This window comes from Lontra canadensis, unplaced genomic scaffold, assembly GCF_010015895.1.
Source record: "Lontra canadensis isolate GAN:19392208 unplaced genomic scaffold, GSC_riverotter_1.0 scaffold112, whole genome shotgun sequence".
Taxonomy (NCBI): domain Eukaryota; kingdom Metazoa; phylum Chordata; class Mammalia; order Carnivora; family Mustelidae; genus Lontra; species Lontra canadensis.
The window spans coordinates 556,824-700,621 of record NW_022631106.1 but is presented as its reverse complement, the minus strand read 5'-3'; the positions used below and the strand labels follow the sequence as shown (position 1 = coordinate 700,621).

Below are 143,798 nucleotides of genomic sequence, written 5' to 3'. Positions count from 1 at the left end.
AGAGGCTGGGTGGGGCAGGGCCCGCTGCCTTGCTCACAGTGGGTGCCAGCAAGGGGCAGGCAGCGGCTCCCTTCTGGCTAGTGTCACATAGATGGGCAGGCCAGAGGGCCGAGGAGCTATGCCTTCTCCTGTTTGTCTTTACACACCCAGCAGAACCAGAGGCCTCACTTCCTACCCACTTTCCTTGTTTGATCCCTCTACTTTGATGTGGGTGAATTAGCAGCCGATGAATTTCCATACAGCTGCGTTCACACATATAAACTCTTATATGTGTGACTCTATTTTAAATGCTTGGGAAGTAGGGTGATGGGTGTGGGAACTCTGCCATTTAAAGGAATTTTGTGCATAATTTCACAAAGCTGCTTTCCCCCCATCTATTAGGAATACACATCCAGTGGCGGTTCACACCCGGGGTTTGTTCAAGCAGGGCCCACCTGTGGCAACCTCAGAGAAGCCAGAATATAGGCGCGCCTCCGCCCTCACCAGGCTGGAGCTGCCAATGGGAGGAAGATTCCCATGAAGAGCATCCTGAAGGCCGGGATTCTGGATTTCCATCATTCAGAGCAGGAAGAGGCTGTGGAGACTCCAGCCTGGGCCACGAGGCTCTCAGTAACCCCTTCTGATTCATTCATTTGCGGTCAGCGAAGGGGACAAGTGGAGTGCGGCGGAGAATGTTCTGCTCTGGTAATGGAGGTCCTGGGGTTTGGGCTCAAATGGTGCTGCTAGCTAAGCCAAGACCTTGGCAAGTGATCGAAACCCCCTCCAAGGTGCAGCTTCTGTGTGTAAAGCCGGGGCAGTTAAGCCTGCCCTGCATCGCACACGCCTGCCACGGTTGTTTCCTTCTACAGGCAGAGGGGTACCCGTTCTTCAAGCTGCCGGCAGCTGGCTTTCCTGACTGTGCAGGGGGAGGTGATGGAAGGTCTCCCCGGACATCGTTGATGTTGCTCTCAAAAAAAGCCTCCTTGAATGTTTCATCTGACCCTCTTCTTTCATTTCATGGGAGTTACCATCAAATAAATGTATTCCAGGAAGGAGCTTCCCTGTCTTCACCTTAGTGCAGGGCACCCTCCACCGCCTCCCCTGCAACCCTAGGAGGGGAGCCAACTCTGTGAAGCAGCTGTTGGCCAATACTGCCCCCTGGTGGCCGAGTGGGGCCTCCCCGGGAGGCTTTCGGTCTGGAGTTTTTCAGATTCCTAATTCTGACCATTTGCAGAATTCTCAGAAGGGCACCCAGAAGAGCGGGCCCACAAGACCCTTGGAAGGGGTTCCACATCTGGAGCGTGCCCGGTGTTAACCCACATCGGATAGCACTGGCTGTATGGAAGTCTGTGTTCCAGAGAGGAGATTAAGGATGGGGGGCTGGGGGGGGGGAAGAAAACCTCATAAACAAAGACCCGGGAGGTGTTTGGGGGAGCCTCTGGGAACGCGTGAGCGCAGAGCTGTACAGGTCCTTGGCACCAGGCGCTGACATGGGCTTGGCCAGCCATTTACGAAGGCCTGCGTTTCATTTCCTCCGGAGGGATGCCCATCACCCCGAGGTGCACGGCAAGAAAGGGTGGCTCGCAGAAGTTAAGTGATTTGCCCACGTCACAGCTGTGAAGAGTCAAATTGAGATCCAAAAGCAGTCTGGCATTTTCCTCGCTCTTGGTCACAGCACTCATTGTCGTCCCACACCTGCCGACTGAGAGCCAGGGGCCCTGCAGCCCCCGCAAGTCGTCTTCAACCAGATCCCACGACCCTGCTTCTCTCCCCAGCTCTAGACACCCGGCCAGGCTCCCCGTTAGGTGTTGCTGAACCACGATGGGGAACAAGGGCAGTGGTGGGACTCAGCGAGACTTTCTTGAGCCTTCTAGGCCCTCCCTTTTTGCTGCTAGCCCCCAAATGTAACTTTCTCAGTTCCCCAGGGAGACCATTTCCTCTCTCTGTCCCTAGCAGATTTTCCTTTTGGGGGTCTTGTGGCATGTGGTACATCTCCCTCATGACACTAATCACCTTGAAATGTTACTAATGGCTCTCGGGTGTTTCTGGGCTGTTTTTTTTTTTTTTTTTTTTTTTTTGCGACATTTTAGGTTCATAGAAAAGATTTTTTTCTTTCTCTTCCTTCCTTCCTTCCTTCCTTCCTTTCTCTCTTTTTTTCTTTTCTTTTCTTTCTTTCTTTCTTTTTTTTTTTTTGACAAAGACTGACTTGTCTCTCCCCCAGCCCCTAGCTGTGCATCTGACACACAGTTTCTGCTCAACCCCCTGTTTATTGAGTGATGAGGAAGGCAAGACACATTGGAGAGGGTTAAAACACAACAACAACATCGTATATCGTTCAGTGCGGTTTTGCTGTAGCATGTGAAATCAATTAGTGCGTTCTCCGCCCTTAAAGGTGGGTTTTTTTTCATGGCTCTCCGCTGGCGGATTTTCAAGTTCGCTCCAGAAACCTCTGCCCAGGGAAGAGGCGTCTTCCTGGAGGCAGTACCACTTTTTTCCAGAAGATGGCGGCCGAGGCCAGCAGAAAAGCCTTGCGGCCCTCAGAGCCAGGCCCGCGTAGTTGACCCCTTTTTGTAAAAGACGCTAGAACCTGAAACCTATTTGCTGACCCTATAAATGCGCATGGCTGATAAGAACTGGCTTTTGGCCCATCCCTGTGAAGAGGAGCTTTTAGGAAAATGTCTTTGAAGGGAAAATATGACAGCGGGTCGTCAGGGGGTTGCTCCTCATAAACCCTGTTGGAGTAGTTTCTCGAACGCCGCGGAAAACGAACTTAATATAAAGCAGACACAGTCCTCAAACTCTGAAGGACTCAAGACAACATTTGTTTTTGCCTCGTGAAGCTCGTTTCTTTGGAAATCCTTCCCAGTCCTGTGGCCGCCTCTCTGGTTGACTGGAAGCTTCTCTTTGGTCACACCTCTGCACCTCCGCACGGGTCTGTCTGCACACTCCAAAGAGGTAAGTGACAGTTTCTGACTTGAGCTGACTGGAAGAGGAGACAGTCCCACAAAATAGTCTGGGGACTTGCTAGCACGGTAGGCATTTGCCAAACAGCTTTTTTTTTTTTTTCCCCCTTCCCAGCATTAATCAGGCCTACCAATATTTTCTCCCCAGAGTCCGTCGTATTACTAAGTTAAGGCCAGATCTCCCCAGCTCCCTGCTTCAGGGGACGTGGGTGCGACCGTGGGAAGAGGAAAACAGCTCCCTAATCTTGGGCTAAACCAGATTTTAAGGCTGCAACCATCCCCACCCCCATTTTCCTTCTGACCTAAATCCTCCCCTGAAGCTGAGCTGGGCTCTGGGCCAGGGTGTCCGCTGTGGACAAAGGCGCCCTGTTCTGTAGGCCTGGCTACTGTTTTCCTACACGGTCTGACAAACGGTGCGGAACTCCCCCAAGTCAACGTGATAACCCAGAAATCGGCAAAGATGGCCTTTGCCTGAGTCCGAGCTACCTCCCAGGAAACCAGAAACATTGCCCCCTCGTGTTTCTCTCACAGGGCACTGAGGCCGTTTACATGGAGTCACCTCTGGCCTAGGTGTGGCTGCTTCCACAGAGGGCGCTGGGCAGGAGGCCTCCTCCCGTGCCCTATTTTTTCTGGCTGACTGGGGAGCCAACCATTACTCACTGCATCTCCTCAGGGTCTTTGGAGCATGAGTGCCACCTCCCCCCTTCTTTCTGCTCCTCTGCCTCTGGCATTGTAGGGGTAGCTGGGGAGAGCTGGGCTGGAGACCAGGACTAGTTCTGCTGAAATGACCCATTGCTATGCAGACCTGAGGGGACAGATCTCTTACCTCTTGAGGCACAGGTTCCACTCTGCAAAATAGGCATAACAACACTTGTCCTAAATTGCCGGTTGGCGGGAGGCCACATTCCGACAGGTGGTGCCAATGACAAATGGGGTATGCATTCAGGACAGACAGGGCTCTCCACAGGCCTGAAAGAGGGACCAAGGTGGAAGGAGGAGGGAGGGGCAGAAGGGTGACAGGGATGTAGGTCATGCACATTATGGGGGAGGGTATGACACGTGGGGAAATGGTGAGAACAATGGCACAGTGGCAAGAAACCATGGGACATTTCTTGGGAACAGTCCTAGGAAATACATCATTCTGGCTTAATCAGAAGTATGTGTGTGTACATTCATGCAATATGCCTATAATGGGGAGGCAGTCTGGAAGCTTGGTATAAGATCTAATTATGGAAGGCCTTGACGTCCTGGCTCATTACTTTGGAGGAATATTACAAGTTTATGAGCAAGGATCCCATGCCAAGTCGTGTGAGGAAGATTGATGTGGCCATTTGTGTGTAAGAGAGGGTTGGAGAAACCAAGGGTAGCCATTTAGGAGGCTGTTGTAAGTTCTGGGACAGAGAGGAGGATGTGTGAGGGTAAGATGGCGCCCAAGGGACTGCCAGAAAAGCCATTATGCATGGAGGTCAATGGCACTTGGCTGAATTCAGGCTTGAGACAAGGGGATGGTGGTACCATGGCAGAAACTGGCCCTGGGAGAAAGCCTGGTGTGGGGAGAAAATCAGCCTTAAGGTCTTCCACCTGGGGTGACTGGGTTCATTTGGCCAGATACAAGCCGTAACTGGTGAGAAGGAGCCAAAGCTCCTGATCGACGGGTCTCCTCCAGCAGGCTCTCTCCACCGCTTTGGGCTCCTTGTCCTTTCAGAAGATGCTCTCCACCCTGACCCTGCATCAGGACTCGGCCTCTAGCTACCAAACAGTTTGAGAAACTGGGCCAACTGGACTGGCTTTCTGCTGAGATCTGACCTTGGCCTAGGTGGAAAGATCCTAGCAATGGCTGGGCTTAGCGTCACTAGGAGCCGGTGTTCCTCTCCCTGAAAAAGCCAAGCCTCCGTGGTTTTTGCTGGGTTGGTAGAAAGTCTAGCCACATTTGGCAGGCCTCTGTGGGAAGCAGGGGCCAGGAGTTCTGCTGAAGAAGGAGGAGAGAGACAGCAAGAATGATAGATCATTTTGTTGGGGAAAAAAAAAAAAAGCAAAAAGCAGCAGGGGCATTTTGTGTCTGTGGTTCAGGCCCTTTCAGACAGCGGCTCATATGATGGATGGAGACATTTATTTGCGGCAGTTTTCTTGGAATCCCTAATCTTTCGTCAATGCTCAGCAGCCTGCAGGAGAACACTGCTAGCATTGTGAGGTGTGCATTTCGATTCTAAGAGAGTCCCAGATGCAGGCAGGACGCTGATGAAATGAAGAGGTGGCCAGAGGTGTGAGCACCCACAAGGAGGAGTCTGGCGGGGGAGGGAGGGCCCAGTTCTGCGGCTGACCAGTGCCTCCCTCCCGCCAGACGTCAGTCTTCTTATCTGTCAGGTGACGTAGAGGGCTGGAGGATCTCCAAGCCCCTTTCATATCCTGACATTTTTGTCACATTTTGTGTCACGGTCCCAGCCTGGGCTCTGGGGGTGGTGTTGGAGAAAAACACATTGACTTTGCTGTCTGGAAAGACCACATCAACATTGGCCCTCTCCTGCCCCTCGGAAGCTTTTTTTTTTTTTTTTTTTTTGGGTCAGAGAGAGTGCTCACAGGCAGAGGCAGAGGGAGAAGCAGGCTTCCTGCCGAGCAAGGAGCCTGATGTGGGACTCAGTCCCAGGATGCTGGGATCATGACCTGAGCCGAAGGCAGCGGCTTAACCAACTGAGCCACCCAGGTGTCCTGCCTCGAAAACTTTTCAATCAGCCTTGATCAGCTGAACAGAGCTCCGGTCTTGTGAGCCACTATCAACTCTCACGTTGCCCATTGTTTGGCTCCTACTGCGAGCTGGTTGTAAGAAATAATTTTGATGAGACATGGTCAAAGACTCATTTTCAAACATTTAACAAAGCAAATCAATGCTTTTTTTTCCCCCCAAAGGGAATTTTATGTGGACTTAGGATAAAAACGGACTGTTGTGGTAGAAGGGGCTTACGAGTGCCCAGGCTCCTCTGTAAATCCATGGGCCGATCTAAGGGCTGGACCATCTAATGACAGATACAGGGACCGGGGAGGTCCTAATTCATGTCCTTTAAAAGCTAGCCATGAATGCTCCCCCTATCTGCTCTCAAGCTTCCACTGAGGACACAGCCCGTAATATCCCAACATCCGCTGGGGAATGCCTCCACCGGAGAAAGGCCTGTCAGCAGTTCTTAGTAGGAAAACCTTTATCTTTTCCTCAGGAACTAAAATGTCCTTTAGTTCTTTGCCCTAAAACAACCAACCAACAAGCAAACAATCACGCTGTCTCTCCTGAGAGGAACTTTGTGGTAGTAAGATGTGTATCATTTCATGCATTTCCCTCTCTGTGCTGTATGGTGGATTGGCACTTGGCATCCATTTCAGACCCCTTCTGTGCACCTTCCCGTACCTGAGAGGCTGGAAAAGCTAAAAATGGCATTTCCCAGATTCCCCTGCTCCTAGGATTCTGGATTGAAAGTAGTTTCTGTCATGAGATGGACCCATGAGATGTGTGGGGGTGGAGTGGAAGGGGAGGAAGTCTTCATGCTGTGCCGGTTCTTGCTGGTGGCCAGCATGCTTTGGGGGTGTGGATGTTTTCGTGGTTGTGACCTGATGTCCAGCCATGAGCCCCACGGGTGTCTTAGCACATTGGTGGGTGGCGGGGTCTCCCCCATCCTGGGATTGGGCGTTTGGTGGGGTGTTCTTGACTTCAAGGATTCTGTGTGATGGGCTTCGATTCTCTGTCATCCTGCCCACAGTAGAGGTGGCAGCTCCCTTGGTGGGTAAGTTACGTGGCAGGCTTCTGCTCATCCTTCCCTTCTGCTCATCCATCCCCCCACACAGCGTAGCACCCTTTCCTCCCACTCTTTACACATAAGCACAGATTCCTTATGTTACACTGCTTTTGTTTAACCAACGCACAAGACGGGATTGTTTCCCATTCTTGATCTCTGACAGAAACTCCTCAGTCACCAGGATATGCTGGGATTCAAGTCATCTTGCTCCTTGCTCCTCAGTGGAGCTCCAAGGGTCTCTGAGCCTCAGTTTCCACATCTACAGCTCTGTGATAGCACTAATCTCACTGTATGGTAATCAGATCACTGCATCCCTCCCTCCTGGCCTCCTGTCTCCTTCCATGACCAACATCCATCTGAGGTGTTATAGCTTATCAGACCTTTCCCCTGTTATCACTAGATGCTCACAACCACCATGGGAGGTTGGTAGGGAATTTTGTTAGGATTACAAAACTGCAAGGTAATTGCCTCCGCAGAGGCATGGACAGAATGTGGCTGGAGAATGGGTGGAATGCTTCAGGTTCCTTGGGGCAAGGCTTGAGGAGGATGTGGTGCCAGAGCGAACAGTGAAGAATGAGATGTCACTGGATCAGATAGGCAGGGGTAGGACTACCAGCAGAGCAAAGAGCATGTGCAAAGGCTGGGGGGCACATTCAGGGGAGCCAGTGAATGTGCGTTCAGGACTGCTGGAGTGGAGAATGGGAGGGACAGGAGGTGAGGTAGGTGTGGACGGCCTGTGCGAACGGCCTGGCATTCTTGTCTGAAAAGGGTTTTACCTGTAGATGGCCGAGAAGCAGGGGAACCATCTCACAGAGTGACCATGCTGGCATGACATGGAGGATGGGCTGGAGGGGCAAGACTAGTGGGGGTGGAATCAAAGGGACGGAGCGATCTGATGTGGGCGTGAGAGAGGGAGAGAGTGATGTGCATTCATCTCACTTTCTGTCTTGGGCAGACAGTGCTCATGGAGAAAGGGAACTCTGAAAGAGCAGCAGATTTGGACTTGTCAAATTTGAGATTATCCGGGAACCACCTAGTTACTTAGGTCTGAAACTTGGGGGAGAGAGGTCTTTCTGAAGGTACAAATTTTCAGCGTACAAATAAGTCAGCGTTTAGGTGGTGGTTAAAACTTTGAGTGGATGATCTTGTTTAAGAACAATGAGAGGACTAAGGAGGAGGGAAGATTGAAGATAGAGCTGGGAGGACCACTGATACTTCATGGAGAAATGAAGGAATGGTTCCAGGAAGATGCAGTGGTTAACAGGGTCACAACTGAAGAGAGATCCAAAAATGTGAGGACTGGAAAGTTCTCTTTGGGTCTGGTAGAAGTTCATTGGTGACCTTGGTAATTCTATTCATTTTTAACCAATACTTACTGAATGCTTACAAGATGGAAGGTGTTGTTCTTAGATATTGAGGTGTATCAGTGAATAATCTCATTCCAGTGAGGGGAGACACGACATAACAATGAAATATTTTTATAGCGTGCTAGAAAGTGGCAACTGCTATAAAGGGAAAAAGTTGGACATATACAGGGCAAATCAAGAATGCCGGACAGAGGTTGAAATTTTAAATATGGTGGTCAGAAAGTTACATGTGAGCAAAGGTTTGAAAGTGGTGAGAAGTTGACCATGTGACTCGCTGGGGCAAAAGTATTTCAGATAAAAGGCCTAGCCTTGGGGCGCCTGGGTGGCTCAGTGGGTTGAAGCCTCTGCCTTCGGCTCAGGTCATGATCCCAGGGTCCTGAGATCGAGTCCCGCATCGGGCTCTCTGCTCAGCAGGGAGCCTGCTTCTTCCTCTTTGCCTTCCTCTCTGCCTACTTCTGATCTGTCTCTGTCAAAGAAATAAATAAAATCTTCAAAAAAAATCTTCTTTAAAAAAGGCCTAGCCAGTGAACAGGGCTTAAGGTGGATGTGCCTGGCATGTTCCAGGAATAGCAGGGAAGCCAGTGTGGCTGGAGGGGAGTGAGTGAGGGGAAGATAGTAGGAGATCCCATCAAGGAGGTAAGGTAGAGAGTGGGGGCTTGGTAGATAATGGGAAGGACTTTGACTCTGGGGAGCCACTGGAGACTTTTGAGCCAAGGAATGGCATGGTCTAACTTATGCTTTTAAAAAAGATTATTCTGGCTACTGCATTGATAATAGACTGTAGGGAGGGGAGGGGAGCAAGAGGGAGACCTGTTGCAATGATCCAGGCAAGAGATGATGGTGTCTTGAGTCAGGATGGTGACACAGGCAATGGTCAGAAGGGTCAAATTCTGGATATATTTTGAAGGTAGAGCTACTGGTATTCCAGATGGGTTGGGCTATGGGGTATGAGACGAAGAAAAAGACCACTTTAAATTTCTTATCATCTTTCCAGTTGCTCATGCCGTTTCCCTCAACTGAGATGGTGAGGATTGTGGGTGAAGAAGGTTTGGGTTCAAAGATTAGAAGTTTAGTTTGGGGCACATTGAGTTTGTACTGCCCATTAGACATCCAAATATCAATGTTGAGTGGGAAATTTCAGTGGTGTGGGAGAGGGGAAAGCCAGAGTGTCCCCCCTGGGGAGTGGATTGGAGGTGAGAAAATGGAGGTTGAAATGTAGACCACATGTCCTAGAAGTCCAGCTGAGGGATAGGAGGGTACTGTATGTGAAAGTGAAGGGAGGGTTGAGTTGAAGAATCTTTTGAAAGAAGACCTGTAAATATGTCTGTAGAAGAGAAGAATCCAGTGAGAATCCCTAGGTTGACAATTCTAGAAGGGAAATTGTTCCTGATGGCACCAAGTCCTTAAATAAGTCAGTGATAACAGACACATCTGAACATCCAGAATTCCTTTTCTCCTGAGGAGGAGTAATGTGGAGCAGAGATGTAGATAGGTTTCTAAGGAGTGGCAATGGAGGGGCAGGAAGTTGAGAGGCTTTAATTTATGTTTCTGCAAAAGAGGAATTAGGCTCAACCAAGAGAGAAGAGAATTGAGCTGGGAACTTGGGGAAAAACATGAAAGTCAGAAAGGACCCTGAGGGGAATGGGAGAAGTTGTGGAGGGATTGCTGAGAACCATGGAGGTATAGCTGATGCTGTACATTGATGGGGTGCCATTCTTCCTTGTGGTGAGATTTTCTCCAGAAGTCCTAAAGGTAACCTAGGTATAGAAGGTGGATAATCTTGGTTTAGGATTTTATGGAGTACCAGCGCTAGAAGGATAAGCAGATGATTGAGTTGAGGTGGCTGTCAAGTTAACAACTGAAGTCAAACCCTGTAGGATCTTGGGTAGATGGGGAAGGAAGTGAAGTCAAGAGATACTGATAGATATGGAGAGAAGCAGGTAGAGTCAGGAGTTCAGAGGTCAAGGTGAGGTCATAGAGTAGGTGTGGTGGGAGGACCTGAGTGAGAGCTAGAAGAATCAGATTGCCACCTGGGAGTGAATGTTGAGGTTAGGACTTCAAAGATGAAGTGGTTCTCAGTGGTTGTAATCTAGAAGGTGGACCCTCCAGGGGGATGGGCAGCCCAACAGAGACAGGAGGTGAAGGTCAGTGGAGCTGAGAATGTTAAGGACCTGGAGATGGGGATGTTAGATGTCACTCACACAGATTCAAAATTTTCCTGAGATGATGTTGGGAATTGGAGTGAAAAGGAAATCAGTGGGTCCAGATGATAAACTTCTCACTAAACTGGGGAGAGTTCAGGTGTTCCCTAAAGAATCATGATAATGGGGAGTTGGGGTCAGTACAATGCTTGGCTTAGTGCCAAGGGAGGGGGATGTCCAAAAGCTGAAGAAGAATGGCCTGGTGAGTTTGTTCCTCTTTTTGAAGTTCCTCTGCACATTTTTTGCCCTTCTGTTCTAGGCTATGTTTCATGTAGCCTCCTGATATTGGTGACTTCTCTCAGTGTCTTTGTTTCACAGTATCGTTAGGTCTGTGGGAATAGGTATAAGGTACTCTCGCAATAAATGTTGGTTTAAACATGGAGAGTTGGCCAGAAGGGGACTTGGGCTGGGTACATTACTGGAACAAACTGGTGAGAGCTATACTTTTTCTCCCACAATTTGTGTTTTCTTTTTTCTTCTTTAAGATTTATTTACTTATTGGATTTTTTAAAAGAAGATTTATTTATTAGAGAGTGAATGCAAGGGTGGGGTGGTGTCAGGGGGAGAGTAGCAGAGGGTGAGAATCTCAGGGAGACTCTGCCGAGCAGAGTCCCACACAGGCTGAACATGGGGCTTGATCTCAGGACCCTGAGGTCATGACCTGAGCCAAAACCAAGACTCGGACACCCAACTGACTGAGCCACCCAGGTGCCCCCAATTTATGTTTTCAGCGAGAATACCCTATCCCCTAAATTCAAGGTCTAAGGATGACTGGCCTTGCCTGGAAAATACCAGAAATGTTCCATTCCCAATGTGTGTCACCTTCTGGGACCTTGGGGTCTGGAAGAGTCCCTGAAACCTGAGTGTGCTCGGGCTCTGATGACCTGACACCTGCTGGGAAACACGAGGAAGTGGAAAAGAAGCCAAATGGAGAAGTGGCTACTGGAAACCAGAAACTCCAGCAGAAGGGGAGCTGTACAATGAACAGCAAACTCTACACAAAAGCAAATATTTAATTTGAGGTGGCGCTTTATTTTCTTTATATCAGAATAATGCAGACCTTGGATCAAAGCCTCTGGGGCTAATGACAAAAAAATTAAATTAAGTGTAATTATACGCCACTCAAAGACTCCTGGGAAGCCATTCAAATATGCAAGAGTCCTTTGTGCAAGGTGGTGTTAGTTCTTCCTGACTGAGAAGCACACACTGAAGAAGAGGTTGGTTGAGTAGAGGTAATTACGTTTGGTAAACTCAATTATCACTTCTCAGCAGCTGTAATGGGTTCTGCTCAAACAATGGAAAAATGATTATGTATCCTAGCCCTTTGATGATCCAAGTGAATAAAAGAAGACATAACAGAGTTTCTAGAATCTGGCAGCTTCAAGACAAGACCAGATTCTGTGTTGTGAAAGATACTTCAGGACTCATTAGGACAAATCGGACTGACCCATTTAGCCCACGGGTCCGTAGCAAGTTTTTGATGCCAGGGATGGAGGGGTGTTAGTGGCACCTGAAGGCAGGTACTGCGTAGAGCACTCTGGTGTTCTCCTGCGCGTGCCACAGGCATTGGCTGTAGCTGGTTTGGGAATGCTCTGTTTGCCTCCCCTGAGTGAAGAGGACTTGCTCTTTGGTGTTTTGATACAACTGGCTACATAGGTTTCCCTTTGGTGGTCCTTGTAAAAGGCAGGGTTAGCTCTCCCCTTGATTCTACCTTAGCCCTTAGAGATTTAGATCTGTTAAAATCAACAAAACAGAAGCTATCTTTAGCCATAAACCAGTTAGGAGTTGAACTGGGTTAACGGTATTCTTTTCCTCTCACTGGGAGTGCGCCCAAATGGGCCTTCCCAATTTTTTCACCCCATCTTTGCTTTACCCTTCTGACCCACATGTCTGGTGGTTTAGGGATAGGTTCAAAAGGTACTTCATAGTCCGTCCTTCCCTCCTTCTCCACCTTCCCCTTCTCCACCCTTCCGAGCTGTCCTCCCCTGGTCCCTACCCGCTGAAGTCCTTACCTAGACCTAGTGTCCCCTTTCTCTCTCAGCCTCTCCAATGGTGACTTTCCAAGTTGTCCCCTGCCAACTTCCTCTAACGTCTATCCTCTTTTCTTCAACTCCCTTGACCTAGTCCTACCTGCTGCCCTCAGTACCTGTCACATCGGTGGGGGCAGCATTTCCCAGGGGCCTCCAGACTGTCTTCCTGCAAACCCGACCTCCATGATGTTGCTGGAGTACTCTTTGGAAACCGAGGCAAAGAAAACACAGAGGGAGCACTCTGCCCAGTGCCTACCAGTGGGGAGGACGGAGACTCTGGATTGAGAGGCCCAGCTCTACCGTGTCCTAGCTGTGAAACTAAGTCTCAAAACCGGGACTAAAGCGATCCCTGTTTCAGAGGGCAGTTGTGGCCATTCTATGAGCAAACCTTTCCTAGCTAAGAAGATGAAGCTGGAGGCTTGCTGCCATTTTACGAAGCTTCTTAACCGCGTGTCCCCCTCAGAGTGAACAGGCTGTGACAACTTCACATAAGAATCAGATTAAGTAGATCAGTCCCACTTTATACATGATTTAAAATACAGGCCGAAGACGGGAGAGGGTAAAAGGAGAACCTGCCCTTCAAAGAAGGCTCGGCTGACATCATTTCAACTATTCGTCCTAAATCGCTTTTGCATCATTGCGCCCGCACATTCCTCTTTGCTAGGCTGGAAGCCGACAAAATGTGTTGTGTTTCCCACCTTGCTGTAGCATCTTTACGTGCCACTTCGTGGATTTTAAATGATTCTTGTCGGGGGCAAGAATGCTGTCATGCGTGGGCAGTTCATAGTTGAACAGAATTGCCCCCTCTCTCTCAATGTGACATGGCGACACTGGATAACGATTTCTTGAAGAGGAATGTCTTGGGTGCAAACTAGGGGACAGGTTATGGAAGGAGGGCTACTCTAAGAACCCCAGAGGGGGGTAGGGAAACTTCAAACCGGCCCAGGAGTGCGCTCTGGCCGGTCTGCCTCCCCATGGTGCTTGAGGTTTTCTGTTCTCCTGGATGTGGTGGAGTTAGAGCAGCCTACTGGCCCCTGCCTGGTGTGAGGGCCTCTGAGCTGCTGTGTAAGAGGGACTGTGTTTTATTCCTCTCTGTACAGCAGGGAAAGGGTGGGTCTCTAACAGTCTGATCTGAAAAACCCAAACTTACCATTTTTCACTTTGTACAGGGGTGATTGATGTTACAAAACCTAACCAATGATCCCTACTGCATCTAAAATGTTTTATTCCTGATCACGTTGGTGGGATTTCCGATTGGTGAAAGGAAACGGAAATTAGGGGGGGCTTTAAACCAAAACCTTCTTCCCTTAAAGACTGATGGAAAAGTAGTAAGTACAACCCTATTGCACAGAATTCTGTGTGGAAGAATTTGGACATGTTAAAAAAAGGTGGGGGCAGCTAGAAAGTAAGGTGAACATCATTTGCTAAACTTCAGAGTCTACTCTGGTAGAATCCTAGGATCTCAGGCTTGGAAAGGACACTTGACCCCTTGCCCTACTGAATGTATGCTCTCCAAGGTCTCTCTCTCTCTTTTAAAGATTTTATTTGTCAGAGGGAACACAAGCGGTGGGGGAGCGGCATGCAGAGGGAGAAGCAGGCTCTCCAATAAGCAGGGAGCCTAGTGTGGGGCTCAATCCTAGGACCCTGGGATCATGACTCGAGCCAAAGGCAGGTGCTCAACCGACTGAACCCCCCAGGAGTCCCTTTCTGAGGTCTCTTGACAGATGGGCATGGAGACTTCAGGGCTAGAACATCTGCTGGGGCAGGGAGGTCCCCACCCCTATAAGCCAGTCTTGGATGCTCTGATTGTAGGCGAGCTCTTCCTCCTGTGGCGAAGTTTCCTACCTTCCCTGGAGCTTGCTTTGGTGGCCCTTGGATTCCGCACTGTGGAGAAACACCAAACAACCTATCCTCCCTGTCCACCTTCCAGCTGTTCCTCTGGAGTGTGCTCCTGTCCAGTGTAAGTGCCCTGGATCCTACGTGCTCCAGCAGACAAGGTCCTAGACCCTCGCCCTTCTGACCTATCTTTCGGGCAAAGGCCAGCTTCTCAATATCTAGCAAAGGTGTGGTACCCATATGAGGTTTCTGGGCTTTGGACTTGAGTAACCTCACTTCAGGCTTCAATGGGTAGAGGAGACCATCCTGCGGTGATTCTCTTCTTCTTCTTTGTGGGACATTGAAAGTAACAAATGGGAAAAACCATATATCAAGATGCCATATAACAAGATGCCAGAGAGGTTAAGTGAACTGTCCAAGGCCACAGAGAGATTTAATGACAGGCCCCAGACTCGAGCCTGGATCTCTAGGGTCCTTTCCGTCAATTTCGGCTGCTTCTAAGACTCTCCTCTACCTGCTTTCCCACTCTACTTTTGTGGGCAGTTCCCCCAGCCCCAAAACCTCTTTGTCCCTCTGACCAGTATTCTTATCTGAAAAGTTCATTTTGAAAACACAAGCACCAAAGTCAGAAGATGCCTTGGCACCTTTTTTTTTTTTTTCCCATGAGAATCTTTTGCACTGTGGTTTGTGGAGGAAGCTGACTTTAGCAATCTAGGTGACGTGGTGGTTATCAAGAGAGAACAGTGGCCGTTGAGATAATGTATGTGCCTAAATATGTCAGCAGGTGCAAAAGCTGTCTTGTCCCACTGGGGCTACAGGAAATGTATACACCCAAATATTCAGGTCACAGATAGGTCAGAGAGATAGCATCGTACCAGGGGGTCAGACCAGCCACAGTGTGGTTTCTATAGACGCATGGCTTCCCTACGGCTGGGGGAACAGAAATGCCCATCTCTAGAAAATGCCTGAATGTTTGGATGGGCACCCATAGCGAGAAAACTCATTTAAACAAAATTTCTGCAGAGTCTGGGGCCATCGTTAGTATTAATCTCCCGTCTACACACTGCCTCTGGAAGATAACTTGCACCTTCCGATTTCTTGTTTCTCCATGCTTTTCATTCATTCTCTCAGCCAGTAGTTATTTCAAACAAATCCTTTAAGATTCACGTGGAATCCCATGCCCTTGGGGATGTCTCTGTTGTCTACTCCAGCCCTTGGGACTCTATCTCTGCCTTGGCTCTGGCTGGTCTCTAGCATGAACTTGAGAAATGAGTTCTATGTTCTTAATTCAAAATTATGTTATCAATTCAGTAAGAACCCTTCCTATGCCAGGTGCCAGAGTGATCTGTTTATATAGGCAGTCTTGTGAACTGTGAAGATTGTTTTTTCCCCCCCCAATCTGTATATTTTTATTTCCTTTTCTTGTCTTACTGCAGTAGCTAGGACTTCCAATGTGATTGTGAAGGGGAATGATGAGCATGAACACCTCTGCCTTGTTCCTGAACTTAGGGGAAAGTAACCCATTTTTCACCATTAAATGGGATGTTAGCTGCAGCTTTTTGCAGATGTTCTGTATCACACTGATGAAGGTCCCCCTCTGTTCCTAGTTTGCTGAGGGTTTTGTTGTTGTTTCCTTTTTCTTTTTGTTTTCCCCCACAGACGGGTGTTGAATTCTGTTAAATATCTTTTCTGAATCAATTAATATGATTATATGATTTTTCTTCTTTAGCCTGGTGACTTTTTTTTTAAGTTTTTTTTTTTTTTTTTTATTTGACAGAGATCACAAGTAGGTAGAGAGGCAGGCAGAGAGAGAGGGGGAAGCAGGCTCCCTGCTGAGCAGAGAGCCCGATGAGGGGCTCAATCCCAGGACCCCGAGATCACAACCCGAGCCAAAGGCAGAGGCTTAACCGACTGAGCCACCCAGGTGCCCCTACATCAATTTTTGAATGTTGAACCAGCCTTGCATACCTGGGATAAATTCTGCTGGGTCATGGTGTATAGTTCTTGTTATATGTTATATGTTAATATTTGATTGAGAGTTCAGCTTGATCTACCTAAGCCCCAGCTATGAATAAATCATTCCCTTGTTCAGAAACCTCAATGGCCCTCAGGGTCAATCAACTAAAATCCAGATTCCTTACTCCTTCAAAGCCCTATAGAATTTGGCTTCAGATTACCCGTCTGTGCTTCTTCTCCCACTACTTTCTGTGATATACCCTTTATTTCCCCTGAACATTTTCTATGCTTTCTAACTGTCCTGTGTTGAATATCCCATTCCCTGCCTTTGGGACCAGGCATAACATTCAACTCTTTTCCACTCCCATTTCCTGGATCCCTATTTTTCTTCAATACCCTGCTCAAATTACATTGGGAATTAATGTCTGTATCGCCTGAAAAACAGCGTCTCCTACCTAAGATGCTTAGAAAAGGATCCTGGAACTCCACTCTGGCTTCATTTCTCAGAATCTGACTTTCAGTCTTTGTTTTTATTTGATTTCTGATATTGAGATCATCTAGGTCAGCATTTTAAGCAAAGCAGTGATCCCCATCTGTATGAACTCAGAAAAGTCACTTCTGTGGTGAAGCATTCGCTACCTCACGGTCGGTTCTGTCACTGGACTTTGTAACTGTTAGAAAGTTCACATGATGTTGAGCCAAGTTTTTGCCACCTGTGATTTCTGTCATCAATTCAGCAGTCACTGGAGGAGTTTGTAGCTTTCATGAAGTGTTTTTCAGAAGACAGCTTTGGGGAGTGCAGAGATCTTAGGCTTTACTGTTGGGTAGTCTTGGGATCCCAGCCCACTGTGCTGCTTACTAACTGTATTGTCTTGGATGAGTCAGTGGACTTGCCAGAGCCTCTGTTTCCCCATCTTTAAAATGGGGATAGTATGTTTTAGAATGAACGACAGAATGTCTGTGTGAAATAGATTATTATTACCAAGGACAGCACCCAGAATAAAGTATTCACCAGTTCAGCAATTATTGAGCTCCTACAGAATACAAAGCATGAGGTGTCATGGAGAATCAAACATGTTTAAACTAATTCTCCCCAATTAAGGCTAATTTGAATTACATTAAAACCTGTCTCAAATATGTCACTTCAGATGAATAACAGGAGGACCTTAGTCCTTCACTTGCCTGTGGGATGAGGCCAGCTTGGTAGATGAGGGTTGTGATTTCTGATGGGGACAATGCCATCCTTTCTTGGTATCGGGACTTGCCTCTTAGAATTAATTGATAATGTGATCAGTTTAGTTGAAGTTGCCAGTGGCGGTTTGGAAAGGCCAGACTGTGGTGTGATGCTTGTGTGGGAAGGAAAAAGTGAAATAGACCCTCAGTGTTTTGGTGAGTTAAGCGAGCTGTGGACAGTTGGGTAAGGGAGTGGGGAGGGACAAATGAGAATTCCTTAGAACTCTCTTTTCACATCACCAGAAGACTTTGTGGTGACAAGTATCTATTTTCATAGACCATAATTCATAGTGATGTCCAAGCCTTTTTTTCTTTTTAGCCTTGGTATACTCTTACCTAACCTTCTTTATCATGCTAGCTTGCTCATTTTTTTTTTTTTTACAACTTGTAAAGATAACTCTGTGTGTAATTCATTTTGGTTAGATTCTGCAGTGTTTCTTTTTAATCTATGAACTGATACTAAGTGTCCTGGGCACTTTTTAAATGTTTTGTGGTCTTAATGGGCAATTGGTAATGGCTGCTTGGAACATTTCCTATGCTAACGTGCTAGTGGCTGATCTCTATGACCTACAGGTTTTGGGGCCTTGCCCCACATTGGAGTAGATGCAGAACTAATTCCTGTGGGAAACTTTGCTGCTCATCTTGGCCCTGTTCTGGGTGGAGATTCAGTGAATTTTCATGCTGGCTCCTATCCTGATTAGGCTCCTTAACTTGGCCAAAGAGGACATTGGCTCCACCCTCCATTGGGCTGATGGCCAGTGTATGTCCAGGCTGCCTTAAATAGGAAAAAGAAAGCTTTTCCTGATCGTATAACTTCAAACTCTGAAGCTCTATTCTTATCAGAAGCTCACTTTTAAGAAACAATGTTTAGGGAGGATTGCTTGAAGGATAAGCCATTCATCTGTTTCTCCATATTCTTAAATATTATCTTTGGGGTCAAAGGTTATCATCAGGTGGCTGCAGACTCTGACTGTATTGTCTTGGTCTTTCAAATAATTCATGTTGATGGGTTGAACTTTGACCTGTGCCACTAGTCTGTACTTAAGTGTGTGCCATTTGTCTGTACTGACCCTTGAATCCTGCTCTTGTTTTTACTGGTCCTTACTGAAGGTGGAAATCATTCCAGCCAACTCCCTTGGGGCAGGGAGAAGAATCCTTGCTGGTTTCAGGACTAGTATAAGCTGTGTGTCTTCCAAGCACCTATTTTTTTTTTTTTTTCCCTGTTAGAAACCAGGAAACTGGAGGGGCACCTGAGTATCTCAGTTGTTAAATATCTGCCTTCAGTTCAGGTCATGATCTCAGAGTCCCGGGATGAAGCCCCATTTTGGGCTCCCTGCTCAGTGGGAGTCTGCCTTTGCCTCTGCCTCTCCCTTCCTACTCACGATCTCTCTCTCTCTCAAGTAAGTAAATAAAACCTTCAGAAAAAAAAAAAAATCAGGAAACTTGCAACTTACGTTATTCTCTGTGTATTTGCTCTGGGGAGTTAACTGCCAACTTTGTGGTTCTCTCTACCTAGTGTTGTGTCTTACTCCTTTGCTTTATCTCTTTGGCCAACTCTTACTTTTCCTTCGGGCTAATTTTCTCACTGAAACAAAACTCTAATTGTGCTGTATGGAGATCTGTAACTGGCACAGGGCTGTCTATGAGCAGGTCAGGGCAGATCGCAAATCTATGAAAGGCTACTGTCCTTTGATGAAGGACAGCACAGTGTATGGGAAATTCCAGAGGCAAGAGCAAAGGGTGTTGTTCTCCATGGAGAACGGAGGTGATCGTCTGTCTGACCGTCCTCTCTCCTCCCCCTTGTCGCCAGCCATACACTCAGGCTGCAAGGTTCAGCTTTCTCAGGAAATCCTGGAGATGAGGCAGAAATGAAAGTCTGGGCCCCCTGACCAGAAATGCAGTCATCCTGGGTGGCTGATTGGGGTCACAACCAAAACCAAGCACACCCTTTGTCAGGACCCCACAGCCGCAGTCGGCCTCTCCTCCGGGGTGACGAGCAGCTGCTGGGAACAGCCACCGGCCACCTACCCGCTGCGGGGCAGAGCCTCCAGAGCTCCCGGTGTCTGTGTGACTCCTTGCACCAGCAGGCCTCAGATTAGTCACCTTTCCTCTACCCACCGAGGAGTCAGACGGGCCAGTGAGCTCTGTACAATCCCAGCTAAGAGGTAGAGGGACTTGGGATGACTCCCAGGGACTCCTCATGGCTGAGGAAGACATTCTCAGCTTAGCCTCTTCCTGTGAGATGCCCTCACGGCTGTGCTCTGTGCCCTGCGCTCAGGCTACTCTAGGCCCTGCTCTGCACACACGTGCTATGGCCTCCTTCAGGCCCACTCAAGTCCCTCATGTTCTCTCCACACCTGGGATGACTCTAGCCTCAGGTCAGGAGCCTGCTGGGCCCTTACATTCTGCTGTCCCTGTGGCTAGGCTGTTGCATTTGTCCATGGCTCCACTCCAACTCGATCTTAAACTTCTGGAGGGCAGCATACATATCTTTACCTGAGTCTTCTGTTTCTCACAGACCTTAACACGTTCTGAGGCAACAATAGGTACTCAAAAATGTTTCCTCCTTTCCTGCTGCTGTTCTGCCCTGTCCTCTTCCTGTGTGCCTCCTGCTTCTCCTCCTGTTTGTGGGACTCTGGAGGAACGGTTCTGCTGTGGTAACAAGTAATGCCCGAACCTCAGTGGGACATAGGTTTGTTTCGGTGTCATGAAAGCCACTTGGGGTCAGCTGGGGCTCTGTTCCATGTGTCTTCTCTTCTGGGATGCCTGCTGAGGGGAAGTCCTCATTTGAGACAAGCCGTGGCTGAAGGAAAGAGCAACAGAACAGAAGCCTTATCCTTAAGGCTTTTTTGGTCCTTCCTATTCACATTCCATTGGCTGAAGTCAAGTTATATGGCCAAACCTGATGTTGGTGGGGATTGGGAACTCCACCTACGGGAAGGCAGTGGTGGGATATGTGACCATCTTTCAAGCAAGAGAGCCAAGAGTTGGGAACAATGAAGCCTGTTACTGTAGAGTCCTTGTAGGTGCCTGGCTTTGCTGGGGGCAGCACATAAATCATGTATAATTCTCTCCAGGTAGAGTAGTTTTAGGGCGTGTGACAATTTTAGCCCTGTTTTATGACAATGAAACAGAGGCTCAGGTAATTTATTTAAGCAGCTTTTGGATGAATGAGTGAATGAGTGAGTGATTATCTGCATTTCTTTCAGCTTTTCTGGCCAGCCCCTTATGGTTGGGCCCCATCAGCACTTTCCTTCTCTAGATAAGGCTGCCAGTATCGCTCTAAGAGCTTTCTGTGTGATCCTATGGAAGAGCATCCAGTAGGCCTTAAGGTCTTTGTTAATGCTCCAGATTAAGATATTTATATTTTATTTTATTTATTTTTAAAAAATTTTAATTCATTTAATTTATTTTAAAGATTTTATTTATTTATTTGCCAGAGAGAGAGATAGTGGGAGCACAAGTAGGGGGAGCAGCAGGGAGAGGGAGAAGCAGACTCCCTGCTGAGCAGGGAGCCCAATTCGGGACTCGATCCCAGGACCCTGGAATCATGACCTGAGCCAAAGGCAGATGCTTAATGACTGAGCCACCCAGGGTGTCCCGAGATACATTTTAGTGGAGACTTCTGAAGACGCCTCAGTCCCCAGTGGTGAGGCTAATGGTGCAAACTTCAAGCCACAGCCACATGTGGGACTAAGGGAACCTTGTTGACAATACGTTTTAAACCTCTCTCTCTCATTTTTAAAGTTCTCATTTAAATTCCAGTTAGTTAACATACAGTGTAATATTAGTTTCAGGTGTACAGTGTAATAATTCAACACTTCCATACATCACCCTGTGCTCATCACAAGTGCCCTCCTTCATCCCATCACCTATTTTCCCCATCCCCCCACCCACCTCCACTCTGATAACCATCAGTTTGTTCTCTAAAGTTCTAAAGTCAGTTTCTTAGTTTGCCTGTTTTCCCCCTTTGCTCATTTGTTTCTTAAATACCACGTATAAGTGAAATCATATGGTATTTGTCTTTCTTTGACTGACTTAATTCACTTAGCATAATACTGTCCAGATCCATTCATGTTGTTGCAAATGGCAAGATTCCATTCTTTTTGATGGCTGAATAATACTCCATTGTATATATATACCACCTCTTCTTTATCACTCATCAGCTGATGGGCCCTTGGGCTATTTCCATACTTTGGCTGTTGTAGATAATGCTGTTGTAAACATCAGGGTGCATGTATCCCTTTGAATTAGCGTGTTTTTGTGTTCTTTGGGTAAGTTCCTAGTAGTGCAATTGCTGGATTGTGGAGTAGTTCTATTTTTGACTTTTTGAGGAATCCCCATACTGTTTTCCACAGTGGCTGCACCAGTTTGCCTTCCCACCAATAGTGCAAGAATGTCCCCCTTTCTCCACATCCTCACCAACACCTGCTGTTTCTTGTGTTGTTGATTTTAACCATTCTGACAGGCATGAGGTGATGTCTTACTGTGGTTTTGATTTGCATTTCCCTGATGTTGAGCGATGTTGACCAGCTTTTCATGTGTCTATTGGCCGTCTGGATGTCTTCCTTGGAAAAATGTCTATTCCTGTCTTTTGCCCATTTTCTTCTCTCTCTCTCTCTCTCTCTCTCTTTTTTTAAGATTTTATTTATTTATTTGACAGAGATCACAAGTAGGCAGAGAGGCAGGCAGAGTGGGGGGGGGGGACGCAGGCTCCCTGCTGAGCAGAGAGCCCGATGCAGGGCTCGATCCTAGGACCCTGAGATCATGACCTGAGCTGAAGGCAGAGGCTTTAACCCACTGAGCCACCCAGGCGCCCCCACTTTTCTTCTCTTAATAAATGTTCCAAATTGCTGGTCTCAAAGCATTAGTGGGTCTTGACTTGAAATCAGTTTCATGGGTCATCAAAGATGTATTTTAAAAAATGAAATACCGTGTCTAGGTGGTTCAGTCCATTAAACGTCTGCCTTCAGCTCAGGTCATTATCTCAGGGTCCTGGGATTGAGCACTGCCTCTGGGCTCCTGGCTTAGCAGGGAGTCTGCCTCTCCCTCTGCCCCTCCCCCCACTCATGCATGTGTGTGCACACACACTCTCTCTGTCAAATAAATATGAAATATTTATTTGAAAATGAAATAAAATAGAATGGGGTAAAGAGTATTAGACTGCATCACACTCCTGTCAGTTACGTGTGTATGTGTCGCATATATACAGAATTGCAATGTAAACTGTGGGGTTTTTTTTGTTCTTTTTGTGAAGTTTTATCAAAAAAGCTTTGAAAGCCATCGCTCTCCACAATATCTTTTTTTTTTTTAAAGATTTTATTTATTTATTTGACAGACAAGAGATCACAAGTAGGCAGAGCAGCAGGCAGAGAGAAAGGAGGAAGCAGGCTCCCTGCTGAGCAGAGAGCCCGATGCGGGGCTCGATCCCAGGACCCTGAGATCATGACCTGAGCCGAAGGCAGAGGCTTTAACCCACTGAGCCACCCAGGTGCCCCCACAATATCTTTTTCAGTTAATCCACTGGGTCTATCCTTTCTGAGATCCAGTTCAATAAATACCTTCAAGGCCGAAGTCTGCCTTCACTGTTCCATCTCACCGTGGAGGGCCGGTCTGGCTGACAAGCATGTCTTCTCCCTTTCTCCAAGGTACCCAGAACCTAATGTAGGACTAGGATGCTGGAGGCTTCCCAAAAAAGGTGTGTTTGTTATGTTATCTTATGTCTGCAAGAACAAAGTGGTTGATAGAGACACTCTTTTCAGCTTTATGATGCCACGATCTTACCTTTTTTGTTGCAGAAAAAAGCAAGTCACCAAAATATTTCATCATGCTTTGAAAATGTGACACCCAAAACATTTTCTATCTTGTGGACTCTGTCCTCCTGCCTCAATTCTATGCCTGTGTTACCAGATGTTTTCAAGTACCCGAATGTTCTCCAGTTCATGTGGATGGTGGACATTTGTTGTTTTTGTCTAACTCCCACCCCCTCCCCCACTTTCCTGCCAGTTCTGCTCCTGTGTTCTATTTTTAGTATTCAGCCATAGCAGTTAGACCAATGGATAAGTGTGTGACCCAAACAAAGCCAGCCAGAAACCTTTCTTGGGTTTTTCGGTGATGAAGTGGAGATAGTTTTCTCTTTTCCTGGACCCGTAGATGGGTACTCAGAGTGCTGTTAAGCCCACAGCCTTTTGTGCCCCTTCCGTCCCCCGTTGGCACAAGGAGGTTGCACACAGTAGGGGACGAGGGCCACATTCAGAGATTGGGTATATGGTGCTAGCTTGAGAATGAAAGACCAAGGAATCACAGGGCATGACGAGAACACGGTTTGAGCTCTTGGATCCATCTGACCTCATGCCAGATGTCTGCATTTTTTTCTGGGTCCCGTGTACCAATATGTCTGTGTGTATAAACTCGTTTTGGTTTCGTTCTGTCCCTTGCATCAGACGGAGTCTGGATCAACATGGTCGATTATGATATCTGGATGATTTTCTAAAAATACCACTTTGGATCCAATCTGTTCACATAGCTTTTGTTAAAAATCCTTCTTTCCAAAAGTATTTAAGCATAAAAAATGTGCTGGGCACAATGTGAACTCTAGATGGTAACAATTCTGTAGCAAGTTGCACTTCAATGTTTTTTCCAGTTTTTGCTTAGTGCAATAAGTAACATGACATGAGGCTCCTGGGTGGCTCAGTCAGTGAAGTGTCTCTCAGTTTAAGTCTTGATCTCAGGGTCATGAGATTGAGCCCCATGTCCGGTGCCGCAGAGCCTGCTTAAGATTCTCCCACTTCCTTATCACTTACATATTAAAAACAATATTACTACTTGGAAAAAAAAAAAAAGATTCTCCCACTCCCTATCCCCCCTCCCCTCTCTAAAAAAAATAAATAACTAACATGACCTGGTTCAAGAGAACCTTTCAGAGAGTCAGATTGATCGCTCTTTCCACTAAAGTATTTTTTTCTGTTTTCCATCTTTTCATGTAGTGTTCCCTCCTATGCAAGATAGTTTTCCATGCTGAAAATTATAGTGTAACCCAAATTTAGATTTCTATTTTTTCTCTTAACATAACCTTCATATTAATAATTTCTATAAAACAGAGTTTCCCACCCTCTTCATCACTGACTTTTGGGGGCCTGTCCTATGCACTAGAGTATGTGGAGCCCTCTGGCCTTTCTTGCTTAGATACCCATAGAAGTCCTCCTCCCTCTCTCCCATTGGGACAACCAAAAATGTCTTCAGACACTGCCAAATGTCTCTTGGCAGGGAAAAATTGTTTCTACTTGAGAACCACTACTGTACAATATTCCTTTGACTCAATACCATAATCTTCTTAACTAGTGTCCTATATTTGGACATTGAGATGACTCCCTATTACTACTATAAATAATGCAAAAATGTATCCCCTGGACATGTACCTTTTTCTATAATAAAATTGATTTCCTGAAAATAAATTCATCAGGTTCAAGTGGTAAGAACACTTTTAGGGGCTTGACATTTGTTGCCAAGTTGCTTTTCAAAATACTTCCGCGGGTATGTACCTTCTGGCCATCTTGCCAGTGTGTAGTCTAATATGTGGCAATTTCAGCATCATGTGTTACAAGGAATCTAGAAGTTGGAGTCGGACTGGTCTGGACTTGAACCCAGCATTAGCCCTCTTAGCAAGCTGACCTCAGGTAGTTTCTTAATCTTTCGGCCTCAATGTCTTCATTCATAAAATAAGCATATGGGTATGTGCCTTGCAGGGTCGTGCTCAAAAACAACTATTAACTGTCCTTGTCCTTCATCCCCATGGATGCTCAAAATACCTCTGGCTAGAAGTAGGCACTGAAAAATATCACTTCTGTTTTGTAAAGGCTGTAGCGGGGGCTTCATGATCAAAAAGGAGATCTGTGCTCCCCTGGGAGGTAAGGTTTTATTGCATCCGTTTGCAGTTTGTGTCAGCCATCCGAATGGGCTGCACCAGGGTCTGCCCTGTGGGGGCCAGCAGAGAAAAAGTTGATAGGCATTCCTGTCTGATGCCTGAAATTAGAAGAGCCATAGGCAGAAACAGCAGACCTGAGGGTTGAATGGGGCAGAAGCCTGTGGTGAGGGCTATGGTTGTACCCAGGAGGATGGCAGTACCAGGAGCTGTGGGGCAGAGGTAGAAAGCTTTATGGGGACCTGAGATGGGCAGCAGGTAAGCCATATGCTATGGAGGAAGAGGAGAACACATGGAAGGTGGTGATGGTTGCATCAGCGGGGAAAGGTAGAAGCCCAGAAGTGTGGGGAGCCCCAGCCAGCACAGCAGGGGGAGCCTGCAGGAGGGGGCAGTAAAGGAAGGCCTGTAGGGAGGGGGAGCTCAGGGAGAGTCAGGACAAGGTCACACTGCTGGCTGGGCCCCCAGTCCTGCTGCTGCTGTTTGGGTGTGGTGGACCAGGTATTTTCAAAGGAATTGCTGAATGGACCAGAAAGCTTGTTTGAGCTGGTAACAGCAGGACTCTTGTTGATGAAACTAACAGAAATACAGTGCATACAACTTTAAGCAGAAAGAAAATACTATTGGTGGTTCCTTGAAAAGTTGAAAACAATTACTATATGAGGGGCATCTTGGTGGCTCAGTCAGTTAAGCATCTGCCTTCAGCTCAGGCTCAAGTTGTGATCCTGGGGTCCCAGGATTAGCCCTGAGCATCACTGAGCTCCCTGCTCTCCAGGGAGCCTGCTTCTCCCTCTTCCTCTGCTGCTCCCCCTGCTGTGCCCCCTCTCTCTCAAATAAATAAAATCTAAAAAAAAAAAAAAAAAAAAAAATCACTCTATGACCCAGCCATTCTACTCCTAAGTACATACCCTCCAAAATGAAAATAGAGACCAAAAACTTGTACATGCATGCTCCTAGCGGCACTATTCACGTAGCCAAAAGTTGGAAGCAACTCATGTCCATCAGTGGGTGAGTAGATACACAAATTATTGTGTGTGCATATAACGGAATGTGATCCAGTCACAAAAAAAAACTGATACATGCTACAACACGGATGAAACTTGAAGACCTCCAAGTCTCCAAACTGAAGAAGCCAGAGACAAAGTTCAGGTGGTAGGTCTGTTTATAGGAAATGTCCAGAATAGGTCCACCCTAGAGACAAATTGGTTACTAGGGCTGCTAGGAGTGGCAGGAAGGATGGGGAGCAACTGCTTAATCATATGGGGTTTTCTGTTGGGATGATGAAGGGTTTGTGGAATTAGCAGTATGCTTGCCCAACTTGGTGAATGTGCTCAATGCCATGAAATTGCACTTTAAAGTGGTTACTTTCATGCCGTGTGAGTTTCCCCTCATTAAGAATCAACTCTCACAGCCTTAGGAAGGGCAGGCAGATGGCTGGTCCTCAGGAACAGCCAGAAGCAGGGGTTTCCAAGCCCCTGGGAGGCTTCCCTCTGGCTTTTGGTGAGTCTGGGTTGTGCTCACTTATCACAGAAGGGACATGGTAGCGGATAATTCCAAGGTACATGCGGCCTCCCAGATTCTCAGTCTTTATGACAGTGTTCCTTTATTGGCCCAGCGCTGATCAACTGCCCATACCTGGGTCATTCAAATGCAGCAGGGATAGGGTAAAAAAAGCCTTCAGGGAATGGGGGAACAGATGAAGCCGGCATTCTCACACAAGGTCAATTCTGGGGCCTGTGCACAGATTTCCAAGGGAGAATAAAAAAGATCTCACCAAACTAAGTCCACCTTGCAAATTTGATATATAAAAGGTCAAAGTAAATGCCACCTTTCTGAGGAGCACCCCCTTCTCCCTAAACCCTATGTCCAATATACATGCTGATACCCTGTGCGTGCTCTCCCCTAGGTCCTAACTAGTGCCCTTGCTTCTGCCGTCGCCTCTCTGCAGTCTCTTCTCTACAGATCATCAGCCAATCAGATCATGTCCCACCTTTCCCTAAACCAGTCTGTGCCTTCCCACTGCATTTTAAAGCATTTATTTTAAAGTAAATGCAAACTCTCGGGGTATGCAGCTCCTTACTTAGGTGGCTCTTAACCCCGCCTGCACTTTTGAATCACCTGGAATGGTTTCTAAAAATACTGATGCTTGGCTTTCCACAGAGCAGTTGAATCTGAACCTCAGAGTGAGGAGACGGGGGGCTGGGCATGAGTATTTTCTTTCCTTCTCTCCATCTTCTTTCCTTCTTTCCTCCCTCCCTTCTCTCTCTCTCTCTCTCTCTGTTTTTAAAGATTTCTTTATTTTAGAGGTGCTGGCATGCATGCACAGGGTCGAGGATGGGGGGAAGGCAGAGGGAGAGAATATTCGAGCAGACTTCCGCTGAGCGCAGAACAGACAACAAGGTTCTATCCGGCTTCTGCAACCCATTGAGCTCACGACCTGAGCCCAAACCAAGAGATGGACGCTCAACTGACTGAGCCATCCAGGCGTCCCATGGGCATGGATATTTTCTAGAAGCGGTAGAACTGGTTTTCTATTGCAGCCAGAATTGAGAGTTACTGCCCTACATGGTCTGGTAGCTAGCTGCCGGCCTCTCTGACTTCTCTCTTATCACTCTCTCCCCCTCATTCCCACACTCTTACCACATTGGCCTTCTTTCGGCTGTGTAAGTCCAGATAAGCTTATCCTGACCCCAGGGCATTTGCACTGACTCTTTGGCTTGGAATGTCTTACCCTCAGGTCTTCTTTGCTCTACTGGCTGCTTCTTGCTTCACAGATCTGGGCCCAAATTTCACCTTCTGACACTTGGCCCGTTTTTTTATCTGCAGTTGTTTCTACCTTTTCCTCTTCAATTGCTTTTTATCAAGTTGCTCTTTTTCCTGTTTTTCACAGTACCTGTCATCATCTGAAGTAAAGTTAAAAGGAAATCTGTTCGTGTCCTATGTCTTATGCAGGAATGTCAATTTTGTGCGAAAGGGATAAACTTAGTTTATAACTGTACTTGGCATTTAATATATGACCGAACTCTTGCATCTTGAATTCCACGTCATGTAGACATGGATTATCCACAAGGCTATTGAGCACTTGGTATGTGGCTTGTAGAAGAGAGTAAATGTAAAATACACACTAATGTTAAAGACTTAGTATAAAAAATGTAAAGTACCTTGATAATAGTGTATCATTTCAACGTGTAACAACTCTTTAATATTTTTGATAAATTGAGTTAACTAAATAATGAAAATTAATCTTTCCTGTTTCCTTTTCCTTTTTGTAAGGTGCTTATTAGCAAATTTTAAATTACATGTGGGTCAGATTAAATTTCTGTTGGCTTGCTAAGGAATTGAAAGGGCAGGTCACTCTGCCAGGGTTCATTCCTACCCGCCCCATAATTCACAGCTCTATACTTGGAGTTCCAATTCCAGGAAGGTTTGGTGACCCTCACAGGTTTCTGGTTTCTGCAGACAATGTCCATGGAGTTGCCAGGCTAAGGACTTTTATTACCTTGGTTTGACCCCCTCTGACCCCCTCCACCTCTGGTACTTCTTCCCTTGCTCACCATCGGTCCCTCATTGGATTCTTCTTGAGTTTTTCCTATAATCTTTTCCATCAACAATGGCTATTATGCTGCTTGGCAATCCTGCTTTCTGTTTTTCATTATATCTTGGAAAGGGCCACAAAAACCTGTTGAAAAGAACCAGAGAGTTGTGAACTGGATGGGACCACAGGGAACATTTTCTAAATTATGAGATTCGACCTATGCTTACAGTCACCCTGGTGGTAATCATGGAGTCCAAACTCAAGTGCAGAGGTTAATAAGGTGTGTAATAGGAGGTGATGTACAAGCTGCAGCCTCTGGGCTCTAGAGACCTTTGGTCCCGGTGGGCAGACAGGTGTGAGCAGATGATGACATACATAATACGTCTATTTCAGGACATGAGAGGAGGGGGTCAAGGGCTGCGGCTGGTGCACAAGGGGCACTCATAACAGGAAGGAGCTCAAGGGGTGGAGGACATCTACTTGGCTCTTTCTGAAGCCCCACTGTGGCCCTGGCCACAGGACCGTGGTTTGCCTGGATATAGACAGCTCTCTAAGGAAGTCCATCATCTTGATGTCCAGGGATTTCTGAGGATATGAACCAAGTCTGGTATTAAAATCCTTACTTTGTAAGGCTGATTGGACTTCTAAGTCTATGAAAAACCATGAAATGAACCCATTTATTCATTCCACAAGAACATTTGGAGAACCTGCCATGTATTAGGCACTGCGAATACAGAGTTTACCAAGACGTGGTCTTTTGGAACCACAAGGGAGGTCATCTGAGAACAAGGTAGTGGAGAGATGGAGAGAACCTGGGTCCTCAGTGGTCCTCTGGCTTATTCTGAATAAGCCAGTGCTGCAATTTGCACCGTGTCTGGATCTCCTTATTTAAAGTCATGGTTAGTCAAGCTTTCTTACTGCTTGTAGGTGAAGGTGTCCTATCTGATCGGACTAGTGTTCCTGAGGTGACCTTTCTACCCCTGGCTGTGTCCCTGGGAGGTTTCATCGCCTCTCCTCTAGTGCTCATCACCTCTGAGGAAGATAGTGATGAGAGGGTACAGAATTAGATGATTTTCCATGGGACATCCACTTTCCACTGATCCCTTTCCTATATCCCGGCTCACCAGCACCCCCATCCCTCATGTCCTGGTTATCCAGCTTAGACACTGCCACCTGTTGCTTGGGGACCACTCCGGCCAGGATCCTAAAACCCCACCTGTGTGTTTCTGGCCCACTTTCACACTTTCCAGTCTCAAATAAACTCTTGGGACTGCTCAGCAATTGTACTCTGCTTCTCTTGTTCGCTCATTTTCTCACACTCAACAAGGACTACTTTAAAACCCTTTATTTTTGCCAAATTCCATTTCACTCTTCAGTATCTCCTATATTGCTAAGAAAATTGGAGTTATCAGTTGGGAACTTGCTTCCACTCCCACACCAAACCTATAAACCAAGCTGTATTTTACACCTACCTGTTCTTCTTGTCTTTCTGTTCTTACAAATTCCCTTTTCTTTCTAAAGTCACCATTGCACTTTGTTTGGATCTCACCCCTTGTATAAATTGTCAATCATGTCTCACTTTTGTAAGCATTTAAAATTTTCTCCTATCTTAAAGAAAAATTCTTCCTTGGTCCCCTGACCTATTCTATGCCCCTCCCCTCATACAACCAAACTCCTAGAAATCATTGTCTGTACTTGCTGCTGGACCGTGGGGGTTTTGACTGGGATTGCATTGAATCTGTAGATCAACATGGGGAGAAATCATATCTCGGAAATACTGTCTTCAAATCCACAAACGTGGTAAAACCTTTTATTTGTCTTCATCTTTAATTTTTCTCACTATTTTATACTTTGTGGGGTTCTTACAGAACCTTAGTTAAGTCCTAGATTTTTCATGTTTTTTTCTTGCTACTATAAATGGTACTCTAAAAAATTTTTTTTTTTGTTTTTTTTTGCTTCTGTATAGAAATAGAGCTGAAACTCGTTTGTTGACCCTGGGGCAGCAATCTCACCCAATTTACTTATTACCTGTGATAATATACCTGTATATAACTTTGGGTTTTTGCATGTAAACTGTTCTATCACCTGCAAATAATACTGGTTTCTTGCTTTCTGGTCCTTGCTGACTTAGTACTTGTTCAGTACCTCCAGCACAATGAAGAGAAATAGTGATAGTGTGAAAACTTGTCTCATGTTTTACTTTTCCAAAATTAAATATAATTGACATACAATATTATGTTAGTTTCAGGTATATAACCTATTGATTCAACATTTATATATGTTATGAAATAATATCTAGCTACCATCTGCCACCATACATAGTTATTACGGTATTGTTGACTATCTCCCATATTGTACTTTACATCTCCATGACTCATTTATTTTATAACCTGATATTTGTATCTCTTAATCCCTTTCACCTCTTTTGCCAATATCTCTCCCACCCTCCCCTCAGGCAACCACTATTGTGTTATCTCAGTCTGTTTCTGTTTTGCTCATTTTTTTTTTTAAGATCCCCCATTTAAGTGAAATCACATGGCATCTTTCTCTGACTTATTTCACTTAGCATAATACCCTTGATGTCCATCCATGTTTTTGCAGACGGCAAGATTTTTTTTTTTTTGATGGCTGAGTAATATTTGCTTGTGTATATCTATATAGCAAATCTTTCTCCATTCATCTGGTGAGGGACCACTTAAGTTACTTTCATATCTCGGCTACTGTAAATAAAGCTGCAGTGAACATAGGCATGACTGTATCTTTTCAAATTGGTGTTTTCACTTTGGATGAATACCCAGAAGTGAAATTACTGGATCATATGGTGGTTCTCTTTTTAATTTTTTGAGGAAGAGCCCTACTGCTTCCCATAGTGGCTGCATCAGTTTACATTCCCACCAACAGTGCACAAAGGTTCCCTTTACTCGTCATCCTCACCAACCCCTGCTATTTCTTGTCTTTTTGATAATAACCATACTGACAGTGCACGATGATATCTCCTTGTGGGTTTGATTTGCATTTCCCTGATGATTAGCCATGTTGAACATCTTCTCATGTCTGTTCATCATCTGTATGTCTTCTTTGGAATAATGTCTCTTCAGGTTCCCTGGCCATTTAAAAAATTTGTGGTTTTTTGGTGTTGAATTGTATGAGTTCTTTATATATTTTGTATATTAACTTCTTATTGGAAGTATCAGTTGCAAATATCTTCTTCCATTCAGTAGGTTGGCTTTTCACTTTGTTGATGGTTTCCTTCATTGTACAAGAAGCTTTTTGACTCAATATAGTTCCATTTGTTTTTTTGCTTTTGCCTTTGCCTAAGGAGATAGATACAAAAAGTTAATTGCTGAGATCGACACCCAAGAGTTTACTGCCTGTTTTCTTTGAGGAGTTTTACAGTTTCAGATCTTACATTTAGGTCTTTAGTCCATTTTGAGTTTATATTCATATATGTAAGTTTGAGTTACATTCATATATATGAGTTTATATTCATATATGTATGAGAAAGTTGTTCTCATCCATTCTTTTGCATGTATCTGCCCAGTGTTTCCAACACCATTTATTGAAGAGATGGTCTTTTCCCCCATAGTATACTCTTGTCTCCTTTGTTGTAGAGTAATTGACCATGTGTGCTTTATTTCTGGGCTTTCTATTCTGTTCATTGATCTACATATCTGGGTTTTTTTTTTTTGGTCAGCATCATACCATTTGGATTACTGTAGTTTTGAGTATAGTTTAAAATCAGGGTCCATGATACCTGCAGCTGTGTTCTTCTTTCTTAAGATTAGTTTGGGGCTATTTGGGGCTTTTGTGTTTCCAGAAAAATTTTAGGATTATTTGTTATGTGGGAAGTGCTATTGATATTTTGGTAGGGATTGCATGAAATCTGTAGATTGCTTTGGGTAGATGGACATTTTAGCAATGTTCTTCCAATCCATGACCATGGAATACCTTTCCACTTATTTATATCCTCTTCAATTTCTTTCATCACTGTCTTATAGTTTTCAGAGTACTGCTGTTTAACCTCCCGGCTTCCTTAAATTTATTCCTAGGCATTGTATTTTTCTCAATGCAATTGTAAACAGTATTATTTTCTTAAATTCGCTTTCTGCTGGTTTGCTATTGGTATATGGAAACACAACAGACCTCTTTTATGAAGTATAATTGGCATACAAGATTACATTGGTTTCACGTGTATGACATAGTGATTTGACAAGTCTCTACATGGTGCTATGCTCACCACAAATGTTCACTACCATCTCTCACCATTAACACTATTATAATACCATTAATGTATTATAATACATTATCATACTGTACCTTTCATCTCTGTGGCCTAATCATTCCGTAACTAGAAGTCTGTATCTCCCACACCTATTTACTCATTTTACCTGTACCCATTCCCACCTCTTTGGCAACTATCAGTTTGTTCTCTGTATTATGGGTCTCTTTCTGCTTTTGTTTGTTTCATCTTTTAGATTCCACATAAAAGTGAAATCATATGGTATCTGTCTGGCTCTGACTTAACTTCACTTAGTGTAATACCCTTGATGTCTACCATGTTGTTGCAAAGGCAAGATATCCTCCTTTTTTATGGTTGGGTAATATTCCATTACATGTATCTGTACACACACACACACACACACACACACACCCCAAATCCTCATTCATTCATATACTGATGGACATTCGAATTGCTTTCATATCTTGACTACAGTAAATAATGCTTCAATAAACATAGTGGTCCATAAATCTTTCCAGATTAGTGTTGTTTTCTTTGGGCAAATACTTAGTAGTGTAATTACTGGATCATATGCTATTTCTGTTTTATTTAAGGAAACTCCATAGTGTTTTCTACAGTGGCAACACCAGTTGACATTCCCATCAACAGTTCATGAGAGTTCCTTTTCCTCTACCTCCCCATCATTACTTCTTCTTTCTTGTCTTTTTGAATCTAGCCATCCTGATAGGTGTAAAGTGATATCTCATTTGGTTTTGATTTGCATTTCCCTGATGATTAGTGATAGTAAGCATATCTTCATGGGTCTGTTGGCCACTGCGTGTCTTCTTTGAAAAAATGTCTATTAAGTTCATCTGTCCATTTTTTAGTTGGGTGATGATGATTATTATTATTTTTGGTGTTGAGTTGCATAAGTTCTTTATGCTATTTGGATATCAACCCCTTATTGGATATATCATTTGTAATATCTTCTCCCATTCAGTAGGTTGCCTTTTCATTTTTTTGATGGACTCCTTTATTGTGTGAAGGCTTTTTATTTTGGTGTAAACTCAGTATTTATTTTTGGTTTGGTTTCCCTTGCTTGAGAAGATGTAGCTATAAATATATTGGTAAGGCTGATGTTAAAGATATTACTGCCTATCTTTCTTCTAGGAGTTTTATGATTTCAGATCTTACATTTAGGTCTTTTATCCATTTTAAGTTATTTTTGTGTATGGTATAAGGAAGTAGTAGAGTTTCCTTCTTTCACATGTAGCTATCCGATTTTTCCAACACCATTTGTTGGAGACCTGTCTTTCCCCATTGTATATTCCTGCCTCCTTTGTCATAGATTAATTGACCATGTAAGCTTGGGTTTGTTTCTGCACTTTCTATTCTGTACCATTGATTATGTGTCTATTTTTGTGTCAATAACATACTGTCTTGATATTATAGCTTCGTAGTAGTCTATCTTGAACTTTGGAATGGTGATACCTTGAGTTTTGTTCCTTCTCAAGATTGCTTTGGTTCCTTACGGTCTTTGGTATTCCATACAGATTTTGATATTCTATTCTGTGAAAAATCCTATTGGCATTTTGATAGGGATCACATTGCTTTGGGTAGTAGGGACATTTTAGCAACATTAATTTTTCCAGTCCATGAGCATGGAATATTTTTCCATCTGTTTGCATGGTCTTCAGTTTCTTTCATCAGTTTTTTAAAAATATGTTAATTAATTTATTTATTTGATAGAGATCACAAGTTGGCAGAGAGGCAGGCAGAGAGAGAGGAAGGGAAGCAGGCTCCCCGCTGAGCAGAGAGCCCGACACAGGGCTCTATCCCAAGACCCTGAGATCATGACCTGAGCCGAAGGCAGAGGTTTTAACCCACTGAGCCACCCAGGCGCCCCTCATCAGTGTTTTATAGTCTTCAGAGAATAGGTCTCTCACCTCTTTGGTTTTTATTCCTATGTATTTTATTCTTTTTGGCTCAACTGTAAATGGAATTGATTTCTTATTTTTTCTCTTCCTGATAATTTGTTGTTAGCAAAGAGAAACACAACAGATTTCTGGGTATTAACTGTGTATTCTGCAACTTGACTGAATTCATTTATTACTACTAATCATTTTTTTCATGACGGTCTTTAGGGTTTTCTGTGTATGGTAGTATGTCATCTCTAAGTAGTGACAGTCTAACTTCTTCCTTACCGAGTTGAATGTCTTTTATTTCTTTTTCTTCTCTGATTACTGTGGCTAGGACTGCCACTACTGTGAATAAAAGTGGCGAGAGTAGACATTCTTGCTTCGATCCTGATCTTCGAGAAGAAACTCTCTGTTTTTGAGTCTGGTGTGAGCTATGGGTTTGTCATTTTATATGACATTGAGCATTTATTTCATCCCCTCTATAACCATTTTGTTGAGAGTTTTTATAGTGAGTGGATGTTGAATTTCGTCAAGTGCTCTTTCTGCATCTATTGGGATGATATGATTTTTATCCTTCATCTTTAATGTGATGTATCATGTTTGATTTGTGGATATTGAAACATCCTTGTATCCCTGGAATAAATCCTACTTGATCATGATGAATGATTCCTTTAATGTATTGTTGAATTTATTTTTAATTTAAAGATTTTTATTTATTTATTTGACAGAGAGAGACAGCAAGAGAGGCAACACAAGCAGGGGGAGTGATAGAGGGAGAAGCAGGCTTCCTGCTGAGCAGGGAGCCCGATGCAGGGCTCAATCCCAGGACTCTGGGATCATGACCTGAGCTGAAGGCAGACACTTAACAACTGAGCCATCCAGACGCCCCATGTACTGTTGAATTTGGGTTGCTAATGTTTGGTTGAGGATTTTTACATCTATGTTTATCAGGAATATTGACCTACAGTTTTCTTTTTCTCGTAGTGTCTTTGTCTGGTTTTGGTATCAGGACAATGTTGGCCTCATAAAATGACCTTGTAGGCATTCCTTCCTTTTCAGTGTTTTGGAATTGTTTGAGAAGGAGAGATGTTAACTGTTTTTTAAATCTTTGATGGAATTCACCTGCAAAGACTTCTGGTCTTAGACTTCTGTTTGTTGGGAGTTTGATTACTGATTCAATTGTGTTACTAGTAACTAGTCTGTTGAGATTTTCTATTTCTTCTTGCTTCAGTTTTGAAAGATCATATGTTTCTAGAAATATATCCATTTCTTCTTTTAGGTTGTCCAATTTGTTGGCATATGGTATTCATAGTAGTCCCTTATAATCTGTTGTATTTCTGTGGTGGTGGTTGCTACTTCACCTCTTTCATTTCTGATTTTATTTATTTGGGTCCTCTTTTTTCCTTGACAAGTCTGGATGTAGGTCTATCAATTTTGTTTATCTTTCCAAAGAACTGGCTTTTGGTTTTATTGATGTCTTTTTTTTTTAGTCTCTGTGTCATTTACTTCTGCTCTGATCTTTATTATTTCCTTCCTTCTACTAATTTTGGACTTTATTCTTTTTCTAGTTCCTTTATGTGTAAGGTTAGATTGTTTATTTGAACTTTTTCTTGTTTCTTGAGGTAGATCTGTATTGGTATAAATTTTCCTTTTAGAATTGCTTCTGCTCTTTTCCGAAGATTTTGGACTGTTGTGCGGTACTGTTTTTTTTTTAAGATATTATTTATTTGACACAGAAAGTGATCACAAGTAGGCAGAGAGGCAGAGAGGGGGAAGCAGGCTCCCTGCCGAGCAGAGAGCCGGATGTGGGCCTCGATTCCAGGACCCTGAGATCATGACCTGAACTGAAGGCAGAGGCTTAACCCACTGAGCCACCCAGCCGCCCTAGATGTTGTGTTTTCATTTTCATTTGGCTCAAGGTATTTTTTTTTAATTTCTCTTTGATTTCTTTATTGACCCATTGGTTGTTTAGTAGCATGCTGTGTAGCATACCTGTGCTTCCAGTTTTTTCTTGTGATTTTTATTTTCATACCATTGTGGCTGGAAAAGATACATGACATGATTTTAATCTTATTAAGTTTATTGAGACCTGTTTTGTAGCCTAACACGTGATCTGTCCTAGAAAATGTTCTATGTGCATTTGGAAAGACTGTGCATTGTTTGTGCTTGGAATATTCTATATTTACCTATTAAGTCCATTTTGTTTAATGTGTCCTTTAAAAACAGTCTCCTTATTGAATTTCTGTCTGGATGATCTATCTGTTGTTGTAAGGGAAGTGGTGAAGTCTCATTATTGTACTACTGTCAGCTTCTTTGCATCTCAATATTTGTGTGTGTATTTAGGTGCCCCAGTGTCAGGTGTTTAGATATTTACAGTTACTAAATTCTCTTATTGGATTGGTCCCTTTATCATAGTGTGATGGCATTCTTTGCCTCTTATTTCAAGGTTTGGTTTAAAGTCTGTTTTGTCTGATAGAAGGATTGCTAACTTTTTTTTTTTTTACTTCCATTTGCATGGGATATAATTCTCCAGCTTTCATTTTTACTCTGTCTTTAAATCTGAGGTGAATCTCTTGTAGGCAACATATAGATGGGTCTTGTTTGTTTGTTTGTTTTTTTTTAATCCATTCTGCTATCCTTTGTCTTATGATTGGAGCATTCAGACCATTTACACTGAACGTAATTATAAATAGGTATGTACTTATTGCCATTTTGTTACTTGTTTTCTGATTGTTTTGTAGTTTTGTTTCTTTCTTCTCTTGCTCTTTTTCTTTGTGATTGGTATGCTTGGCTTTCCTTTTCTTTTTTGGGGGGGTGTATCTATCACAGGTTTTGTATTAATGGTTACCATGAAGTTCATATATAACATCCTATATATAAGTCTATATTAAGTTGATGATCACTTAAGTTCAGACACATTCTAAGAGAACCTTTCTGTTCTCTGCCTCCACATTTTAGGTATATGACATCATATGGTACATATTTTTATTCATATTTTTCCTACTTAGGGCCTTTTCTTTTCCACTTAAAGAAGTCCCTTTAACATTTCTTGCAAGGCCAATTTAGTGGTGATGAACTCCTTTAACTCTTATTTGTCTTGAAAACTCTTTATCTCTCCTTTATTCTGAATGATAATTTTGCTGGATAGAATATTCTTGGTTGTAGAATTTTCTCCTTTCTGCACTTTGAATATATCATGCCACTCTCTTCTGGCCTGCAAAGTTTCTGCTGAAAAATTAATTGAGAGCCTTATGGGGTTTCCTTTATACCTAACTATTTGCTTCTCTCTTGCTGCATTTAAAATTTTCTCTTTAACTTTTGACATTTTAATTATCATTGTTGTGGTGTGGACTTCTTTGGGTTCATCTTGTTTGGAACTTTCTGTTTCCTGAACATGGATGTCTGTTTCCTTTCCCAGGGTGGGGACATTTTCAGCTCTTTCTTTAAATATGATTTCTGTTCCCTTTTCTCCTCTCTTTCTGGGAACCCTATAATGTGAAAGTTTTTCACTTAATGTTTTCCAAGAGGTCCCTTAACTTATCCCCAGTTTTTAAAAACTCTTTGTTTACAAGATTTTATTTATTCATTTGACAGATGGAGATCACAAGTAGGCAGAGAAGCAGGCAGAGAGAGAGGAGGAAGCAGGCTCCCTGCTGTGCAGAGAGCTCGAGGCAGGGCTCGATCCCAGAACCCTGGGATCATGACCTGAGCCAAAGGCAGAGGCTTTAACCCACTGAGCCACCCAGGCACCCCTCTTTTTTCTTTTTGGTGTTTAGTTTGGGTGCTTTCTGTTACCCTATGTTCCATGTCACTGCCTTCCTCTGCATCTGCTAATCTACTGTCGATTCCTTCCAGTATATTTTCATTTCATTAATTGTATCTTCAACTCTGGTAGGGTTTTCTTATATTTTCTCTTTGTTAAAATTCCCCCTGGGGAGTGGCTGCCTTCGTGGCTCAATCAGTTAGGCATCTGCCTTCGGCTCAGTTCATGATCCCATGGTCCTTGGATTGAGCCCCACATTGGGCTCTCTGCTCAGCGGAGAGCCTGCTTATCCCTCTCCCTATGCCTGCTGCTCTGCCTACTTGTGCTTTCTCTCTGTATGTCTGTCAAATTATAAAAGCCTTTAAATTTTTTTAAAAAATTAAATTCCCACTGAGTTCTTCCACTCTTCTGTTCAGTACAGTGAGCATCTTTATGGTCATTATTTCAAACTCTTTATCAGGTACATTGTGTATCTCCATTTCATGCAGTTCTTTTTTGGAGTTTTTTGTCTTGTTCTTTCATTTGAAGCATATTCCCCTGTCTCCTCATTTTGCTTGATTTTCTGTATTTTTTCTATGACTCAGGCAGTATTACTACTTCTCCTAAACTTGAAAGAATAATGTTATGTATGGTTGTCCCCTTTGTAGCCTGTGTGTGTGTCTGATGACCTTGACTGGCTGCCTGGAGCTGTGGCTGGTGTAGGCTGGGGGTCCTGGCCACTTTGCACCTGGGCTACCCTGGTGGGATGGTCAGAGCTGAAATGGGCATAAGGCAGGGTGGTCCTGGGGCTTTCCATTCAGAGTGCTCTGGCAGGACAGCTGAACTTGAAGTGGGTAAAAGCCAGGATATCCTGAGGCTCTCTGCATAGGGGACACTGTAGTGGGGCAGCTGGAGCTGACTGAAACATAAGAAAGGGAGAGGGAATCTGTGTAGGGGGTATCCTGTTTGGCAGCTGGGGCTGAGGTGGGGTGGATCTTTGGATCTTCTCCTCTCCCATCCCCTGTGCAGCTCTCTGCCTTCTGCTACCCTGCCATGTAAACTAGCTCCCAGGGGCTCCCTAGACTTTCGGACTCTGCCAGGCTCTGCCTGGTCCCCCAACCTGCTCTGTGCCCTAAAAAAGCTTGGGCAATAATAGGGCTCACCTTGTTTGTTTCCCATCTCTCAGGGATCTCTGTTATGGATTGCTTGATAGCTGAAAACTATAGTTTCCTTTCTTCCTGCCAGTTTTTTTTTTTTTTTTTAATTGTTGAAGTTGGGAGGATAAACCTAGTGTGTATCACTCTATCTGGGCCAGAACCACAAGCTCAACTAGATTTTAAGGCCTCAAAATACTAACCACTCTCCTTTGAACTCAATGGATATTGCCATTCTACTTCCTTTAGTGAATTGTCCCAAACTTAGCCCAATACTCTAAACTACATACAGTAATTTTAGCTAAAGTCTATTTTAAAATTCTCATTGTTTTTTAAAGCTGTGGGTACAATAGATCCTACTGGATTTCCTAAATATGCTATTAGATTAATTCAGTGTTGATTGCTTGACTGCTGTATGACAGGCCTATTCTCAGTACTGGGAATACAGCAGTGAATAAGTCATACAGGAATTCTTGCCCTTCTGGAACTTACATTCCAATGACACATGGATAAAGTTGACCATGTAATAGCTAACATTTATTGAGTGATTGCTATGTGCCAGGAACTATCTAGATTCTCTGTACATATAAATTCATTCTGCCCTTTAAACAACCCTTTGTGGGGGCTCCTGGGTGGCTCAGTCATTGTCTGCCTTCGACTCAGGTCACAATCCCAGAGTCTGGGTTCGAGCCCTGCATTGGGCTCCCTGCTCAGTGGGAAGCCTGCTTCTCCCTCTCCCACTCCCCATTTGTGTTCCCTCTCTTGCTGTGTCTCTCGCTGTCAAATAAATAAATAAAATATTTTAACAAACCCTAACCCTTTGTGGTAGGTATTATTATGCTCACTTTATAGAGCAAAAGAGAGGTCAATTATGTGCCCAGAGTGGCAAAGTCAGTAGGAGGTAGAGCTGGGAGCAAATTTTTGCTGTCTGTTTCAGAGACCAGCTAAACACCTGCTGTATCAGCTCTCTGTGTATGGTAACTCCCCCGAGAAACTATACTGGGGTCAACTCATCTCAGTTATGATTTTTGAGCTCAGGCCTCCATTAACCTACAACTTTACCAAATCAAGGTCCATTGCTCCAAATTCTGCAGAACTCAGGCCTAACTCTAATTGTTCTCTCTTTTCTTGTTAGTAAATACAATGTCACCTTGAGAAGATGCTTTGTCCCAAAGCCATTTAAGAGCTGCTCAGAATGTTAGGGATCTAATCTCTCCTTGCCTTTATCATCTCTGTGGGGAGTCCTAGCTGGTGCCATCTTGTCCCTTTTTGGAAAGGCAACTCTCCACCCCCTTAAAATATTAAGTGGGCTGAGTGAGCATTCCTTCTAAAATGCCAGTTTTTGTGCAAAGGATTATAAGCTGGGGCTTCTTGGTCCAGTGCTTTACAAGAGGTGCAGGAAGGCTCCATGCACAGCCCTCCCATGTGAGACAGCCATGGTCATGCCTTGGGATGAGTCAGGTCAAGAATATTAAAAATGGTGTATGTGGCATTTGATTCTGAACAGGAATCAGTTATGTTAGACTGAGCTGCTGACCATGATTAAAGAAAGATGCCACTTGAATTATTCATCTGACAACTTTAAAGCTATGGGTCCTGTGCTGTATTTTATTTTGCTTGGTCTACCTGATTTAGACCACAAGCTTCTTGGGTGACAAATCTAGTCAGAATTCAGTTAAGGAGAATTCCAGGAAAGGGCATCTTCCATATTGTCTGCCATGTACATTACTATAAATGGTCCGTTCTTGTTGGTTTATATTGGCTGTTTAAAAACCCTAAATCTAAAAACATAAATAAATAGTATTTGATTATAAGTTATATATAAATCACATGGTTATAACTCAATTAAAATAAGAAATACTAAAGATAGTAAACCTATTTTGGGCACTGTTGTCAACATAATGGGATGTGTTGGTCTGATGATTTATTTTATGAAAGGTCAAAATAACTTTTGGGCTCAGAAAGTCACTCTAAATCTGTAACTTTTGTTTGAGAATTAGAATTTTAATGCCTGTATATGACTTAGCACAGCCTTTGGCCAATAACCACAAGTCTTTCCCTTCCCAAGTCTGGATATTTTAGCCCAGATTTAAAGGAAATATCAATATTTGGCTGGGGAGTAAGGTTTGGTCATTTGTTATTTGCACAGTGAGCATATTTTTATAAATTTTTATGTTTTAAATCAGGAGCATGAGAACTCTTGGGCTTATTTCTTACTGCCCTCTTTGGGTTATACAGTCCTGTGCTTAGAGGAAAGAACTTGGAGAACTAGCTGCCAAGATGTGTGGGGTTCTTCGGTCTGCCAGGGCTGGGCCCACGGCAGGTGCTCCCAGAACATCCGCAGGTTGGCGGCTGAGCGGGGGATGGGGAGTGGGGGTGGTTTGCAAGACAGGGGCTCACCCTGTCTAGACATTGCACTAGCATCATTCCCAGGTCCCGCTGGCTCCAGCCACCACAGCCAGTCCAGATGTTTCCAGGTTTCGGCAACAGATGCGGCCTGATGGTGACATGTGGGGTCTATAGTTGCCCCTAAAACTTGGAGACGCAGGAAAGTGGGTCACAGGTGGTGTGGTGCAGGCTGCGGAGCCCTGAGGAGGAGCAAGGGGCATGTGCTCTGGGGTATCTCCAGGAATAGAGGTATGGTAGACTCCCAGGCCTCTTCCCGTCCTTGTCTGGAGTCTGTGGATATAGGGACAAGGGCTCTGCATGCACTTTGAAGACCTTGGACTCTGTCCCTAGCTCGCCATTGGACAAATAGTTTCCTACTCTGCAAACGAGTGTTAAGCTAATGAATGATCTGTAAGGTCCTTTGAGGATGCACATTCTTCGTTCTATTACTTCCCACTTCTCGGTGTTTTTTCTTTGTTTTCTGTCCCTGCTCTGGGGGCCAAACGTTGGTGCCCTATGTGATTGGACACAGGGGTGGGGGGTGGATGAAGGGTGGGGAGCAGCTCCTCCCTCTCTTGGCTCTCACTCTCCCTCTTTTCCCATCCTCTCCCTCTCTCCAGGATTGAAAGTGCTGCAGAAACCTCCCAACTTGCAATATCCCTCAGCAATTTCGGAAGCTCGCTGTGTGAATTCGTGAACTAGGCAAGGCTCTTCTCCCCTGACAGCCTTTAGTCAGATACTTGGTAGCGTGTCCGGGGAAGAGCAAGGTGCTTCACGTGAATTTGGCTGGGATTACAGTGACTTGGGGAGCTTGCCCCTGTGTGTGTGTGTGTGCACGTGTGTGTCTGTGTCTGTCTGTCTGTCTGTCCCCGCATCTGAGCCAATGACAGGCTACCAGGACCTGAGCCTGAGGCCAGCCACTGTTGGGACTGAGGTAAACACCTTGAGACACTTTGTCAACAGAGCCTAAGCCCTGTCCGCATGTGGACGGGGAGACAGGATCAGGCCTCACAATAGCCCAGTGAGGGCTGGCTTCTGTCCACCTAGAGTACTTAGTTTTGTCTCCAAAAGCCGAGCCTAATCCTTTGAGCCCTGGCCTCTCCATGCCTCCAGGGTAGGAAGCTAATGCTATCCTTGCCTCCCTAGGCTTAAGGTTAATGCAACTGGTTCCAGGCCCACAAGAGGGCGGGGCCCGCCTGTGTTGTCTCTGGGCAGGGAGAGAAGGAGGGGAGCGCCTGCTAGATCTTCCTGGGGAGCTTCCTGGCTGGCTGGACGCCTTCCCCCAGGACCCTTACATGCCAGAGCCCCTCTCCATCCGGCCCTGCCCTTCTCCTTCCTTATTCTCACTCATTCTCAGGAGCTCAACCCCTCCCGGCTCCCAGGATACCTCGCTTCCAGCCCAGGCCTTTCTGTTGGTCTCTAGACACACCACCTCCTCTTTGGGTGTTTCAAGGTCAGTGTGGGCCAGAGGGGTTAAGGACAAGGAGACAGGCTCTGAAAACCACGTCAGGGCTCTGATAATTTTCAATCCCTCTGCCTTGTTTCCCAGCTGGAGATGGGGAGGTAAACTGCACCCTTCTCAAAGGTTCATGGAAACCTCCGAGATCAGTGCCCAGCACCTAGCATTTTCTCTTCCTTACCACCCCACGCCAGCCTGACCCTGCCCAGTCTTCCCAGTGCTGATGAATGGCTCCGTGATGACCCAGTCTTCCCAGATCGTGCCTATGCCTTTCCCTGCGTCCGGTCGTCTCCAGGCCGCAGTGGCTCCCCTCCTCTCCATTCTTGGTGCCACTGTGTTAGCCTAGAACCCTTTATTTCTCGCTTTCCTCTGGCTCAGGCTTCCAGCTGGGCTCCATACCCCCCATCTCACTTCTTCCAGTCCAGCATCAACCACCAATCTGATCCTCCGCAAGAGGCCTCCAGTTGCTGTCTGGCAGCTACAGGACTGACCACCCACCCCTACCCCCACGCCCAAGTGTGCACAGCTGCCAGCGTCTGGCCTTGGCCTACCTTTCTGGCTTCGTGTCAGCCCATGTTTCTGTGCAGCGAGCATGCCAAACCACGGCCCATGCTTCCACCTCCCCGCCCCGTTTATGCGGTTCCTTCTTCCTGGAACCCTCCGCCCTTCCTCATTGGCCAAATGCCCGCTTTTCCTTCGAGACAACAATAGTGATAAATACATTTACAGAACCTGAAAGCCGACATTGTTCCAAACATGCTTTAGGCATATTAATTCACTGAATCTTTTCAACAACTTTGTGAGGTGGGTAGCATCCTCAGAGTGAGGAAACGGAGGCACGGAGAGGTTACTGAGTTGACTGAGCCCCTAGAAGGAGGAACTGGCAGAGCCTGGGTGCAGACCGACGTAGCCAACTCTAGAATGTATGCCTGACCAGCTCCGCGTGCTTCAGGACCCCCTCGGGCACCATCTTCCTTGTAAACCCCCGGCCTTTCCAGGCTGTGATGCTCCCTCTGTCTTCTGGGCTGATGACTGTTGCACCTCTGTCACAGCCTTTGTCCCATGGCTTTCTCTTGCAGAGAGAAGACCCTATTCCATTCATTTCTGCATCCCCACTCTCACAGTGTTTGGCATTGGGGACGTGCTGTCATACCGCTTTATTGCATAAACACAAAAGCGCTGATGAGGGAAAGGTCATCTGTCCGGAGGCCATCTTGTTTCTACCAACCTTTGGCCTCCGTTCCCAAGTCTTATCTGGGACTCCCCTTCTCCCAGAAGCCTCACCCTCCCTCTCTTCTTTGGTTTGAAGGATTCCTCTCTCTTGCCTAGGACCATGTGTCTGGTTGGCTCTTGATTGGGTCTGTTGACAATAGAGGGCCCAAAAGAAGCCAGCAGATTCAAGAAAAGCTCTGATTTCTCTTTGGTTTGAGAAGAGGGAGCTGGGTGGCTTTGGGTCACATCATGCCCAGTTAATAGGACAGCAGGGTGACGAAGGGTGTGAGGCTGACGGCAGGAGACAGGCCAATGGTAGGTCCTGTTAGGATGTCCCTCTGCCACCACAGCCACCCCAACTCAGATGACTGGGTAACAGGGAATCCAAATGTAGAACCAGGGGCTATTCCGCCCCTGGACGACTAGACTCAAGGAATCTTACAGGATAAAGTAAATGTCTTTTTCGTACAATTCATTCTGAAAGCAAAACTGAGAGTCGGGATAGGTAGAGCATTCTGAGGCTGATTTAAAGTTCCCACAGACCCCAGAAACTTCCCTGAGTCTAGCATCCTGTGTTTCAGGGGTGCTGATGGGTCGCAGTGGGGCAGAAGAGCCACCACTGAACAGGATCTTTCTATGTGCCAGGCCCTGGGCTGGCTACCCCCACAGTCCTCACTGAGACTCAAGGAGCTGGGGGTCCAGCCCTTTGTGGAGAGGACACTGAGTCAGGAACCAGCTTGCCAACCCCCAAGTTGTCTGTCTCTAAGACCACGCACTGGAGATTTGGACGTGTATCTTCCCCTTCAGTCTTTCGCATCAAGGGGGACGTACCACCCAACTTGTCCCGCAGCTCCCGGAAGGAACTGAGGTCTGTGGGCTTTGGCGATGTGGGCTCCTTCCTCCAGGAAGCCTCCCCTCTTAAAATGTGTGTTGTTTCCAGGTGCTTCCTGCAGCCTCTACCCCATGCTTCCTGAGGAAGCCGAAGCCCAGAGAGGACTTGGAACATTCTCTCCACCACCCAGAGAGCCATTTTGGTGTGGATGTTTCAAAATGGCCCCATCCAAATGTTAAATCACTGGTTATTTTTTAAGTCCCCAAGTGATATGTCCCACACCCCTCCCAGCCATCGCCCCACCTCAGTCCCTGTACCCCGTCCCTGACTTCCTCACCTCCCTCAGACCCTACCTGACTCTCAGATCTCAGATGAGCTGGGGGTGGGGGAGGCAGGGAGAGAAGAAAGCACTTGCACGAACCTTGTAATTTTTCCAAAAGTAACGTGTTTAGCATGTATGGCAGTGCTGGTTTTAGGTGGCATTTAAATGTCCCCAGTGTGGGCCCTCTTCCAAAATGTTGAAGCTTGGGGATTTCCTGGGGGTTGACCCTGCAGAGGGTGGGGTTCCCTAGGCACAGCAGCATCAGATTGGCTGGGCCACAGTTTGGCTGGGAAGTTCGAGTTCCCTACCCTTGGGCCCTGCTGGCTTCCTTCTTGGGGAGGGGAGAGGTACTGAGAATCCTGCAGGACACTGAGCTGGGCTGGTGCACACTGGGCAGGCAGGCCACCCGTGGGGCCCAGGTGGGGACCTCAGTGAGCTCAGCCAATCCTGGCCATGGCCACAGGACCTGGAGGGAAGGCATTTACCTGGGGGAGTGTGGGGTTTGGAGCCAGGCTGACTGAGCTCCAGCTGTGGCACTCGCCCCCCACGTGACCCTGGGGATCAGCTTCATAACTGCTCTGGGGCTCCTGTCCTTTCCATGAAGGGCCACAAATGTGCTGTAGCTGTAAGTTCACTTTGAGGGTGGGATACAGTGTGTCCTTAGAGCTGCCTGCCCTTCAGTGTCCTGATTCCTGCTGCCCGAGCCCCCCACGCTCAGCCTCACCCCTGTCCCCACTGCATTGGCCTTGGAACACAGCAGAGGAATAGCAGACTTGATTTCCAAAAAACTTTTTTTTTTTTTAAAGATTTTATTTATTTGATAGACAGAGATCACAAGTAGGCAGAGAGGCAGGAAGCAGGCTCCCTGCTGAGCAGAGAGCCTGATTCGGGGCTTGATCCCAGGACCCTGAAACCATGACCTGAGCCGAAAGCAGAGGCTTTAACCCACTGAGCCAACCAGGTGCCCCTCCCAAAAGACTTTCTGTAGAAAAGTGGCTGCCTGGGACTGGGGCTGGAAAGAGGGAGGGGACATAAGGGGCACCAGGAGACTCGGGCAGGTGGGCGGGGACCTTCACAGTTTTGTGATGATGCTTCGGGAGGTATATATCAGGACCAGTCAGTCTGCATACTTTCAGTATACTTCATCATACCACAATCCATTTGGGGAGAAAATTAAGAAGCTGTATTTCAAAGGGGGCACAAGAGACAAAAATATGCTTTTTTTTTTTTTAAGATTTTATTTATTTATTTGACAGAGATCACAAGTAGGCAGAGAGGCAGGCAGAGAGAGGAAGGGAAGCAGGCTCCCCGCTGAGCAGAAAGCCTAACACGGGGCTCGATCCCAGGACCCTGGGATCATGACCTGAGCTGAAGGCAGAGGCCTTAACCCACTGAGCCACCCAGGCATCCCCAAAATATGCTTTAATGCTACATTTACATTTCCTTAAATCATAACAGAAGACGAGAGAAAGGAGGCTTTGTCCGCCGGCTCTCACTAGATGGTCTCCCCAGAACGTGCCATCATTGCCAGGCTCTGCTGGGCCCCGGTCACCAGCACGGTGCTGTTCCTCAGACCGAGCCCAGAGCCGAGCACCCAGTGGGCTTGCAAAAAGGTGGAGGAGATTGAACAATGCGGAAATGAGGCTCCAGTTTAGAGGAGGCCCTGGCTTGCAGCCGGCTCCGCTCTGTCAAGCCTCCTCTGGACCCGCAGAACATTGCCCATAGTTCCCACCCACTCCCACCACCTCTGGTCTGCCCAGGACGCCGTGCGGGACCCTTGGCGTTGGCCTCCCCACCACCCGTCACCTGCACACCCCTCCCCCCACACCTGCTTCTCCCGCACACGTTTCCTGGGGCTTCAGCTGCTCATCTACATGCCGTGGAAGGGCGATGGCACATGGGTGTGTCTGACTCCCGGAGAGCGTATTTTCCATTCCGGAGGAATGTGCACTGTGGGTGCTGCAGTCACGTCATGGGCATAATGAGGGGTTGGACCTTCTGACACCCTGTCCTCCGCTGGCGTCCTATGGTGCTGTCACTCCTGGACACCATTGTTTCTGTTCAGACTGATGTATTTGCATGCTGCTATGGTGCACAATTCCAAAGTCAAAATATGTGGCTCTGCCTCCTCGTGCCCAGCCGTAGAGGTGACACCACTGCTGGCTCTCCTGTGTCCTTCCAGGGACATTCTAGCATATGCAAACCTAGAATGAAGCTTGAGGACCTGGGCCAGATTGGGTCAACCCTTACTGCGTTGGTGTCGACACTGGTGTGCTATTGTTCAGATGCCCTGTCATTTACTCAACCCTTCCCCCACCCTGCGAGATTTAGCTTAAAAATAATGCTGTAATGCATATCCCTGTATGTTTGAGCACATGTACAAATAGAACTGTCAGAATCCTAGAAGAAGAATTTCTGCTTCCAAAGATGTACGGCATTTCAACCTGTATAGATATGACCAAACTGCCTCTCAGTGATATTTACAATTTATATTTCCACCCACAATACAGGAGTGTCCATCTCCCCCACAAACCTGTACCAATAATATTTATTGAATCGTAAGTATGTAGTAGATGAGTTTTCCCAAGTGGTACATACCTATGTAACCACCTTCTAGGTCAGAAGTAGCATATGACCAGCATCCCAGAGCCCCTCTCCATGCTTTTCGTCACTACTCACTGTTTTGCCCAAAGGTAATCTCTGCCTGACTCTTCGTACTCTAGGTTAGTTTTGTGTGTCCTCCCCTGATACGTGGAATTATGTAGTTCATAATCTATTGCTTCTGGCTTCTCAGGCTCAGCATTTATGAGAATTCATCTGTGTTCTTGTGTGTGGCAGCCGCTCACCCATTTCCCTTGTGGCTGCTTATTCCATTTTTAAAAATGTGGGACGACTTATTTGTTCACTCTGCTGGTAACAGACTTTTGGGTGATTTTTAGTCTGGGGCCACTGAGAAGAATGCTGGTGTGTACATTCTCATACCCGTCGTGTAGGACAGCTGGACTGATGTCTCAGGTATTTCTGTGAGTAGAACAGGTGGGTACAAGGGCGTGTGCTTAAATTTAGCATTATAAATAATCAAATTGAGAGCTCCAGCTGCTTTGCGTCCTCTCTAGAACTTGGTGTTGACGGAGGTTTTTGACTTGAGCCATTCTGTGGGGGTGGAAGTGGTTTCTCACTGTGGTTTTCATCTTCATTCTCCTGATGACTACCGCATTTGAGCTCTGTTTTACATTTTTTGGTCATAAAAACTTTTGTGAAGTATCTCTTCGAGGCTTTTGTTATTTTTCTATTGTTTTTTAAATTGATTTGAGGAGTTCTTTATCCTGGACATGTGTTTTTTTTGTGAGATGTAAATACTGCAAAGACTGTCTCCCATTCTGTGAATTACCTTTTCATGCTCCAGAAGTCTTGCCAACTTTGAGGTCCTGAAGATGGTCTCCTCTGTTATTTTCTAAAGGCTTTATATATCTTTTTTTTTTTTTTTCCAAGACCTGAGCTGAGATCCAAAGTCGGAGGCTTAACCAACTGAGCCATTTGGTTGCCCCGGAAAGCCTTTATATGTCTTTTATATTTATATCTCTATTCTATCTGGAAATCTTAAGATTGATGTGAAGTAGGAGTTGAGAATAATTCCACCCCCCACCCTGTGGATATCCTATTAATTGGGTATATTTATTGAAAAGACCATCCTTTCCTCATTGCTCGTAGAATGAGTGTTCATGTAGGAGTGGGTTGATTTCTAGACAGTCTTTCTGTTTTATTGGTCTCTTTGTCTAATTTTACACAATATCACACTGTCACAATTTTTGTGATTTTTAAAATTTTTTTAAAAATATGTTATTTATTTGAGAGAGAGAGAAAGAGAGCACAGGCAGGGAAAGAGGCAGGGGAAGAGGGAGAAGCAGACTCCCTGATGGAGGGCTTGATCCCAGGACCCCAGTATCAGGACCAGAGCCAAAGGCAGACATTTAACTGACTGAGCCACCCAGGTGCCCCAATTTTTGTGATTTTAGAATAAGTTTTAGTATCCAATTATATAAGTCTTCCAACTTTGCTCTTTTTTAATATTGTTTTGGATACTTTTGGCTCATCATTTTTACATAAAGTTCAGAACACATGTTTCAGACTACAAACACAAAAGCTCTAGTATTCTGATTGGGATTGCATTTGATATATAACTAAATTTGAGGAGAACTGACATCTTAGACATACTGACTTTTCCAGCCCATGAACATGGAATAGCCCTTTATTTATTTTGGTATTTAATTTTTCTCAATATTTAAGGTTTTATATTTAGCACTCTTCTACATCTTTTATATCTATTCATGGATATTTTTATTGGTTGAATATATACTTTAAAATGTTATTTTCACTTGTTAGTATATGAAAATACAGATGATTCTTACATATTTAAATTTAGTAATCTGAAGATCCTTTTGCATTTTCTATATAAACAATCATGTAAACTACAAATAATGGCAGTTGTTTTCCTTTCTAATCCTCATACTTGTTATTTATTTTTCTTGTTTTATTGCACTGGCTAGGTTCTTCTGCATTATGTTGAGTAGAAGTAATGATATTGGCTTCTTTGCCTTGTTTCTCTCAGGGGGAAAGCTTTTAGTGTTAGTATTAATTTCACCAGTAGATATGATGTTTGTTTAGGTTTTTTAAAAAATTTCTTTATTTGACAGAGAGCGCGCCAGTGTGCGCACAGGCAGGGGGAGTGGCAGACAGAGGGGGAGGGAGAAGCAGGCTCACCGCAGGGCCTACTCTGGGCTCCAGAGTATGATGTGGGGCTCAATCCCAGGACCCTAGAATCATGACCTGAGCTGAAGGCAGACACTTGACTGACGGAGCCACCCTGCCCTGGCACCCCTGTTTAGGTTTTTAATAAATATCCTTTATTAGATTGTGGGAGTTATTCTCCCACAGAATTCTGTGGGAGAATAACTCCCACAATCTAATAAAGGATATTTATTAAAAACCTAAGGATATTATTCCATTAAAAACCTAAGGATAATATTCCAAGCCCACTTATTTTTTTCCCTATTGATGCATTTCAGATTTTATCAAATATCTCTTCTACATTGAGTTTTTTCTTTATTCTGTTAATATGGTAAGTTACATTGATCAATTGTTCAGTGCTAAATTAGCTTTGTTTTCCTTTAAGAAACCCAGTTTGTTCACAGTGCATTTTCCTTTCCATATGTTACTGGGTTTGATTCAGTAATATTTTGTTGAAAATCTTAAAATTGATGTTTGTGAGAGATTGGCCTTCTGTAAGTTTTCTTATTAAGTGCTTGTCAGGCTTTGGCATCAAGGAAATGTTGGCCTCATAAAGGAGTTCAAAGTGTGCCCTCTTTTCCTACTTGCTAAATATGTTTGAGAAAGAGTGTCCTCAAACATTTAGGAGAATTTATTTATTTATTTATTTGAAAGATTTTCTTTATGTGAGAGAGTGAGTGAGAGGGACTGCACAGGAGTAGGAGGAGAGGTTGAGGGAGAAGGAGAAGCAGCTTCCCCTGCTGTGCAGGGAGCCCAAGTGGGAGAATTTAACAATGAAGCTGTTCTTCATTAAGAATTTATTCTTCGTAATTTGTTCATTTTTTCTTCATAAACTGAAGTTATCTTAGTGGGAAAGTTTTATTTAGGGATTCATTTTCTTTAATTAATAATGGAATTATTCATATTTCCTATTCTTGTGTCGGTCTTAATTTCATTTTTCAAGAAGTTAGTGTATTTCATCTAGTTTAATGGCATAAAATTGTTTCTAATATTTTATAGTCTTTTATTTTTGGATATTAGTAACTTGTATACTGTCTTCTGATTGTTTTGCTAGGTGTTTATCAATTTTATTCTTTTCAAAGAATAATTTCAGCACTGTTGCTATTTCTCTATTATACATTTTTTTCTAGTTCATTGTTTCCTTCTCATATTATTTTCTTATTTCTGTTTTTTGTTAGGCTTACTTGGCTATTTGTTTTTTAAGTTCTTGATATAAATACGTGTATCCCTGGTTTTTAGCCCTTTTTTTTTTTTTTGTAGTATATCCATTTGAGGCTCTAAGTTTCCCTTTAAGCATGGCTTTAAATAAATCCCAGAAGTTTTGATACACTGTTTTGATTAATACTTAAAGTATGTTCTAATTTCCAATGTGATCTTTTTGAACCATGAGCAAGTGAGAAGTACTTTATATTCCTACATTCAAGACTTCGTGATTCTTAAACTTCCACTAGATTACTGACTTCTAGTTTAATTTCACTGTGGTCAGGGAATATGCTCTGTATCATTTTAAACCTTTGAAATGTATTAATATATGCTTGGTACTAATACTGTGGCTTAGTCTATGGCCAATTTTAGTAAATTCCCCATCTGCACTTAAAAGAATGTGTCTTCTGTGCTTACAGGGCACAAGGTTCTACATATGCCATTAGGTCTGTTTCTTAATTGTGTACTTCAGTCTTTTATATTGTTGTCTATTTTTTATTGAGCTGTAATTCACATGCCATAATATTCACCCTCTGAGGTGTACAATTAAGTAGTTTTTAGTATGTGCAACCATCTCCACTAATTTCAGGACATTTCATCACCCCAAAAAGAAACCGTTCCCGTTTCTCCCTTCCTTCATCTCATGGCACCCACTGTTTCATATTTAGTATCTATGGATTTAATTATTCAGGACATTTCATATAAGTGGAATCATACAATATGTGGCCTTTGTGTCTGGCATCTTTTGTTCCATATAAGGTTTCCAACGTTCATCTCTGTTGTAGTATCAGTACTTGGTTACATTATACGGCTGAATACTGTTCCACTATATCATCCCACATCTTGTTTATGCTTTTATCACCTGCTGGACATCTAAGTTGTTTCCCCTTTTTGGCCATTATGGATAATGCTGCTATAAACATTTGTGTATTAATTTTTGTGTGAACATAGGTTTTCAGTTCCTTTGGGGGTGTGTGTGTGTGCATGACTGTGCTTGTATAGGAGTGGAATTTCAGGGCCATATGGTAATTCTATGTTTAATATTTTGAGAAACTGCCGAACAGCTATCCAAAAAGCTACACCATTCTACATTCCCACCAGAAATGGATGAAGGTTACAGTTTCTCTACATCCACACCAACACTCCTATTGTCTATCTTTTAGCTGTTAGCCATCCTACTGGTATGTGAAGTGGTATCTGATAGTAGTTTTCATTTGTATTTCCCTAATGACTAAAGACCCTGAACATCTTTTTATATGATTGTTGACCATTTGTCTGTCTTCGTTGGAGAAATGCCTACAATGTTTTGCCCATTTTAAATTGCGTCATTTACCTTTTAGTTGTTGAGTTGTGTCCTTTATATATTTTGGATATTAGTCCTTATCAAATACAACTTTGTAAATATTTTCTCCCATTTACACAGTCATTTTTCACTTCCATGATTCTTGTTTACTATTTTCGGCTTGTTGTATCAGTCATTGAGAGGTGTGTGTTAAAATCCTCTACTATGAGGATAGATTTTTTGTTTTTTCCTGGGAGTAATATTTAAGACTCATTAGGTGCATACAAACATAAACTTATAATATCTTTCTGTTGCATTGACACATTTTATTATTTTGAGATGTCCCTGTGTTTTAGTAATGCTTCTTCGTTAAAGTCTACAAATCTGATATTAGTATGCTACACCAGCTTTTTTTGTGTGTTTATAAATCTTTTTTTGTCCTCTTAAAGTTCTTCTGCCTGTATTCTTACTTAGACACCATATATCCTGTAAGCAGCTTATATTTATTTTTAAAACCCAGTCTGACATTTTTCATTTGATTGAAATATATAACCTGTTTGTATTTTATGTAATTACTGGTATATTTAGATTTAAATCTAACATCTTATTTTCAGTTTGTCCCACTTATTTTATGTTCATTTTTCTTTACTGTTTGGTCTTCTTTGGAGTTATCATGTATTTTGTTAAAGATTCAGTTTCCCTGCTTTATTATCTTGTTAGTTACACACGATCTTATGATTCTTCTGGCGATTGCCCTTGTGATCACAACATGCACCCTTGACTCATTAAAGTCTCATATAAGTTAGTGCACTTGCCACTTCCTAGGCTATGCAAAGACTGAAAGTCACTTTCTCTGTTTACCTCTTCCCACCTGTTGTGCTGTGGTTTGCATGTACATTAATGTCCGTTATTTAAAGCCCCATAATATATTTTCATTATTACTGCTTTAATAGTCACTATTCACTTAGATTTACTCATTTACCTATCCTTTCCTTTGGTCTCCATTTCCACCCACAATTCTTTGTTTTTATCTGGCATCCTTTTTTTATTCAGTATTCTTTTTCTCTAAAGAATAATTTTGGACTTGTGGAAAAATTACAAAGACAATACAGAGAATCACTACTTCCCCTGCAGGCACTCGCCCTGATTATTACCTTACATCACTATAATCTATTTCTTACAATTAATGAATGAACTAGTACAATTAGTATTAGCTAAAGTATAGCCTCTATTCAAATTTCCTTTTTTTTTTTTTAACCTAATGTTCATTTTTCCCTTCCAAGAAACTACATTATATTTAACTGTCATGTCTCTCTAGGCTCCCCTTGGCCGTAACAATTCCTCAACTTTACTGATTTCTTAGAGAGCATGCACTCTAAATCCATATGAAGAAAACCATTTTAAAATTCCCAGGTCAACAAAATTTGCACTTTCTTCTGCCCAGACAGGAGATGAACACTTAAGGGGCAGTGAGAGTTCCCCTCTGCTTGTCCTGGGCTCTACGGGGCCATAAAGGTCCAGGCTGAGATCTGAGCAAAGCTTTGAAATCGGGTGTTTTTGTTTTTTAAAGATTTTTTTATAATCCTTTTTCTTTCTTTTTTTTTTTTTAAGAGATTTTATTTTTTTGACAGAGATCACAAGTAGGCAGAGAGAGGGAAGCAGGCTCCCTGCTGAGCAGAGAGCCCGATGAGGGGCTTGATCCCAGGACCCTGAGATCATGACCTGAGCTGAAGGCAGAGGCTTAACCCACTGAACCACCCAGGTGCCCCTTGTTTTGTTTTTTGAATCTTGATGTGATATCCTTGAATGGCATCACTCTCTAACTTTCTTTGGTGCTCAGAGTAAAGACTTAATTTCCCTGTTATACTGAGAAGGCAAACACTGACACGCTAGGGAAGGAGGACGGTTTACTCTTGCGTATGTTTGCATTGAGCTGAACTCTCTCTGCACCTGCAGGCCTGGTTCTACCATGTGGGCCATCCAGGAAAACTACACACTGTGCTTTCCCCAGCTATCTGAAGGGGGGATTTTGAGATTCCCCAAATCTTATTTCCTCTGGGACAAACTGTCTCAACTTCTCCAATTAACTGTGCTGATGTGCTTGTGAGGCCTGTCTGCATCTTAGTCGCCTTCTGTGAACAAACTCCTGTTTCTCTCTGTTAAGGTGTGGTGCTAGAGAGGGACATGATCTATTGGGGTTGCTGCCTAGCCTGTAATCTCGTGGACGTCTAAGCTCCCAGGGCCTGACCCCAGCCCCGAGAGTGTTGGCGTGTGGGGTGCTGTCCATCTGACAGACATCTGCTGTCCATCTGACATCAGCCACCTCCCAGATCCTCCCGTCTTCTCTGACTGTGCCTTCACCTTCCTCTTGAATGGAGCCTGGCTCTCTGCTGAGACCCCTGCCCGCTGCAGCCATCAGGGAGGGGCCCGTTTCTCTTGTCTAGGCACGCCATCAGGCAGGGCCTAGAGGTGGAGGGGTCCATCCTACTTTTGCTTCTAAACCCCCTCTCCCTGCATGTCCTAGGACTCTTCTTTCTCCTCCTGGTTGTCAGCCTTGGCCTCTAGTTATTCCTCCTTCAGTGATTTTGGTCCACAGCTCCCACCTTGCCTGTGCCTCTCTACTCGGCATCATCGTGCCTCCCGCCATGTCAACCACTCTCCCTCACTTCCTCCCACCTTCTCCATGTGACTTCAGCCACCGCCGAGATCTCAAGTTTTTAAAATTTTTTACAAGTTTTCAATTTACATCAAGTAAAATTCTTTCTGATGTACAGTTCTACGATTTTGTGCCTGCACAGGTTTTCGTAACTACCACCACTGACAGGATGTAGAATAATCCTAATACTCAGAAGAACTCTCCCATGCAGCCCCTTTGTTCAGACTTCTCCACCCCTGACCGCGGGCAACCAGCGGTCCACTGTCCCTGTTATTTTCTGCTTTTCCAAAATGTCCTATACATAGAATTGCACGGACTGTCCTGTTTGATGCTGGCTTCCTTCGCTCAGAATAATACCTTTGCCCTTCCTCCGTGGTGCTGTGTGAATCAAGTTAGCTCAGATTGCTGATTGGTGTTCCATTGTAGGGATGGGTTCCAGTTTGGTCCTTTTTTTAATCCATACCCCTGTTGAAGGACATTTGGGTTGTTTCTAGTTCTTGATAATTATAGCAGCACTATTCATAAATGTTTGTGGGCAGATGTTACATAAATCTTAAGTGAAAACTTTAAGATAAATACCTGTTGTATTTACTTATGGTGTTGCTGGGTCATATGTCCGTATAAGTGAAATTTCAATTTTCAGGTTCCTTTCCTCTGACAGTGACTATCTGCAAGGTTCCCTTTGTCCACACCTCTCTGACCCCTCCCTGACCTCCTTAGGACCTCTTGTTCACTGAACCTACTGATTTTTCACTGGTCATCCTCCTCTTTTTTTTCCTCATTCCTTCTCACACAACTTAGATTTCATGGTCTGTCATAATAGTCATTCCCTTGGAAACCTTCCTAATCCTTCTGACATGCTGTTCCCCCCCCCCCCCCCCCCCCGCCCCGCGACCATTCCTTCTGCCTCCATTAGGGTGGAACAGTGTGGTCAGAGAACAATATACAGCTGTGCCAGTGGGTCAATTTGTGACCAAAATCTCACTTGAGCATCTGATACTAACCATCAGTCTGGCCGCCTAAAATGATGATTCCACACTTCTCTCTGCTAAGAACTCTGACAGCCCCTCCCCTTCTCTCCGCTAATGGTCTTGCCTCCTCCATCGCTGTGGAGATGGAAACAATAAATTGGAGTTTGCTTAGCATCTTGCCCTCACCAATTCCACCTGACAGGCTGCAGCCTTATCTACTCTTTGCCTTCCCGCCTTTAAAATGATGAACTGGAGGTGCCTGGGTGGCTCAGTCAGTTAAGCATCTGCCTTCAGCTCAGGTCATGATCCCATGGTCCTGGGATCAAGTCCCACCTCCAGCTCCTTGCTCAGCAGGGAGCCTGCTTCTCCTTCTGCCTGCTAATCTCCACCACCCCCCTCACTTGTGCTCTCTCTGTCTGGGGCGCCTGGGTGGCTCAGTGGATTAAGCCTCTCTGCCTTTGGCTCAGGTCATGGTCTTGGGGGCCTGGGATCGAGCCCCACATCACTGCTGAGCAGGGAGCCTGCTTCCACCCCCCTCTCTCTCTGCCTGCCTCTCTGCCTACTTGTGATCTCTCTGTCAAATAAATAAAATCTTTTTAAAAAATGATGAACTGGGGGTGCCTGGGTGGCTCAGTGGGTTAAATCCTCTGCCTTCAGCTCAGGTCATGATCCCAGGGTCCTGGGATCGAGCCCCACGTTGTGTTCTCTGCTTGGCGGGGAGCCCGCTTCCCCCCCCCCCGCCTGCCTCTCTGCCTACTTGTGACCTCTTTCTGTCAAATAAATAAATAAAATCTTTAAAAAAAAATGATGAACTAACAAATGTTTCTGTCCATGCTGCATTAGCTCCCATCTGTGCCCATTATTATTCTCAATGGCATTATTCCTGCAATGATCCCTTCTCTTGCGAGCCCTAATCAGTTCCTCCCTCTGCCATCACCATATCAACACCCCCATGGGCTCTAGCTCATCTTGAACTAGAATGTCCCTGAGAAAAATCTGAAAGTTTTACAGAGAAGCCCAACAAATACCACATCAGCCAACTGAAGGTTAACATCAACAGTGAGAAGTCACACTGACAGCATGTACCCTCGATGTGATGGGCTGAGACTGGGTCTTTGTTGTCCTCCCCTCTCCAAACCCAGAATCTCTAACCATGACAATAACATGTGACAAATCCAAACTGAAGGATGCTGTTCTGTCAAAATATCTGAACAACACCCCTCAATACTGTCAAGGTCATCAACAACACGGGAAGTTTGAATGACTATGATGGACCCTGAAACTATCACAGTCTAGAGGAGCCTGAGGACACATGACCGTTATATGCAGTATGGTAGCTTGGATAGGATCCCGGAACAGAAAAGAAATTCATTAGATAAAAACTAAGGAAATGGAAATCAAGTACAAATCTTAGAAAAGAATGTTCTCAGCACTGGTTCCTTAGTTGTGACATACATACCACAGTAGTGTAAGCAAGAGAGGGAACTGGTGCCCAAACTCTAATATTCAATTTGTTGGCAAATCTTAAATTATTCTAGAGGTTCATTAAATATTAGAAAGCAGAACCGGGTCTTCTAGCTTTACTCTATTTCCCTGCTTCCCTTCACAAGGAAACTTCCTGAAAGAGCTGTGTGTTACTGTGGCTTCTGACCCCACTCTGCTCCAGGCAGCTCACCCCTCAGTCCGTTCCCATCAAGCTGCTGTGCTTTGCTGTCTACCCAGACTGCATTGTGCAAGGTCAGTGACCATCTCCATGTTGCCAAACCCCAGAGCCAAGTTTGTCTCCTCCTCTTACCTGACCTCTCGGTCTAGAGTGAGGCCCAGTTAACGGTTCCATATAGGAACCGTTATATATGAAGAACCTCCATATATGAGGAGGTTAACACCACCTCCTATAGAGGAATTACTCAGAATTGCTTTTGCTTCTGTTCTGAGCCAGTAAGCTCTTGGAACGCCCCCTTCTCTTGGCTTTTGGGATGCCATGCTCCCGGGATTTTTCCTACTTGCTGCTTCTGCTCAGCCTTTTTGCTGGCTCCTCCTCTGACTTTAACCTGGGCTCTACCTTAGAACTGTACTCTGTCTCCACTCTTATCTGCCGGGTAATTTAACCCAGTCTCATGGAGTTAAGTACAACTTACCTGTTGTTGAGTCCCAAATTTCTATCTCCAGCCTTCACCTATGAAGTAGGGACTGTTACCGTGCCCTGTTCCCAGGGAGGCAGACACAGGCTCTTAGGCATTAAGGTCCTTCCCCAAGACACAACTGGAAACAGCAGACTGAGAACCCGAACCCAGGTCTGACTCCTGGCCTGTGCTGTGAGTGGCCAGGCTGCCGTCTCCTCAGTCCGGCGTCTCCTACAGATGCCATCTGTTCTGGCCTTATGCCTTTGTCCTCCTCATCCACTCTTGAAATAACTTCCCCGCCACCCCTGTCTTACCAGTCTTCTTCCCTCCCAGCTCCGCTGTGGGTTTCTCTACTCTTGAGGGCCAGGCGGATCTTTCCTGGCCGCCTCTGAACTCGCACAGGACCTTCACCACAGGATTTCACCCAAAAGCAACTGAGTGTTCATTTGTGTCTATTAGTTTTGTGCTTTCTGAACCCAAGATGGGGGTCCTTGGTCCAAGTACAAGTGCACTTGGGGACACCAAAGCCCAGTGTCTGAGACAGGGACTACCTAAAAAAATGTGGTCCCTGGGCATCTATCATTGAACACTACCTCATCTAGGGGAATTACTCAGAATTGCTTTTGTTTCTGTTCTAGCTGGTAAGCTCTTGGAGAGATCATGACTTCACCAAATGAGAATCATTTCAAAAAACGTGTGTGTGTGTATGTGTCTGTGACATTAGAACTTTGAAGTCTCTTCTCCTGATCCTACCTGGGTGGTCATGGAAGTGAAGGGATTGATTTCAGTTTCACAAAGGCCACAGAGAGGCCAAGCAATTCCCGTAGGGACCACGGAGTTCAAAGGAATATGCTGGAATGACTGGTTCTAGTCCTGACGGTTGTGAGCAGAGGATGCTGCTGGCTCTCCCCTCAGCCTCCGCATGACCCTACAGAGACAGCTGCCTGTTCACAAGCAGGACAGGATTTAGGAAGGTAAAGTTTGAATTTGGGAACCCATCAAGCCATGTCTAATTCAGGGTTTTGCCATACCCTGTCTCCACCGGAGGCGGTCTTGGCCCTTGCCCTCCTACCTTTACCTTCTCCTTGGGAAGGCCCCACTGGAGCCCTGCTGCCTCCAAATGGAGGTCCTCCCTGACCACTCAATCCACACTGCCCCTTCGAACCTGTGTCTCAAAGTGCAGAGTGTGACGTGGAGACCAGCCCAGCTCTCACGCTGCTTCATGTAGTCTTCTGAAAGCAGGATGGTGATTTCTGTCCTTGGGGAACACCCGCCACCCCGACCCCCAGGATTTGAGAAAGGGCCTAGCAGCAGACAGAACTATAGGTGGAAATATGGCTGATGCAACATGGTAGCCAGTCCTGAGCCGTGCCCGTGTTTGTGCTGCTCTCTCCCTCCTGTCGGCTGGCCTCCATTACCTCACAGAGACCAGGGTCCGCTCGCATTGTCTGTAAGCTGTGTAACAGAGGCTTTGCTTTCCATTGGTGTAGCCTGTGACAAATCTACATGAACAAGAGCCACCAGCGATGGTAGGTTCAGAACACTTTAATAAGATATCAGTGTCAAAATACATTTCTTTATAAGGTTAAGCTCCCCTCTAGTATTGTTGTCAGTAGGAGTTTGACACTACGGTAATGTTCATGAACTCGTTACGCTGATAGGTTAAGGTTAATATGAAGCTTGGAATATTTTTTCAGAGTTTTTTAGTAAAACTGCAAGGGTAAAAAATGCCCTTAATGCTGAGGCAACACACACAGGAAATCAAACACCAGCGTTGACACGTCAGTAACCCTTCAAGTTCTGCCACCGTGTGTGGGGCCGAGAGGTGGTGCTACAGCGTGATTGGGTCAAGGCAGTGGCCAGGTCGTTTTTCTCCTAGATTTCTTTTGAACTTCGGTCTTCTGCTATGTTTTTGGCAGTAAGTCCATCCAGCTTTACCAAATTCTTGGCCCGCTGTGCTTTGTGTGTGTTTCTAGAAACTTCCTCCTTGTACCCAGGACAGAAGAGCTCCATGTGATTGCTATTTAAAAACCAAAAGGTATTGTCCCTCTTAACCAGTGAGTTATAAAGTGCTCTGAGACACTTGATTTTCAGTGCTTCCTACCTGAATGTCACTTCAGGTGACAGACCTTGGGGAAGGCCTGAGGCTAGGGGTCAACCAGGAAGTCTGCCTGCTGCTCCTGGCAGGGCCACCTGACAGCAGGCTGAGGAAGGGGTGAGGGCCTGGTCAGGACCAGCTATGCCCCCTCTCCGCACCCTCTCTCAGGCCAGCTCCATGTGCTCCGGGCTGGTAAGCTGGGAGGACCGTGGGCTGGAACACTGCACCATTTCTGAATCCTCACTTTCTTTCCTGAATTCCCACTGAAACCATTTCATGGTAATTCTGGAAATACCCAAATGTGCCATGTGAAAGACCTTTAGAGTCCCATAGCTCAGTGCACTTGAAGGGCTAGCAACAAGATCTGAAGAAAGATTAAAGCACTTCCCCTCCCTCAGATTCACCCCATCCTCACCCCATAACATGCCGTCAGACCCTCTTGGCAGCAATAATAATATACATACATACATACATACATAATACATATAGAACATGAGAAGACAGCTCGCAGTGCTCCCACACTTCATGATTCCATGTCTTGGATTGCTTGTCACGCCTATGGCATATCCCCAAAGCAAAAAGCCAACAGTGAGACCTTGAGCAGAGCTAGGACAGGCCCAGGGGCGTGCCAAACGACGGTGGTGTCGGCAACACCAGGAGAGAGAGAACGGACATCTTACAAAACAGATCTTAAAGTGATTCCATGAGCAGGATTCCATTTGTTTCTAAATTTTTAGATATTACAAAGTACCCATATATATGATAAACACATTAAACCTGATATGTTTTCTCTTAAAAAAAAACCTCAGTTATGTTTTTGAATAATAATTAATAAACAGATCCACCGAATGTGGGAGAAGAACCCCAAACAGTGAGGGGGGGAAAGCCACATCGTGCAACCTTCACAAGCACTTACGCCAGAGTTCACCCTTCACATTTCTCTTCTTTCCCAAATGTTGTGTCAAGATTAGAGCTAAGAATCGGCTTAAGAAGAGCAAAAAGATGGAAATTTACCGTAGGGTGATGCTTTAAGAAAGAAGGGAGAAGGGCTTTGAGAGGAACAGGCTGTGAAAATCTAGCTTGGATAGCAGAATTACTTTGTTTCTCTTTGGCTTCGTTTTACTAAAAAAAGGTGGTGGTGTTGTTGCCAAAGCTTTCCCGACAAGAGAACAGACGTAACACAAAACTCATTAGTATGGATACTGTGTGTGAGAGAGCGAGACAGAGGGACCCATGAATAATATAAATTAGAAGTAATCAAAGTTGGGGAAAGAAAAATCTTACAAAATTTAAGAACACGTTCATTGACAGAATAAAACGCAGCAGGTAAAACCGTGTATCTTGAAAATACAGCTACTAAAGTGAGCATCTTTAGAAAAAGGCCACTACGTGGTGACGTGGGCAGGTTTGCCAGTAGGTACATCTTGTAAAAAGTGTGTTGGTGTTAGAAATACCTAGTTGCAAAAGTAGACGTAGAGAGTGAAGCCGGCAGGGCAGCGTTCGCGGGGGGGTGCCCGCCCAGGGGAGCCCTGGCTCAGGTGGCCTGGTCCAGGGCTCTGAGGAGGTCCCCTCCTTGCAGGAGCGTGGAGCTTCCTGGCACAGGAACATTCACCTCACAGTCATATCTGGTCAATTCGGGCAGCAGGTAGGGCTCAAAGGAGGGCCCAAGCAGCCGACTTGCCATGCCTGAAAGAATGGTTGGTACCGTGTTTTTAAAGCTCTTGTCAAACATTCCAAAAAGGGTCTCTTCCCTAAGAGGGCTTCTGCTGTGTTTTCCCCAAACCACCGATTACATTCATGTCCCATAGCAACCCTTGGGGGCTGGTAATTAGGATCTGTGAGATGGGAACAGACTCAGGCAGCCCAGGGGAGAAGGGTGGCTAACCCTCCCCGAATTCTCCAGGGCCACCCCGTGGCAGTACGTTCTCTGTGCATGTCCTCAGCTCTGTTCCTGCCTGAAGGCAGTGAATGAGGCAGTAGGTGAGATGGTGCTGAGCAGAAGGCATGGGCCTGGGGACTCTTATGCCCCAAGAGCCCCGGCTGTGCCTTCTAAAACCCTGGGGCCAGGCAGCATCCACCCCTGCCGTACTATTTCTGGGACGGGTAGCTGCCCTCCAGGGCATCAGTCTTGTCCCCATACAGAGCTGAGCCCTGCTGCTGGCTGGTTCCAGGTCCCGGACGCACTCACCTGATAGCTTGGCAGTGGACGGCAGGCTGTAGTCCTGGTACGGAGGGGCGCAGCACTGTGGGGGGAACCCACTCTTGGCGTTCTCCCCCGGGCTCATGGCAGATGGTGGCGGTGGCAGGTGTCTCAGAGGCTGTCCGAGGCCCCTCATGGGATTTTGGGTGAACTCCTCTGAAAGACCAATGCCGGCAAGTGAGGACAGTGCCAGGCCCAGGCAGGGGAGAGACTGCAAGGCCCCCAGAAGCCTCCTTCCTTCACAAAAGGTGCCCAGAACTAGCCCCAGCTCCTATGGTCCCAGCACCTAGAACGTCCTGAGTCTCTCACCCAGGCCTAGTGGAAGGGCTCGGGCGGGGGGACGGGCACACAGGACACTACCTTATCCCTCGGAGGCTCAGAGAGGCAGGGGTGAGACTGCAAAGGGACCCAGAGGCGCCCCTGCTGTCCCCGCAGCCCCCGGGAGGCTTGGACCCGCTGCTTACCATTGGGGAGGTTTGCACTCAGCAGTTTGTCGGGCATCAGAGGGCAGTTCCCGTGGGCCCTGAGGCTCTTCACCCTTTTCCACACCTGATGGGAAGTGCTGCTACCTGTTGGATCCCCCTGGAGGCAGAAGGGAGGAGGCCAGAGACGCAGGTCCTCAGATGGGGTGGGGGGGAGGGTGGGCCTGCGAGGGGGCTGGGGTGCTCTCTCGGACAGGTCACACCCACACCCCTTCCTGCTGCCCCTGGCAGGCTCTCTGGGCCCCCACAGCCCCTGGGAGAGGACCTCCGTCCTCACCGTCTCCACAGCCCTGGGCTGTGGAGGGCGTCCAGACACCACCAGGCAGGGGACTCACCCCGCTCATGTCTTGGAAGGCTTGCTCCTCATACTCTCGCTGTCGCTTCAGCTTCAGCTTGTTGGCCAGGGCCACCATGGCTGGGCTCATCACATCTGGGCCTTGGGGGCCAAAGCCCTTTGCAGACCTGCCAATGCCAAGAGAAAGAGCCATGAAGGAGTTGGAAGCCCCACATCCCCATGTTCTCTGCACCATCAGAGGACCCTTCCAGAACTCAGACTCGCCCGTGTTGGCTCTGAGATGCAAAGGGCAGAGTCCCAGATGAGGGGCTGCATGCTCCAGATGCTGATGGTTCCGGTCATCTGTACCTCCCTCCACAGCTGCCTGCCGGCCCGTGCTTCTGCGCAGGCCTCCATTGTGGCTGCACAGTGGGTGACATTGGTCTTGAAGACCTCTGTCTTCTGCCCTGTCTCTCCCCTGTACTGCCTGGACTACTCCCCGGGGAGGATGGGCAAGCGCCCCCTGAAGCAGAACCTGGGGGACCTGAGCACGAGAAGTCCCAGATCAACCACAGTGACTTGGCCCGGTGAGTGCCCCCCTGGTTGACACGGGCCTTGCTGGGGAGATGGGAAGAGATGGGAGGAACCAGGGACAGCTACGAGGCAGGGGAGAAGCAAGGGCATCTTTTATGCTTTTCTCAACCAGGGCTCCAACAGAGCAGCAGGAGTCCTTCAGACGCCCGTGTGCATCTGTGACTCGGCTGTGGAACCCTGGTCTGAAGGGAGACACGGTGCTGTTCAAGGCCCTTAGCAGGCCCCTTCTCTCTGCCACGGCCCAGACACAAATGTGTTCTGCTCGTGGCCTCATATACCTTGGGGTGAGTCCCCCACAGCCTCTACTCTCAGAGCACGGGGGAGGAGCAGGAAGACTTTCTGGGGCCCCAGAGCTCCAACCCATCCCCTGCCGTGGGAGCTTCCGCTGGTGCAGCAAGGGTCTGGGTCACTCACCTTTTCTTGAACACGGAGAGATGGGGTGAGGTGATGGGGGCACCCAACGGTGATGGCCCCAAGGACTCTGTGTGCTGATCTGTGGCAGGCCACTTCGTGGGCCCAAAATGTAATGGCGGGTCAGGGGGCCACTGGGTATTGGATCTGCCGCCCATGGAGGAGAGAGGGGTGCTGGTTTGGCCACAGCACAGTGGCAGCGACCCCTTACTCCCACCATCAAAGAAGATGGAGGACATGGGCTGGTGCTCAGGCTCGATCTTCTTGCTTCCCAGCTGCTGATACTTGTCCAGGAGGAAGGGACTGTGGGAGGCCATGGGCGCCAGTGGCTGGAAGATGTTCGTCATGGTGCTGAAGCAGTGCTGGGGGGTGGCCTGCGGTTTCTCCGGCAGCAGCCCCTCCTCGGGGCAGATGGGACTGAGCTGGAAGTCTTCACCGTCCATGGGGATGTAGGGGGCCAGGGTCTCCAAGTCCAGCTCACTGAAGTCCGTCTGAGGACAAGGAAGAGATAAAGGTGTGGGGAGGCAGGCATAGCCTTGAGAACGCTATTCCCTTGTCCTGCCCTCGTGGCCCTGCCTGTGCCCTCCCTCTCCTGCACCGCTTCCCTTCAGCAGTGTCCCTCCCTTGCTCTAGTACCGCCTTTGATCCCTGTGGCCCACCAACTGAAAACTCAGATTTGTCTACTTGCCGTGCAGGGCTCCTGGCCTGGGACACTAGCCTTTCCGGGGGTTCATGCCCCGAACCGCCATGCTCTGCTTGGCGGTGCCTGCACGTTCCCCACAGGTGACCCTGCCTCCTCCCACCTGAAACGACTTCCTCTCTACCCCACTTCTCTCCTATAGCCCCAGTGAGACTGCCTGTGAAGCCCGTGGCGTATGCAGTGGCCCCTGGGGAGGCAGGGACAACTCGGTCCTCCTCTTCCTCCTATGCTCTGTGAAACACCCTCCCCATCCTTGTTTTTGTAATTTTCCAGGAACACCAGTCCCTTTCAAGAACACTGCCTCTGTACATTCCTGAAAAGTGGTGTGTAAGTGAAAAATCTGTCAGTCCTCTATCCTTTAAAATGCATTTAAAATAAATTATTTCAGAATCCTAAGATGAATGTGTTTGGGAGGAGAGTAAATTTTCCTTATTTATAAACCTCTCACAATTCCTATCTACTCTTTAAACATAAGGCTTCTTTAAGAAAGGAGCAGGGGTAATTTGCTTTCTGGGGCAGAGGAAAACCGGCCTCAGTAGAGACTGCGCGAGCTGGATTGAGCCTGGGGAGAAGGGGACTTCCCCAGGCTCCACTTCCCATTTAAGACCAGGGCCTTGGCCAAGCACCAGCCCTCCAGCCCCTCAGGCTCTGCAGTGAACGTCGTGGCTATAAGAACAGGTGTAAGCCGGCACAGCCCACCTACCTGGGAGCTGCCCTGGTCCTTTGCCTCTGTATCCATGGTGAAGAGTTTCTCGATGACTTCAATCTTCAGATTGTCACTCAGGGATGTGTAATAGTCTCCTGGGCTGCTGGGCTAGGGGCCAGAAGGAGAGTGACCAAGTCAAGAGGAGGGCACTCGTCTCCCCAGAAGTCCAAGGTGAAAGGGGCAGTGCGTTTCTACACTCACAGAGTCTGCTCCAGCCCATGGAACAAGTATGTGGAGGGGGACCCCTCCTCACAAGAAGGCCATGGCCAGTGGGGCTCTGCAAACTATGCCGCCCTCTGCCCCGAGCAGGATGGTGACTGCCCTGCCCAGCGAGGGGCTCAGAGCTGTGTGCCACTCAGCCCCATCTTCAGGAAACTTAGCATTTAGATGGGGGCGCACACAGTAAGAGCCAACAGCTAGAGCAGTGGGCAGGCAAGGGGCCCCCCACCCCGGGGGACCCCAGGATAACTCGACGGCCATGCAGGCAGTATTCCTATCCGGGCCATCTGCTTGGCCATCGTGCAGCAGCCAAAAAGGAGCAGCCCACCCTTTCCGTGTCCTCACCCCAAGGCGGGGTGCTCACCGTGGAGCAGCTGCTGCTGCTGGTGGCACTCGGGGTGGTGCTCCCGGAGGCTGCCACTTGTGGCACGGTGAAGGCGGGCAGGCTCCCGGCCTCGCTCTGGGTGCTGTGGCTCCTTGGCTCTCTGGGCCACGGCTGGCCGGGGGGCAGGAGGGTGTTGCTGTAGGATGAGGAGCCCTGGAAGCTCTGGCTCTCTGTGGAGACAAGGTCCTGGCTGGTTACCACCTACAACTCCCGGGCTTACCCCGGCGTAGCGAAAGCCCAGAGGGTATAGGGAAGGTGCTAGGAGGGTCTGAAAGCGTGCCTGGGGCTAGGCGCTCGGGCCCGGCTGCAACTACGGGCTGTGAGGCAAGCCTCCCTTGGAAGGGAACACCCTCCTGGAGCATTTCCTCATCAGGGTCTACAGGTCCTAGGACTCACTTCCTTGACGAGGGGCCGGGAATGTCCATGAGGAGGTGGTGGTAAGAGGGAAACAGGCCAGTTTGCCTCAGTACTGCCACATCCCAGGGCCGCTGCGAGACTTCTTGTCCCGGGGCTATCGCCCTTTATAGTTTCTGAGGTTGCAATCCCCATGTGGCCTCTCCAGAGCTTCTAGAGGGGCCAAGCCACCATACGGTGAGCAGGGGGAGGGGCTTCTAGCCCTGGGATGGGCACAGGAGGGTGGGGGACAGAGGTAGGGGTCACAGCCTGGGAGCAAGGGGCTTCCCAGGTACACATGTTAAGTGTTTCCAGCATGGGAGGGGGGACAGGGCTGAAAACTGCCTGGACATGCCAACATTTACTTTTTTTTTTTTTTTTTTAAGAGAGAGTGCATGCACAGGATGGGGGTAGGAGCAGACGGCAAGGGAGACAGACTCTCCCCCAGACTCCACACCTGCCCAGCACCGAGCCCGATGCGGGGCTTGATCTCACCACCCTGAGATCATGACCTGAGCCAAAATCAAGAGTGGAATGCTTCATCAACTGAGCCACCCAGGCGCCCTGTGGAGGGGCCCACATTTTTTTTTTTTTTAAATAGTGGATATGAGGGCATCTTTTCTCCCTCCACATTTCTGGAATGATTTCTCCTCCTATTTCAGCCTGGCCCTCTACCTAAACAGCATCCTGTCCTTCGAGGCCCAGGGGGAGATCTGCCCTCTCCATGCAAACACAGTAGCGGCCTCTGACGGTCTCACTCGCTGCCCCCTCCCTCATGTCAGACTCCCCCCGCCTCTGCTGGACAGGCCATGGCTCAGTCCCCATAAGCCCTGCCCAGGCAGCGTTTTGCAGAGTCCGAAGCAGGACCCTCTCACTCTGTGCCCGACCTGCACATTGCCCTTCGGCGCTCAGCACAGTCTGGCTACCAACAGAGGAATCACAGGGCTGGGGAGGGGGCAGGGGCTGAGGAAACACTGAAGCCAGGGAGGCCGGTTACAGTAAGGAGAGAGGGTTCAGCAGGCCCCTGTTTGGCTAGGAAGCACCCACCGAAATCCAGAGAAACGATGACATCTCCTGCAGTGGGTGCCAGCTGGGCCAGCTCCTCGGGCTCCTCCTTCAGCTTGGTGAACAGGCAGTTACTCTTGTCGGACACTGCCACCTCCCCGCTGCTGTCAAAGATGCTGTTCATGGCCATCAGGTGCGGCTTGAACAGGGATTCCGTCTGGTCCATGGAGAACACCACGTCATTCTTCTCGATCTCACTGATGGGACAAGAAGTGTCTCAGACCTCCCATGTTTTCTAGCAAAAGCCTTTTATATCCCCAGACATACAGAAAACCAGACAGCTAACCCTCTTGGCTGAAAACACAGGTATGGACGCCGTGCTAGGGTTTTGTAAGGCCCCGCGCGGTGAAGTTTGGAGTCATGGAGGCAGCAACCCCAAGCCTACCCTCGGGACAGGGATGGCTCTGGGATGCTCTTTGATTACCGGGCATGCGCTGCATTGCGTACATGGGGGGTGAGGGCTTTGGGTTTGTTTTACTCTAGCAGGGACCATCTCCAGCTTTCTCCCCAGGCACTAGGGAATAAAGCTGTTGCATCTTCTCCCAGAAATCCTGAGCAGTATCTCTTTCCTTGTTCCCCATTCAAAAAATACTAAGTGACAACTATGCTATCTGCCTCCCCATGTGGGTCAGAGGCATGACACAGATGACAGATAGGGGGAGACCAAAAAAAAAAAAAAAGGTCACCAGGAAGGGCCACCCCAGGTATCCTATAGTCCCTGAGACAGCCATGAAAATACTCTGGGTCCCCAAACCATAAGTGACTCTTAATCTCACAAAACAAACTGAGGGTTGCTGGGGGGAGGGGGGTTGGAAGGGGGGGTGGGGTTATGGACATTGGGGAGGGTATGTGTTATGGTGAGTGCTGTGAAGTGCGTAAACCTGGTAATTCACAGACCTGTAGCCCTGGGGATATAAATATATGTTTATAAAAAATTAAAAATTAAAAATTAAAAAAAAAAAAATCCTCTGGGTCCCAAGGATTGGCACAAAGAGCTCGCAGAGGCAGTGCCCGGGGTTGGGTAGGTGTGTGTCCTCTTGGCCTGCTGCCCTCGGTCTGGGGAGCTCAGGTGCCCCGCACAGCCTGCCCCACGGCCCTAACGTGCTCACCTCAGGACGTAGTTCACACACATGATGCACTGGGGCTGCAGGTTCCGAGGGTTGTAGATGACTGTCCCCTGGGTCTCCAGCCACACATAGCCCCCGTGCTTCGCAAGCATCCGGTATTGGCCGCTCACCACCTGCCCTTTGGTGCACACTAGGGGAGGAGAAACGGAGCCTGAGGTCAGGGAGGCTGGGGAGTTAGACCTCACAGGGAGGGTAGTCTACGGGGAAACAGACAAGACTGCGCACAGAGACACAAGGACCTCCACGTGACTTCTTTCCTCTTCTAAATTATATTAAACGCTCATTTAACATTTACTGTAGGAAAGCACTGGGACGGTGTCCCACATGGCCCAGTCCAGAAGGCTTCATCTACTCCCATTAAACAGGAATTAATAAATCTCTTTAAAGTCTACCAATGTTAGAATTTCTGGTAGTTTTCTGAACAGTCCATCTTCTTTCATTCCTTGGGAATTCATTCTTCAGAATCCTAGCTCCGAGCTCCTCCAATCACAGAGAATGGGAAGAGGCATGATGAGGGTGTTAGAAAATCTTGCTAGCTTGGGGGCTCTGGGGAAGGAACAATCCCTCTTAGTTTTGGTTTCCTCATCTGCAAAGTGAGATGCTGATAAAAAGAACAGTGATGACGAGAACGACGTTCCTAGTGAGCCAGCGTAGAGCAGCTGTTCACGCCGAGGACCAGGTCTGCCTGGCTGGCTGATCCCGTGCAGACCCGTTGATGGAACGTCCTGGATAACGGCCATAGAGGAAAAGCCCCCTCTTCCCTGGGGCCATAGAGAACGTTGTGAGGGGTCCCACGGGAGAGTATCCAGACTCTTGGTGAACACAGATTTGCACTCCATTCTCCTGGTGGGTGCAGGGGCCACCTCCCTGTTCACTAGGCTTGGGAGGCTAAGGATGGCCGCTTGGTTCCTACTGATGCCACTTGTGGCCCTTTATGTTTTTCGGGGCACGTTTTACCCACTTCAAAAATTGAACAAGCACCGAGGTGCCCGAGTAGTAACTTACTTGTGTGCAGTGCTTTGCAGTGTTCGACACTGTCTCAAGATGAGCTCACTGCTGCACAGCGGTTACAACTGCCTGGCACCTAAGTCGTCCGCAAGGATCAGCGTCCCCAACAGCTTGTGTAATTCGCAATGACACCGTGAAAGGTCTCTCGTGATTCCTGTTTTACCTCTAAAGAAACTGAGGCCGGGAACTCCACGGTAGTTTGCTGAAAGGGCCCCTCAGTGGAAACAGTAGATGGGCTCACAGTCTACATGTCAGACTCCCGACCTAAGCTTTCGTGGTTTGGTTTTCCTTTTATAAAAATCAACTTCAGGGGCGCCTGGGTGGCTCAGTGGGTTAAGCCTCTGCCTTCGGCTCAGGTCATGATCCCAAGGTCCTGGGATCGAGCCCCGCATCGGACTCTCTGCTCAGCAGGGAGCCTGCTTCCCCCCCTCTCTCTGCCTCTCTGCCTACTTGTGATCTGTCAAATAAATAAAATCTTAAAAAAAAAAATCAACTTCAGTGAGGTTTAGTTTACCTTCAATTTAAAAATGCAACCACTTGAGGTGCACAGTCCAATGCATTCTGACAAAGTGCATGGGACTGTCACCACAATCCAAGGTAAACCACTTGGCCCTCAGTCCGCCACCTCTGAATTCCTTAGGCCTCCTGCTGCTCCATCCTCATGGCCACCCCTGGTCCCAGGCTCCCCCTGATCTGTTGTCTGCCACTATATGGCGCTCTTCTCTCCATCTGCATGTAAGTGGCCTCATACAAGAGTATGTACTCTTTTGTGTCTGGCTTCTTTTCCCTCAGCATGTGTTCCAGATTCCTCGGGTGCTGCCAGGACTCGGGCTTTGCTCCTTTTTATTGCTGAGCTGTGTTCCACTGTATGGAGGTACCATAATTGGTTTATCCATTCACCTGTAGATGGATGTTTAAGTTGTTTTCAGTTTTTTTGGTTATTGTGAATACCGCTGCTATAAACACTGGTGTACACATCTTTGTATGGACACATACGGTGGGTGCAGCTAGGGGGACAATGGCCAGGTCAGTGGCTAAGTACATGCTTCCTTTGTAAGAAGCTGTGACATCCTTTTCCAAAGTGGCACATCACCCTAGTCTAGTCTTTTGGACCATAATTCTGGGGCGCAGAGAGGATAGATATCGCCTTCTTTGGACAGGAAGGAATAAGGTCAGGGGGACTGTGACCTGCTTAACACGAGGTAGGACAACGGAGCAGGAGAACAGCACTCCCGGCCCCTCACTCTCTGGCTACGACCCCCACGCCGCCATTCACTGGGAAGCCTCCACTTGCTGTGGCTGTGGTCCTGCATCGTCGTGGGCCACTGCTGTCCTCCCCAGGGCCCCTCAGGTGCCCCACTGAGGCTCCCTTCCTGCAGAGAAACGATTCTTGCACAATTTCAAGTGCCTGGAGTTAACTTATTTAGACGGATCTTAATGCAGACAGAGTTCAGGGCTCCTATTCTTTTTGATTAAGCAGTGCAGCAAGCAAAGGTCTTAACTGCATTTCTAGTGATTGCAGGCGAGGACCTGTTCTGCCAGCACAGTATAATTACGCCTGCTTTCTACCCATCTGTTCATTAACGCCAGCCTTGGTGAGGGGCCTGCTCCTTGGGAGATAGGCCGTTTATAGCCTTTAATCTTGTTTTCCTAAGAGCACATAATGTCCTCACACAACAAAGAGAAAGCGCCCCCCCCCCAGCCCCTACCACCGACAGTAACGACGTATAAATTACTAATCCATTTGGAAATGATGGTTTTCAATTATCTAAATCTGCTTTGAGGACAGAGCTTCCCCAGTCATTTCGACAGTAAACGTTCACAGGCTAAAACACACATTCACGTGGAAACTCAGGATGCTGGTGTATAAACCTGACCCAGCCTCCAACTATCCTGCCACAGTAGTGTGACTCTGTGGTACTTTATTTGCACAAACCCAACCACACACACACACACACACACACACACACACACAGGCAGAGAGACAGAAATAGATGCTTTCTGTTTTAGCTGTCAGTAATCCAATTTCCAAGCCACACAGACTTCCCCTTGCTGGATTTGGGTTTGCTGGCTGGGCGTGGGGCCACGGAGCTCTGGGCAGCTTTACATGGCTCCATCAGGGGAAAAAGGGAGCCTGATTTCTCTTTGGGTTGTGAATTACCTTTAAGTGTGCCTAATACTTCAATGTACGGATTCAATAAAAAGCGCCATATTTCCGCCAGAGTCAGCACAAAACTGATAAGACCAATTTTTATCCCAGCTCTGTTTTAAGGGTCAAAGATTTTTTTAAATTAATTTATTTTTTATAAACATATAATGTATTTTTATCCCCAGGGGTACAGGTCTGTGAATCGCCAGGTTTACACACTTCACAGCACTCACCATAGCACATACCCTCCCCAATGTCCATAACCCCACCCCCCTCTTACAACCTCCCTCCCAAGGGTCAAAGATTTTTTATGAAGAAAGAGAGAATACTTTTTCTTTGCCCAGGGAGAAGTCATCATTTTTGTTCCTTCTGATAGTAGTGCCTCAGCTCTTCTATCCCCAAAGACAAAGTATAATATTGTCCTCCAGGAATTCCCAGAAACTTTTCCTATTGTCCCCTGCTTTGACTTCACCCTGGGCTGAGGAAAAAAGCTGGACTTTTCCCATTTCACATGTAAAGGAGGAAAGACCCAGAAAGCCAGGCCTTGGGGAATCTGTGGGTCAGTTGGGGCAGAGCCCAGGTCCCAGAGTCGCAGGGTTGGGATAACTTTGGGAGCGAGAATCACCGTGTAACAGAAAAGCATGGGGAATCCCAGCATGAAGGCTGGAACCACATCCTACAATTTCAAAGCTGGGGGAGGCTCGGGCTGGGTCATGTCCACGGGCACACGAAGCTGCCTTCACCTCCCTCCTCCACTCTCTGGGTCCCTGCATGGGGCTGAATCTAGGCTGGTGGCTTGGTTGGTTTTTGGCCAGACAGCATAGTGAAAAACTTCTCTGAGATATCATAAGGGGCCGTCTTGTACTTTCAGCTCAAACCCCAAAGCCACGAGGAAAAAGCAGAGAGACCAATTAGAAAGAGAAGATCTCACTCCATCAGAGGACAGGAACTGTGCTCACATACAGTTTATGGGATTGCTGATCTGTGGGCTGCTCTGAACTCAGCTGTCCTAACCTTAGCACAGATGATGGACTGAGAAACAATGGACAAACAGAAGCATCTCCATCTTCTCCCTTGCCACCCCAAGCCACAGCTAATCCCGTGGGCCCAGGACCCGCAGGACCACCGGCATGCTTGTTAGACTTACCTTACCCATTTTTAATCGCCTAGAATCTTCTCGGCACCTCTGTCTGCACTGATTTTGAAGCATTCTTTCCCAAATATGAGTGCGCCTTGGGTTTATCACTGACTTAGTGCCCGCATTTTATCAAACACTATGCTAGATATTGAGGCTAAAAAGATGAGCCACCTGTTCCACAGAGCCAACAACCTTCCTTTTTCTTTCGTTGGGGAGCAATCCTATAAGTGTCTATGTCCCTCAGTGGGCTGAGTATAGTGGAATCGACCCAGAGTCCTTTGCATGTTGACGGGCTGCATGGATTCAAGGAGACTATCTTGGATCGCCTGTGAACAGGAAGGCTGCACTGGGAATATGGCCAAGTGAAGGCACTAGAGTTGCCCTGTCCCATGGGGTAGCCATGGTCAAGTGACTGAAATTTAAGTAAAATTAAAATTTTCAACATTCAGTTCCTTGGGTGCACTAGACACTTCACATGGACTGTGCCCATGCAGAACATCTCCCTTGCAGAGAGTCCTGCTGGACAGTGCTGTTCCAGGATCCTTTCATAACTCGGGTTTCTTTCAAGTTGCAAAGCATAGTGTCCATGTGCCACCACTTGTTTGCCTGGACAGCCTCCGACTGAGTTCTCTGACCCAGCAAGCCAGCTGTTGGAGAACCGAGGCCTACCTCAATGCATCTGTGAAGTTGCTGCCCTGGTACCTTCACCTGTTGGGCCTCGTCCTCCCCCATCCTTCTAGGTCCAACTCAAGAGCTCTGTCCTCTCCTTTCTTGAATCTTCCCAGGCCTCCTCTTCTGCTTCTATAGCCCACGACCCAGCTGACCATGTGTCCTCTTGTGCTCTTCTTTACAGGGCTGTCCCACAGGGCTGTGCCAACTGCTGGCCATATGGGGCGCTGGGTGGAAATGGAATGTGGGGACTGAGATTCAGCCCACCTTCTACTCTCTAAGCTGTGGGCCATGGTATGGGTGTGTCCCCCCCAGAAGAACGGGGCCTTTTTCTAATTTGCATCAAGTTGTCATCTGGACTGGTGGCAGCCTTGGATTTCTAACCATCCTGAGGGCACAGGTCTTGTCTGCCACCCAAGATGGTGGCTCTGTGGAGGATGGAAGCAGGTCTTCTCTGGTCTCACTGGTGCCACACCTCATTCAAGGCCATATTTCACAGACACAAGGAAGCCACGCAGGGTGCTCCAGGAACTTACGGTTCTGGTGACTTTTGGTCATGTTCTCTGAGTCCAGAGCATGGTAGAACTCATAGGCTGAGCGGCCAAGCAGCTCCTCGGGGTGGTAACCAACCAGTTCTGTGATCCTGAATTTTTAAAAAAGCAAAACAAAACAAAACAAAATCATGTGGGAAGAGAGACTGTATGAATGTGGGCAGGGGCTCAAGGAGCTAGATCCAGAAGGTAAGTCAGAGGCATACATTCAGATGAAAACGCTCCAGGCATCCTGGTCGTCCCGTTCATCCAAGATAAAGAAAACATGGTGTTCAACCTGCTGCGGTGGCTCCACCCAACCTCCCTCCACTCTTCCCGCACTTTCTGAAATCGTGTCTGTAAAGTCGGGATTCCCTACGTCCGCCGCCGATACACATAAACCTAGTCTCCCAGCAAGTCCTGGAAGGGGCTCTCATACCCTCCGCCCCCCAGCTTTGGCCGAAGAGGGAGATCCAGGGGGAACAGTCCAGTTGATGTCCACGCGAGAGTCCAGGGACAAAACAGTAATGAAAACCAGGGCTCCAGGTTACCAGATCAAGCTGATGTCAGTACTGGGTGATGTAAGTGAAAAGCGAAAATGGTGAGGCCTCTGCGGGGAGGAGTGTGGAGTCGGCCTTTGTATGTGTGGTAAGCAGCAAGGGAGGAGGAACCCGGGCAGGAGAACCCGCCCTGCCTGTGTCTGATCTTTAGTCGTCTGAGTACTCTCCCTCAGGTCCTGCCTGGTGACCTCAGGTACTTCTCGGACATCGGACATCAGGCTTGCCTACCTTGGAACTTTACCTGCCCCTCCCCATTTCAAGGAATGGGGATGGGCAGGAAGTGCTGAGAGGAAGAAATACAAAATCAAGGTATTAGAAATGTGCCTCCTCATTACACTCTGATAGATGGGCAGCTCTGAAATGACAGGGCTCGACCATCCCAAGTGTCCCTTTCTTCATCCTGTAACATGTCTGGTTTCATGGGAAACGGGCAGAAAACAGACAAATGTAGAGAACCATGAAGGATCACTTAACACTCTGAGGACTCTTTTCTCTATACCAGAATTATTAAACTAAAGATGCCCCACCCAAGAACCACCAGATTAGCCACTTTCTCACATTACATCTAAATATCATTTCTTGCAAGGTTCGCTGTCTCCTGCAGTTTTTCTAATGGGCTCATTGTCTTGTTTACTTGTCAGAAGTGATGCTGTACTCTTATGATTATGAGCTCTATTTCAGAATGTATGACTTCTGAGTCCTATCATGTATCCACACTGGAAATTAACAACACAGAGGGGAAAACAAAATCAGCAGAAGCTGGGGCTCCTTGGTTTCCTTTTCTTATTCTCTCCCCACTCCAAAGGGTCTCTACATATGTCTGCCAGAATAAATCATTCTAAAATAGGATGGAAACCCTATTTCCCTCCTGCTCCACCCCATTTAAGCATCTACAGCTTTCCCTATTACCAACGGCTAGTGACCACTATTGTTACTGTGATCCAGAGTAAATACAGTCCATCTAACTTACAGGACCCCCCAGAATCTGGTCTCCCAACTTCCATGCAGTGTGATTTTGGCTAACCAGCAGTGTGTGTCTTACATCCTGTGTCCTGGCAGACTGCTCCCCTTGGAGTTCCCCACACCCAGCAAACCCATTCTTGCTGTAGAGCCTTGACGTCTTCTCCAAGCCCCCCTTGACCACAAGGCTAGCTCATGGCCCAGCCATCTCCACAGAGACTTCTCTGATTCTCCCAGCCCTCAGTGACGTCTCCTTCTCACTAAGTCCTAACAGGCAAACCCACGTAAAAGACAATTACTCACATTCTAGGCTGCCAATCCCTGAACATAGGGACCACTTTCTTCTTTGGCCTTCCCTACAGTGGGTACTCAGTAAATTCTTGAGTGGCTGACTAGCAGCTCTGTTCTTAGGACCCAAGGTACAACCAGAGCCCTAACTTCCCCAGCACCACTAAGGCAATAAAGCTTTACTCTCTCTCCTAGAATGTGATTAACTGTGTCAATGCATGTCAGTGCGTGTGCATGTGCGTGGCGCACGCACACAGCTCTCAGCGGGACCCCTCACGATGTTTAATCCATCCTTTCTTCATCCTGGAAGCTGTGCCTGGTGTTGGCATGGTCAGAGAAGAGAAAAATTCTCTCCCTCAGTGACACTTAGGGCTGAAAGCCTTTGTCAAACAAGGGGCAGCCCAAAGGGGCCGAGCAGCTTAGGCCTCAGCTGATTTAGCCCAGCGGAGATTTCCAGTGAGATTTCAGCAGTTCACGTGCAATGGCAAGTTCACTTGTGCCTGCTGGTCTCAGACCGGGAGCATCTGTCCCCTTACTTGGCCCGGAGCAAAGAGATCTCTGAACTTACAGCAACAGACATGTTCATCAGTAGCCTGATCCTGGGGTTAGGGCCCAATGGCCCCTTAGCGAGGTAGAGACTGGGGCAGAGCACGGAGATGGTAGAACAGTGCTGGCCCTCGCTTTTCTACAACCGAATGGCTTTCCTGTTGGGTCTAGTCCTTTCAAGCTTAAGCCTGGGAATAGGAATTGTACCAGCAGGCCCTGGTGACAGTGAGCTGGCCATTAACAGGCTTGCCGATTTGCCAGATACATTGCTTCTGTTCCTGAGCAGGGCTAGAATTTTCTAGAGACCCTCCAAAGTGAGGCTGCTCTGGAAAAGATATGGTACCACTCCCTGAAGCAATGAACTTTTCTTTCAAGATTAGAATCTTTAAAATGTTCAAAGTAAATGTTTATTACCACCAGCCTCATAATAAACCATTTAAAAAATCTAATTACTGTACCATGCATTCAAAGGCACACAATGGGCATGTCTGGGAAGTGTACAAACAAACCAGGATTTCAGAATCGCCAGCTCGCTTCCCAGGAGTGGCCTTCATTTATCTTGTCAACTAAAATAAATATTTAATGTCTCCTTCTTCATTCCTTTAAACAGACTACTATAAAAACTGGGAAATACACACACCCCAAACACAATTGAAGAACGTTCGAGTTGTCAAACTTCACAAAGCCAGGAAACCCCAACTTGAAGCTAATGGTCATTGGCCTCCATGTGCAGGCACGCAGACGCCAGTGGGGAGGCTAATGAACCCAGCTTGTTTATAGGGTCAGCTCCTCTGGCACACAAGGGCCTTCCCTGCTCTTTTCCCCGGGTCCCAGTCCCTGCGGAGCTGGGCTGTGATAACACAGTTTCATCTGCTCTCTCCATCGGGGGCAGGGAATTTTTTTTTTCTTTCTTTCTAATTAAGAGCCCTGACTCACTGGGAAAAAAAAAAAAAAATCAGCCTGGGGTCACCCATAAAGTTAAAGTCAACTCAGTAGGGCTGTTCTGTTTTTGAGAAGTGGGAAATGTAAAAGGGCTTCATCTACCAGATTTCAGAAGCGAGAATAGCGGAAGAAAGAGTGGAAGAAGGATGAGGTAAGGAGAGAGATGTAGACAATGACGGGTAGCCTTGGAGGCAGAGAGAGAAGGAAGAGAAAGAGAACAGAAAGTATAGAGGAAAAAGGTTATTATATTGTGAAGTGTTACGCTGAGTAGATATGTGGGTCAGACCACTGGGCTTCCGACTTCAGCATGTTAGAGATGTCTTCATAACGTAAAAGGACAGTTACTTATTGTCCTGAAACTGTTTTTTACCCTTAAATGCTCAGAGGCTCTTTTCAGCATGGATTCCCTGCGCCTGAGTGCCGGGAAGGAAACGGTTCCCTCAGCTACAGTGTCCATGCCCTTGCATCAAGGGGCAGAGAGAGTCCAGTGAAGGCCTAGCTATGACGGCTAGCCCCCGTTCCCGGGAGACCACCAAAGCATGGTGCAAGCGGGACCTGGCTGCGGTTTCTACCCCTGCTCCCTACACCCGTAAAGGATTTGCTAAGTCAATTCATCACATAAACAAGTTGGGTAGAAGAGTACTGTAAATTACTTAAGAGGATGAAAGTTTTAAGGACTTTTAACCACCGATTTGTATTCCAGAGAATGCATTTGCTATTTAGCCATGCTTATCTGAAAGTCTGCTTTCTTTCCTTCCCGCCTTCTGGCGATGGCCTCTCCCAGACAGCCTGAATCTCCTCATTCTGGCTTCTATAGGTGCTTATAAGCCTCGGCACGGCCCCTCCTTAATCATATCGAGATTTCAGTGCTTTCTGCTTTAATACACTTTTACCCAGATCTTGCTTGCTTTAAACAACAGTCCTTAAGCCCTGTGTTTTCCTCACATGGTATGTGGGCATGGGAAGCCTACACAGCCAGCTCTGTAGTTCAGGGGCAGTCCATTTCCGTCTTGTTGGGGTGATGCGTTACAGGTGTGTTACAGGTACTTCATGCCCAGGACTCATCAGCCCTGGACTGCCCCTGCTGTGAGTGCCACCAGATGCCACAGCTGCCTTGTAGCACCTTAAGACCCACACACAAGGAAGCAGAAGCTTGCCTTGAATTGCAGCAAGAGAGGAGCAGATCATGTAGAAGGAATCATTTTTGAGTCAGGAGGCCAATCACACCTGGAAATACACTGCAAAGTGAATTTGTAGAGGTGTCACTTCTAGGAGTATTTGGAGAAGGTTAGACAGGATAATACATAAGCACTCTCATATACGTGCCCCAACCGTGGGTTGATTTCAGAACACCGTCGTTCGGAGGAGACACAGATGCATAGGGAGAGTGCTTCAAGTTCCTTGTGACTCAGGGATTTAGAGAAATTCACTACACCTTCTCATATAAGACATGTGCGGAGAGGCTAATAATGTGTAGCTCTGCAAGAAGATTTGGAATATACTATATAGGACACTAGAAAAGTATCTGTAATGTATTAATCTGAAAGGTCTCTCTGGTTTTTAAGATGTCACCCATCCTCTAAAAAAAGTACAAAAAAATTTATTAAATGTATCTCATTATGCAATGAAAGTATATAATTGTTTACCACTAATTTGCCTGAAGTTAGCCTATCTTCTTCCCATATTTCAAAACTCTTGCCTTCCGGGTGTTTTGATGTGTATGTATCTTACAACTCATGGCTCTAATTCTCTCCACTGACCTTCTCTGTGATGCCCAGCTCTTCTCTCACTAGTATCTGTACTCTTCCCGACTTCTCTGAATAAAAATAATTCATCATAAATTTAAGCCACAGAATTTGAAACATAGGCATCCTAACTTATTGGGTTTATTAAACTCCTGGTTTTAGGATGCCCTATGTCGCCTTGATTCAACGGTCAAACAGGGCTGCCTTCGGCTGCTTTAACTATAACAATTACATGATCCTCTCTTTGTTAACCTGAAATTTTCACTGTTAACGGTGGCACCATTTTCTCCTTATTGATACTGATCCTATCGACACAATCTGCTTGGATAATTTATTTCTCGGATACAGGAAGGCGTCTACAACTGACAAAATCACAGTGGGATAATGGGAATCACAGAGCGGGCCCCATCCTCCTTGATGCCTAGCTCCCTTCACAGTGACCCCCTTTCGCCACTAGGTGGCACCTCCCCACGAAGTTAGGAAACACCCCCATTTTAGAGTTAAACTATTTGGGAATAACGTCTCTCCCGCGTTTCAGGGAACGGAATGCTCTATTTTGCACCAACCACTGTGGTTCATTAAGCGGCTGGTGTCTTGATATCTAAACTCTCAGATCAGGAGAAAGCTCTTTTACTACTTGGATAGACTAGTCTCCCACACAGGGTTAACTAGTCACCTGGCACGTGCTCAGTAAATAACAGGTTATTCACCGGTTGCTCGGTACTTTAGGAAAGGGAGATGAACGGCTCTGTGGGAGTCATAAATGGGACAGTTCACCATCAGTCACAGTGATAACCGGGACATCCTCCTTTTGCCTCGCCACCACACTGCTCCCCTTGTCGAGAGCAGTCAACCACATACATGGACACGACAGATGTGCAGTGTCACAAAATTTGCTTTTTAAAATATTTCCTTTGTTTCAGGCAATTATCACGAGACCTCATATGGTCCTCTGACCCTTTATTAAAAAGGAGTGGGACACATGCATTCTGAGCCATCGGTGTGCCTTGACTCAACCCCAGACTCTCCCAAACCGTTTGTTTCGGCTCCCAGTCACTCTGGGAACCTGGGAATTTGATGCCAGCTTTTCTCTCTTCTGTTTTCTCTCCCTCCCCTCTCCATTCTCCCTTCCCTTTTCTCCAGGAGCATTATTCATTCTTTCATTCATTCGTTTGTTTATTATGTCTGTGGCCTTCATGCATTGAAGAAAAAGTGCTAACCCGACTTTAAAAGTGATTTTGTGGATTCCAGTTGCCTTATATTTTCATCAGATTCTTTCCATGTGCCTTATGGGAAAGTAATCCCCTTGTGGAAAATCGTCGCCCCGCAATGTGTGTTAGACGTCATCAAATCTAGTGAATTCCTAGATTTAATGGAAAGTGGAAAGGGCTCCCCATTAGCTATCATATGTAAATGTTGGTTTTTGAAGCACTGATCTCAGAAGGGGTATTAAAGAGACAGAAAGAGAGGGGTGGAGGGAGAGGGAGAGAGAGAGAGGGAGGGAGGGAGGGCGGGCACATGTGTGCACGTCTGTGTGTGCACACCTTGCCCCATTCTAATGAAAGAGCGAAAACAAAACAAGCTACCCAAACCAGAAAGATCCCAGTCTTCATCAAGGCAATAGAGAAATAGCACTTAGGGATCAAGGACTTAAAATAGTCACTTTATAAACTGCCTAAGCTGTGTCTGTGTCCTTGTTAACTAATCTGCTAATCGGTTAAACACAACTTTCGTGGGGCCCAGCACTCTGGGTATGCAAGCACCCCTGCGTTCAGCCCTCTAGCACCACTGAACTCCGAGTCTGGGCCATGTAATTAGGTCTTGAAAGGCAGGATTCTGCTGAAAATGCAATGTGTCCAGCAGCTCTGAAACGCAGTATCGCCCTCCACACTCTGAGTCACAAAGCCTTAAATCACAGGTTCCTCCGTGCCAGTATCGACTCCGCAGACAAGCCCTGAGCCAGACAAGGCAGGCAGGCCTCGCGTGGGTCTCCCCGTACCATGGCCGCTTCCTCTCACCCCGTGGTTGGAACAGTTCCTCCTGTTTTTGTCCCCTATTCTATCCCAAGCAGCACTGCTTTTGGGAAATGACCCGAAACTCATTCAAAGCAAGGTAATGAATGGAGGACAACCTCCGATTACTCTTTCCAGAAATTTTTTTTTCTTCCCTTTAATAAGGATCAAAGTCTTAAGCTTAAAAAAAAAAAAAAAATCCCTGTCTTCTATTAGCTAGAGATGATACATTATTTCTCAGGCTGCAGGGTCTTCCCAAGTCTTGTGGGGTCACACAAGGGGGAAGCTTAAGTGGGGTCCAGCACCACAGCCACTGCTCTGGGCTGGATGGTGAAGGCATCCACAGCAGCGCCCCATCCTTGAGCCAGCCCTGTGGGCCACGTGCTGGGATTTCCCATGCCATCTCGACAGCCTAGAGAGGGGTGCACATTACAGAAGTCTTCTGCCCACAGGGTTCATTTGAACGCAGAGCCTCCATCTGAGAAACGACCTTACACACAGGATGGATTTCTCTAGAGCCTGCCTTTGGGACAATCTTTATCTCCAGTCTGCATCCTGATCCCAATAACAACACTATTAAGCACTATAATCAATGCTGACTGGGTCAGAGTTCCAGGACAAAAGTCTTCATATGTGACATTGTCTCCCTCTGAGGTTACAGCACCTCCTTCTACTTAGAGAATGAGCTGCTGCCTCCAAGAGCCTGGGCCCCAGCACGATGGTGGCCAAAATAGGGGGACAGGAATGACTCAAGGATCCTTCCACAAAGTCCTTTGACTTTGCCTCGAGGGGAGGCCAGTTCTGAGAAGGGACATATGCAGTCTTAGCTGCTTTTTCTACAGCTTTGTAATAAAGAACAACTTGTAGTGAGAAAAACCACTCAAACCAAACACTTCCTGTGGAGCCTGAGCCTAGGTCATCTCGCCAGAGCTGATACTCAGAAGCACGTCACTCTCCCGTGGGAGAATTTCCAGTGGGGCCTGCTATGGGGGCTTAGAGTCTAGCTTGGCTCCCTTCATCAAAAAGCCTTCAAAATTAGGCTAAGTAGCAGCTGGGATGGAGAAGATACAGAAGGAGCAAAGGCTGAGGGACAACGAAAGACAACAGTAGAAGCCACACCACTGTGGGCCAGTTTCCAGGCCAGACCCTGAAGGTCCCAGCCAGCCTCTGAGTTGCCAGTGCTGAGGGACATTGCTAGACGCCGGTCTCCATTCCCAGGAGCATTCCTGGAAATTTCCTCAGGAGCCTGACACGTATGTGAGAGACTATGCACACACCACAACAATGAGCAATGAGCCACACAGCAGAACTGCTCTGGCATCAGCCCCTGACGTTGCCTCCATGGGGAGCCACCAAATATGGCTCCAGGAGCCCCGCAGCTGCACCGATGGGATGACACAGTGACACACGTCCAGAGACTTGTACCCAGCGATGCAATATCCATACCCCAGACGCATACCGTCCCCCCCAGGCACAACCACACACACATACACACACACACGCACACACGCACACACACACAGGTAGGAAAGACAGCCCGGCCATGGCACACACACTCCCGGGCCCCCACCTGTCGTCACAGTAGGTGAACTTCATGTCCATGCTGTGGCGGCTGAGGAAGGTCTTGCTGTCCAAGGGGATGTCCATGTGTGACGGGTGTTGGATGGGCTCGCACATGAGGATGAGGCAGGACAGGAGGGGCTCCTTGTAGCTGCAGAGACCGCCATGAGGGGGGCAGCTGCTGTATACCTTCACCTGGCCAGTGCAGTGCAAGACCTGGAGACCAGCCACAGAGGGTCAGACACGGGGCCACAGAGGGTCAGACACGGGGCCAAAGAGAGTGGTCTCGGGGTGGGGGCGGGGGGAGGGGACTCCAACCCGGGCCTGATGTCGTCCTACCTTCCAGGTGGCTGACTTGAGGTTGACGGTCCGACCTCTGCTGGTGACGGTACACTTCATCCTCATGAAAAAGTCCCGCTCTGTGGATGTGTCTTTGCTCTTCTTCCCGAAACCAGACCCTGCATGGGGAAGGGTGGAGGGTGCCGGGTGACCGTGGTTTTAGGTTTGCATTCGGCAGAGATGCCCTGGGGCCATCTTTGCGAGGAATGCATGGTTTGTTATTTCCCATGGTTCTGCTCCCTTAGCACCCGTGGCCTGCCATGAATTCTGACCATGATCTTGGCCTAGGGGCTAATATTTTCTCATTTCCGGCTTGTTCCCCCAACTGGAGTCTAAACTCGAGGGCTGTTTCACTGTTTTGTTTCCTCCTGCATCTAGTACATCGCCAGTGCTCACTTGACAGCGGCAAGGCAATGAGGGCCTAGAGGCCATAATCTGGGCACAGCGCTCGTGTGGCAGGCCCATGTTCCTTCACAGGAAGTCCAAGGGACAGTCTGGGTGAGACCACCATCCCCTCATGGGGATGACCCTCTCAGATTAGAAAGGTCTCTCAACACCCCTGTTTCATCTTTAGGCCTGTCCATCATGAACATAATCCTTCAGTTAGTACCCAGTCTTCGACCCACCACAGCTGCACTGGGGACACTGCGTGTCAGCTTTTCCCTAAAGTGATACGTGTCAAGGCTCAAGAGAGACCGCTGGTCCAAGCCTCCTGGGTCTGGTGAGCAAGTTCACTCTGAGGATGAACTCAACATGGATCAGAGCCTTACTCGGCTAGAATTAAATAAATCACCGAGACAAATGACACAGCCTCTTTCCTGATGGGTCTCCCAATGCCTGCTCACTCAGAGCTTTTCCCACTTTCCGTAAAACAGAGTGACCAACGCAGTAGAGTCCCCATTGTCCACGCCTAGACTCTGCCTCCACCACCACCATCTCCAGCCTGGACCTTCCGAGGTACACTCCTGCCCCCTTGGCCAGCATCACAGAACAAGCCAGAGCCTTTTCTCCACCCCAAACAGTCACACCCCTCCATAAACCTCTAGAGGGCCATGATTTATTTGACATATGTATCCCTAAAAAGCTGTGTCAAATGAACTTTGGCATTTCTGAATCTGTCCCAAACATCTCTAGAGGAGAGCCTACCAAATAACACAATGAAAGTGAGAAAATGAATCTTTTTTTTTTTAAATTTTAAAGAAAGAACATTCTTCCATCATGACTATAAAACCATCTCTCCAAAACTTAACGATGTTCCTTCCAGTTTTAATTCTCACAGGTGGGGTCTACCTATCATGAGATATCCTTGTATCCTAGGGTCTGGACCTACCCTGATGACCAGTTCAGGTGCTGGGAGTAACTGGGCTAGTGATACTCATTTGTGGCTATGGCATGGGTTACTATTGTGGCCTAACTTGCTAACCTCTGGATTCTCCCCATTCTGTCAGTTGATGAATCTTTCTAAACATCGCTTCAGTCGGATTACCCCAACCCTGCTCAAAAACTTTTCAAAAGCTCCCGTCTGTCTACAGGATAAAGTTTGAGGCCTTCCATCCAGCCTTCAAAGCCTTTCTACAATCTGGCTCATGGTCTTATCTTCCTCTCGGTGTTCACACTAACCCTTTGCTTCCAGATCATGAGTCCAGTCAGGCCGGTGCCTTCAATGAGGATTGGCTGATTCATGGAGTTTGATCCCGAGTCCTTGACACACAGACCAAGAGACCTAACGTTCTACTCAGACAAATATAGTAGAATCGGCTATGAATCATAGAACTTGAGAGCTGGAAGGTCCTAGACTTTGCCTGGTCCAATACCACTCATCTAAAAGGAGAGCTTCTGAGGAACAGGGCAACGCAGTGACCTGGTTCAGGTCTCATGTTCGGACTGAGACTGGGACAGTGGCTGAACTCAGACTGAGAACCAAAGGGCTGAAGAATTTATGGAGTACAGAAGAGGAGACTTCCTGATTTTTGTAGGTTTCCAGCACATGCTTTAGGAAGACATGCAGAAAGTCTGATGACCCCTGCCTCACATAAGAGATGAGATTTCTTGGAAGCACAGAGAAGCCATGAACAGCCCTGTGGACTGTACTCTAGGAGCCAGGTGGCCTGAGGCCTCGAGGCAGGAGAGCAGAGGGGCTGTGTAAGAGCTCCAGGTGGGGCGGGGGCTGTCATGCTGCTCTTTGTGAGTTCAGTCTGTCCCAAGGCTGGAAGCACCTGTGTTCAGCAGCGCGTGTGCGAACGAAAGCTGGGCCTTGCAGGCTTGGTGCCGTGGCCTCCGCCATTCAGGCCGGACAAGCATGCGCCCCCCAGTAGCGACAGGTGAGAGATGGTAAAGGAGATGGACAGACATGGGCGTGATGTGCTCAGGACCATGCTGGACTCTCTGGTTCAGAAGGGACCATGAAGGTCACTGAGTCCCTCTTCCTCTCAAAGCCTCAGTCCACTTGACAATATCCTCATCCGTGCATTTGCCTGAAGGTCCCCAGAGACAAGAGATGGCTGCAACAGCTCCAACGGTCATTGCAAAGTGCTTTCTGTTTATGTGGCCCTCCCATCCACGATCATCTGCTGGATACCCCCCACCAATCCCCGGCCCCCCGCAACAGGTAGGGTATAGTGTATGAGATCTCGTCAATATCTTCTCCATCAAAAACTGTTGTGGGTCTTATCACCAGTTGTGGGTCTTATCCTGCTGTGGGTGTTATCACCAGGAGACCAGATTCATTCCTTGGCTCCCAGGGTATCTAGGTTCCAAAGGTGTCCCCAGTGAGTCACATGTGCCTCCTGGTAATCATCACCTTGTGTACTTCCCTCCTACTCTGAGCAGGAGTTGGCTTATAACTCCCTCTTAACAACAGAAAGAGGCAAAGGGATGCTGGGCCAGTCTCCGGACTCAGCCTTCGGAGAGTCTAGCAGCCTCTACTTTTGCACTTTGGGAGCCCTGAGTGGATGTGTCAGAGGCCTAGACAGGGAGGGGCTCTGGGACTCCATGGAGTGAGAGGGAGATCCAGCCCCACCAGCAGCAGAGTCCCAGCCTCTAACTATGGGCCTTAAGGTCCCAAAGGTGCTGGGGAGCCATCGTGGTCATTCCACTTCGTACGGTCCCCAGACAATGGCAGCCTTGCTGATATCACTTGGAACAGAAGAACCTCCCACAGAACCCATAGAATCATGATGGGTAATAAAATGATCGTTTAGGCCACCATGTTTTGGGTGGTTTTTTACACAATGATAGACAAGAGCAATCAGTTTCGTGAACATTTGGGCACAGATGAGTGTACTGGTTTGGGTGATGCCACTTGGCAGAGACGCTGGCCTCTCAGGTGTTGAGACCTAACCCAGAGGACTGCCTTCCTAGCATGGCATCGGGCACCATTAAGGGCCAGGTGGACAGTTCTGAGTACAAGTCCTTCCGGGGCCTTCCATCTCATGCCACAAGTTCTGCTGGATCTTTTATGGACACCAATTATTTTCTTGATCATGAGGACTCTGATCATCAACCCTATGTTTATAGACAAAGGGAATGCAGAGCCCCTTCCGAGGTGGTGTATGAGGGAAGGAAACACACAGCAAGAATACTTTACCACTTTTGAGACTCAGGTTCTCACGAATCTCCTCATGGTCACAGGGATGAGTGAAGTCAAAGATACTGTGTCCTGTGAGCTCCACCTGTTCCAAAAACAAGGTTGGGCTTCATTATTCCCGCTGGGGCAGAAGTCTCCAGGAGGCAGCTGAGCCACCTTCCAGGCTGGGAGATGGGGAGCAGACTGAAGTAAGTCTTTTGCATCCCAAACCAGAGCTGTCCACAGACATACGGACCGAACAAAGGACTGCTGCTGCTGACAGAGGCTTGATTCCTAAGGGCTGCTTTGTTAATCTAGCGGGCAGAGCTGTCTACCAGCAAGGCCTGTCCCAACACCAGAGGCTGGGACTGCATTCCTGAGGCTTGTAGCCTGAGGTCAGAGAGAAACAGGGTGGGCCCAGGCAGGGAGAGGTCAGGAGAAATGTGACCAGAACCCTCCACTCATGTTTACTCCCAAATGGAAACATTTTCCCTTTCTGAAAGAGCCAGAGGAGGATGTCACCTGTGTGAGTCCCATGAACTTGCTGATGTTTTCCGATAGAAAGATCATGTCGCCATCTTGGGTCACGACGGCAATGAAACCCTCCAGGGCTTTCAGGTACAAGTTGTCCATCTGTTGGTTAGCTTCAGGCTCAGACTCACTTTCAGAACAAACTGGAAAGAGAGGGGGGTCGGATGGCTTACAGGAATGTGGGACTAAGACAGATGTGACTGGCAGAAGACCCTCTGCCAGAGACACGTCAAAGGCATCACGTGGACTTTTCTGGAAATGCACACTGGCAGTCTAAGTGTCTGGCGCATGCCCAAGCGGGGGATACCTGATAAGCACCACGGCACAGAGGACACCCTGAAGGGGCTTTGCAGGCAGTGAGGCTGTCGTGGCGGCATACTGCTGGGATTGAGGTCATGGCTGTGACGGCAGTCACAGTAGTACGAGGAACCATAGCCTTCACCTCTCACACACACTGAGCAACGACAGCACATCAGGTACCACCCTGAAGCCAGTATATGATCTCTATGGTGCCTGTGAGGTAGGTGCTATTCTTTGTCTCGTCTCATAGACGAGGCTTAGAGACACGCAGTCCGTCCTTTGCCTGAGGCTGTAAAGACTCTGGTTCACAGGCTCCAGCAGCTGAATCCAGCAGATACACTCCTAACCATTTATGGGCTTTGGAGTCAAATAGACAAGGTTCTATTCCTCTTAATCGGCTAGGCCTTTGGCCATTGACCTCTTTGAACACCAGTTTCCTCATCAGCCCAATGGAAATAATAATTTCCAACTTTTTGAGTCATAAGGATTAAATAAGTATTTAAAATGCCCCAAACACTACCAGTCATGGTGGTTTTTCTTCCCCTCTGCTCCCTCTAGGACACCATTGCTGTCCTAAAGGTGCTGAGAGCCTAGACAGGGGATGTGCAGCACACACAGCCCCAAATCTAAGTTTGAGAGTCGGGAGCAGAGCTGCTGGTGACCGAAGAGGAGGAGAGACAGTAAGTGCTCACGGGCTCAGAGGAAGAGGGGGTCCCTTTGATGTGGCCAGAGACACTTGTTCCACGAAAGGGCATTTGAAGAGGCTCATAAATCACAGGCACTCACTCTGCAAAGCCAAAGAACTTTCTGGGCCAGGCTGGGCTGGGCAGACACCAGGCAGACATGGAGGTGCTAGAGCCTGGCGCAAACTCCCTCCCCGGGGACTCAGGAGACCCCCATCTGGCCAAAGGGGAGCTCCATTCCCCAGACTCGGTAGCCAGGCTGCTGAGGTAGGTATGGCGTTCCGGAGCAGCGGCATCTCAGAGCACTGCTTTCCGGAGAATCACCTGGCAAAGGCATGCGGATGGTTTGCAGAGAGACAGTGAAGACCAGACGGGCAAGAACCACATGAGGGGGCAAGAACCACATGAGGGGGCAAGAACCACATGAGGGAGCCACCACGCTCATGGCAGGCTAGAGAAGCATTTGCTGAGGGCCACCTGGGGAAGCACCCACCCCCCAACCGGCCACTGTGAGTAGCCCTAGTCTCTCAAGTACACTTCTGCCAGCTGCCCCAGAGCAGATCAAATGTAGACTCAGCTCTTGTCCCAAAGTGCTCAGGCCCCAGGCCCTTGGCTGTTGTCACCACCATATTATTTAACTCCAAACATACCTTTACTTAAAAAATTTGCATTCCTCCAGTATAAACATCATGCCAAGTAGACCTCATTTAACTCATAGAACAAGGGAAACAGAGTAATTTGTCTGTTATAAAAGTTAATATTTACTTAACTAAAAGGCATCTTCTAACCTGAGACTGTTCTATAGAATGTAAAATACAATTAGATTTCTGGGCCACTTGGAAAAAAAAAAAAAATGCATGGATACGGTGAAATGAGGTCCAAGGGTCTCTCTGCGAGGCCACCGGGTTTATTTGGTTCTCTTTTCCCTTGAGCCCCTAAATTTAAGCTTCTGGGCTATATGCTGCTATTCCTCAAGAAGAACAAATCCAAATTAGGAGAGGTCTTTACCAAAGGCCTTCAGTGGCACCACTGGGGACCAGCCACCTTCAGGACATGGGATCAGGAAATGTGCCAGGGTCACAGAGGAACAGAGCGGGCCCATCCAGGGATGGGCTTGCCTTTAGAGCCAAGAGTTGGGCTACAGAGAGTAGTATCCTGGTGACTTCCTTTCCATTTTGCTAAAATGGTGGAACAAAGGAGGGAAATTCTTTCCTCTTCACACCCTAACTAGCTTCTGGGAAGGGAGACCATCTGGGGATGGCCTTATGCCACACACATCCCCACACTTGATCCCTGCTCAGGATTTCTGCCAACTAACTAGTCAGCTGAACTGATGACGAGCCCAAGTTCTAGGTGGCGGTTTGGCCGCTGCCAATGTTGGTGCTTCAGCTAACGGCCATATTTAAATAGGGGCTTTAGGATGTAGGTGATGTAACTCAGTGCTTTCACAGTTGAGCGTGTACCAGCATCCCCTGCAGGGCTCGCTAAAGCAAGGATTTTGGGGTCTGGGGGGGGCTACTGCATAACTCATGGGCCCAGCGGGGAAATGTGGGGCCTCTTGTTGAAAAATTTAACTATGTCCAGGGCTCTTCTGAGTGTGGAGCTCTGTGGGACCGCACAGGTCACACACTCAAGAAGCTGGCTTGAGAGGAGCCCTTCTCCAGAGTCCCTGATTCAGTATGTCTCAGATGTGGGCTGAGAATCTGCTTTTCTAACAAGTTCTCAGGTGATGAGGATGCTGCTAGGACCACAGATTGAGAATCACTGCCATAACTCAAGGTCCTACGAGTGACCCTTAATGCTGAGAAAATCCAACTGTTTTGGTAGATGGTGACCTACTTTGGGGATGGGTGAGGAGAGGTTTTCAGCACCATCAAATCATACCAGATAGGTGACCACCTTCTCTAGACAGCAAGGGCCAGCCCCATGAGTTCTGCCCTATTGAGAAGATTTTTTTTCTCTTCAACTTCTTTGATGTCAGTGGCAACACTGACCTCAAAATTGGGTAAAATCCCAAGACAACCCTATTTGGGTTAACTAGGCCCAGAGAAAATAGTTCTGCTTAAAATTTCCTGTTTTTAACTGTTCCAACCCAGCCAAACTGGTTTCCATCCATGCCCAGTACACTTGCTTCCAGGAGGTGGCGAATTGGCAAGAGCAGCTGGCCAGCTGGCCTCTGGGAGGAAGGGAGAGGGGTGCTCAGGGACCACGAATGGAAACAGAACATCTTGGAACTGAAGTCACAATGGCTAGAGGACCAGGAAGCCAGCAGGCCGGGCCCGAGGGACCCCTGGGACAACCTGGCCTCTTTCCTCTATGGAACTATTTACTCCCGCAGCACCTGCTTTTTGTCCTGGGGGACACTGAAAGTTCCTGGCCAGCTCACAGTCAGCTTGGAGCTGAGGGTGAAAACGGCAGGGCCAGAGGCAGATCCTCACCCTAGCGGCTGGGGGTGCGTGCCTATCCCCCTCTGCTCCTCTCCTGCTCTTTCTGGGGAGCATTAGTTCTTCCCTACGGCATCATTAGTCTCCAGCTCAGTGTCAGGCACCTAGAAAGCTCACCTATTCACTACGCCGTTACCATACCCCAACTACGTGTCTGCCCTGCGCCAGGCACAAAGCAGGACATCAGTCAGGCCATCTGTCAACAAGTGTCCCTACGTGCTCAGCCCCATCCTAGGGAGAATCAGGGATACGGAAGGGTATAAGAGCCATCTTTTCGCTCAAGGAATCTACAGATCAGTGCTGAAGACAAGGCTAGACCACCATAAGCTTACACAACAATCCAGAAGAAACCTGTGGTGCTAAATAAAGAGGAGCCCACAGTAGATGCTTGAGAAGCCTCCAGCGGGGTCTCCAAATCGCTATGGGCTCTAGGTCTCAGTTACTTGCTTCCCAGGACCCGTCAGGGTCCAGACCCCCAGAAGAGGGGCGGGCCGTTGGAATCAGAGGCGCTGTGCTAAGACCAAGCATGCTTGGCCTGGGGAGCACAACAAGATTCTTTAATGCTAACAATAGCCCCAGTAAACAGGCTTTGATGACGACTCCCCACAGCCAGGATATGCGCGGGCTGGGGTTTCGGAGCACTTTTTCCGGAGCAGTGCTCATTTCCTTCAGGCGGCACCACCCATGTGGGGCGGGACCCCACGGGCAGCAGGAGCCAGGCGTCTGGGGTGAGCAGGCAGGGCAGCGGGGCGGCAGGGGAGACGCTCCAGACCAGGTCTCGGAGACCAGACTGTGCAAAGGCCCTGCTGGTCCGGATCGGTCTTTATTCCGGCAGACCGGCCTTCCTCCCTCTTTGTCTCCCCCTAACAAGTTCTCTGAGGATTCTTAAAACCGTGTCGATGTGATCCTCCTGGTTCAGTCGCCACTTAGTTATCATCACAGAGGCTTTCTTTTTGAAACCGACTCCTTACTCCAGCTTTCCCTGCAGACCCCCCACTACCATTACCCGGTAGTAGGCTGGGGCGACCCTCCCATCTTTGGCAGAAGGCACTGTGTTCTACCTGCTCTTGCTGGCCTCCCCAAGGGCCTGGAAAGTCCCACCATTAGAGATTCATTCCTTTGTTCTTTATGTAACTTATTATCCTATCTTAACCTCTCTGTGTACCCTTCCTTTATAAGATGTAGCACAGGGCTGGGGTCAGCAGACACCTGCTGACTGACCAGACGTTTTTGGTTTAAATTAAGGGAGTGATCTGAACAGGGTCAGTATCTCTGGAAGAGATTGTCATTAGCTGCTTTCAGCCGTTTAACATCCTGGCATGACTCTGCCTCCCAGCTCCTCTCCAAACAGCACCGAAAAAGGCCGTGAGTGGGGCAAAGCATGAATGGATCGATTCATTCATGCCAATGCATCAATAATAAAGCTGACATTTTTCTTTCGCAAACTTGCTACACGAGGACCTCTGGCAATCATGTAAAATCATTTGATTTCCCCATATCTGAGTGTGGAGAAGCCAAAAAATCAATTTTATCGTGAAAAACGCAGTTTGTGTATTTCCTGCTGTCTCAGGCCCTCTGAATGCAGAGGTGATCCTCATCTGGTCATGGCTTGTGGCGCTCATCTTGAAAGAGGATTTAAGACAATCAAGCGGTATTTCCACCGATGTGTTCCCGTCAGAGTGTGTTCTGTTCTCGGCCCAGCGTGGAAGCTAATATCATAAAGCCATTGTTTCAGTTTGCTTCCTGTGATACGAATCTCAGTCGGCCGCCCCGACTCCCAGCTTGGATTTCTCAGTGCTGAGATTTCCTCTCCCACATTCCCACACAGAACAGCCTACTGTGAAAATCAAAGGGAAGCGTGTTACTAAGTAAAGAAGAAACTTTTCTAAAGCAAAACCTGGTCTTTTTTAGCCTTTTGAACTCTGAGGTATGCAACCAACTATTTCCTATTTTACAGTGAGCCAACCCTGGTGCTCACCTTTGTTAGAAATGCTTCCGTGTGGAATCTGTGGTTTGTTTTGACTTGGGAAAAACTTGGCTACTCCACATTTCGATAGGCCCGGCTGACGGTGGGTAAGAGGACAGTGTGAGTGTGGGTTTCCACTGGGTTCCCACTGACATCATTTCTCCAGAAGCCTATACTTAGTATAAATCAATCTGCTTATTCATCATAACCTTTATTTCTAAGCTGTCACTTACAGAGAGCCTCAGATGTGGCAGGCAAGAGGGTAAGGGCTTTTCTTGCCACTTCTCTCCATCCTCAAATAGCACTCCAGGGGAAGGACTGGTATCAATCACTCTTGTGCAGATGAGAAAGGAAAGCTGGGAGGTAGTGAAGAGATTCTTGCAAGCTTGTAAAGAAGGCCATGCGACTGAGTCCCCAGGGTGGGTCTATTTGCCCATAAGTCCTGTACTCCTTTCCACTGGATTGCTTATTTTGAAAAAGCAAAATGTGATTTAAGAAAAATAAATAAATAAAGACCCGAGCTCACATACAATTCTTGAAAATGATCTCCACACTTGGTCTAAAGAATGTGCAGCAGGACCAGAAGAGAAGGCAGAGAAAGGGGATGTTGAAAAGCCATCCGTGTCCTCCTCCTGCCCTAGATGATGTGTGTTTTATGAGAGCGGCTCCCTCAAGGACACCAGGACCAGAGGGACAATTGTAGACCCTTCTTATCCTTTTCCGTCATTTCCCTCCTCAGGACAGAGAGGACCAGGGCGGACATGCTGAGGCTCTGGTCAGTTTGGGGCCAAGCCCGGCCAAAGGGCAGGCAGTTGGTGCCCGTGACTTACAATAGCACCTGAGCAGGGGTGTGTGCTGTCTCTCTGTGGTCCTATCTCTCAGGGTGGGGCTGGCACGTGGGGGGCTCACGCCAGCACACAGGCAGGCAGACATGCTCTGGGGACCCAGCCTCTGATTTGTAGCCATCTCCAAGCCAACCTTGGAACCACTGCGAAGGATGATTATGCGGGGGAGAGCTTGGAAATCAACGACGCACACCAAGAGAAAGGATGGAGACAGCTCACTCTATGTGTGAGGACCATCTCTGCACCCCACTGATCCGGGCTGGCCCCCAGATGCCTCTGCTCCACTTTGGTCCTCTTGCCAAGGAAGAACCCTCCTCTGCCCTCCACACCGAGCCCTCGTCAACATCTTTGCCTGGCCAGGTCTGCGGGATGCTCCCGCCCTCCCACCACCATCTTTCCCACAGATGCAGATTTGAAAGAGCTTGCATTCCAAGTGCAGACTCACCGCGTGCTAAGCGTGTGACTTTGAGCAACCTTCACCTACTTGTACCTCACTTGTCCTCTTTCTCCAATGTTCTAAAAGTCCAAGTTCCATCACAGAGGTGCCCCCGGATGCACAAATCACTCCTTTTGGGGTCTCTGTCGGTGGGGATATGGGGCTTGGGCTGGAAGGAGGCAATGATTTACCCAAAGGCACTCCTGTCTAAGAGAATTGCAAGTATCGTAACAGGGAAGTTGAAGAGATGTTTCTGAGTGTGGGGAAAGGGTCTCTGTCTAGTCCTTAATTCCTGCAGGCTCTTTGTTTATACAAAGATGATTCTCACACTACCAGACACTGCCCTCACCTGTCCAGAAAGAGAAGGCTCTTTAAAGAGAGAGGTACACATGTGCCCTCTGATGGTGCCTCCAGGCCACTGTTCCCTCCTTCAGCCGCATCTGTGACAAACCCGCCATTCTCTGGCATTGTTTCTCTGAAGGTATTTATAGAGCGTGTCTTTGCCCTTGGTTCTCCCCCTCTCCTCTGCTCTGTTCTGAGACTCTTTACATGGGCAGTACAGACCATAGCCCTCCGACCCTTGGAGCTCAGTGGGTCTTTCTTTCCCCATATCCTTCCTGTGCTCCAGGGCCCAGAATAGCACATGCTGGTCCGGCCTCCCCACCTCACGCTGGATTCCCTCTGCTCTGGGTTTCTTTCCCAGAATAGCCACTTCATAACAGGATGGCAGAGCCGACCAGCTCCAAGGCACCAGGCTCACTCAGGAAAAGCAAAACCAACCACAAAAGAATCTTCCCTTGCCTGCCTGCCTGCCTCCCTCGGGCTCCCCAGCTGGGACATGGCCACCTGCCACGTGGGAGAGGCTCTCCCTGCCGCCCAGTTTCCTTATGAAACTGACAGACCAGATGGGACTGTCACATACAATCTGAAACTGGAAAACTCCCCAGGCTGCTTCTTTCTGGTCAGGACTAACAGGAAATGGTTTTTTGAAGATTGTGAACTCTGAGGGAAAAAAAAACCTGAAAAAAAAAAAAAAAAAAAAAGAAAAAGAAAAGTTTTGTGAACTTGAGAGTCACTGTGATGCCAGGGAGGGTCGGAATTTTTAGCAGGTTCCGTGGGGAGGCTGTTCCCCACCAGTGTGAGGAGTGGCGCAGTGAGACTCCGCAGTGTGAGGGAATGTGGCCAGGTCAGGGGCGGCGCAGACCTGGCCTCCTCTCCTTCTCACAGATGCCCCGTGTGGTAAAAGTGCTTTTAAGCCCTTTTGCAGGCAAGGAAACCAAGAGCAGAGATGCCATGTACTTTGTCAAGCACACTGGCTAGCAAGAGGGGAAAGGGCACACGGGTACACTGCTGCCCTTCTGGAGAAGGTAGCTGGAGGATGACAAGTGCTTCCTAAAGGCACGCTCCGCAGTGGAGTGTGGGCCTGGAGGCGGCCGGTCAAGGTGGAAACTGGTGGAAGGGCCTCCTGTCCATCCCCGGTCGCCCTCCTCAGCTTCTGGGTGCCCATCCACTCCCTTGGTCCCATCCCTGCTCTGCACCCCGTGGCCATATTTATTGTACAGGTCACCGCCAGCAAGGAGGGGTTCAGAACGAGGGAATGAAGCCCCAGTGGTGGCCTCCACGTGGACGGAGGTTCCGCAGAGCCCTTCCCAGAGCCCTCCCCACGCCCGCAGCATGAGGGAGCCTCCCGCAGGCAAGCACGCGCTGGTCAGGCAGTCACTGTCACCGGCACCAGTGGGGGGTGACTGCCGGGCTCACCTGAGGACAGGAGCTTATGGGTGCGTAGGAAACTGATGGCCAGCCGCATGATGGAGGCCTTGTCCAGGTGGGAGCTCACACTGTGCGGCAGGGGCAGCTCGTGGGCCAGCTCATAGAAGACTTCGGTCTCTTTGCTCCGCCGGCACCTGGCGGCATCCCGGGACTTCTCCTTCCTCCTCTCCGAGCTACTCCTGAATGCAGAGGGGAGGGGTCAGTTCCTGAAATGTCACTGTCATCCTCTCACACGCCAGGTCAAGACATCCCCGGGACCCCAGACGGTGGTGCAGCCAGACCCTTCCGCAGAGCTGACGCGGCCCCCACCTGTCGTCCAGCACATGCAGCCTCTGCTCTCGGTCGGCAGCCCTGCCTTCGCTTGTGTTTGTGCTCTGAACTGCCTCCCTCCTCTTGCACCTGTGTTGCCCAGACCCGGGCTTCGTGTGCGGGGGCTTGGAACATGGACTTGCTGACTCATCAGCTGGCAATGCCTGCGACTTGGTCCTGGGTTACCGGAGGACTGGGGCGAGGACCCCGGGATGGCGAGGGAAGTGTGAGGAGGTTGTGGCCACTGGCCCAGGACGCTGTATCAGAGGCCCTGGAGAACGAGCTGAAAAACTGCTTCCAGGCCCTCTTTTCTGGATAAAACATACTTAGGAAACGGGAAGCCCAGGACTGGACCTTAGATCCCATTTGGTATCAGAGAGTGATCGCCACAGTGAAAACTGGAAAGGCCATTAGAGCCCAAGCCCAAGAAGAAACAGTGAGCCAGACATCTGTCAGTCTGTTGTCCCACATAGCATGGCTGGCAAGGGTTAAAAAGGAGTGAGCGCAAACATGTTTTCTCTTTCATCCTGCCAGCATAGGTCAGCAGCCTGTCTCACGGTTGCTTTCCTCCTCTTTGCAGTACAGAAGGAAAGATGACACACACCCAAACCTGCCTCTTGCAGGAAACTCTAAAGAAATTCTAAATCTTCTCATAAAGCCTATGTTGTCCTAACACAAGCAGGTTCAAAAGCCAGCCTGCCTGGATTGAAATTGTAATTTCTCCACTCGTTGGCTCTGTACACGTCGGCTACGTGAACTGCTCAGACTCTGTTTTTTCTCATCTATGTAATGGTCATAATAGTACTTATAATATATATAATAACAGAATTATTGTGAGGATTGGATATAATTTATTTAAAATCTTTACCATAGATATATCCCAACTGTAAGCTAGGAAGGTTAGCTAATAATAACAAATCTGTCCATGAAAAAAATGATCAAGAGTAAAAATGATTTTACTAAAGAATATGGTATAACCTATTTTCATAGAAACGTTAAGTATTCTACATAATATATCTTATAGATTATATAAGAAAAGGTCTAGAGATAGAGTAAAATGAAAATAACCATTATTCTTACAGCCATTCATATATAGTGTTTACTGTATTTCAGGAGCTGTTTTAAGCACCACAGCATTAGCTTCCTATATTCTCACACCTGTCCTTAGAAGCAGTATGATGGTTATCTCTGATTCAGAGATGAGCAAACAGAGACACAGAGGAGAGGTGATTCACCTGCAGCCCTTAGGCATGTAAGTGGGGAAGCGGCTTTGCGCCAGGCCGGTGGGTCCCAGAATGAGGCTTTTTATCCATCAGTAATGTGAGGGAGGGTTATTATTATTTTTTTCTAGTACTTGTCTGTATTTTCTTATGTTTCTATAAATAACCTGTATTTCTTGTTTAATAAACATTTTTTAAAATTTATTTTTCAATAAACTGTCCAATGCAGTTCTCAAGGCCGCCTCTGACCAGCTCCAGGTCGCTGCCTCAGTCCGCCCTTCTGAGATTTCCAAAGTTAGTCGTGGCTTCTCCTTCTGTTTGGTTTTGCAGCCTAATATTTGGCCGGAAGATCAGTACTTGGGGATTCACGGAATGTTGACATACTTCTCAAAACCCTCAAGATTTGGGGCAGAAGGACTGTTTCACTTTACAACATGCTTCATTTAAAAAAAAAAAAATGGGCCCTCCAGCTCCCTGGATGTATTACACACCATACACTCAGATTGTGGGAAGACTGTTGATGGGCAGGGAGACCCTTCAGAAAAATTGTGAAATGGGTGAAATCGTTTTTTTCCTGTCCCCTCTCGCCTTGCTGTTTCCTTTCCCAAACTTCTATCTCCTCTGCTCTCCCCACATCCATTCTCAGAACCCTTGCCCTGTACCGGCTAGTACCCCACCATTTGCACTCTCTCGGAGCCTCCCACACCCTAGTTGTAACAGTAGTTTGTACCGGAGTCCCTCCCATTTGTATTGGAATCCTGACCTCTGACCTTGGAGCAAAAGCAGCTGTTCGAGCTTGCAGATGTCAGGGCACAGGGAAGGAGGCTGGGAGGGGACAGGACACCAAAACTGTACACTTCATTCCTGTCTGTCATGAGAACAGGTAAGGGAGAGCCAGTGTCTTCCAGATGCTGGATTCCCTTCACTAGCACCAACCTGTGCTCCCCAACAAAAGCATCATCAGCACATGACCAGTCATTAGGGCACCTAGGTGAAGCCATCCTGGGCAGAAAGGATCACCAGCAGAGGCTGCGACACGAATGCCAATGTCTGCAGGCACAGTTCCCGTTTGCTGTTGCCCGTCGCTTGGAGTGCAAGGACAGACAGGCAGAGAGGAAGAGCCAGGTCGGGGGAAAGGCAGGCTGCAGTCAATGCTCTGTCTGGCAATGGCATTCGAGACTTGGCACCTACCACGTTTCCTCGACCATGCAGAAGTTTATTCCCACCTACTTTTGTGCCTCAACACTGCACCAAGGACCTTACATATATGACATTATGATCCTAATGACAATATGGTAGGTGCGGAGGACACAGTTCGCACATGTGGAAACAGAGGCTCAGACGTGATGTCTAACTTGCCCAAGGTCACAAAGTCAATGCCTAGTCAATGCCTGCTTGCCTTGGAGAGCATGCAGTCAGTGGGCAGACACCAAGAGGTTCTGAGACACATGGGTGCTCCGTGTCTAATTCCACCTTCACAGCCTGCGTGTAAGATGGGCAAGACTGGCATTGCTCTTGCCCCCATTTCACAGATCTGCAAACTGAGGCCAGACCAGGCTAAGTTACTCACCCAGGACAACCCAGCTAATCAGTGACTAAGTGAGGGCTAGAACGCATCTCTTCCTAGGCCAATAATATTCTTTCCACTGCTTAACCTCAGGAGACAGAGGTGTTAGCAAGAAATAAAGAAACCAAAACATCTCATCACTTAGAAAAAGAAAGACGGAGAATCTCACACAGCCTCTTACTTCAAAAGCCGTGAGCTCTGTTTTAGCTACCTTGTTTTTATAGCCGCACTCAGGGGGCTAACAGGACTTTAACTGGATTATCTAGTTAACCTTGACACAGCCCGGAGATATCTAACGCGGACTCCTGGAAGAACAAAAACGTGTAACACTGCTCTCATTTATTTAGCAACACTGAAGAATAAGCATGGTTAACGCCAAGCCTGACGGTAAGACCTTCCCAACGGATGCACACACAGCCTGCTTCCTCCAGCAGTTTACCACAGCTCGGGCCTCTGCGCAAGTAGAAAAGGAGGCTGGAAGTCAGGAGGACTGGTGTTTTTGATCTGCTGGCCACAGGACGAGCTAACCGTCCGATGTGGGCAAGAGAATACATTCTCCGTGCCCCGACATCCTTGTGTGTAAAATGGGAGAGACTCACGTCTTACTGGTCAGGATCAAAGGAGACGAGTGTACGAGGACTAAAAGGACTCAGAAGCTCTCCACTGAGGAAAATTGTCGTGATATCTGGCAAATCTGAGTGTCAGTCGCATTCAGAGTTTTGCCCTAACAGCCGCTCTTCGTCGCCAAATCAATGTTGTCCCAGGGCTAGAGGCGTCACTGGGGGTCGGGCTGATCGTGATGAGTTTGTGTTAGATTGCTGAAGCTTCTCAGGTCAATGAGGCTTCATTTCCAAAAATAGTTGCAGTTTATTTTCTCTCCCTAGATAGGTCCTAGAACTGCCTGCAATAGACCAGCATTTGGCCGGGGGGTGGGGGCGGTGGAGGTGGGCAATTCTAGACATGGCACTTTAGAATTCTCTGGTTTCTCATAAAAGCGTGGTTTATCTTAAGTTTTCGAAATCATCAGAAAAGACTCAGATTTATCTGACTCTAAATTGCTCATTCTATAAAGTGGCTACTCCTGTCTTTCTAGGTGGCTCTCCTGAAACCACAGGGCGGTCCCGGGTGCACAGTATTTGCTGTACGGGACACACGGCATAAATGGGGCCCTGTCTAACGGTATCCTCCTTGCAGACCCAGAAGAATTTATCGAACTCCGTGTTGGGCCCTGTGCAACTGCACGGCGGATATGCTGCCCCCGGCTTATGAGGAGTAGACAGTCTGGTTGGGGAGCCAACAACCTGAAACACCTCCATTAACCACGGAATTACGCATGGACAATAAACAGCACACATGGTTAAGATAAGAAATGAGTCAGTAGGAGCAAGGTCACGGGAAGCTACCCAGGGAGACAGGATTTCAGCTGATCCCAGAAGGAACACCACCCTTCCATCGCTTGAGGGTCAGAATCCACTTTCTCCCCTGTGTGTGTGCTATCTCATTTGCTTCTCATAACAACCCCGAGGGATAGGAACTAGTATCCCCACTTAATAGATGAAGAGGCCGAGATTTAGAGAGATCCGGTAACTTGATAAGAGACATTGTCTCCAGCTGAATTCTTCTGGGTCCAAGATCAAAGATTTTCCCACTGGCAGCAAGGAAACTGCTGTGGACTGTGCGCCTCTGACGTGCTGTGTGCTCTGTCAGACACTTGCCCACAAACTGGGTCTCACGGACACCATGGGAGAAGGGGAGGTTAAGATTTGAAAGGACACAGTGACATAAAGATTCTCTGTCCTTAAGTGAGCACCCCTCAGCTTGGAATCTCAGCAGCAGGACTGAGGCACTGAGTTTGCATGGGGTCGGAGAGGAAGAAGGGGTCAGTGCTGTGGGCCTGAGGGATGCAGCCCTCATCACTGGGGGGCTGGGGTGTGGGCGGGGGGTACGCTCAGGAGACTCCTCAAGGCTGCAGGTCCAGCTGGTAGGAATGTTCTTCTCCATTATACAGGTGAGCACATTTCTGTCCTTTTCTTTTACATGCTAATATCTACAAGTTTATACCTGCCCTCCCCAAGGTGGAAACTCACTCTCTAAAACATCTGATCCTAAGGGAAGCAACCACTTAAGGACTAGGCAGCTACTCGGAAGAGAAAGCAAAACTGACCTCAAGCTCCAGTGTGTATATGCCACAACTCAGCCAGGAAAGACCTCTGTGTCCAGAGCTTTGTTACCCTACACAGGACTCCTTAACTTCTGTGTCTGGGCTCCAGGCTTGGCTTAAGTTGATAACTGAACCATTATCACCTCTTGGTCAAGATGATCCTGGTTGCTGACTTCCAGGTGAGCAAGGCCTGGTATGGGGGTCCCCCAGGATGTCTCCAGCTGCACCAGTGAGGCTGGTTCCTTCTTTAGCTATTCTCCCCTGACTTTCAGGAGGAGCAGGACCAGAGTACCATAACACCAGGCCTGTTAACCTTGTAAGGTTAGCTGGCCTACAAGGAGAAAGGAATTCAGCAGATAGGGAGGGAGACTGAAGCTAATTAAGCCAGCAGTCTGTGGGTTGGTGGGGAAATTCTAAGCTGGTTCCAATTCTTAGGAGGGTGTGAGTGGAGGAAATGAAGGTCAAATGCCACTGGGAGGGGGTCTCGTGACTCTTCCGTGAGGCTATGTGGCCGCTGCACAAGGGCCGCCCAAAGATGAGGAGCACACCAGCTTCGGGTCCCAGAGATCAGGGGGAATGGCTGGGTCCCCACACCCAGGGGCTGAAAGCTGCCTGGATGGCATCAGAGCAGAGGCAACGCGGGTGCTTCTCAATCCTGGCTGCTCACTTGAGTCACCAGAGGAGCCCTAAAGACCGATGCCTGGGTCGTGCCCCTCCCCCCAGAGTCTGATGTAATAGGGCTGGGGTGCAGCCGGGGCATTGGGGACCTTAAAGCTTGCCATGTGAGGCCCATGTGCACCCAGGGCTGGGAACCTCGACTGCAAAGCAGGCAGCTTAAAATCAAAAGGTTTGTTTTCTGGTTTTTGTTTTCGGTGAAAGGAAAAGGAAACTAGTATTTACGGAGCACTGGGGAGAGGTGCATTTCCTGGACCACCTCATCTGATCCTCAGTTAAACTCCGTGGCAGTATTGGTCCTATTCTGCAGAGCCCTGATTCTCAACTTTGGCCTCCAGCAGAATCACCCGGAGGGCTTACTGCACCGCAGGCTTCCATGCCTGCCATCACAGGTCTTCAGAAGACTGACACCCGGGTCTGTTTCTGAAACTAACCACTGCTCTAAGTATTTTGGGAGGCCTTTTAGAACTAATTTCAGAGCCACACAAGAAAATCAGTCCTAACACTTCATAGAACACACTTTATTTTCAACCCCAAACAATATTATCAAGGCCTGCCCACCTCCTTTAGTCACCAGACTCGGCTGAGAATGGATGTTGGTTGTTTGAAAGCATGAAATGTGCCCTCCGAGATAAGGCCTTGCCACAATTGAAGGTGATCCAAAGAATGGTCTTTGGCTCTACAGGCAATTGCAAAGGAGAGGCAAAAACGGGCAGAACCAGGGGGTACTCTCGTGGCCAATTTTCTGGGTGAAATCCGACATTTGTCCTGGGGCAGTGGTGATTAGTGTATGAATCTATTATAGAGGGGAATAAAGGCATCAAACGTCAACCAGTCAAAATAGAAGAAATTCAGGAGGAACTGGGCAGATCAGATGGACCGCCGTGAGGGGGAAAGGAAGCATCCAACCACTTCAACACACACACCACTGGTGAGGGGCACGGGCTCTGCTCTGAAGGAGACCAAGCCCCACTGGGAGGTGAGACATACTACAGACTAGTACATCAGAAGGCCTAAAAGAGAGGATACAAAGAAGGAGTAAGGGTTGGGGAAGCTAGGACAGGAGGGGATGTCTCCACTCCTCCCTTCCCTGAAGGAGGAATCCTGGAAAGTGTCTCATACCTCAACCTCCCAAACTCCCCTCTGCTGGGGCTGAGCCCCTGCCTCCCTGACCCCCACAGGCAGTCTGTGGCCCTGGAAAGTGGGCCTGGACTGCATTCAGAGCTGACAGCAATGTCTGGGGCCCACTAGAGATGCTTATCTAGTGGGCTTCTGGGCTGCAGGCAGCCTCCAAGAAGAGCAGCTCACTCAATTACAAAGCAGCCCCATAGGTACAGCCCACGTGGGGCTCCAGATGTCCCGATCCTTATATAATCTGAGGACAGGTGCAGTCCCCAGCCCAGCCGGGAAAAGCCAGGTGAGTATATAGGAGTGACCGTGGTGAAGTGGTGCTGTGCTTAGCCCCGCAGAGCCCAAGCCTTAGCAGGATTTTCTTTGTTCGACGTGTTGGGAGTAATACCTCTTTGCGTCTGGACAAATCACTACAGTTGATACAGTACTTTAGAAGCTGATCTGTAAATCTGACCCAGCAGGATAGGAAAAGAGCAGGTACCATCATCCCCGTTTTAGAGATGATGAAAACTGAAGCCCAGAAACGCAGTGGGAATGCGTGGACCTGGGACAAAAGCCCCGAGCTCTGACTTTCTCAAGGACACAAGAACGAGGAGCCCACTGCCAGCCAGCACCAGACCTGTCACACAGTTGCAAACAGACCTTCATTATTCATTACCCTCCTATAACCCTGCTTATCTTAAATCATTTCCTTTTTTAAAAACGCTTTGGTGAAGATAAGGGTAATACACATTTAGCGTAGGCAATTTTAAAAGTACAGAAAGATAGAAATAAAACAAACTGAGATTTCATGAGATTTATGGCTTCTTAATATTTTATCAAATTTAAAGAGTTCTTTCAAGTTTCCACAACAGCCAGCCGCTCCCTACTGTGGGCATGTTACCATGCAGCACGCGCTCGCTCACTCACAGTGTCTCGTCTCTACGTGTTACAAACAACACTGCGGTCACTGTGTGCCACATGTCGCTCTCTAACTTACTTTTTATGACAAAAGAGGACACACGTGCTGCTGGCTGCCAGGTCCCCACTGCAGCCTCCCAGTGACTGCCTCTTGAAAGCTGGGGATTGAACAACATCAGCATTTCTAGGATCAGGACTGACGACCACCCCTACTGGGCAGGGCTGCAGAGGGAGGTACGGCAGGGATGGGGGTAGGGGGTGGGCAGGGAAGGAAAGCAGGATGTGCACACCTTCTCAGCAGCTTTCCCTCCTTCCCTGCCCAGTCACCCAGGCTCTCCTAGGCTTCCTCTTTCCCTCGTGCCGTATCCAGGCTAACACACCAGAAGAGAGGCAGAGGAATTGGAAATTCCAGGTTTGCAAAGATGGCCACCCTTGCTGGTGAGCAGGACTCCTCTCCCACTGAAAGTAAAGTGTCTTTCCATCTCCTCCAATCTTACCACATCCAGTGCATGCATAAGGCAGGCTCATGGCATTTGCACCTGTGAAAAGGAGGGAAGCCAGCAGCTGCAAGGGGCCCCTGCCTGGCCCTCCACCGCTCTCTCTGGCCTCGGATGCCTGCTCCTGCCCGACGCCTTCCACCATGCAGACTCCAGCCAAGAGACTAACTGGCCTCAGAAAGCTGACATCCTGCTGCCACAGCGAGGAAGGGACCACACACCTTCAGGACTCTCATCACCCTGCCACCGATTTCATCCTGAAACGATCCTATAAAGTAGGTACTCTGCCCAGAAGGAAACCGATCCCAAGGATGTCAAGTGGCGTGCCCAGCATCACCCAGGGATGGACCCAGCTCTCAAACGTGTCATTTGACCTTAAGTCCTATGCCCTTGATGGCACTGCAGCCTTCTGAGAAATGCCCCGAGCAGATTCCTCTTGTAGGTTCAAAGGTTTAGCTGAGCTGGGTGTGTTGGGGGTGAAGCCTTCCTGGAATACTTAATAGGATGAATTCTTGCTCTGGGAAGCAGCAAAGGGGATATCCTGGTCACCCTCCTGCTCTAGGTCAGCTCCTCCACTGACAAACCAGGCCAGTGGGATAGATTTTCCCTGCTTGGAGATGTCGGTCTTTAAAAAAAAAAAAAAAAAAAAAAGAAAAGAGAAGAAAGGAAAAGAAAAAGAAAGAAAAGACAAAGAAAAAAAAAGTTCTTCCTTTGCCAGCAAAGTCCGCAGATGCCAAGGTAAAGTGTTCCATTCTCACTAGGCCAATTTTTTTTTGATTAAAAAAATTTTATTGAGGTACAATTGACCTATAAATTACATCTGTTTCAGACACACAACACAATGATTCTCTATTTCATACACTGCAAAGCAATCACAGCACGTCTAGTTCTCCTGCTCTTTTCCTCGCCACCACTTCTCTGGGTCTGGGGCTCTTTCCCCACACTGGGCTTTTCTCTAAAGCTCCTACCCACCTGCAGCCTTCTTCTCCGGAAGCCCACAGGCCTCCAACAGCGCGATCTGAGGTGTGGTTCAAGCCATTCTGCCTGCGCAGCTGCCCTGATCCTACACCACTGCGTTCCGTTGAGAAAACGGAACAGACGGCACAGCAGCCGGACTGAGAAAAAAGTGCCTGAGAGGAGATGCAGAACAGATTCCCCAGCATGAAGCACGCGCGTTCTCTGGAGGAAGGCAGGAGCTGCTTACCCCAGTCCCCGCCGGCCTCTAAAGCCCCTGGTCTTCCACGTTCCATGTCCCAACTGAAGCACGTGCCCTTCATCCCCTGGGCCTGGCTAAGGGATCCCCATCCCTCACGACCGCTCATGGCCCCTTTCCTCCAGGAAGGGCTCACTTCCGCACATCCAGCTTCAGCGATGTCACACGGCATGAGCCAGCCCTCCTCTTTATTCTCTACTTATTTCACTTCCAGAGCATTTGTCTCTCCAACTAGACCACATACTCCCGCGGGAAAGGAGCCCTCATCTGTTCCTTTGGGGTCCTCCAAGGTGCAAATACCACCAAGTGATGCAAATGGGAGACGCTGAAGAAAGAACACTTAAATCATTCCTGTTCCATGAATTTCTCCAAGTCTCTCACTGTTCTAGGTCTTCGTAAGAATTCTAATGCAATTCTCAGTCAGAATAAAAGATTTCCATCCAGGAAGAGCCACAGCACAGAGAGACACTCAAAGATGTGTGTGTGTGTGTGTGTGTGTGTGTGTGTGTGTGTTTCCAACTACTTGAATGAAATTGGGTCTGAACTAGAGCTGAAGAGACCAGCACTTCTCAAACTTGACTTTGCACACAGATCACCCAAGGAGTGGATTATAGTTTCTGACTTAGGAGGTGTGGGCTGGGGCCTGAGGATCTGCATTTCCAGTAACCTCCCAGATGGTGCTGATTCCACTCGTCAGTGGCCACACCCAGCGACATGATGGAGATGTCATCGCTGACAGGGTCAGTGCTACCCTGATGGCATCCTTAGCCAAAGCCACCTAAAATCTAACAAGCCGTATCTTCTCTTCTGCCAGAAAGAATCTTCCCCTCTTTTCATATTTCCTATGGGATTATTTCACTTAGCCCCACTTGGATGTCCCTGTCTTCTTTTGTGCCCTCCCTAACCTGCATCATCTCATCCCCTTTTATTTCTTAAAATTCCTTCCCTTGGGGCCAGTCCAAGCCCTGCTACCCACAGATACTTTCCCAGCCACCTTCACTTCCTGCCCACATTACTCACTGGCCCTCATTAAAGGCCTCCCTGTCTTGCTGGCTTTTCTAAGCCAATGTTCTGCTGCTCTAACTGGGCTGTATGTACCTCGGTGCTCTTGCGGGGAGAGGAGGGCACAGACACAACATTGACTTCTGTGCATCCTTCAAGGGACCTTGGCCCAGGACAGACAAACTGGGTAAATATTTGCTAACTGATTTTAAGGACAATTCAAGCGTGCCCTTTACTCCTCTCTCCCTTCCCTCTTGGGGACAAAAGCAGAAGTGATCCCAGCGGCCCTGGCCTCCATCCCCAGCCCTGGGGCCCTGCCTCTCCCAGGAGCTGCAGCGGGGCCTGCTGAGATTTGGGGCAGCTCCTCTTCCCTTCAGTGAAGAGTTAAAGCACCGGGAAGGTTGCTTCCCACTTGGAAACCTCCATTTCCTCATGCAGCGTGAACAAGAGACCATCTATGGACAGGGGCTGAGAGAGCCAACTGCACAGGGAGTGAACTTGCTCTGAATGGGGCTGTTCTAACGCCCGCCAAGTTGAGTCATTAAGATGCCATCCCCGAGGTACAGCCCCCCGCGTCACCTCTAGATATCCCCTCGGCTGGCGGCAAAGGGTATGAATGGTGAGCACAGAGCCTACTCAAAGCAGGCTCTTTCATGAGCCAGGGGAGAGGGGCTGGGGCCACAGAGGAGGCAAAAGCAGCAGTCCTCTCTCCCACTCCCCCTCTTCACCATGCTGAGCCGAGTTAACCCCCAGTTTGCACGGCGTTGCCCAAAAGACTGCTCCCCGAAAGGCAACCAAGGGGAGGGGGCAGGCAAGAACGTTAGAGAGAATATGTGCGATGCCAAAAATAATTCCTGTGTCATGAGAACACGGAACCGGGCCGCCTCTGGGGCCAGCGGTGGGCAGCTTCAGGAAGGAGGGGGCAGAAATTCCCCTGACAGTGTCGTCACACATCTGGGTGGAAGCATTTAAAAAGCCCTAACTGGAGTAGATGGTCGTCACCGAGAACTCTTCTCTTGAACAGAGTAGGATTGTAAGGGTCAGGTCTCTCCTCTATTTCAGACACCTTAATTTCAACGCAGAGAACACTAGCTAGTCTTTGAATCAGGACTGATGCTTGACCATATGCTAATGTGAAATACCCCAGGATCTGTCTTACTAATCCCAGTTTGATGCCAGAACTTCTGGTGCCTGGTATTTAAAGTATTTCAAAACAGCAAGGGGGCGGGGGGAGTTGGGGGACAGACTCTCACTTTCTACCCCCCTCCCACCCGCCCCATCCTATAACCCCTTCTTTCCTCCCTACTTAAAAAAAAAGAAAACAAGCAAAGACAAAGGAAAAAGAAAAGGAGAGAGAGAGAGAAGAACCCAAAGAAAATCTCAGAGACCCTTTCTGTTCTGGGCTTCCTCTGATTTTCAGTCAGTTACATGGCCGCCTGTCCAGAGCTGTGGGATCTGATTCATGGCCAAGTGCCAGGCTTGCTCTCTTCCTGTTCTGCCTGCCCTAGTCATACTACCGCTAGAAGGGAGATGTTCATGCACAGTGTGGAAGCTACATTCCATTCCTGTGCAGAGAAGTCATCCAAAGCCATGGGAAACGCCAAAGTCTTCTCCAAATTATTATCATGCTCTCAAAGGATGATGTTGAGCAATTTGGGAAGTGGGGGTGTTCTTCTCCCCAGCAACAGCCTTTCCTCTCCACTCATTCAGCAAGTATCCACGAAACCCTCTTGGTGTGCTCGGGCTGGGAACAGTAGCAGGAAGCCTGGAACGACAGGCCTCGGGGAGCTTGCGGCGAGGGGCAGGGTCAAGCACTACAATGCGAGTGTTCAGGAGAAAGTCTATAGGGCTGAACAGTGCAGGGAGAGCTGGGTGCTGGAGGCGGGCTGTGGAGGAGGCTCAGGTATGGAGTGCGGGCATGAGAAAGGACAAGGCTACTGCTGGGGAAATGGGGGTGGTGGTGGTGGCCAGGGGTCTGGAGACAGGCTGGAGCAGGGTACAAGGCTGGAAAAGTCAGAGTGGTGGGGATGCATTCATGCCACGAACACTGCTGAGTATCCACAAGGGGCCAAGCAGGGAGGAGGGCTTTCAACGACACAAGGACTGGTAAATAAAGTCAGATGATGGGAGAAGTGCCTAGCCCACTGCCCAGGTAGTGTCCCAAGAGCCAGGTCATGGGCAGAGCAGAACCCAGCCCGGATCCCTCCCCTGCTGGCTGTGCTTCTGCCACACTAGACAGGAAGTGTGGGAACCCGTCTTTCTTGCCAGTTATGCCACGGGACATGAGTCCCCTCATGAGGAGCTCTAAATATGGCAGCAACTCGTGGGCCACCCCGGGCTGAAGCCTTGGCATTCTCGCTGAACAGTAATTCATAAACGCCATCCCCTGGGACGAAACATAAACTTCACCAAAACGCACACCTCCTCAGGCTCCAGTGGTGTTTTATTTTCAAAGACTTTAGCCCTCATCTTCTAGCAGTTTCTCGTTGCTCTTTGATCAAGAAGCATACAAGTCCGATCAGACCTCAGGGAAAGGAAGAGCTCACCAAGCCACTCCCAGACCACTTTAGCCTGTCACTGTCCTATTTAAAAATGGGAGTGGCTCCCTCCTGCCCTCACGATGAAGCCCAAGCTCTAGGTGCCCCTCAAGGTCTCTTCATTCCTGAAAGCCAGCAGCACCCTACCTACCTACCAGCCAGACCATGCTTCAGACTGTCCCCCATAACTCAGCGCCCCTTTCTGCCACCCAGTTACCTTTTTCCACCTGAAATGTGATCCTTCCTCTCCGATATTCCAAACCCTATACTTTCAGTACCGCCACTTCCAGCGAGGTTTTTCTGATCCCTCTACGCAGCCCACACCGATCCCCCACTCTTGTCCTGAGCACCTGGAGAACTGACCGATACCATTTACTATAAGGTAGCATCACTTTATTGTTCCTTATCATACAGGTCTTCTCCGAGGGCAGAGGCAAATGTCCAAGTTCTTACGTACACGGAGCCTGGCACTGGACCTTACCCCCAAAATGACAGTTTCATCTCCTTCAGATACAGCATGGCGAGCTGGAGTGAAGGCCAAAGTAGCTGGGATTCCGCCAGCTACGGGATGGGGACTGTAGAGTTAGAATGCCTCGGTCAGCACTGCTCCATAGAAAGTGGGTTAATAAAGAGGAGGGACGGGGGGTGTCTTCCTCACTAGGTTACCTAACGTTCATTGGCGCCTCACTATCCCAGGAAACAGGTTCCCATACCCTAGGGATGCTTTCATATGGAAGGTGCTGGCTGAGCCTCTGTCCACACCACAGGGAGTGTTCAGTGAGCCAAATGCCACCCAGTTTCACTGACAGCATACAAGCCTAGAGAGGGGCGGCCCCCTCTTCTCCCCACCGGAGGAGACTTGGCGGGGTTTCTGCCTCTGATCCCAGCTCCTTGACACAACAGAACAACCGGCTACCCAACACTACCTAGCACCCAAAGCCTTCATGCCACATGGATAGATGCCCTTCTTAGAGTCAGATTTCTAACAAGGAAGACGCCAAGGTTTGGCCAGGGTTCCAGCACTTAAGGGATGTAACATGGAAGTGGGAAAATGGGCCAGGTACCCCCCACACAAAAGAAAAGTTTCTGAAGGCAAAAATCTTAAGAGATAAACATCAAACAAGTTAAAAACCCAATGACAACCCTAAAGATCAGCAAGGAGAGCTCAAGACCCACACTTTGGAATAAACACTCTCCATTAGCCTGAATTTCAGTGTTTCCAAATCTAGACTCTAAGCCTCAATCCCACCCCCTCAACAACACACACCTCAGACCAGAAGGGGGTTAACAGAATCCAGCTGCTCCCCTTATCTGGCTAACCTGCTAATGGCAAATCTCTGCTCCTAATATTTTATCAGTGATTTCCGCAGATCACTTTTATTAGAGATAATGTCATTTTTACTTCATTATCCAGCCCAGCAGTCAAAGAGAAAACAATCTGGTATTTTTTTTCCATGAATCACCAGTTCTGTCCATTAATGCTGACAGGTGACAGCGAACTGAAACTCTTGGCCACACTTTGGGGCAAAATCCTGGGCAGTTAACCCTCTGTTTCCTGGGTGGAGCAGAGGCCCCCCAGCGGCCTCTTCTGTAGCCAAGGCTAGTGTCTGGGTTTCAGGTGCCTGTTGCCCTGAATGCGCAAGGAGGGCCTGTTGGCTAGGCCACAGCTGTCCGGCAAACTCCGTTCCACCAAGGCAGATAAAATGGTTGTCTAACACCCCAGGCAGGCTGGTGCTGTAGCACTGTTAATTCTACTTTGTGGAAAGCGATAATTAACATATGAGTCAGCAGCAGAGAAAGACTTTAAGCCCAGGGAGAAAAACAGCCCCAGAGTCCCTGAAACCTCAGAGGCAGTACAGTGTTCGATTAAACGCTTTAGAAGATTAGCCCTAGTACGGGGACACCTGAGCAGAGGGTGGTTTGTGACCTCAGTGGCTCTCACAAGTGGCTCGTAGCCACTCCTGGGACACCCCCAATCTGACTGCCAGTGCGTAGAAGAGAAGGCCTCTCTCTCCAGCTTCCTTGTTTCCCCTAATTATTTTATTATTTATTTATTTATTTAAAGATTTTATTTATTTATTTGACAGACAGAGATCACAAGTAGGCAGAGAGGCAGGCAGAGAGGCAGGCAGAGAGAAAGGGGGAAGCAGACTCCCCACTGAGCAGAGAGCCCGGTGTGGGGCTCGATCCCAGAACTATGGGATCATGACCTGAGCCGAAGGCAGAGGCTTTAACCCACTGAGCCACCCAGGCGCCCCCCCCCCTTTTTTTTTAAATGCCAGATGTAGCTTTGCTTTCTTGGAGTGACTTCTGATTGCCTTAAAGATTGTGACAAATCCATTTGCCCTATACCCACAACCTGGTCACACCCCACAACCCTGTAGCCCCTAGAAGAAGGTTCTAAAGCAAGCAGAGGACTTAGCTAAAAGGGCAAGTGCTCCTTCGCATTTTAGCATTTTTGGAAGTGTGGCTCTTTGGAATTTAAATCCCATCTGGGGTTTATGTCCGGTGAGCTTTAGCTCTCACTAACTGAACATTTACTGAGTGTCCACCCTGTGTCACACACTGGGGATGCGGAAGGGAAGACAGGTCTCTCTTTCTCTCTCTCTCTCTCTCAACAAGCTGGACAGCCAAGTGAGGGACACAGGCAAGCAAATCTGGGCACAAGGCCAGATGGACTGCCTGGGCTGTGGGGCTCAGACACCCTCTCTGTGAGGCAAGAGCTCCTCAGGTTTTTCTAAACCTCGTGTCCTATGAAACAGTGACTGTAGAAGTCCTGACCTCCTTGAGCTCTCATGGACTAACACACCCACGCAGCTTAGAGCCGCGTCTGACACACACCGTGAGCTGGTGGTCCTGAACCTCTCACTGCAGAAGTCAGTAGCGAGAGCTCTGGAGAGCACAGAGGGTGCCATACCCCACTCTGATGGGAGAAAGGGAGCCTTGTGGAGGGCTTCCACGTGAGACTGTGAGGACCAACAGGCATTGGCCACGACAAAGAAGCGGTGAAGGGGCCCCGAGAAGATGAAGCAGAATTAGGCACCATGACCCTTGGCTCAGGTTTTAGGAGCATAGGCCTTACCAGGCGGGGCTGGCTTCCAGAACAAGGGCTGGGACCGTCCCTCCCCAGGTGTCCCAAGGTGCCCTCAGCCAGCAGCAGAATCCTGGGCTAGTTCTGGACCAAGGGGCAACCCTGTTGTGGCATTTCTTCTATTTTTGCATTCCTTGTGCTTTGACAATGAGATGATTGTGTGGATATTACAAGAGGTGATTATCTCCATGGGCACAGAGCCTGTTTTAGTGCAAGGACTTTGCCTTGTCGGAGCCAAGACTTCTGAGGTCACAGCTAAGTTGCCAATTCCACAGAACCTCTGACAAACCCCAAGGCCACCAGGGAACCTGCTCTTTGCGGAATGGCTTATTTGAAAAGACAAGCGGCCACAGGTGTTGGATAGGAGACAGCCCGCATGTGGGCCCGTACTGGCTCAGGGTGGTGTACTAAACATCGGTGTGTGCCCAGCTTTGTGTGAGGGGATTGGAAGCAGTTACCGCTCAGAAATGGTCATCATACTTCTGGATTCCATGAAGCATCTCGCCCCAGATTTATGGGAATGGTAGTACCCAGTGCAGTTCACATCAAAGGAGTGGGGAGCCCAGAGCTTGTCTGACTCTCATGAGCGAAAAGTGTTAAGATGCAAACTTGAACAAACAGGTTCAAGACAATGGAAGCAAGGAACATAGTCCTGCTTCTCCTATGTGCTACAACAAACACAGGGCACCACAAATGTTCTGGGACCTCACCCTTAATATGGTCAGCAGTTACACACCCTTAGTTGGATTCTGCATAGGATTCCTCTTGATGCCTAGAAGTAAACTTCTTGCCTGGGGGTGGGGGAGGTATTGCTAGAGAAATTAAAATGTGTAATATTCCGTAGGAGGCAGGCAGAAGGTAAACAGACGGCCAGTAGTGCTTTAATCTTTAGGAAAGCTGTTTTGTTTTGTTTTAAATGAAAATGTTACTATTCTCTTTATTTCTATCTCTAGGGGGAAAAGAAAAACTTGCCATAGAGGGAGGGCTCCCCAGTCCCAACGCCTTTTCGCTTCCAGCTTCCCTTCAGAATCCTCCTGTTCTGTAGGCTAGCCTAATGCTCCTCTCCTGCCCTGCAAGTCTCCAGAGTAGGAGCGGAGTCAGAAGGTAGGAGCATTCTAGAAACAGCATTCTAGAAAACTCTCATCCAGCATTCTAGAAACCTCTCATCCAGTTGTTGCCTAGCACCCAGATGACGATCCCCAAATCAGCATTAGGGACCAACCAGAGGTCTCCGCTTCTGGACATGGTCTAACCATCCAGGAAGGATTTCTGGAGCTGCCCTTACTAAGGAAAAGAAATGTAATATGTGACTTGACTTAAAAAATCCAGGAAGTCTAACACTCTATCAAGCTCTTAAGATTTTTTCTTTCCTCCATAATCCTTGGCCAAGTTCAAAGGTGAGCACTTTCCCAGAGCCTCATTGGGAATAATGTTTATTTCATACATTTGGGGTTGCAAAGTCTGATTCCATCTTGCTTATTTGGGAAAAGATAACTTTTTTATGAAAGGACAGTGGGGGCAGGGGGGTGCGGATGAGCCAAGGGTAAGATTTGGGAGAGAAGAAAGGTGCTTAGCAGGCTCAAGCTCTGATCACTTGTCGTCACTGATTTTCTCTGGAAGGTTATAAGGCCAGGTCACTGTACCTTTCCCTCTTCCGAACCTCTGTCACCCCATCTGCCCTCCCTACCTTTGTGGGTGCTGGTGTGGACATGTGTTCTGATGGCAAATATGACCTATACTTCGCCTTCCCAGAGGATTCTCGGTGAATTAAGTGTACTGACAGTTATTACGAAGATTTCTGGGTGAAGGAAATTCGGCAGAAAGCTGTGTGAGGGTTTGTGGTCTGCTCATCTGAAGTGAGGATATCACGAAGTGGCCTACCAAGCCAGGCCATCACTGACTGCTTGGGGGATAAGCAGCAATTCTCCACGACTGGTTGAGGCCAGGGAGTTCATTTTAATGGCACATTTATCATTTCCACTCATATCCCTGCCCCAGAACAAAACAGCAGATCTAACCGGCCCTGCTGCCCCCTCATGGTTGGTTAGTGAGGAGGAAGTGTGGGGGTATAAGTAGGGGGGAATACAACTACATGATGCCTCTACCCATCTTATCTGCTGGCCAGCCTCCACACATCCTTCAGAGCCCAATCATGACCCCAGCTCACCCCGTCCAGGAGGGATCCCCCATTCCCTGGCTGAGGTGAGCTCGCTTCCTGTCTACACCGCTCTTTTGTCACGTGGCAGCCTCTGCCAAGTACTGTGAAGTCTCTTGTGACCTGCGGAGGCCAGGGTCACTCATGGCCCAATCTGCGTATCGACCTTGAGGAGCTGTGGGTTAGTCAGGCTGCAGGAGAAATCTGAGGCTGTTGCTGAGTCTCCTCAAAACCCAAGTTCCAACGCTGCGGGGGAGAGACGACATGGAGACCCTAAGAAGGGGAACTCTCAGGGAGCAGGAGGCCCCATCTCCGATTAAGTATGGCTCAGGAGGCATGAGGCAACACTGAGCTCTGGCAAAGTGGTGGCGGGAGGGCTCTGCAGGGCCACCTCTGTTTGCCGCCCTCTAGAAGAAGGGCTGAGAACACCACCATGATGCGCGGGGACTGCCCAGAACTGTGGAGGGCAGGCAGAGCACTGGGCTTTCCCACATGGTTGCTTTGTGCCAGGCGCTATGTTCTAGTGGAATGATTGTCCAAGAAGATCTGGAAAACCAGTGTCCGCCTCTTTATAGTTTCAGTCCCTACTGGTGCTTTGCACAAGGAGTTTTATAGACTTTGTCCCGTCTCCACGCTAAATATGTAACTGTGGTTTTGCCGCAATTCTGCGTTAAATATGAATGCCATGTTCCATGCTGAAGAATCCTGGGGTTTGGTAAACAAGCCGGAGCTCCTGCCTACAGCTTCTGTGGTCCTCTCTGTTGGATTCATGGCTGCTACATATCTCCTCACTGCTCTGGTCCCCTCTGTATTCTCTGCTCCTATTTTCTTACCACCCATAGCACCAGGAGTTAGATTTCTAATGTTCTCTCACTCTCTAATATTCTCCTGCATCTCAGTGTCCTCTCTCACTTAGACTATAGCTCCTTGAGGGCTGGGACCGCAGATTCTACTTTGCTCTTGGCCACCACGCTCAGCACAGTACTGGGAATAGCACACAGTAGGCACTGAATATATGCTCAGTCACAGAACAGCAGCATTTTAGAGTACATGCAATGTTAGCGTTTATCCAGGCCAATCTGGTCCCTTTGACGTACAGTTGGGGAAACTGAGGCCTAGAGGGCATCACTCACTGACTCAAGCAGCACATCCCGCTGGTGCTAAGAGCAACTTTACGAGTCACTAAGACACACTGTCGGACACAGGCACTACTAGAATGACCCCCATGCTGCCCATGAGGAAACAGGGAGTGCTTAAGCAGCCTAGCCAAGATGCTTCTGCTAATAAGCAGCAGAGCCAGGACCAGAGCACAGGCAATCTGGTTCCAGGGCCTACACCGTTACCGCCATTCCAGAACCTTCCAGAAGCCCTGGAGGTGGGACACCCCCCACCACCCCAGCATGGCATTTACCAACTGCCTTGACCGTGACCACCTGCATGCTTGTCCTCTCCTACCCGGCCCCCACTTAGACTGGAGCTCAAGAGGTCAGGAACAAAGGTGTCTCCTTCTCCTCTAATCATCCAGGGTCTCCAGGCCACTGCCTACCCTACAGAGGGCGTTTATGGGGGGAAAAAAAAAACAACCCTCCATTATATAATTAATAATTATTAATAATTAATGATTATTCCCCACCTGGGAATAAGATAAAGTGTGCTAGGTTAGATAAGGCAATCGATCTCTTCCTCCTAGAATGCTGTGCAGTATCTCTTATACCTGTCCCCCTGCCCCAAGGAGGATCTAGGCATCTGTTAGGAGTGCAAATGCCTTTGCAAGGCCTCTCCACCTTGGCCAGACATTGCACAAGCCTCGCACAACCGTGAAGTCCTACGGGAGGTTCATCCTCCAGGCAGGTGATCCTACCACTTCTTTCTGCAGCTTTATTCATGGTTTTCATTCCCTTATTCTTTCACTCTGTGCAGAAGATTTCATGTTGGCCCAGATCCTTAAGCCACTGGCTACTCCAAGATGTCTTATTTCCCTCAATACTAAGTAGGCAGCTAGGACTGGAGGCTTACGTGAAAGTGTCTTCCAGAAGCACAACTTGGTCCCCTGTGGGCGGGAGAGTTGGCATCGATGCTAGACTTGGGGGTTTCCCAAACCCACACAGGAGAGGGAACCGGGCTCTCCCTGGGACGACTGAGGATGGAGGGACCTGCCCCAATCCCAGCAGCGCAGGGTCATTCCCTTTCACAGGGAACGCCACTCTTCTCTCAAATATTCAAAACAGCACCCACGCTACATTCTAAGGCTCCCCCTTAGGAAGACTGACCGGGCCCCATAATTATAGTTTTCTTTGCAGGAAGTAAGCACTACAGCTCAGCACTATTTTCTCTGCTCAGGACGTAAATGGGGTAAGAGTAAGGGGTGTTCTCACTACCCGTGTATCTACAGCTCTCTATTGCTTCTGTATTTTATATCCTTGTTTCAAAAGCAAAAGCCCGAACACGAATTCTGCAAACCATCACGGTAATGGAATTTCAAGTTTTCCACCAAATTTCTCATCCATACAGCAGCCATGGATAAACATATATAAAACCTACCAGAAGTGAAGGTGCACATCCCAGCGGAGTTTTCCTATATCTGATGGCAGGCACAGAGAAAATGGGGCTGAATGCATCCTCTCTCACCTGCCCGACAGCATGGGCCTACTGTGCTCCTGCCAAGCACTGTGAAGGCTTAGCAGCTATGTACTAGTAACTTCTCCTGACCCAACGCGCCATGATTCTCAGCTGAACTCCTAGGAGGTCACCACCAGATTGGGTCACCTTTACCAGCTTCCTGGTCATTCTCACACTGAGATTATTAGGGACTTTACTATGAAGGACCCACACCCCTGGTGTCTCCCCCAGTCTCTCAGCCCCAAGGAAACATTCACATTAGCAGAGTTCTCACACTCCTCTCTCATTTCCAGTGGATGGGGCAAAACTGCTTTCCCCCCAGAAAATAAAAAACATGAAAAACTTAAAAAGACACAAATATTCTTATATAACACACCAACGCCTTTTAAAACCTTTTCTCATCCAAGACTCCGACCCTGCACATCCCAAACCATCGCCCACTGGAGAATAATGGGCTTCAGACCTCCAGGAGCCTTCTTCCAGGTGCTCGGGGGGGGGGGGGGGGGGCGCCTCTTCCCAGGAGCCTGTCCTTAGGGAACTTTTCTGCTCCACCTGGGAAGTTCAAGTCCACCAAAAAGATAAACCAGATCTGTTTTCTTCTCCTTCAGTGTTAAATGAGCTACAGACCATGCCTAAATAGTAAACAATCTCTTTCGATTGGGAACTTCCCAACCCAGTACAGTAGCTGAAGTCTGTACCCACACCCAGCAGGACAGAAGTACGGCTCGTGCCGGCTGGGAGACTGGCTCCAGCCAAATCCATTTTCAGTGCCGAGCAGGAACATTCACTGGTTTTGAATTTCCCTACCCTTGACATTTAATGAAAACAGGCTCCAAAGAGAGGACTCTGCCTCTCCTCTTAAGCCTTTTATAAGGTGCAGTCAGCTTCCCACTTATGTAGCTGCTTTTAATACATGGCTTTAAGACTTACTGTGGAAAAACCTTGGCATCCAGGAGTTGCCCAAAAATGACCAGGTTTCATTCTAACCAACCCCATGGCATGTCTTGCCCACCATAGGGCGTCACAACTGTCAAAATGGGTGGAGATGATGTCATTCCTTTTCTTGTGCTCCCAACATCTACATGCTATTCTCAAACCAAGATGGACTGCTCAAAGCATGTATACTACTTAGCCAGGACAAGTGACATCATAAAGGAGCCCTTTTTTTTCCCCCTTAGCAGTCCTATGTTCCAGTTTTTAACCATTAAATGACCTGTTCTTGTTGATCTATTCCATTTGAGCTGCATGGCCGTGGCCAATGGCTTTCAATGGCCAACTGAGTCACCGCTGTGTTTTTACATGAAACCGATTTCTAATCCCATATGGTTACATTGAAGACCCATTCAGCATCTTGGAAAGCTTTCTTGTCTGCAGACATATTGTTGGACGAAGTCTTCTTCCTCCTTTTGCCAGTTAGGCTACACAGGAGGTCTTCTTTAAAACAACAACAACAACAACAAAACAAAAGATAGAGGCACTTGGGTGGCTCAGTGGGTTAAGCCTCTGCCTTCACCTCAGGTCATGATCTCAGAATCCTGAGATCGAGCCCCGCATAGGGCTCTCTGCTCGGCAGGGAGCCTGCTTCCCCCTCACTCTCTGCCTGCCTCTCTGCCTACTTGTGATATCTCTCTCTCTCTCTGTCAAATAAATAAATAAAATCTTTAAAAAAAAAAAAGCATGATTACAAGCATGTTCATATAGAAACATGGGCATTAGGAATGTGCAGAGAAATTTGAGTTTTCTTCTTCCTCTATAAAGGAGATCTCCAAAGTAGAGATGGTCAAGTACCAAAAAGTCTTTCCTCTCAGAACAACCCAGAAGGCAGAACCCAGGAAGGCCCTTCATGGTAATAAATGTACATGCTCCCTATAACTGCTTCCTGGTTTGGCCAGAGAGAGCCCCTCACCAGTCTGTTCTCAGGATTATTCTCTGACCACCTCCAACTATACACACCTTCCCCACTGGTGTTCTTTTCAACCCTATACACGTGACCTCAGCTCCAATCTTCCCCTCAACCTCATCACATGTCCAGTTCGGATCTGAAACGCAAAGTCACACATCCCTTAAAAAGAATACACCCGCACAAACACATCCCCATATACCCTACGCGTTCTCCCGTCAGGTTTACAAGGTAGATGAATACGTATCTGCCCATCTTACTTGCATGCTTATAGACATTACATTGTTTCTTTCCCCCCAAATTTAAAAAAGATCTGTATTTTCAGATAATGAATTTTCATCAAGTATCTACTACACAAAGCCATGCTAAATACTATGGAGCACCAGAGACATGTAAAATTGTAATCCATCCTGCCCCTCCTTGTAGGCCGACTACAAACAGCCAATGAAACAAGAGAGGTCCCTACACAGGCAATAGCAACAGATTAAATGGTGGTGGTGGCGGTGAGGGCCACACCTTGTGTGGGCTGGCGGAAACAGGCAAAAGGTGGTGGTGGGTTATTTCAGAAGACAGGATGATCACACCTGATACAATCAGTTTACTTTGGTTATCCACAAATATAGTTTAGTTAGTTAGTATTCGTTCTGTTTGCTAAAAGACTTCATCAAGTGTGGACACGATCGTCTCTGGCAACTACTCTACTTTTACCAGCCTTACCAAGTGTTTGTCGAGCGCTGTTTTATAACTAATGTTTGAGTAAAATACAGCAGAGATGAATTAATTAAATTATGGTGGCTTTAAAAAAAATCTCCTTATTAACGTCATCTAAGTTTAAAACTTTTTAAGAGTCCAGGCCCCTAGCCAAGGATTTTGCCTTTGCCTGGGTGCTGAGTGAAGATTCTTGTTGGTGACCCATGAGGTCCCAGCACAGTTTTGGGGGAGCTGAGCTTCTCAGAGCTCCAAATGCACCAACCACCTTCATCCTAACCAGTGGAGACTGCTGCTCAGGCTAGGGCTCTTTTCAAAAGTTAACAGATCTCTTTTTGGTAATGTCTCCATTTTGGGGAGGCTAAATTCATTGGTACAGGTACAACCAATCTCAGCTCCCACTGCTGGGTGGGTACGGTTGTTGGCAGCAGTGTGTGAAGGATTCCAAGGCCGCCTGTGTGCTGGGAGGTGCTGTGCTTGGTTAATCCTGCCTGTCCTAGGGGCAGACTGCGTGAAGGATACTGGAGGGCTGTGCCTCTCCACCACTCCAGATACAATGGAGACAACACGGACCTTGGAGTGAGGGTCCCGCCTTCAAATGGGGGCTTGGGCACTCTAACTGGATGTCCTGGGGCAAGTCATTTTGCTTCTCTACTACTCAGCTCCTCTTCTATAAATGGAAATAAATCTATTTCACAGGGTTGATACAAAGTAGTGGTTCTCAAAGCCTGGTCCCTAGACCAGCAGCAGCAGCAACATGTACCCCGGAACTTGTTAGATAAATTCTCGGGCCCCGCCCCAGACCTTCTGAATCAGAAACTCTGGGGATGGGGCTCAGGATTGGGAATTCTGGTTCTGATGCAAGCTAAAGTTTAAAACTCTGTTGTAAAGAGTCATACATTAAGTTAAAAGTGCTACAGCTCTTGTTTTAAGGACAGAAGTCATGTTTTTCCATCTGCTATGAAGTGACAAGCAAAGTGCCAGGCTTACCCAGGGTGGTCAATTCCAACTTCTTTTCCTTTCCTGCCAAAACACAAGCTGCCCATGCAAGAACTTAGGGGGTACATAGGAGGAGGGGGTGTGTATATGGTTCCAGGTGAAGAAATTAGATAGCAGGGTGGTTCAAAGACCTCCACAACCCCTGGCAAGATGTCTGGGGGATTTTCTCGCTGAGGAGAGCAATAAAGATGGGTTCAGACTTCTGGCGCCCGTGCCAACAGTGCTTATTCTCAGGGTCACTCACACCTACACATCCTGCTAAAAGCAGGAAGGATTACAGAGCATAGGTCCAGCCCACAGAGGGCTTGCCTTTGTTAAATCTCGTCCAAAGATTCTCCCTTATTTCAGTCCCAAAGGTCTCCAGTTTCACATAGTTTCACTTGCTCCATGGTACCAACTTTGAGAACCGGTAGTCTACTGACGTGCCTGTGTCTCCCTCCCTTTCACCTCTTAGGCCAACAAGTATCACTACACCGAGAGGCCCAGGGGTCTTGCAGGGCTAAACCACGGGGCCTGATGTTCACTCCCACACAGGCCAGCGTGTATGGGGCAATATATTCATTAGGACAAATAAGTGGCTAATTGTTAGGGAAATTCAAATTAGAACCACAATGAAATACCACTTCCTGTCTCCTAGGATGGCTTTTAAAAATGAAAACAAAACAGGAAACAAGTGTTGGTGAGGATGTGGGGAAATTGGAACCTCCTTACGCTGTTGGTGGGAAGCTACAATGGTGCAGAGGTTATGGAGAACACTTGGTGGTTCCTTGAAAATTTAAACATAGGGGGCACCGGGGCGCCTGGGTGGCTCAGTCGGTTAAGCATCTGCCTTCTGCTCAGGTCATGCTCCCGGGGTCCAGGGATGGAGCCCTGCGTGGGGCTCCTTGCTCAGTGGCGAGTCTGCTTCTCCCTGTGCTCCCTGCCTGTGCTCTGTTCTTGCTATCTCTGTCTGTCTCTCTGGTTCGCTCTCAAATAAATAAAATCTAAAATGAACAAACAAAACATAGGGGGTACCTGGGTGGCTCAGCTGGTTGAGCAGCTAACTCTTAATTTCAGCTCAGGTCTTGATCTCAGGGGTGTGAGTTCAAGGCCCACACTGGGAAAATTTAAACATAGATCCAGCAAATCTACTCCTAGGTTTACACCCCAAAGAACTGAAAGCAGGGACTCACACAGATATTTGCACACCCATGTTCTACAAGAATTATTCACAACAGCCAAAGGTAGACTCAACCCAAATGCCTATTTAGAGAAGAATAAGCAGAAGGCAGTATATGCAACAATGGAATATTATTCAGCCTTTAAAAGGAATGAAATTCTGACATGTGCTACATTCAACATGAATGAAACTTGGACACATTCTACTAAATGAAATCCACCAGACACAAAAGGACAAATTTGTATGATTCCAATTACAGGAGGCATTGAGAGTAGTCACATTCCCAGAGAAGGTGGAAACATGGTTACTGGGGGCTTGGAGCAGGGTGGAATGGGAAGTTATTGTTTAATGGACTTTTCAATTTGGGAAGATGAAGAAGTTCTTGAGAGGGCTGGTGCTGATGGCTGCATACCAGTGTGAATATACTTAATGCCAATGAAATACACACTTAAAAATGGCTTAAAAGATAAATTTTATGTTATATATATTATATATCATTATATATTATATAGTATAATGTTACATATATGCATATAATAATATACAATATATAATATACATATTATACATACATATTTTTTCTTTTCACCACAATGGGGAAAAAATGTCATTAACCACCTTTACCTACCACCATCACCAAAGGAAAAAGATACCACAAGGTCAACATCCTACTGTAGTCTTTAAGTCTCAAAGTAAATGTCTTGAACCAAAAAGGACTCCAAAACATCTCCATGTTTGAAATCTAAAATGATGACAGCTACACCTTTTTAAGACAAACAGCACTCCCAGTTTTCTTTGGTTTGCCAAGCTCAAAGCATATCTGTTGGGGAAAAGAGACACTCAGGTGAAAACAGAGATTTGGCTGTGGCTCTCTGGCGTGCTCACCCGGTGGCTTCAAAATCCCCATCCTTCTTCCCATTAATAAAGGTTTGCTTCGACCTTTCCATTAGCCCACAAACTACTATTAAAAAAGCCATTTATCAGATTAACACTGAGTACTGCAAAAGTCATCTGCAAGCAGCGTGCAGGTTTTCACGTAGGGGTTGCCATGCCAACAGCTGCTCCGTGTTCATTGTACAGAGTATCAATTTCAACAAAGTCCTGCCTCATACTTCTGACGACCAACTCAGTCTTGCCGTCCCACCCCATTTCCCAAATGTGCACACATGGCAAAGAGCCCACCGAAATCAGGTGAGGACCAGGAAAGGGAGCAATGACAAAAATAACTTGCTAAACGTCTACATACTGCAAACGCTGTAAACCAGGCAACATATTATCTCCTCTCCCTCTCAACCCCCTCCTAATTCCTCAGGAGTACAGTCAGGGAATTTGATGTAATAACAGTCTCACCAGTAATTCTAGAAAAGGGAGTCCAGAGTGAATAAATTGAAGGAGAGACTATAATTATGCAAATTTGTTGTAATAGATTATTTGCCCAGACAGCAGACAACTGTAAACAAAATGGGGTAAGACACTTGGATTCTATCGGTGCTGATTTCGATTGCAAGCTTTAAATGATGCCTGAGAGGTTCTAAATAAATGCATTTAAATTGACTAGCATTACCATGCTTTAGAACGTTTAGATTTAGAAGAAAAGTCTGAAACAGAAATGATTTGTCTTGACTCAAGAGTAAACCTAACAAGCAATTTCCAACCACAAGCAATGAACCCCAGCCTCAACTCCTTATTAAATCAAAGAAATATCCAATGCAGCTTAAAAATGATTCAAAGAAAATAAGCAAATGCTGTAGACACCTGACCTTCAAAAGAATAGGCAACATCTTTGTGTTGAAGTGAAATAAAATCCACGCCACACTTCGAAGGGCCATCAGCAGAAGAGAATAGGAATAGCTCATCCCAACCCTTGAAAATATTCAGCTTTCAGGATTGAGATAGAAACATTGTATTGATACCATTTATTGTAGCTGATTTTTACAAATCTTATAACTGTAACAAATCTGAATGATATTATATACACAATAACATTTCCAATATCATGAATAAACCACTGTGTAAAGAAGAAACGGTGCCTTTCACAAGATACGGATTGTGTCACAAAATTTCAGAATGGCAAAACCAATTAAAATTTTAAATGGAGCTTATTTGAAGTCTTGGGCATAGGAACACTACTGAAGAAAAACTTGTTCTCCCAGCTAGTGGTTCCTTGCTCAAAGCAGATATATGGGCCACATTGGGAGAGCATCTTATCCAACGTGAGATGCAGCCCAGGCCTGACAGCCCTATGGTCCCAGTCTCATTTATGCAACCATGTGAATTATTGTCAGCCTAGAGAAAACCCTACATGGGTTTAAAACAAATGACCAATTCTCCTCCCCCCCCGCCCCGCCACCGCACCCCCGCCAAAAAAATTTGTAGTAATTTCTGGGATAGCAGAGCTAATACACTGGTCAGGAATATGGGAGAGATGCTGCTTTTCAGGTTTGAGAATAATCTTTGGGCTGGTTATAGCTTGTTTGCTGAGCCGAGACATGTCAGTGAATGGGGCTGCCTTAGGATAGATCTGTAAGCAGAACTTAATACAGCCACCTAGGAAATTTTTATGCCATGGTAGCTATGAGATAACTGATATATTGCTGTATAGAAGATGCATTTTTCACAAGATACAATATGATAGCATTCTGGATTACACATCCATATTTATTATATAGAAGGAGGTTCAAGAAAATGTTAACAGTGGTTACCTCTGGGTGGTAAAATTTCCCTGTTTTTTTTTATCTTGATACCCTCCTGTACTAGGACTTTTTACAGGGAACATGTATGCATTTTTATAATAATAATTTAAAAAAACTTAGTTACTTTAAAAATAATGTTAGAGGAGACACGTGTGGGGACTGGTGTATGTGGGTGTGTGTGTACACATTCCTGAACAGTCTCCCCAACTACCCTTATGCTAAAATCTTCCACCATCCACTATGGGGAGACCCGTGCATCCTGCCCTCAACCCACAGGGCCCAGAGCACCCCTGGGTGACATTTATGTGTGCCCATCTTCCCTCCATATCCTGCTCCCCAGCCAGCAGGGTCAGTCAGTGAGCTGCCCCCGCGCTGGGGGCAGCCATTCAAGAAGCAAGGAAATATTATGCAAGAGCACAGGAAGTCAGAGGAGACAGGGTTCTGGGCAGGCCTGGCAAGGAGTCTGTGTGAACTCCAGTGAACAAGTGGACTTTGCTCAGCGGGGCTGAAGCCAGCAGAGCGCCTTCCCAGGGCGGCAAGTCAGAGCCGTCCACCTCAGGTCTCTGGCCAGTGGGCGGCCATCCAGAACTTGATGTACCTGATTAAAGGCAGATAAAGCCAAATCCTAATATTTCTACTCTTTTGGCCCAAGTTCAAGGTGACTCCCCAACACTCATGCACGGTGACTCACCTCTGTCCCACAGTGCACTCCCTTCCCCCCAGGACAACAGGACTCCATTCAGTAATGTTTGAACCGGCTCCGCTCAGGGCCCCCCGATTTCCTACTCAGGCTTGCTGCCCACTGCCTCAGATCACGGGGCTTGCGCCCACTGTCTCATGTCCGTATCAAGCCTGAGCACCCCAGATATGTTCATTTATACACACACATACATAAATATCTACTCCTGCATATATGAGTCGGGCCAGTAATGACACAATTTCTATTCCCAGCCCCAATCCAACCAGCAGGCAGAGATAGAACAGTGTGGCAACAGAGGATCCAAGAGAGTCCACAGCAGACCACAGCGTGGTTGCGGCAGGTGGGAGCCAGGTCTCTTGGTGAAGGGTGCTCTCACTCACCCCAGCAGCCTGCCTCCCTCTCCTCTGGCATTAGGAGGCAAGCCACTGCCCCTCCTCATAGCACAGCTGTCCCCTTTACAGAAACCACTGGGCAGTATGCATTCTGTCACGCCTCAACCCCCATCCTTCTTCTTTTTTTTTTTTTAAGATTTTATTTATTTGACAAGAGAGATTACAAGAGAGGCAGGCAGAGAGAGAGGAGGAAGGAGGCTCCCCACTGAGCAGAGAGCCCCATGAGGGGCTCAATCCCAGACCCTGAGATCAAAACCTGAGCCGAAGGCAGAAGTTTAACCCACTGAGCCACCCAGGCACCCCAACCCCTGTCCTTCTTAAGGGCAGTCCTGCTGCTATTGTGGAAGTGGATCCAGCCCTCTTCTCTAGCATCCCCCCATGCCCCATAGTGACTGCCATGTCTCTGCCCCTGTCCACTTTAACGGACTCTCCTCTTGGAGTTTTGGGGGGGGCGTGGGTTGGGTGGCGGGTTTCAGGGAAATTAGAGAGGCTTCCTCCAGGCTCCCGCTGATCACCTTCAACAGCTCATCCTCCTTCCCTAAGGAAGCATTGGAAACCAGGCTCCCCTTGGGTTCACTTCACAATGGAATTAGAATCCTAAAAGGGATCTTGGTGTCTGGTTCCCTCCTATTGGCCCATTTTAAAGGTGGAAAAACTGAGGCTCAGAGGTCACTGAGCCGGTTAGCACTCCTCTTTCCTCTCCACAGGAATTCCATGAGACACCCAAACAGGACATTCCCCAAGCAGAAAGGGACTAGAAGAGAGAGGTGGGATGGGGGGACCAGACAGAAAAATGGGGCTGTGGTCTAAGGACTCCCACTCCCCTTTGCCTCTGTCAAGAGCAGTCAGAACCAGCCATCTAGGGAGCGACACCCACCCAGTCACTGCCCCTGGCCTGACAATCACTAATTGTGGTGAGAACCAACAGTGGTGCTCTCCTGGGACTCTGCTGTGTATTTCCAGACGCCACCAACACACAATGGCCCCCACTCCTCCGGTGTAAACACTGCCAAACAGGACAAACAATAACATCACCACAGCACAAAAATCAGGTGCCCAGAGAGACAGGAGAAAGAGTCTAGGCCTGGGGGTTTGTTAACATGGGCTCCACCACTCTCCAGCTTTGTGATCACATTTTTATGTCACAATGGTTTCATCTATGTGAGGAGAATGACAACTACTTTAACCTACATCATCAGCTTTGGAAAAAAAAAAAATTAAGCACCAAATGCATTTAAGAAACAAAAGTGCAGAGTTGAAGACAAAGACCCAGCAAACCTAGATTAATTACTTCACTTAGCAATTATTTTCAGGAGCAGCAACTACGTGCCTGGCACTCTGCAAACACTGGGGATATGGGGATGAGCAAGTCAGCACAGTCCCTGCCCACTATCTGAAAGTAGCAACAGATAGTAAGCAGACACACACACACACACACATGCACAGACCCAAAAAACCAAAAACCAAAAACAAAACGCCCAAAAAACAGCAAGTGGGAAGTCTTTTTAAAAAAATAAAGAGGAGACCAGGGATGGAGGGGTGGAAGTTAACTGAGGGAGGTCAGGAAAGTCTTCCCAAGGTGAAACAGAAGCTGAGACCTCAGGTTCAATCAAGTGAGCTGGCTGGCTGGGCAATGGGATGCAGGAAAGGCAGGTTCAAGCACAAGAGGTAGCAGGAATGCTGCATATCTGAGGCCAAGCATCATGGTCCCTGTATGGCAGAGCCAGGGTCCTCACACCCAAAGCCTCTTCCCACCTCCAGCAACACCAGGAGGCCCAGGTTATCGTCATGGCACTGGTACGCCTCCCATTTCTGGACATTGCAGTAAGTTGCCTGACCTTTATTTTAAAGACCCCAGACCAGGCACTCTATCCCTTCAAGAGACCACAATTAGGCCTTACTCATAAGATGCGAAGCAGCAGGTGGGACCTGAGCAGATGGGGTGTGGATACAGCACTTTAGATCAAGAGATCTGGGAGTGCTAAGTCAAAGGGGAATTTCCACTTACAGCAAGATGGCATCTGGCACTGGCCCTCTTCTCCACAGGTGAGGGGAGAGCAGGCCAGGCAGGGAAAAGGACATATCCCGAGTCAGACCATTTCTCAGGAGTCTTGGAAGTTTCCTTGGCCTCTTGGTGTTATCAGATTTCCTCTCATCTCAGAGCATGGGAAAAATATAACTCATAACCTGAATCACTGTTGGTAAGAGCCCAGAATCCTGAAAAGCATCTCCCTCCAGATTCTCTTGAGATTCCCTTCCAGCTATGGTCAGATCGCTCCAATAAGGAACGATGGGCCCAATGATTATACTGCTGTGCTTGTTAATAATGATGGCTTAACAAACTGCACTTTATACTTTCAAAGGTCTTTGTAGTGAGATAATGGTTGCAAAAAGGATTTTTAAAGTGTAATATGCTTTTTAAATGCATGGTTTTACTGAAACTCTAGCTCATTTCAACCTCATGACAGCACTCTTAGAAAGCAGTTAGTGTGTCTAATCCCCCTTTTGGAATGTGAAACATGCAGAGAGGTTAAATTACCTGTTTAAGGTCACACAAGTCAGAAAGGGATCAAGAACAGTCTTTCTGACTCCTAGAGACTTTGGGAGCTCCTCTGACCTTCATGTGGAGGCAAGCTTTGCCAGGGACACAATACTCTGGAGCATTTACAGTCTGTTTGGCAAAACAAAGGCTAAGAAATATGGAACTCTTGCAGTCACCCCTTGACACTGATTTTGGAGGCAAAGAAATCATCCCTTTCCAATGTAAACATGTGCCCTGCCACGGCCCAGAAGATCTAAGTCAAGGAGAATTAGAGCCGTTGTCACTACCCCTGTAATACCGGAATCCATAGAAGGAGCTACAGGTGGTACAGAATCACAAGGCTTATGTTAATCTGAATAGGGAAAATAGTTTCAAGTGTGCGCAAATGAATGGCTCCGGAAAGAAGAGATCAATGTTCACCATCAGCTCAGAACTCCTTTCTGCCTACATTCTCTAGTCACCAGGATTTCCCAAGGCCCAGAATCGGCCAGAGGCTCTGGTGACCACAGCACCACCAGCATGCCCGCACCTCCTCCCCTCACTGATCTAAGTGGGGAGAACAGTTTGCTAGGAGTTCAGCAGAGACAACGTTGAAATTTTGCAGAAGGAGTTTTTACTTTGGAAAGGAAGGGAAAAAGGAAAAAACACAAAGGAATAGATATGGTATAGTCCCATGCTCCAGACCCCAGTGGTGTAGTCACAGATGAGCTCAGTCAGGACACCTATCTTTTCCTTCCTGAGGTCTACCTGGAGCTGTGGTTAGGTAGAGCTCTGGCCAGAATGGAGTAAACATCGCTTTCTGGCCAATGGGATTTCTAAGGATGTCCCCAAGGCAGCTTCCTAGGGATTGCCCAAGGCCCAAACAGCCCTGTCTCTGGGCTACTCTGGGCTTGCAGCTGTCGGTCACCTGTATTGCAGATGAGGAAGGCCCTGCCACCGGCCTCCAGAGGCCCTTCCCTGGGTTCAGACCCCATGTTCAGCGGCCTGCACAGAGTAGGTACTTTAAGGACTGAGTGCACCACTGAATAAAGCTACCATGACAGCACTGGGTAGCCGTTTCCCAGTTCAACAACCAGTTACTGATTACCAAGGGGACAGAAAAGGGGTAAGAGATGGAGACCTGCAGATGTCATGAGGAGATTACATCCCAAGCCGAGCACATTCAGGCGCACCACTGGAGAGTAGGCACTGAAGGGACTCTGCTGGCCCCCAGTGATTCTCGGGACTTCTGGCCAAGGCCCCGCTCACAAGGGTCCAGCCATGACCTCGAGCACTTCTGAATACCTCTGGGGGAAAGTTACACCTGCTGGAGGAGGGAAAAGGCTCCAGCTGCCTACCCCGGTGACTCCACAAAGACAAGTCCTTTCTTCTCTTCTGGCAGCACCTGTCCAAGAAGCTCAGAGCTCAGGCTTTGGGGAATGGTGTAGCCGCAGAACAGGAGAGGAGAGGGTCAAGGAACAGCTCGGCTGCGGTGCTCTGCACGAGGAATGCTCTAGCAGTTACTGGTAGAGACTGACAAAAGCAGCGGTCTGACTCGGATGTGGTTGTCTCTCTCCCTGTGAAGAGCGGTGGACTGAAGGGACTTCCCTATCTCTCTACAGTGCTCAGACTCAAAGGCTTAGAACCTGGAATGAGAAGGAACCCGAAGGGATGGGATGACAGGTTTATCAAATCATTAAGGGGACAGAGATTTTGCCATCAAAATGAGAATGCAGGATGACGGTGGCTGTACCCCTCCCTGGAACCTGAAGGGAGTTATTTTAGCCTATGGTAAGCCATCCCCTGCTGGTTTTGTACACTAAGAGGCATTTATTGCCTTTAGGGATGGGCACAGTCCAAATCGGGGGATATTTCCAGTCATTGAGGTTATTCTCATGGAGAATAACCACCGCCTGCTCCAGGTACCCCGCAGTATTCACTCGAGAGCCAGGCTCCCGGTTGGCAGGTCACCGAGGTGCCCTGAGCAGCTCCCCCATGTCTCACTAATTCTCAACAGAGGCAGCCGTTGCTCCCGCGGCCCCAAGGCAGCCCAAAGATTCCATCGCAATATGACTCAGGAAGGACTATTCCTACTTCCCCCATACCAGCCCAGGCCTGGTCCTCGCCTCCTGTCCGTTACCAGAGCTCTGGACTCAGCTATGGAAGGAGCCAGCTCGGCAGTCCTGGCATGCCCGGCCTGTTTATTCCTGACTCTTCCTCTGGCTTATGCTCTTCTCCCCAACTGGAACGCCCCAAACCCACACGCCTATCTGAGTTCTACACGATGCTCAAAATCCAGATTTAATGCTCCTCTGCTAAATGGCCCTCCAAGCAATGCTGAACTTCTCCCTTTCTAACTATTCACAACGCACTAGATTTACCCTTATTCACACTCACATAATTATGACTAACATTCCTCTGTTTGCTCCATCTTTTATCTGAGTAAGTTTCCTAACTACCCAACAAGAAAGTAACATCTTAAAGAGGGGCCTAGAGTCCTCATCAGCATAATCATCTTGCAGTGTTGTAAACAAACAATTTTAGGGATTCTTTATCTCAAAACTAGACTATAACCCCTGAGGGCAGGGTCCATCTAATGGTTCTTTGTAACTTCATTGCCTGGCATGACCCCTGACTGTGGCAGGTAAACTTAGACGTGTTTACACACAGACCTCACTACATGCAAGGCGGGTGATCAAGGAGAATGAGTCAGTTGATCTGAGCAAAGGTTTCTGCCTGTGCTTCAACCCCCTGTACTAAGCACCCCAAATTCTGGACACAGAAACACTGAGTCTACAAAGAACCACCAGGAACCCAAATGCGGGCCTGTGTTCTGGGTGCCATACACCGGAAGAAAGAACAGAAAAAGAGGACCGTCCCTTGTTCCCCCCGCCGGCCCTTTACCCCAGTCACTACCTCCACAAGACTGGGGACCAGCCCCCTCCCCTATGTCTCCCCTCAAATCCCTTTAGCTGGGGATGGAGAGGAGGGGAGGGGAGGGAAGGACCTCCCCCCATGGGCTCCACCCCTTCCTGTGGGCTTTTATTTGTTAAACATTTGTTAAAATCAAACCTGAATAAAACTGCAAGTTTAATAGGAAAAAAGAAGAAAGACAACTGGTTCCTGCTCAGGAAGGGCTTACCACCTAAATGTTTTCGGGACATACACACACACACACATATTCGAAAGCAAGTTATAAAAGCATCATACAAATAATAAAATACAGACTGAAGACTATATACATAAGGGGTAACCGATGCACTGCTGACCAGGGAAGGTGATTTCTGAGCTGAGAGCTGTGTACTCCCCTGTACACACTTTCCCGGTTGGCCTTTTACACTTTGAGACTAAAGCTGGAGTACTTGTTAGTCGGGCTGACACTTGCCTGGGTGTACCGGGCTTTCCTGAAGAGAAGCATTAACAGAATACTAGCCTGATGTTTGCATTTTATGTAAAATCCGGTATCCACAAGACCTGCCGGTGGTTCCCCCAAGTTTTCCTTTTCCTTTTTAAAGGAAAATGAGTAAAGGGCTCAAACCTACATGAATGAGAAAAGCAGAACCCAAGGGGCGGGCTTTCCAAGCAGCCCGAAGGACAGCAAAAATGCAAGTCTATGATTTTAAAAAATGAAGTATGATTTCAGGGACTTGAAATACGTAAAGTTTGACAGAGCCCAGCAAAAAGTGAGACATCCTAGCCCTTAAGCAACACGGAATCTAGTTGGAAAGACAGAACACATAAAATGTCGTTAGATAACAAGGGAACAGAATCCGGCAGGCTCTTTGGCAAACCTACGGAAGAGCCACGAAGGAGTAGAGGGGAGGCGGTGACAGGGGAATTACCGAATTACCGTGGAAGGCTTTGCTGGAGTGGAAGCCCTTGGGCTCGCCCTAGGTAAGTGGGGGATATTTGAGTAGAAAAAGAGGAGAGAAGCATCCAAGATAGAGAAGGACTTGGTTTAGGGGATTCCTGGTGGGATGGGGTCCTGTGGTCTGGGGGGAAACATGCTCTTAGGGCAGAGGGAGGGGGCCTGCATAGCCAGGTGTCATGCCTGGCGACGAAGTTACAAAGAACCATTAGATGGACCCTGCTCTTGGGGGTGATAGCACATCCAGGGGATGGTAGATGGGGAGAGAGCTGGGGTGGGGTCCCATACGATCAGTGAGATGAACTTACAGTGCCGTGTATGCTGCTCTTGGGAAGGAAACTGGGCCAAGGATCCAGGTCTTCATTCAGGCTCTGAGCGAAGCTAACTCTTAGAGATCTTTAGGAGAAGAACTCAAATCCGCCACAAAAGAAACCCCTTTCCCACCCTGTGCTCTGAGGCCATGACCACCCTACCTAAAATAAGGGCAGTATCAGCACCATGCAAACCTCTTCTGAGAGGCTAGGAAAGCTATTTTTGCAGCCAGCCTTCTCCCCGGCCTGTCAGATAGCAGGGAAATGCATGGGGCACCAATTTCTACAGAGCATAAGGCTCCGGAGAGCAGGGCCACACAGTGGACTCCAATTTCCTCGGACTTCTTGACTACCCCTAAGGGCCTCGCCTAATGGGAGGGGCACATCAGCGGAGTCAGGACCTGCAGGGTGCAGGCAAGGAAGCCAGAAGACTGAGAAGGGCCTGGTTCCCATGCCCCACCCACCATTAATTCCCCTAAGTCCCTGGTATAGAATAAAGGACAGACTCCTGCGGCAGAGCGATATGGTTACATTTATAGAAGCTCCCCTCTCACCAGCAAAATGTGACCTTCATACTTTTCTTATCTTAATATCTGGGTAAACATTTGTTGTGCAAGCGCACAAATAAAGGTTCTAAAGGTGAAACACAGCGTGTCTGCCTAACACCACGCTTCTCCAACCCCAGGCACCAGAAAGCCCTTTTGGCTTCGCAGAGGACTTCTCTCTCCCTTTACCCCAGGCACCAAAATTAGCTTCGTCGGCCTTAGCCAGTCCTGGAGTGAATACTGCCATTCGAAAATAGCTCTGAGGACTCTTGGAAACACTGGAGAGGAATACAAGGGGACAGTGGTTTAGACACTGAAGAAAGCAATTTCACTGAAATGGTCTTTAAGCAAAGGGAGGACATGAGCATTATCAGGATTTGCTCTGGAATCTTTATTAAGTGAATGGTAGTCTTGTAGCTCCCTGCAGTGCCCCACATGGCATATTTTACATATCCTGGTTTACTCCATTATGCACGACAGTCCTCATTCAGAAAAATATTTCAGAGATTATGTCCGTAAGAGCGTTGACCAAATGACCTGTGCTTGAACTCAAACATTTCACTTAGCAGTCTTTTTAATTCTAGAATAATCTGTAAAAACATCTTTGGTCCCGTTTTCTTAGGTATCCAATCATCCAGAATTGATTTTTTAAAAAATTTGTTTTAAAGTTCCAAGGAATGGATCCTCAAACAGCCCCTCGTGAGCACAAATCTCTGTTGTTTCCCTGTGGAATTCATAAACAGAGCAAAGCAACCAATTTTCTGGTGTGTGCTTAAAGCCACTCTTTCCTGCAACTGTGTATGACGTCTTTTTCCAGGACAATCTTTCTCAATACTCCAAAGCGCTTCAGCAACAGGAAGTTGTAAAGGTAGGAAGGAGGCCGGTAAATATTTGCTGTAATTACTCATTAGTAATGCGGGTAGTTACCACTGAAGTTTGAGTCACCCCTTTTGTGCTGTTGGTTCTTTATTACCTTTTAACAGGAGCCCCAGGGAATACCTAGGGGGCCTATCCTCACTGAGGACACCTGGGTCCAGTGGTAGGTTTCACTGCAGACAGCGTGGCTTGCTTCTGCCAGCGGCTCAATTTCTCAAGTATGAAATTAGGATAATGTTTTGCCCTTCCTTCCCCGTGCCCCCAACCCAGGGGCAGTCAGGACAATTATCATCTACAGTGGTGACAATATGAAAAATCTTTTTGAAACTTTTGTATCAAGAGTACAATACGTGTATCTGTTAATACAATATCAAGACACAGAGAAAAAAAACACTCTGTGGCTAGACACACAGCCCAGTGACTTAAAGGATTACCACCACCAATAACCATATGCTCTCACTGATGTATTTTAAAGGATTTACAAAATGCTTCCGAATGGTCTCAGATTGAGGACTTATCTCTTACTCATAGCAACCCACTGACTCCCACAAAAGCAGGGAGCCTCGGACTGAAAATGAGACTGAGGGAGTCAACTAAAGTCACAACTAAACAACTAAAGTCATGGAGCTGACTGACTTCTACAAAAACTGTAATAGTGGCTGTACCCCCAGCATTTGCAGGAAGCCAACACAGCAATGGGGGCTCCCCTCCAGAAGCACCATCACAAGTATGGTATAATGGAGTCATTTTCCTCACTTATGGGTTTTGTTACATAGCCTAACCCAGTAAAATCAATAATGCTAAGATTCCTAGAACTAACCTCGGGTTGTTTTTTGTTTTTTGTTTTTTAATTGGAGGGGCCATAGAAAGGAGATGCAGGAAGTCACTGGAGGCATATAAGAGAGTTCTAACAATCCACTTCCAAGGCTTCAGAGAATTGGGGAAATGCCAGCTGGGTGTGTGACAGATAAATACACTTTTTTTTTTAAAATGGGTCATTCTCCTTACAAACCACCCTTTCTAAATATCTTCCCACGTGAGAAAAGGCACTGCTTCCCAGAGTCATTATCTTGCACGGAAGTTACCTATAACATTAAAACTAAAGACTTGTCCCAAATTAGTGGGGAAGTGTGTACGCGCTAGGAACATGTGAAGCTTCCGGTGGTCATGCCATGTAAGAATTTTGCTGATGTACAAGTGGCACCCCAGAAACAGCCTGAGGCCATCCAGCAAACCAGTATTTCTAGAGAAACTAGGAAAACGAAAGGCCACGTACACGTGGAGGACATTCTAACCCATTCTGCACCTGTCTCCTTGGCTCCAGAGATCTCAAAGGGCCCTGCCACTCTTCTTGACTTCATACTTGCAAGCCAGTCTGTAGTTTTCAATTAACAGGACCAGACAACTGGCACCAAATTGTACCCAAACTCTGCCTGGAAATCACAGAGGCTGTGAGGAGCACATACTCATGCATGACTAGCACACATATGGTGACAGGCACATAAGATATCTCTTGGTTACGATACCTGTCGGTGCACTTATGGTTTACAGCTTGGGGAAAACTCAGCAAACCCTTCTAGGCTCACAGCGCCGAAGCCAGTGATGGCTGTGAAGGCTCAGGGCTCCTCAGAGAGAGGGCTCTATAAAAATGCAACATATTATTATTGCAACGGTCTTAGCTATTCTTTATTCCCCCATCCATTCTTTCCTTCCTGTCCTTGCAATTTCAAAAGATTAAAAGCGCCAGAGGAAGTCTTGTGCATCTTGATTTGGAGATGGTTCTTCAGAAGCCACGGAGGAAGACTTCTAACAGGTTCTTCTGCACAATGGAGTCTGAAGGCTAAAGGAATTACTGAAGTCCTGCCACCAGTGAAGTGTGGGAGGTGGAAAGCTTTGAACTTCTTGGGGGCAGTAGAGAACTACCTCCTGTCCGAATTGAGGGAAACCCACGACAAAGAAGAATTTCTAGGACTTCCAAGTCCACCCTTCAGATCTTCAATCCCTGTCTGTGTGTGAGGTTCAATACAGAGATGAGTCACAAAAAAGCAATTATAATAATTATAACTACAACAGCAAAAGCAGTTATCATTTATAGAGTACTTACCACGGTCAGGCATGGTATTAAATACTTCAGAGACAGCTTAGAAAAGGTCAGGGGGAATGAACCTCCGGTTAAATGTATAGACTATGGAGACACTTTGCCCAATTCAAATCCCACTCCCACTGATCTGACCTTTGACAGTTACCTTTCTATACTTCAGCATTCCCATCAGTGAAATGGGGATAATAACAGGGCTCATGCCACAGGTTGTTAGGAGAATTAAAAGAGTGAATCCATGGAACGTCTGAGAACAGAGCCAGCACAAAGGAGACTAAAATGTTCAGGGTTTATGGCTTTGTCCTACTGCATATATGATTTCTCTTAAGGACACACACATTCTTAGTGCATAAAAGGGCCACCAAATAACTGCTTGGAGGATGATGGAAAATGTGACAAATCTTCATGGCTCTTTTAGGAAGCATTGAGAAAATGAATCACACTGTGGGGCGCCTGGGGGCCTCAGGCGGTTAAGTGTCTGACTCTTGATTTCAGCTCGGGTCATGATTGTCAAGTTGTAGGATGGGGTCCAGAGGCTTGTTCTGGGTGTGGAGCCTGCTTAAGATTCTCCCCCTGCCCCTCCTACCCTGGGTGGGGGTGGGGAGGAAAAGGAAATGAATCACACCAGAACTAACCCTGTGCTGTGCACTCACTCCCCTTCCTTCCATTACTGAAGGCATCCCTGTAGCTTAACTGTACCAGCCAGGTACAGTTAAGCTAAAGGTGCACCACAGAATCTTTACTAGGTACACACACACCCAACCCCTCCCCCATCTCCAAGACAGGGAGAGACACTGGCCGTGAAATCTAGGACCTGAACAGAAAGATCCTGAAATGTAAGGCAGTCACCAAATCAGACATTGAACAAAGGCTTGTCTTTTTCAGATCATAGAACCTTCGAGAGCTGGGCAGAATTCCCTCAGGGGGAATTTTTTTTTTTTTTTAATGGCTTATATACGTCATATCTTACACCTAATTTCAGAGGCTCACAGGTCACCCCCTGAAGCCTACTCACAAAGCCCAGGTTAAGAAACTCCCTCTTGAAGTCCTCCCTCTTGAAGAAGTCCTCCTTCTTGAAGTCATAGCCGTCTGCATGGTTATCCTCAGAGGGACCACAATCTCTATCCCTCTTACTCCCAGAACCTTACTGGACACTTCCTCCAGTGCCCCTCACCCAAAAGTTCTAAAGAACAGCAAACATTCATCTTTGAGGCCTGTCCATAATACGGAAGTACACAACAGGGAACACTCCTGAACCTTCCACCTTTTCTTTACTCTCATTACCCCCAACCCTGACCACCAACATCTGACCTACCAGAGCCAGGTTCTATGCTGGTGGTCAGCACCTGCCCTGAATGATTCCAGGGAAAACTATGGATCAATTCTCCCACGCACCAACACGCACAATACTTTTCAAGAACTGTTTGTGCTTGTGTGTGTGATTACTGCCTGAAGAGCTCCAAGAGCTTCTCATCTGTACTTTCAAAAGATTTGATCTCAACAAAAAAGTCACATGTAAGCTGCTCTATCTATGTATTTAGGTAAGCTTCCTTATGTGTCTTCCTCCCCCCATCAGTCAAATGAAGCAACTGAAAGCACCCTATCTCCTGTTTCTTCGGCTCTTCTTTAGCATTTTACCCAGAGTAGGAGCAAGTGTTCTACACACATCTATTGTCTTACTGATTTATATCAGGCTGTGAACAGCAGAGCTGGTTTTCATCATGAAAATGGACATCATGGGACTGGGGGCTCCGGGAGCAAACACTGCTAACTCCACAATATTGGCAAAAACCTTACCAGGGTAACTATCAGTGGTGAACTATCAGAGACAGGCAGTACTAGAAGCAAAAGGGAGACTTCATTAGGTTAAAATGAAAAGTCATGTTGCTATAAGACAGAACTGGGGAAAATACATAAAAAGCAAATGCTACTAGACAGATTTCTTAAAAAGGAGAAAAGCCTATATCTTGAGGTAAGTCATGACAGCAAGTATTTTCAAATGTATGGGGCTGAAATCCTGGAGCACTGAGAATTATCTAATTGGTTCCTTCTACCTGTAAACATTTTATACCATAAATTCCTAGAGAGAGTTGAGGATCACCCTACACACACACACACACACACACACACGCGCAAATTGACTGATTTTTTTTAAAGATTTTATTTATTTGACAGACAGAGATCACAAGTAGGCAGAGAGGCAGGCAGAGAGAGAGAGAGAGGAGGAGGAAGCAGGCTCCCTGCAGAGCAGAGAGCCCAATGTGGGGCTGGATCCCAGGACACTGGGATCATGACCTGAGCCGAAGGCAGAGGCTTTAACCCACTGAGCCACCCAGGCGCCCCCAAACTGACTGATTTACATTCTAAGTGAATTAAATGGTTTTGAGTCTCACAGTTTTCACTCCTAGAGAAAATGCCCCCTCACTCAGGACAGGAATCAATCTAGCAGCTGCTTAAATATCTCTGCTGACAGGGGGTTCTCTCCTTCACAAAGCAATCTGCTCTGCTGTGCAACAGTCCTTGCATTGGTTTTGTTTAATGAGGTCCACATATAAGTAAACTTTTTTTCTAAGTGAAATAAAGGGAGAGCACTAAGACAATTGAATTCAAACTTCCCGAAGTTTATAGACAATGGAACCCACGCCAACTCTGCTTCCTATTTTCCAAAAAGCAAACAGAGCCACTGCTGCTGCAACTTGGAAGTCTTTTATAATTATCTAAAAGAGCAAATCTCCTTTCTACAAGGTTCAGTGATTTGGCAGGGGTGGGTGAGAGGGCCCCGTAATCCTCTGGAAATCATTCTCACTGTTTAGAGGCATTTTAGGCCTGGGGATATTATTTTTGTCAACAATTGGAAAATACGTAATTAATTGAAAGCAATGAACCAGGGTTCTGATTCTGACCAGCACTAACTTTCCTTGTGATTGGAAAAGTCACTGAATTTCTCTGGGCCTCAGACTAGATGATTTCCATGGGCCTTTATAAAATGATCGTTAAGCTCCCCATCAGCAACACAGAAGGAAAAACAAAAAAAAATCCGAGACCACAGCATTCTTTTTGAACTTCGTGAAAGCTGTAGGAATTAAGTAAGAAATACCTGGACCTAGAATGTGTTAAGCCAATTCCTTATCATCCCTGCATTCTGGTGATTTCTGGTAATGCAGTAGACAGAGATAGCAAATGATAACAGAATATTTATGGAAAATATACTTAAATTGAGAAAAGCTGCCTAGCAATAGTTTTCCCGTCAGAATTGGGAAAAGATGGGCTTTGGTTTTGTCTTAGCAGACACTTCCTCTTAGCAGAGGAGCAACTAAGTCCAGCTGACAGGGGAGAGAGGAGAGAGAGCAGTTGGAAAACTTCTGGTCCAGGTGTCTCCAACTCCCCTTCCACCACCGCCCTGCATTAAGTGATCTAAGTATTCCAGAAAGGTGCTCAGAGCTGGGTCTGGCTTTGGAGTGGACTTTGCTCCAGGATTATCCAAAGATCTCATTTACATTTACCTGAACCACTCTCCAATCCCCACACACCTAAGAACTTCCAAACTCCTCTCTCTCCAGGAAAAGACTCAGAAACTGTTTCATCAGGAAGCGAGACACCCTCTAGCTCTTTTTAAATAGGCTCCACACCCAGCATGGAGCCCACTGGCACGGAGCTTGGGATTGAACTCACCACCCTAAGATCAAGACCTGAGCTGAAATCAGGAGCCCCGATGTTCAACCGACTGAGCCACTCAGGCGCCCCAGACACTCTCTAGCTGTTAACAGAATCAGAAACCTTAATTAATAAAACCCCACTTCCACCTGACAGATTGATACAGAAAGGTGTGTGCTCAAAGTTAGCAAGTTTGAAATTAGTGGGAATGCCCACTACCACCAAAATGCACTTGGAGGCCAGCCAGCCAGCCCGACCGCCAACACGTAGAAAGCAAGCTCTATTATTAAACATTAACATATCCACCTAGGCATGAACGTTTTGGAACAAAATAATCCTGCCCACTTCTTGAGGGCTGTTGTTAGAAGGAACACTGCAAAGGCTCTGAGCATCTTGAATTTGGGGAAAGAAACGGCTCCCTTGAACCAGAAGGGGGACAAATCTTAAGAACCAATGTTGCAGAGTCATCATCACGAGAGCCCCTTCAGCAGGAATCACACTGCACTTGTGAGGCACTTCTGGAAAGCTAAGGACAAGACACTTAGCGTGTCATCTAACTTTGAATGTATGGGGTCACATGCTTTCATGACCCCCTCGGTCCCCCGCAAAGAGCCTGCAGCGAACAAACAGCCAGACGCGAAAAGCAAATACAGATTTCAAAACAGCCCAACAGACATTGGACCACCCTTCACGGGACTCCGGAGGGCGATGGGCACACCGTTTTCCCTGAGGGTCTTCAACACAAACATCCAAACAAGTCGCCGAGGGCGGGCACACTGGGCACGACCAGGAGATCCGCGGGCAGCTCCGCATTGGCCTTTAAGGGGGCTCACCAGGCGATCCCGAGAGTAATTCTTACCCAATTTCTTTTCTTCTCCTATTCAAGCGCCCTCCATCTCTAACGAAGGGGGCATTACAGCAAGTCAAAGTATTATTTCCCGGCTCCCAAGTTTCCTTTGACGATTAATATATAGAACGCAAGGACCCAGCGCTGAGCCCCGGGAGAAGCTAACGCTTCACACAGCTATCAAGATTGCCATCAGGCCCCACCCCCGCGATTGCGACAGTCACCGATAGCCGTCGAAGTTGTATAAGGTACCATAAGTTTCCTCGCCGGCGCCAGAGCCAAAGCGCGCTCAGAAGAGCTGACCATAATTTCGTGTTTTGGTTGTTCAGTCTTTATTATTGCCATCATGATGCAGGCTATGTTGGTTATAGAAACTGTCGGGATCTTCAGGTCTCTTCCTTCCTTTGCCGCCCTCAATTGACACAGGCCCCCGGGGGAGCTGCGAGGCCCTTGAGGCCCAGTGTCCCTCACCCGTCTCAGGCCCGGGGACGCCACAGTGGCACGGGAGGGGGAGGTGCGGCCGGGAAAGGGGAGCCGGGTCCCCCAGAAACACAGGAGTGAGGGCCCCGGCGCCGGACCAGAATGCGCACGATTCCCTCCGATTTCTCAAATCCTTATCGGCTCCCGGAGGTGGGGACCGCCGCTTTCCACCAGAAGATACCCGGTTTCTGGCACAAGTCCCACAGTGGAAGTCCGAACAAGAACAAATCAACCCAGGCACTGAGCTCTCGGGGCCAGTCATCCCTTCCCTTCGCGGCTCGCTTCCCAAATCCCCGCACACCACCCCGCACCCCTGCGGCTGATCCGCCCGGGCACAGGCCGCGCGTTCTATTCCATTCCCCTCAAAACCCAGCCCCGCCAAGCCGCCGCTGAGGATGGGACTGAAAACGCCAGCCCACCGGGACAACCCTGCCGGGATCAGAGGAGTAGGGGGCCAAGCGGCCACTCTCGCACGATCGCGGGAGGCGAGGCCGTACCCACGCTTGCGTGGCCGATCGGTGTATTCACACGCGTGGCCGGAGTGGACCGGGCGGGGAGCGGCCGGGAGGGGGCGGGGAGGCAGTGAGAGTTGGCCATAATTGCCTCTCACCCAGTGCTGAGAGGCTCGAGAGGGCAGACGGGCAGATCGCGGCTGCCCTTCTCTGCCCTCTTGAGAGAGAAACACCAGAACGGCCGGGGGCACCCGGTGTCTCCATTCTCTCCCGGTACACCAACGCATCTGCCCTCGCGAGGTAACCCGGCCCACCACACTCTCTCCTCCCGAGGCAAGGTGCGGGATCTGGAAGGGGGTTTCTCCAAGCTTCAGTGGGGTCTGCAAACCCGGAGTAAGGCCCTTTGAAGCGTCCTGGCCCCTCCGCGGAGGCGCGTCCCAGCGGGGCGCTCCGTCTCCGGCCCCTTGGCCAGTTTGCGGCTCAGTGAGATTACAGCAGCTCATTTGGAAGGACCCATGGGGTCCCAAGGAAAAGAGACTAGTGGATGCTGCCCACCACACGCGAGACCGGAAAAGGTTAAGAGTTGACCCGGGTCAAATCAACCCAGAAACATTTCAACATGCTGGCCACTTGCGTTGGGAGGCGGGGGTGGGGGGGCGCTGGAGCCGCGGCGATCTGGAAAGGTTCCGCGCGCCACAGCCCCTCCGACCTCCAGGGCCATCTCCCTGGGCCTCCTGGCCTCATCGCGCAGGCAGACTCGCGACTTCTTCGTGCCACAGACCCCTCCACTGCGAAGCCGAAGCGCCGCGTCCGCAGACGGGGCACCTGCTCTCCCGCCCCCCGCCAAAGCCCTCCACACCGATCCTCCGGCCTCAAACACCCCTGCGGACTCGTTTCCTAGACGCTCTCGGTCGCTCCGGCCCCATATGGGGTGGCCATCCCCCTCAGACCAGCTCCCTGGCCGGCGCAGACGCCCGCTTACCTTTTCTTCTCCTTGTCAGCTGTCATTGTCGCCGTGGCGCTGAGACGCCAGACACCTGAGCTCCCCGGCCGGTGGGGATTTCAGTCGCCGCCTTCGCTGTTGCCCTCGCCTACTCCTTGTGGCCCGAGCGGGTGTTAAAGGTCCAAGGTGCTCGCAGGTCCCGAGCGCCCCGCACCGTCAGGTGGAAGTTTGCGGGCTGCCGGCTAGGTGCGGGGAGGAGGGTGGAGAAAGGTCCCGGGGAGGAACCTGCACGGGGAGGCGGGGTCGGGGAAAGGAGTGGGAGGAGGTTGTCAAACCCAAAAAGAGGGCCGCAAGAGCGGGACCTTATTCCTTTTTCCCACGAAGAGAAGTCACTTTTCTGGGTTTTCAAAAAATAAAGATAAGAAGTGGCTGCAGTGACTGGAGTTGGAAGAGTCCAAGGCCGGGCGGGCGCGACCGCGGAGGTGACCATACAGTCTCAGGACACTGCCGAGGATTGTACAGCCGCCTCAGGATAGCGCTGCGTTGAGTGCACGGGATGTGTCGCGGACCGCTCTCAAATGTCCGGCTCCCGGGGCCGCCAGCCCACTTTAAAAACTCCTGCGGCCGGGCGGGGGAGGGCGCGGGGGGCGCGGGCGCAGGGAGCGGGGGCGGGCGTGCGCCGGCAGGCCCCGCCCCCGCCCACCCCGCCCGCGCCGCGCCGCGCCGCGCGCCCGGGCAGCCCACTGCGTCCCGGCCAATGGGGAGGCGCGGCCGCAGCCTCTGCCCTGACCCCGGCCCGCCCCCTGCCCCCGCGCTCTGCCCCGCCGCGGCCCGCCTGCCCCGCCTCCTCCCGGTGCAGTTCCAGAAG

At 47.8% G+C, this 143,798-nt stretch overlaps 1 protein-coding gene across 1 annotated transcript; it reads right to left on the bottom strand.

Annotated features, from left to right (window-relative positions):
* Positions 1-60,596: 60,596 nt before the first annotated feature.
* EPAS1 (endothelial PAS domain protein 1) lies at positions 60,597-143,538 on the bottom strand. Its single transcript, XM_032840429.1, has 16 exons — positions 142,970-143,538; positions 96,696-96,886; positions 88,255-88,406; positions 87,754-87,838; positions 84,168-84,286; positions 83,839-84,044; positions 75,222-75,328; positions 69,704-69,851; positions 68,577-68,791; positions 67,116-67,306; positions 66,530-66,640; positions 65,130-65,617; positions 64,183-64,309; positions 63,830-63,947; positions 63,354-63,521; positions 60,597-62,851 (listed from the first exon to the last, which is right to left on the bottom strand). Exons 1-16 carry the CDS (start codon positions 142,993-142,995, stop codon positions 62,700-62,702), a joined length of 2,604 nt encoding a protein of 867 aa, XP_032696320.1. The 5' UTR covers positions 142,996-143,538; the 3' UTR covers positions 60,597-62,699.
* Between the last annotated feature and the right edge of the window lie 260 nt (positions 143,539-143,798).

What these genes read in the sequence shown, in the direction of transcription:
- EPAS1 (XM_032840429.1), bottom strand. Translation starts at nt 142,995, where the DNA reads ATGACAGCTGACAAGGAGAAGAAAAG. An exon ending in TGTGTGAACTACGTCCTGAG is followed by an intron (nt 68,792 to 69,703) that starts GTGAGCACGTTA and finishes TTGTCCCATCAG; the next exon opens with TGAGATCGAGAAGAATGACG. An exon ending in GTCCACTGCCAAGCTATCAG is followed by an intron (nt 62,852 to 63,353) that starts GTGAGTGCGTCC and finishes CCATTCTTTCAG; the next exon opens with GCATGGCAAGTCGGCTGCTT.